The sequence below is a fragment of the Canis lupus genome, chromosome 2, assembly GCF_011100685.1.
Source record: "Canis lupus familiaris isolate Mischka breed German Shepherd chromosome 2, alternate assembly UU_Cfam_GSD_1.0, whole genome shotgun sequence".
NCBI classification, from domain to species: domain Eukaryota; kingdom Metazoa; phylum Chordata; class Mammalia; order Carnivora; family Canidae; genus Canis; species Canis lupus.
Window position 1 is genome coordinate 63824625 of NC_049223.1, and position 144179 is coordinate 63968803.

Here is a 144179-nt window from a genome sequence, read left to right on the forward strand (position 1 = left end):
CGGAAGCAGGGCTGCCTTCCAGGCCCTTCCTCTGGGCAGTGAGTGGGCAGGAGCCCATTCCACCGCCCTGGAAACGGAGGCCAGAGTGAACGGCCCAAGTCAACACTTTGAATACGTTTCTGATCAGGGACTCACTCCAGGTCTGGACCTCACCCAGGATCTCCAGCCTGCCCACCATCCCACCTCGGATACCATCCCTCAGGGCTGGGCAAATACGCAGGGGTCGCTGGGAATAAGCCATCTCTTTCCTGTCCTCCACCTCTGCTCTTCCCAGGACCTGATCTTGTTCCCTCAGGAATGGGCATCCTCCGGCCCCTCAGGACCTCAACCCTCCCCACACCACCTTCTGCGGGCAGCCCTGCTGACTGGACCCAGAAAGGGCTCTGGATCTCTGGCCGAGACAACGTGGGTGACTTGCCCACTTTGTACAACATGGGAACCAGCATCCACCTGGTGCGAAGGCACAAAAGCCAGTGGCATGCGTGGAAAGCACTTGGCCTTGGTCAATGTTGAGAGAGTGCTCAATGGCACCCTCCTCCTTCCAGCCAAGACTTGCAGAGCACCAGGCTGGCATCCTGTATCATTCATTCCTTCATTGACTCTGCAAGTCCTCACGGATACCTCTTAGCAGGCAGCATGTGGGCGCCCCGTGCAAGGGAAACCACACGGTGGCTCCTGCAGGGCTTGCAACCTGGTGCGGGAGCCAGACGGCCCTTGGAGAGTCACATAGTCTGACAGCTGGGACGGGTGCCCCTGCTGCCCTGAGAGCTCGTACTTGGGGGACTTGATGGAGTCTGCGGGGTCAAGTGAGGTTTCCCTGCAGCAACAACGCTTAAGTGAATCCTGAGGGGTGGGAAGGGTTGAGGAGGGGTGAGAGGTGTGGTCCAGGCCAAGGGCAGCATCCCAGCTCCTGGAGGGAGACCAGAGAGTCTGCAGAGTGGGAGGTGGAGGGGATGGAGTGGCCCAGGGGGCCAGGCGACCTCTGGGGAATGAGCCACTGAGGAAGCTAGGAAGCACTGCGCTGAGGTAGGGGGACAGGAAGCCATCGAGAGGTGAGCAGCCGCTTGTGTCCGGAACATTCTACCCCCATCCACCCCAGCTGCCAGAGGGGAGTCCCCACGCTCCCTATTCATTACCTGACATAACTAATTGCCTGGTGACATTTCCCATATTATAGACAAATGTGAATTATGGGGCCAGCTGTTCCCCTTCTCGTCACCGGGAATCGGTTGATAAATATGTTTATTCGAGGTCAGCCTGGCCTCATCCATTAGAAATATTGTTTTTCTAAACATTACATTGATTTAATTTAACTCTAATCAATTTAAAATGGTTCTGACAATTAACAAAAGCTTCAAATATGACCTTAAAGTAATAGGATTCATTAGCTATGTTTAGGATTAAACTTACCCTAATAGGGCAATTTTTCTTCCGAGGGTATTTGGTAACCGACTAGTGGTCAGTCAAAACGAAATCAATTATTATAAATTATACAGTTAAAGTTGATTATGTATCCCCTGCTAATTTGTATAAATAAGGGTCTCTGACAATGGGAGTAATTTATTAATAACTATCTCTACCCCAGCCCGGTATCACCCTTCATGTAACAGCTGCCAGGGCATCTGTAACGCATGAAGTATGATTTTCCAGGGCTGTTCCCGCTGTATGCTAATTAAACCCATAATTAATTGGAACAGTTATAGTTAGGACACAATGCTGGCGCCCTTTGCCCTATTATTCATGACAGTCAACTCATTCAAAAGGCAATCTGATCAAAATTTCATATGCCAGCTCAGGCGCCCTGAGAGGAAGGTGATCCTGCTCCGGGGATGCTATGGTGTGACAGCTGGCATGCTGGGGGTGCGGGGCGGCGAGGGACGGTCAGGATTCAAGCTCCCAGTCTCGGGGTTTTGCAGCCCGCCACCGCCGCCAGTGCCCCGTAGAGAAGGAACGCGGTAGATCCAGAGGGGCTGGGACCGAGTCTGGGCCAGTGCTCCCATATCGTGCACCATAAAGCGTTGTAGAAACAAACCCCAAAACTCAATTTTTGCCAGCATTTCACAAACTGGGATAACTCACTGCTTTGGGAAATTCCTGCCTTTATTTGGAAAATCTGAATACCCTGGCCTGCCTCTGCTTCTCACGTTCCCTGCACAGCACCAACCCGCTGCCCTGCCTCCTGTTACCTGCCTGGTCCCTGAGGAGCCCTGGTCTGGGACACCTCCTCATTGTATACGTGGGGAAACTGAGGCCCAGCAAGGCGCATAGGGTGAACAGGCTCCAAGCACCTGAGGGTGGCTGGCTTTGCAGAGCACCCAGGCCGAGTTAGGGGCCCCAGGGGTGGTGACCTGTCCACGAGGGGACACTCTCCCTGCTGTAGCCGGGTGAGGCCTGGCAGGAGGAGACCGTGTGCGACTAATCAAGGCTCTGGGGCCCCTGGAACATTGGGATATTGATGGACCCACACCCCCGGGTGTGATGTTTGCAGTTGAAAACAACAGGCTGAGTCCTGCTGAGCCCAGATTCTTTGGGTCAGGCTGGAGAAAGTTGGGGGAAATTCCCTAATCCACATGGGCCTGTGGATAAAGGGACACCAGGGAGGAAGGTCCTGACAACCGAACATCCTGACGGTGCACAGAAGAACCTTCGGCTGGGACGTGCTCGTGAAGAATGACCTTCCGTGAATCACTCAGTCTTCCAGGGACCATAGCCACCTCGGGGCGTCCTGTGAGGGGGCTCAGGGATGGCCGCCACACACCTTCTGGTGGCCTCACTACTCGAGCTGAGGACAGCTCCAGGAGACTGGGGTGTCTGGGGGTGTGGTCACCTGGGGGGTAAGGCCGTTTGAAGGCCTAGAGGGGAGCCCGGGCCTTCCTCTTCGCTCAGGAAAGTGGGAACAGCATCCTTTCAGCAGAAGTCTTGAATCCTTCCTGCCTGTGTTAACCTGAGACCAGCACCAGGTGGGTGAGGAGAGAAGGGTAGGGATGCGGCTGGTCTGAGCCCGGAAGGCCTTGCTCCTGAGGACGTGGGAGGCTCCAGATGAAGGATAGTGTGATCAAACCAGGAGCTGGGGACAGACGGCCTGGCCACAGGGGAGCCTCTGAGGCCACTCTGTCAGGCTTGGGAAACCTGACAGCCCCAGAATCCCAGGGAAGGTCAGCACTCAGGCCACCCCATGCCCTGCCACATGGGGAAGGCCAGCTTGCGCCCAGGGGCAGATCGGCCTCCACCGGCCACAGCCTGCAGGGCCGGGATCAGACACCCACCCCACTCAGCCTTTTCCCACCATTGGGTGGAAACACAGCATCCCAGGGTAAAAGGGCCTGGTCCACGTCTAGGTTCTAATCCAGCTCTGTCTCCAACCCACCGCATGAACTCGATGCCCCTGGGAGCACTGGGAGGCCCCGTGGCGTAGGCTGTAGGCTCCCCAGCTTTAAAACGAAGGGTTGGACCCAATCTCTACTGCTCCAAAGGCCCGGGCCCCAGATGCTAATGGTATTGAAGACGAGACATGCTTGCCAACTTGAACTTCTAAAGAGTTTTCTCATTCTGCGCTGGGCCTGGGTTTACAAAAAAAGGGAAGAAACACCCCCCATCTCCCTTTGCGCTGGAGGTAACTGAACAAAGGAACTGAACTTTAACACAAAGTTTATCAAAACTCATCTGTTCCCTTAAAATACTGTGTGTAAACAGTAGCTCAGTGAAGTTGGTGCTAGGTGGTAAACTGAGGCACATAACAATTGTGAAGGGTTTACTTGAGCGTCCAGCAATTCGAATCTGGCCGCGCCAAAACAGAAGTGGTTAGGGGCGCTCCAACCCAGGAGAGCTTCCTGGAGACGGTGCAGAGGCAGAGCAGGGACCTGCTGTGATCGCTGGAGCTTAGCTTGGGCAGCTGCCTTGTTTGGGGGAGCCTCTGGCTGTTTGTCATCGACAGGTCACATCTTGGGTCTCGTGTCCTCCAAACCCAGCACACAGTGTCCGGCTTGGGCTCTGGCTTGCTCACTGAGGCCGCCAGGGCTTAGAGCCGTCCCCGTCTAATGGCCTCTTTGTTTCACTGCCACAATGTTGGCTAAGAAAATAAGGAAATGAGGCCGTGCCAATGGGAAAGTCACCCTGAGAAGCCGTGTGGCAGGGTCTGCTGGTTCAACACACGCCTGTCTCCCGCGACCTGCGGATCCCCCACCAGGCATTCACAGGAAAGACTTACGTGAGTGCCCCCCAACAACATGCTCGGGAAGTTCACAGCCACGTAGCCATCGTAGCCCCAGACTGGAAACACCCCAGAAGTCCACCAGCAGGAGACCCGATAAACAAATGATGGGGTGTTTGTCTAACGGGCTGCTCCCTGGCCATGACGTAGAATGAGTGAAAATTGCAGACGCTACGTTAAGTGTACAGGAGCTGCGTCTCCCTTTACATGAGGTCCAAAACCTGGCAAAATGAAGCCACGGGGACTGAAGTCAAAATAGTGGTTGTCACTGGGGTCAGGAGGAGGAACTGGGTGGAGCAGAGGGAGGCGGCCTGGTGCTGGAAGGTTCCCTGAAGTTGACAGGAAGGATGATGCATCCGCACGTGATGTTCACGGAGCCCGTGGAGACGTGCCCAGAGGGTGGGGCTGGCAGCAAAGTGTCTCCAGGGCCCCGCACAGGTCTGGGGGCCTGGGCTCCCGCTCTCGGCTGCCATGCAGAGACTTGCCTGCAGCAGGTGGCCTGGGGATCCCGAAATCCCACCCCAGCTCAGAGCTGCCATGAAGGGGGGATGGTCCTTGGCCCCCTTGTCCTTGGCAGCGTGGTGGCAGATTCCCTGCACCTCACGGAGAATGGTTCCAAACCTCAGGCTGCACCTACAGAGCGTCAGATTGAGCCCTCATCTGGCAGACAGGGGCACCCTGTTGGAGGGGCAGCTGGATGGAGCCCCATCCCGTAGGCATGCAGCAGGAGCATGGGAACTGTCTGGGGACCAACTCCCCAACACTACCCCCACTTTAGAGTCACTGCCAGGCCTCTGGGGCCAGGCGGCCCCGAGTTCAAGTTCCATTGGCCCCGCCTGGGCCTCGAGGTCTTCATCTGGGACCTGGGGAGGAGGCTCTGGTAAGCACGAGAGAGTGCACATAGGAAGCACCTAACCCAGGGCCGGATGCTCACCAAGTGGGGAAACCAAGGCCCAGGGTGCAGACATGCTTCACTCAGGGCAGAGCCGTGCCTTTTTCCTGTCGGGACCCATGGCTACAGGGGTCTGTGAGGCTCCTTCTGAGCCTCAGCCCCCACCCTCAAGTCCCCCAACCCCAGGCCACTGGGCCACCCACAGGAATGCAATCAACCCCACACTTCCATCCGGGTTCCCTGTTCTGGCTGTCCAGGACACACGGTCCTGCACGCTGCTGCTGTATTAGGGATGGAGAAACGAGGCTCAGAGAGAAGCCACCCAGGTAGGTGGTGACGACCAGTGCCAGGATCTTTCCAACAGCCCTGTGCTGAGCCTGGGTACAGGTGTGCGGCCTGGCCTGACCCCGCCTGCGGAGCAGAGCAGGAGTGAGAGGGGGTGGGCGAGACGCGGCTGGCAGGGGCAGCAGTGTCGGTGTGAGCACCTGTGACATGCCAGGCGCTGGCCCAGGGGCTTTGGGTCTGCAACCATCCACCGCACAGGATGAGCGAAGGTGGGAACCGCGGCTCTGTAAGAGATGCATGCTCTCCCTAGCACAAAAAGCAGCTGATTAAAGCTTTAATCCAAGTGCAAATTCTTTCCAGATTTTGATGAAAGAAAAGTCTTTTTCCAAAGGCAGGGTCTAGGGCAGTGGTTCTCAAACTTAATGCATATAAGATTCACTTGGTGAAGAAAAGGGTTAGGTGCTCAAAATGCAGATTCCAGAGCCCGGCTCTGAGAATCTGTATGGTTCTGTACGGTTTGGGGCCACAGGCGACCCTGAGCCTGCCTTCTTAAGGCCCCGGGCGACCCAGATGCAGGTGGTCTGCAGCCCACCCTTTAGGAAAATTTGATGAGAGTGTGACCAGTTTTCACGGAGACGCTGGCAATTGTAGGTGTACTAACCTTAGTACAGTAGCCACTAGGCCCACACGAACAGTCTCCCCCGCACCACCTTCCCTCTTAGAAGAATGTTTCTAGTGAAGAGAGAAATGTGCAACAATTAAGGGGCTTGACATCATGATCCTATTATTTGCTCGCGTTCTTCCCATAAAGCCACGGGTTTGTAATTCATTCCTCCGCAGATCCTGGAGACCTCACATCCGACCTTACAGCCTTCGTCCAGTAGATGGCACTAACTCGTTTGAAATAAGCAGAAATCCAATCCACCTGAGAGCTCAAGGTAGACGGAGAGACGGCAGGAGAGGGAAAGAGCTGCAGAGGACAGGCACAAGCAGCAACGCCCCACACCGGCCAGCTGTCCTGAAATGACACAGACGAAGCCTGCACCCTCCTGGACGTAATCCGGGACCTGCCGTGTAGCCCTGACTCCTTGCCGCATTGGCTTTCAAAAATCACCTGCGGCTTCCCAAACCTGGGCCTGCCTGCGGCTGCGAGCTGGGCGTGAGGGGCCGGGACGATGCCACAACCCACTAGGACCACAGGATGGCGGTGCTGCGCCAAGAGGACACGTTTGCACAGGCAAGTCCAGCTCTGGAAAAGCAATCTGAAGACATGAGAGGGACCTGAAAACGCGATCGGGAGAGAGAAGCGAGGTGGAGAGAGACGGGTGGCTTGGGCTTGCAACCTGTCTCTCAAATTCACGATTATACATACTCCACTCCTGCTTGCGCTGTGGGGGCCACCATTCACTCAGGGGCTGCTGAGCACCAGGGTGCGCTCAGCACCGGGCGTGCCTGGGTTCATCTCAAGAGATTCATGAGGGAAGTTCTCTGAGGTCTCCACTTCTCAGCAGAAACATTATGTGGGGAGCCAGAGGCCGGGACCTCTTGCATTATCTCGAAAGATGAAGGGACAGTGACCTAATTCTGGCCACATCAACAAGTGATGAGGTGGCTTCCATGCATCCAAGGCTAAAATTTTCCCTCTTTCATTCTGCAAATGTTTGAGCACCTACTTTGTGCTGGGCAAGGTCCGAGGGACCTAGAGGAAGCCCCTGCTTCTACCACAAAGAGACCACAATTCACCATGAGGTCCTGCACCAGAGGCGCCCTGGAGTGAATGAACAGTGCAGGGCCCACACCGTGCGCACAGGTGCATCTTCAATGACGTCACTGGTAACCCCGGGACTCTCAGGAGGCGATTTGCTACATTGTCAAGAATTGTGAGAGCCAGTTCTTAAACACATCTATTCTTAAATTATGGAAGCTTACAGTTAACAGGTTATATTTAAAAGTTATCATTAAATTTGATTAAATAAGTTCTATTTAAAACGCATCACTTCCAAATTGTCTTATATTTTACAATTATCTATACTGGGGGTAGGCAAACTTTTTTTTTTTAAAGCAAACTTTTTCTGTTAAGGACTGGACAGTAAATAATTTAGGCTGAGTGGGGCAGAAAGTTTCTGTAGTAACCACTCAGCTCTGCCACGAGAGCACAAAAGCAGCCGTAGATATGTGATGTGAATGAAAAAGGACAGTGCTCCAATACAGTATTTCCAAAAACAGGAGGAGCTGACCTTGGTCTGGGCTCAGGTATTTATGTCTCTCTATACCCACGAAGGAAATGCTACATACTTACGTGCAATCATATTTGCATCTCCTTCCAAATCCACCTGTAGCAAAGGCACACTGGTGGCTCACCATTGGCCATGGTGAGAGTATTTACACCACAAAATCAGCAGAGGCTACAGATCACGGCTCTTCTTCTCCCTAGAGAGCTGGTGGTTAAACTTTTACCAGCACACCACCAGCTATCCTGGTGTGCAGAGAAGTGACCTCTGAGCTGGAAGCTGGAACTGCACTTTATCTGTCCACCTGCAGCACCCCATCCCGCCCACAGGGGGAGACCTACCGGGCACAGTTTGGAAATACGTCTACTAGTCTAACGTTTGCAGGATGGCCAGAAAGAGTAAAACACACACTGGTTTAAAATGTATAGATGGCAAGATCATAACCCCACCTTGCCACACTCCAGGGAGCAGCTTTGCCTCTCTGTAGCTATTTAGAACGGGCAGCTAAGAAGCCACACATCATGGTCCAAGGCCTGATCTCATTCATTCCACAGGCTGGCAAGACCCTGCCTGCCACTGACTGGCACCTGCAAGCCTCGACCTCCGAGGTCCCATTCGACACCTCACAAAGTGGGGAGGGGTTGGGGGCAAGGACTTAGAATGCACCCCAGGCAAAGTCACCTTCCAATTCGACTCTTCAACCCCGAGTGTTACCACAAACTTCTTTGGAAAAGGCAGGCATTTAAAACAGACTTGAGGGTTATTGATAAGGGAACGGTTTCACGCATGAGATTCAAGAGCCTGCATGAACTCCTAGGAAAGCAGTGAGGTCCAAATAGTGGACACAATCTGCAAATTTAGTTGGGCATCTGTGATGGTCACCACTGGGTGGATTCCAGTCTGTTCATGCTGTCCAGATCAGTCTTCACTCATCGAACTTTTTGCTTAGGCCTCAGGAACTACTTCCCCCTCCAATGACATTCAGCATTGCACAACAGTCCACCACAGCTGGCAACTCACACAGGCGTGATTGTCCACAGTTCAGCATCATGGCTGCCCCGCAAAACCGAGTCTCTTCCAGAGAACTCCTCTTACTTCTTACCTAATCAGACTGGTGGGTCTTCTTGTTTTACAACATCTATTTATACACCATTTGGAATATTTCCTGAATGGAGAGAAGAGCATCTTCATCTTGCCCTTTGGTATCTCTATTCAAGTCCTCTTCAAAAGCAGTGAAATTCATTCTGCTTCCAAATGCTCTTCTCCTGACTGCCAAACATGTCCAACATACGTCCCCAAGGCCTTTTCTCAAGAGCCTAGGCCAGGAGCTCTACAATATATTTTCCACTTCCCCTTGGGAGTTTGTCCAAGTCCACGATCCTCTGTCTTCTCCAAAGCAGAAAGTTCCAGCAGGGAATGACAAGATTACATCTCTCAAAAAAACTCCATTCCTCCTGACAAGTGGCTCCCAATCATGCTGCACATTGGACAAAGAGCTTCGAAAAATACCACATGCCTGGCTGGCCCTGTCTGCAGATACCAATAGCTTGGGCAGGCACAGGCATTGTATGTCTGAAGTCTCTGTGCTTGAATTCAGCAAACAGCCAGGATTGATGACTGTTGCTCTAGGCCGTACACCCACCCTGCAGGCTTTCATGGGGGACGACGTGCCTCCGAGAGTCAGAAGAACACCAAGCTTGGCCCCAGGAAGGGAGGCTTAGAATGGGCTGGTGGTTTTTCTGCCAAGCCGGTCAGCTCTCCTCTGACCAGGACTCATTTTCACTGGGTGGTCCCCAGCCACAGGTGGACACAAGAACATAAACCCTCACTGCCACATTAACGTAAGACTCCCAAAGAATGACATCTGAGAAAGGACACAAACCCTTGAGTCTGAAAATAGCAATGTTTATCACCAATGTGTTGGTTCAGCTGTAGGTTTTTGAAACAAAAGGGTTCTCGAATATACTTTTTAAAAAGATTTTATTTGAGAAAGAGCACAAGCAGTGGGGAGGGGCAGGGAGAAGCTGGCTCCCCGCTGAGCTCAATCCCAGGACCCCGGGATCATGACCTGAGCCGTAGGCACACGCGCCCAGGCGCCCCTTGAATGTACTATTATCATCAGTATCGCTTAAACCACTCTGGCTTCCCTACCGTTGGCATAAAGTGACCTGAACTCCAAGTAGTTCTTGAGGAAGACTTGTTTTTATCAGTATCTAGAAGAAGATGAAGTGTCAGCCCTTGTAACATCCTGTAATCACTTCTCTGGATTATACAGAACAGCAAAGTGTTGAACCTGCCTCCCTGGCAGCTGTAGGGGACTGGGACACACTATTCTAGTTCGACAGCTTTGTGCCCATGTCTAGAGACGATGGAGCACAGGAGGGCAACTTCTAGTTGGAGTGGTTTAGAGACATGCAGAACTGTGCTTTAATCAGGGCCAGAGCTTGGAAATGCCCAGTTACTTCAAGAAACGACAGGGAACCACGATGCCGGGAGGTAACCCAGAGGCCACTGGCACATCACCCAGAGCAGAATTCTGCGAGGTTTTCTAGAATGCTCGTAATGATGGCAGAGGCTGGACAAAACGTATGTGCTTTCAGGTAAGGCTTTTCCCACAAAGGTACCTTCTTCCCTGGCACCTGTGACAATGCAAGAAGTTGTACTCAATCCTAGTTTTCCTGTAAGCCAAAACCCTTCCCCAAAGAAATCAAGCAAAAGGAACCATAAAAATTTAATTTTAATGATACAGAAATAGTATATAGTACATTTCTTTCCACAGCAGCACTTCATTCATCTCTAAAAAATTTAACAAAATTAAGGCTAAATCAGAGCAATCTGATAGTAAAGGGTTATTTTATGGGGTGTTATTTTTAAAGAATATCTTCATAAATACAGGATGTTCTTCAGGCCAAAAAAAAAAAAAAAAAAAAAAAAAAAAACTCAACAAGATACCAGATATGCAAAATGCAGTACAAAATGTGCTCCTTTATACCAATTTATGAATAACCACAACTTCCCTGGGAAGTTTCAAATGGGATTGGGAAAAAAAAAAAAAGTGAGTGTTAGTGACAGGACACTAGACTTTTGTGGAATTAAACTTTGACAGTACTACAGGCCATTTCACAAAATAAAACCAAAGACAGTGGAGTCTCCAACATAATCTCTCCAGAAAAAGTACACAGCAAAAGTGGACAGTGTTTAAGATTGCAAGAGAGATCTGAGGCTTGTGGTGCCTGGAAGGACCACCCTCCCCATAACTGGCCTTTCTTCACCCCAACCCCACCCAGGCCTGGACCTCTATGAGAGAATGAGAGACATATGGTCAAACACAAATGGCCCAACAACGCGGGTCAGGAAATCAAGCAGGGCTCCCAAGCGACCCCCTGCAAATGCCGGCGTTGACTGTGATAGGGAGGAAGGAATAGCTCCTTCTCCACGTTTCCACTCTTTGGCCACATTTGCTGGGTAGGGGTCCAACACTGCTCCCTGACTCGACAGAGACCCTGCAGCTGCCCCAGCGTGCAGAATAAGATGAAGAGTCCTTTCTTCTCTTTTCCCTCCAATAAAACTTCTGGAAGGATAGACAAGTGCCATGGAAACTCCCTGCAGGAAGCCTCAACCACTACGAGCCTGGTCTTGGCCAGTGACATGACCTCAGGGGGCACACGGAAACCCTGCCTTCATGGAGCCCCCCACACCCCACACCACATCCGCTGTGAGGACTTTACCCTCTCCTCCGCACACGGGTTTCCATTTTCATACACTCTCCTCCTCCACTCCCCCCACTCGCCTTGGGGGATTCAAGTATTATTTTCATTGAAGGGGAATCGTGGGTGTGTTGTTAACATCACTAACTGCCAGAGAAGGAGATCTTATTTTTAATTTGAAACATATACTCCACCTACTATAACAAGGACATTTTACTTCATGAGGAAAATCTTCTCAAATGATGTTAAAATTTTCATCATAAAGTAGCAGACAGTATGAAATAATGCTTCAATTTTGCATAACAGTTTTGTTTTTCCACTTTTTTGGTGCCCAGGGCGAGCCTCAATTTCCCCCAGAGAAAGAAAATGGAAGACAAATATCCAGGTAAATATTATCAAATATCCTCTTAAGATCTGTATGTGTTCCAAAGACTGCTAAAACCTCTAGGAAACAGTGGGTTGAGGTATGTATACTCAAATGCATTCCTTATATAAATTCCTATGTAAACACAGATAAATAATGTAATAAACATCCAATTACCCATATTTATGTAAAGTAATTAATGCGATAACATTACACAATCACACAATCACATAAAAGATATTTTTGAGATCTTTTAGTTCAGTAGTTTTCAAATCGGGCTGGTCATCGGGCTCACCTGGTAGAGCCTTTTACTAACAAATTTCCTAAGCTCCACTCATGAAGACTCAGATCCAGCAGGTATGACCTGGGACCCAGAAGCTTATATTTTTTTTCTATAAAATTTGACATTCCAACCCCCTTCTTATACAGAGGACATGAAAGTAGCAAAGAAGTCATCTAAGGCCAACAGAGCAAGTGCCAGAGAGAGGGGTGGAACCAGGTCTCTCATCCCCTACACTACTTTTCCTGTTACTGAGTCCCAGAGCTTTCCCTGAGACTGGAAGCTCTGACGCTGAAGCAACCATTAGTAGGGATTCTGCTGTCAGAAGTAGGTGCTAAGCTGTTCAAAAGCAGGGACCACGTCTCCTATTCCTTCTGACATAGTCCTTGGTGATAAATGTCCAATAAATACTCGTCGGTGGGCAGTTGCTCAGCTGAGGCCTACACTGTATTCTCAGCTCACCTGTCTCTGATTAGCCAAGTGGGTATGAAATTATCTAGCTGCATGTGGAGATCTACCTGAGGAGGGAGGAAAGCCTGAACTTATGAAGACGCCACGTTCAAACAGCAGGACTTTGTGTGACAATACAAGTTGCATAAGATTAATCACTGTATCTTCTTCTTGTTCCTGAATTATGTGTTAGATGAAAAAAATAAGTGAATCCAAGGGATAGAAAGAAGCCATTTACCTATAACATTTGGCAAATGTGAATTACAAAAATCCTAAACTATTCTAAGGAGACCATCCTTAGCAATTGTAACAACTGTATATTACTGACTTTTGTTACTGTTTCTCTTGGTTTCCCATGTGTTTTCTCAGTCTTAGAAAACATTCTTTCAGGGATGGAGTCAAACTATAACTCCTTTATAAAGCTGACTGTGAGGGACTATACACACTTAGGCTCTACATCACTTCTTCCCTCCCTCCCCCTACGCACGCGCATGCACACACACACACACACACACACACACACACACACACAAGTGTGAATTTAGTTGGGAGGTGGGTGAACAGGACTGGTTATATTTTCTATTTGTAGCGATGAATCATAAGCCATGTTATAAATAATTCTACTCCATTGCCATCTTGATTTTAGCTAGAATATGGAAAAGGGGATAACCAAAACATTTAAAAAGCCAACAGGAAAATATTAAAGGAAATTTACGGCTAAAAAATAAATAAGTCAACAGGTACATGAGCCACCAGTGCCATACAGCCCAGCCCTGAGGGTGCCCACTTGCCACACAAGCTCTCCTGGGACGGGGACAAGGAGGGACCACCCAGGGCCAGGGGAAGAGCCCCACGCCTCCACAGAGAGCACCCCGGCTGGCTCTGGCAACCCCTTATTGAGAAAGAGGACAGAAGGTTCTACTTGAAGGAAATGTCCTCAGAAATAATTTATGGAAGTGACTCCCCCCCCCCCCATCCCTCCCAAAGAGCCTCCACACCCTGGGAGGAAACCTGTGCATGCATCCAGATGGGTCCTCTTCAAGCCTTCTGCCATAAGAGGCCAGGCAGGACAGACCTTGAACTTGTATTTTGTTCAAAAGAAAAGGATCTTTCCCTTCTTTTTTAACTGTTAAATACAGTCTTACCTAAAAAGAGATTCTTGGTCATTCCTCCAGATCTCTTAAAAAACACTGATAAGCTCATTCATCCATTTATTCACTCAACACCTCTTTACTAAGGGGTGACCGGTCTTGTAGTTCACAGCCAGAGGAGACCTCAGGTACCGTGCAACCCAGGCCCCTCCCTTGTTACCCAAGGTAGACAGGGGCAGTGCCAGCCCCACAGCCTGGGTTCCTCACCCTCAACCCTTGATCTCGTGTCCACCTCCCTGTTGTACCCAAGCACTTAGCAAAACCTCATGCAAAATTTAGGTACTTTCTCATTTTAAAAATGAAAAAATTACAAGCTGAGTTTTTATACCTTACTATAATTTATAAAACTAATAAATATTAGCAAAATGGAATGATAGAACCAAAGGTAAATGTGACTTTAAAACAACTAATTGCAGGGTTTGTAAAGATTCTCTCCGCTTTTTTTGACATTGAATGTTTTATGAAGTCATATGCTATATACACATGACAACTCTTCTGTCTTTCTCTACGGTTAGGAAGTCTTTCCAGAAGGACAACAATACCACAAAGGGACACTCAGAGAAAACACAGGCCACGGCACATTCCACGTCACTGACATTTATAATCTGTGGTTCTAGGCTACAACATCCACTTGTGGTCCAGACACGCACTGTGGACATGAGCTAAGGAAACATCCATGTTTTACTTATTTAGAGGAGGATGAAGCTGCTGCAAACATGTCAATCAAGTGTCTGATTTGTAACTGCCATGATCTCCTGTGAAATCAAGCTGGATTTTTAGTGAGCAGACTAGCTGACCTCACTGAAGTTCTGGACGGTCTTCCTCACAATGGGAGAGGTTTAGAAAAGCCAACATCTCTTCAGGGAGATTTTAATGAGTATTGCAGATTCAAATTTATTTTCTGATGGGCCATATATTTGTATAGAAATCTATTTATCACCCCAACCATTTAATAAAATTCATTATGCCCTGTTCCGTAAAATAGTTAGAGAGCCTTAACAAAACAAACAAACAAACAAACAAACCTCTCAGCTGACAGTTACTAATGTGAATGAAGAGCTTCAGTTGCTGTCTGTTCGAATCCCCCAGGAAAATTACATCAAAAATAGACGTCTTATGACAAGATCACTGAGATATCTCAAAACCAGAACAAATAGAAAACAACACCAGTAATGGAATTTAAGTACTTTTCTGGCCACTACTGCGGAAACACGGGAGCTCAGCGGGTTGCAGACATGCAGGGGTTGGCACTATAGAGGAGAGAATTAACAAATCAAACTCAGTACAATTTTCATAACTGGATTAAAAGTAGACTCTTAATAAAACCAACATATTTCTTCCTCAAGGCAACCATTAGCTAAAAGGAGAAATGATTTCATATCCTTGGTCCATAAAGAAGACACATTTATTTACATTCTCAATGGACTAGAAGAGGTTTTAAACTGTCACAATTAAAATTTTATGCTTCCAAAAATATCATATGATCAATGCACTTAACTTAAAGCTTCAGGTATTAATAACTTCATTTAGACTTCTTAAAAAACCAACACAAACATACTTTCTAGAGTGCAAAATGCTTCTTATTAAATACTTCAGGAACACAAAAGCAATTTGTTTTTTAAACATAGGAATCCTTTTCAGAAGGATCACCACCACAAAGACATCCATTGCCAGCAATGGACGCTGAACAAAACTGCCAGCTCGGGTAAAATGCAACATTAAGATCTTGCCATCGGTTGCTGCCCCTGCCCAGATGACCCCGTTTATTTGTACAAACTCATTGTCGGACTCTGGTACATGCACATGTAGGCATCACAAAGAAGTCTTCGTGCGCAGCCTTGGATTCTTCTGGAGTCCAAGGAATGCAGGTCCTCTGGAGACATTTTCAAGTACTCTCCTACTTCTGGGCATGGGGTAACTTGAGGAATGTTGAAGCCATTTTGGCCGCCTGAAGAAAAGAGGACGAGCTCTATTTAGGGCAGTTGAGATCTAACCCCCTTTGCTGCCCTGCCCTACCAAAGCGATTTTACAACTCTAAATTTAGAGGAGGCTGATTTCCAAGATCTGAAGGACCTTATGTCACTTCTGATTCCTAGAAGTTCAAGCCTCTTTTTAAGTCTTGACAGTGTTCTCATTTCTTGGTTTCTGAAAGGATTCTGGGGCCAATGGAATAAAACCGGTAAGAGAAAGCATATCCTGAGCAAAATCCAAACCCTGATTTTTAGGCTTCTCTGTTTTCAGTGAGGGAATAGTGTTCCATATACGTAATCGAACAATATCCATCTCTTCATATCCCATGTCCCTTTCCAGACAGAAGCACCCCTGTACACCTTCACCATGAGATCGTTCAGTTTAGAGCACACCTAGCAAAATGAGTACTATTTTCACTTCTCTAAATTTTAAATGTGTATTTGTGCAAGTCTTGCAAGGCTTTGCCTCACAGACTGAATAAGGATGCTGGTATGGTTTGGGGCACTCCCAGAAAGGCTCTCCTGGTCCAGCCTCTCAATCGTTTTTCCAAGTGTCCGACCCCCAGATGCTTTTCAGTTAACACGAGAGCCTGTGATACTGCACGTGTGCTCGTTACATATTTGTTAAATAATGCCTAAGCATCTTCGAATGTGGCCTAGCAGGTGCAGCATCCTCCCCATTTCAGGAAGAAGCACATTATATGCAGAATAGGCTTATTTTTCCAAGAAGGTACTTATTTCTATTCTTTGCTTTGTCATTTAGAAGACAACATAGTGTAGTATAAAAAAACATAAGCACTGAGGTCAGAAAGACGGAGTTAAATACAAGCTATGGGACCTCAGGCACCTCAACTTCAGCTTTAATAACGGGAAAAGAGCAGTAATCTCCATGTTGCAGGGATTTCAGTATAATGACTCAGTGTGCTTCCCAGAGAGCTCGGTGCATGCATAAGCACTTAATAAATAGTGATTATGGATCATATAGAAAAGGAGAGGACCTTGAAAGTAAGAGAAGACAAAAGCTGAAAGGAAAACCTCTGAGCCCTAAAATAAGGATTTTAAAAAGGATTCTTCTTTTAATAAAACCCACATGTGTGTCAAAATATCACAACGATATTATTCCTTAATTTAGTAACAGGGATGTATATGCATTTTAAGATGTGAAGATGGGGTCACCAAGATACACCTGGGAGGCTTTTCATATACGCTCTTCTATTATTCAGAACAGCCTATCCACTATGAACTATGCTACTACAAACTAAAACAGTGCTATACATAGAAGAAAAGTTTTTAAAATACCATCCTGAGGGTGTCTGGGTAGCTCAATCAGTTAAGAATCTGCCTTCGGCTCAGGTCATGATCCCAGTGTCCTGGGATCAAGCCCCCCATCAGGCCCCCTCCTTAGCGGGGAGTCTGTGTCTCCCTCTCCTTCTGCCTCTCCCCCTGCTCATTCTCTCTCTCTCCAATAAATAAATAAAATCTTTAATAAAATAAAATAAAATACCATCCCGATCAGCCATGCTGTCAAAGAAGAGCCAGGCAGAGTCGTCCTTCCCATACTTCACAAAAGCAACATAGTGGCTTGTTTCTATGCAGAGAACAGCAAATAATTCCATCTTCTGGCAGGGGATGCAGCCATGCCTCCAGTCCCAGTCAGGTAAATCTTTGGGAAGTGACACCGGGTTATATTTATGGTTCAGTCTCTTGGGATGAAGGTGGACCTGAAACAGAGCAGGGAGAGAATGTCACTGACGAGCCAAACACTGTGTTTCTGGTGAGGCAGCCCCAGTTACTCTAACTGAATTCAACCCCATAAATAGTAACTGAGTACTTCTCAACAGTCCACCAGGGAACACAGAAGACACATAAGCAGTACCACTTGATTATGAACTCAAGTTAATAATGGTTTTGAAAGCTTTTCAAAACCTGAAATATTTTCAACTACAAATTATTTCCTATTCAAAAAGAGAATATCCAGTTAGTAACATCAGGCTTACTTGAGTGTTGCAGGTTTTACAAAACTGCTTGATGTTTCCAGCGGAGATGTCAGGGTCATCATAACATTCTCTACATTCATACATGGCAAGCCCCCCGCATATCCGGCACTGCCTGGGGGCTAAAACGATGAGGGGGAAGAGAGATTATGGGGTCTTTAAATATGCATTCTTCCATTAACATGACTAAAAGGAAAAGGTAAGCTTTACTGAGAACTTGGACTCAACATGTGCATCCCTCCCCATCCCCATAAATGTTATGTTGTATCTCTGTGGGCTCAGGATATCTTTAAAAAGACATTTTCTCTGATCAAGTGACAATTTTTTAAAAAAACAGTATATTCTCGAGTGTTTTCACATAATTACAAAATGTCTATAGATGAAAATTCAAACATACAAGATGGTATAAAGAAGAAAACTGCAAGCATCTACAATTTCAGTTAGTACGAGATAACCACTGTCAGTACTGCTGTGAATTTCCTCCAAAAATTTTATATCTGCCGATTTACGTAACCCTGTGTGTGTGTGCTTGCATGTGCGTGTGGGGGAGGGGTCCTCTTAGAGAAAGGACCAAATACCTTTTCACTTACATTAGGTCATAACCAGTTTTGTACATTTTGGTCCTCACAGACATGAATTTTAATGGCAGTAGTTTCATTGTACAGATACACCATAATTCATTTAACTACTCTCCTCTCATAGAGATTGTTCCTAATTTCTTAATCATGTGACAATAAATACATTTGCATATAGAATATTTATTTTCATCTCTGATTATTTTCTTAGAATACTCAGAACTGAAAGTACCAGCTTAATATTGCCAGGCCCTTCAGATACTCAATTGCCTTTTTGAAGAACCATATCCTGTTAGACTCTGACTCATAATTAATGAGATGGGCTTATTTGTGAAAAACAAACAAAACAAACTAAAAAATCTTATACTTACTGTCTTCAAGTAAATCTGTTATATTTAACTCCAAAGAAGGAAAAATTTTTTTAAACAGTTTAAAGTCTTTTCCAAATCGAGGCATCTGAATAATCAGGCACGATGGTGCCTAAAAACAAGATACATATATTTTTAGAATCAAAGTGCTGAAAAAAATTTTCCCTATGAAACTGAAGCAGTGACAGTTGCCACACCAAGCTGTGTTTCTGCCGTAACACTAATGGCCTGTACGCAGAATCTGAGTGTGAATATGGAGCAGGGAGGTAGAGCACCAATGAGCCACAAATTTTCAAGTGGTCCAGGATCCATTCCATGGACACCCAGAGGTCAGGCAGGTCAACAACTCTGGGTCTCTAAACTATGATGACAATCTAGAGTAACACTCCATGGTGGGTTTATATTTAAAATAAACGTTTTAGAAAAATTGTTTTGGCAAGTATAATAAAGAAACTGTGGTCACTGAAGGACACCATTCCTTATACTTCAACAAATAATTATAGCCATTAAAAGCTTTCCTTCAGAAATAAATACAATAAAAATAAACCATAAGCGTGTACTACTAAGATCATGAAGACACAGTAAACAGTAAAAGAAAAATAATTTCTATCACTTGTTCACTAACAAATGAATATAAATAAGTGAATTTATTTTGTCTCTTGTTGAAGGAAAAATAAACATTCTTTTTTTGCTATGTTTGGCTAATATGCTTAGGTAAAATGTTAAAATTGCTAAAATGACGGGGTTTTTTTGTTTTGTTTTCGTGTTTTTTAGTACTTCTTCCTTTTGCTCAAATACTACTTAAGTTTTCAAGTTACAAATCTGCTTGATATTTTCTTTGGCACCAAAAATTCAAACAGTTCAATCTTAATTCTAAGGCATTTTCTACATGGACACAACTGAAACACTGAACTTTTTTTTTTTTTTTAATTTGAGTTTTGTTAACAGTCAGTGTGTTCTCAGTGGGGTAAAATTAACAGTTATTGAATCTAGTAGTAGTCTCAAGATTCCAAAGCACTGTCACATAAAATACAATAATCACTAACCTCTGCAAATTTCAGGTTACTGTTGATAAAAGACCATTCTAATAACTGCTGAATTGTAGGAACTCCAACTTTCTCATTTTTTTCCATAAAAATTTGATAGAAGTAACAATCTTGTACTTTTTGACCTGCTGATCTAAAAATATGCAGAAAAAAACACATGATTTCTCTATGAAATGCTAAAGTCAGAACGGGAAGCTAACCCAGCAGTAGTTGAGGACAGAAAAACCAATGACAGGGCAGCCCCAGTAGTAGCTCAGTGGTTTAGTGCTGCTTTCAGCCCAGGGCATGATCCTGGAGACCTGGGATCGAGTCTCACGTCAGGCTCCCTGTATGGAACCTGCTTCTCCCTCTGCCTGTGTCTCTGCTCTGTGTGTGTGTGTGTGTGTGTGTGTATCTCATGAATAAATTAATAAAATCTTAAAAAAAAAAAAGATGACATGGACGGTACCCCTTGGTCATCAGAAAAATGGGTGAAAGACAATAATGTAGATTAATTCATTAAATGTACTTTGCATAAGACCTTAAAAATGAGTTCTTATTTTAGTTTTTATATCCAAAAGTTCCCTAATGATCAGCAGAAAAATAATGGAGTAAAATCTACAGTCAAGAAGCACTATGTGAACAATACCAGAAGCTAAAATCACTTGGTTTAATGTCACTGTCCAAATCTAAAAAGTATTTTTAATCAACAATTCATTAAAATACTGATTGACTGTTCAAAATCCAAAATGCATTTAATGCTTGAAAAAGGAGAATGAATTCTTATGTCTCTGCATGGGACAGACCCTTAGATACCTTCCAGACCCAACTTTTCACTTCTGAAATGAAGGCCCTGAGTTCTAGGGAAGAATAATCATAGCTTCCCAGCAACTTAAAGCAGAGCTAGGTGCAGAAATCAGGTATCCTATTAATCACTTACTATTCTTTCCATGAAAGCATGCTGTCTCTTTAGATGGTCATCTATTCAACAAATACCAGTAAGCTCCTACTATATACCCATCACAGTGTTACCATTATATTAAACCATAAATATTTTGCTACAGGGGCATCTGGGTGGCTCATTTGGTTGGGAGTCTGACTCTTGATTTTGGAGCAAGTCATGATCTCAGAATGGTGAGATCAAGGCCCGCATCAGGCTCCACACTTCAGGGCAGAGCCTGCTTGAGACTCTGCCCCTCCCTCTGTATCTTCCCTCCACCTATGTGCTCTCTCTGTCTCTAAAATAAATAAAGAAAATTTTAAAATAAATATTTTACTATAGAATGTCATTAATCTTTAAAACTAACTCTGCCAAAAGGATTAATAATGTTTAAGTGTAATATTTACCTTTTCGGCAGAATTTCTGTAAAGAATCAGCCTATTTATAGGCAGATTTCAAGATTTTTATGGAAAATTATTAACAGTTTTCATAATGAAACAGCTATTCACAGACCAACCTTCAGAAGCCCTCTGCTTTCCAAAGCAACTTATACCCTGAAATACACAAAACTTACTTAATAAAACCAGGAGATTCAGGAGAACTCACAACAAATAAAAACAAATGATAATCAAAAAGCCTGAAGATTATGCTCTATCAATATTTTACATGGTTGTTGATGACTGCAAAAGACCAGCATTTTTTCTGCGAAAGCAAAAGCATAAAAAATCTTTAACAGGTAACAGGAAAAAAAATAGGATAGGAAACTAAGAAAGCTTAAAGTGGTAGAGGTCACTAGTTGCAACAATTAGAAATAACAATGGTGACAGGGAAAGGGAATCATAGTTGATGCGAACCCAAGTGGCACACATGGAATGAAGAGAACCAGAAATAAGGATGAAGACCAACACCTCTGTGATATTGAGGCAGAGGGATTAGGAGCTTGGGTGGCAGGGGTGGGACACAAGCACTCCAATCTGATGACTACAATTTTAGAAGGCTTAAACCCTAGAGCAAATTAGCTGGTCATGAAGGCACACATATACAAGAATCACAACAAAGCTGGTGCTATGGTAGAGAACTGTACAATTTAGATTGCCATTTCCCACTAAGAAAATCTAGAAGCAGAAGAGTACAAATGCTGCATTAACCTTAGAAGAAAACATACATCTACGAAGATCAAAACATTCATGGAATTGTGTAACATTGGTCTGTCTACCTTTGTAATACAATCCTGAATGGGTAGCCACTAAAATTCTTTACAGATTTCTTGATTATCTAGCACTGTGGAATATAATATACCCATGTAATAAGAATACCCAGACCATATTCTATAATGGGAAGTACTCAGTTTACACAACCTGAAAATTGCCCTGTGTCTTTGCTTCTTGATTGCTGATTTTATTCAATTGTTTTTCTTAGAATTTTTCCATCTTTGCCCCTGAGCACTATCCTCTCAAGTTAGTGGCTGGGACTTCAGTTTCACCTTTCATTACCAGTACTATCATTATTGTTGTTTTTAGAAAATGAAGGCTTTAATTTACCCACATTTAAACCTTGTTTCTTCCTTGTTCCTAGCATACTACTTTCTTACTTTAAGTTCACCTTTGTCCTTCTAAAGTAAAGTACATCCTGTAATAAGTCTCTGGGTTAGGTGATTTAGTCCCAGTTCTTCCTGCTCAGAAATCCTGTGCATATTTCTTATTAGGATTTAAGTCTACAAAAAGCCTGGAAAATATTTAGCTATTATCAATCAAAATATTATTTCTTCCCTATTCTTTCCAATATCTCCTAGAACTGCACTTAGGAATCTGGTCTTCCACGCCTCTTACCTTCTCTTGTTTTCCAACTTCTCTTCCCTTAGGGCTGCATTTCAGGTACTTTCTTCCAATCTATCTTCCAAATAAGCAATTCTCTCTTCAGCTCTACATACTATATCTAGTGATGCTCCCTCTCCCAGCTGTACAGCATATACATGGAGATAGACCTTTTTAACTTCTATTTCTGGGAATTCAATTTTTGTTTACTCTATTTAGTCTGTTATCAAATTCTCATTTATCCTCCTAGGTGGCTAGTCCTTTGTCTCATCAGTCCTGTAAGACTTCAGTGCAGTCTCTCAGACTGTTCCACTATTTCAGAGTTTACGGTACTCCTCCTCCTAGTTTTTATATCGGCAGACTCTCTGAGAGAGCAAGGCTCATGCAGGTGAAGAATGACACTTGAAAAAGAAAAGTTAACGTTTGAAGTATCTTTTTATATCTTCTTGTAATCTTTAAATCAGAAATTCCCCATATGAAGAGGCTGCTGAAAGGGTTGGGGAGCAGTGACCCCTTCAAGGGGTGGCAGAAATTCCCAGAACTTCCCAGGGCCCTCTCCAAAACCCACAAGACCTACAAGCACTGAGATGCACTCCTACATCTGTCCAGCCCTCCTCACCCCCTGAGAATCACAGCTGTTTTCATCCTATGTTATTACTGGGAGTCTAGGACATCGCCAAGGGTTGTTGGGCTACAAAAAAAAAAAAAAAGAAGAAGAAGAAGAAAATTTTTTTAATCATCTGAAATTTATCTCTTCCAGAGGAAATACAAAAGTGACTCTTTTCTCCCAAATTGCCTGTTAGATTTCCTACAACATGTATTAAACACAGCTTTCTTTCCTCATTTGTGTCTGAGAGTTGACTTATAAGATACTGAGATTCTATTTTTGAGCTTTCTATTCAAGTCTGTTGATCCACTTTTATACAGTATCACACTGTTTAATGTCTATAGCTTTGCCTTATAGCTTATAATAGAACTCTTTTTTAAAAAAAAACCTTCAAACTTCAATGTTTTCACCCATTTCATCCTATAAAGAACTCTAAAATCACTTTATAGAGTTCAAAAAAAAGTTAGGATCTTGCTTCCATGTAAGTAATCCTATAAAATATTAACATCTTTAAGTAATTTACTGTTCTTACCTGGAACACAATCTTTCTCACTAATTAATCAAATCGCCTTTGGAGCTCTGCACAAATTTTTAAAAAACACATCTCAATAAAATTTATTTCTTGGCATTTTATACTGTCATGAAGTATGAAAGCATCCCTTTTACATATTTGTTAGAAGGTATATAGAAATGCTAGTGATTTCTCCATGATTACTTTCTATGTGGTCAATTTATAAATTCTTGTGTAATCCAGTAGTTTCTGAACAATTTGCCAGGATTTTCTAGGTATACATACAGCTATCATCATCTTTGAACAGAGAATAAGTATGTATTCTTGATGTTTATGTATCATGTCTTATTTCATTAGTTAGAACATCGAAAACAATATCAAACTGTAATTGTGGTACTGTTCTCCGTTCCCTTCCTTCTATCCGTCAATTCAATGCTGGCATCACACCTCACTTATGACACAAGATAATAAGAATATTTGTCTGTAATAGCTCTTAGGAAAGCAAACGGTAAATTGGCAAGATTTCGAATAGAGAAACCCAAGCGTAAAGTGTAAAAGGGTCCAGGATTTAGACTGTAAACATTTAACTACCTGAAAAGTTCATCCATTTAGAATATCTCCCTAAGAACTTCAGTGCATTAGATTCGAGACTTTCATTTAAGATGGAGGAGAAAAAAAAGGCTAATCACAAAACTGGGGAAAAAAAAGCTAATGTGAGGCTAAGTGATTCTCTGAGTAATGGATCATCAAAAACGGTGTTCTCGGGCAGCCCTAGTGGCGCAGCGGTTGGGCGCCACCTGCAGCCTGGGATGTGATCCTGGGGACCCGGGATCGAGTCCCACATTGGGCTCCCTGCATGGAGCCTGCTTCTTCCTCTGCCTGTGTCTCTGCCTCTCTCTCTCTGTGTCTATGAATAAATGACTAAAATCTTAAAAAAAAAAAAACAGTGTTCTCAAGGTATTTAATCGGGTTGGAATAAGATTCTCTCTCTTTTTTTAAAAGATTAATCTATTCATTTGAAAGAGAGAGAGTGCACACACGAGCAGAGGGATGGACAGAGGGACAGAATCTCAGGCAGACTTCCTGCTGAGCAGACAGCCCAATATGGGACTTGACCCCAAGACCTTGACACGACCCAAAATCAAGAGCTTGTATGCTCAACTAACTGAGCCACCCAAGCACCCATAGAATAAGACTCTCTTACTCTTTAATTTCCCTTGGAAGCTTTCATTAATTAAATTATAAGAATATTTATGTACAGTTTTATAAGAAAATGATTTGCAATAATATTTACAACTAGGGTTAAAATTAAAAGCACAAATTTACACCAAATTCAGTGTTCCAGTTAAGTACAATACTCTAGCGAGGACAATGATTAAATTAATCATGTAATTAAATAGCTTAATTAATTTGCATTGTAGAAACCTAGCACATTTTTTTCTTTTTTTTTTAGATTTTTAAAAAAATTTATTTATTTGAGAAACAGTGAGAGAAGAGAGAGAAGCGTGTGCACACACAAGCAAAGGGAGGGGCATAGGCAGAGGCAGAAGCAGACTCTCTGCTGAGCAGGACTGTGGGATCATGACCTGAGCTGAAGGCAGACCCTTAACTGACTGAGCCACCCAGGCACTGGAACCTAGCATATTAACTAAACAAATACAATATTATGTAATCACTAAAGACATCTTTCTATCCAATGATGGTAGAGAATATGAAGATTGCCTATTTTTTCCAATGCTTCTGTAACAATTTAAAAGTTACCTTATTTTCAACAATGGTTCTACCCTTAAAATTTGATGAAATAGGATATTCAAGAATTCTTCAGGATCTAGGAGAAAATTGAAAAGTAAGTCACAGACAAAATTTTTAAATCATTCTATTTTTTAAATTTATAATAGTTACATTCTTATTCTGAATTCACTTTCATAACTGACACTTTTTCAATTAAAAGCATAGTTCTCAAGTTTTCCTGCCTAATGAAAACCATAGTTATGATAAAGTTATGATAAAGGACAGTCCAATTTTGTTATAACTTAACTGTTTTTGAAAAGATATAGTAATTCATGTATAATGAAGTAATTCCAATTTCTTCTGAGGGGGTTAAGTAGAATAAAATTGGAAATAAAACCTTGTTTTTTCCTGTTTTTGAATAATTAGCAAGTCTCTAAACACCATTACTGGTTATGATATGCTGCTAGCATGTTCAGAGTCAGGAGCTGAATCTCTGAGTAAATCCAGTAGCTAAGAATAGATTAATATATGATCTCTGATCATAAACTTAATTCTAATTGCCCATGTTAGCTCCCTTTATAACTGGAAAGCTAACTGGAAAATGGGGGATGAACCCAATGCAACCCTTTACCCCTAGAAGGAAAACAATGCCAAATACCACTGCTGGAAGAAAGACAAAAACTATTTATTCACTTAATGTACTACTACCAGACAGCTTCTTAAAGGGGTTCATTTTCCCACATATCACTCACCTTTAGAAGAGATAAAGCATTTACAAAAAGGGGACAAAATTGTCCATCACATAGAAACTAATATTGCACTGTATGTTAACTAACTGGAATTTAAATGAAAACTTTAAAAAAAGGACTTAAAAAAATTGTACGTCACACAGAAAGAATTTCTAGCTTAAAATAAAACCCCCCAAGCTACACAGACACACATTTCTAATAATTTCACATATGTTTTCAAGTTATTTTTAATGCATATCCTATAAATTAGGAGCCACCTTTTTCTTCAGAGGTAAATCCTGATGCAGCCTCAACTTTTTCAAGTATTTTCCTCAGTTTCATAATCTTTGTTGCACACACATATCCATATCTACATTAGCAAAAAACAATTAATTAATACTGGCATATATATTACATTAGTATAACACATTTTGATAATCACAGAATTCTTATATAATCCCAACATGTCATACATAAATTAATAGGCTAGCCAATCATTTTGAAAATCACAGTTATAGGCTGCTTGAGGTTTGCAAATTAAAAATCTAGCATCAGAATTACCCTAGACACTACTACATCAAAGTAATAGCTGTCATATACTAATCTAAGAGAAAGCATTTTTAAATTACGTTTTAAATTACGATGACTAGTCTTCTGATTCTATATGCTTAAGAAATTATTTACTTAGAAAAAAAACTTTGAGAACAAGTCATTTTAATACTAACGGAGGAAAAAAATCGCCAAAGGGAATGCTAAAGGGCCTTGATAAGAAACTGAAAATGGAAAAGGTACAATCAAAACAATCATCACGTATATGACATTGTCTCTCATCTTTGAATACAGGACACATTCAGTACGTTCCACAGTGATCCCTGACAAAATTCTAAAGCTAAAAATGCCTTTGGAAGAAACATGAGAAGTCCACGCAGGTTTAACAAGAGCAAGTCAAAAGTAGCTAATCTAATATCCATTTTGTATATTGACTATTCATTCACTCATCAACTCTCTGCAACCAACATACACTGAGCATCCACCACTTACACAGTAATCTAACCTGTCAGCCACTGGGAATACAAAAATGAATTAGGTGATAAAACAGGGTCTCTGCCTTTGAGGAGTTTGAGACAGAGAAAACAGAGGTTTCAGTACCAAATAAAACCAGTCAGCTTTAATAGATAGGAATGCTGCAGACACAGGGAATCTGCCAAGGTCCTTGTTGTGGACAGGACAACAGCCCGGTTAATCGTGATTCTTAACTGGTTGGACAACAGTATCCAAATAACGTCTATTAATGGTCTGATGGTATTTGGGAAGGAAGAAGGAAGTGGTCACATGGCCTAGAGTTTTGAATTTGATCTATCTTATTCCATTTTCAATTACTTGGAGGAAGAAATGGACAGTAAATTTAAAAATCTGCATCAGATAAAATAACTGATGTCAAAATCAAGACTCATAATTATCTTATGGGGTGAAAACTCAAGTCATTTTCATCATTACAGAATGTAAAGAAAAGATATAAGGAGGGAGATTTATTTGCTTATAATTGACTTTCCTAGCCATGTGATACAGTAGGCTATTCTGCATGCCCTTTATTGTTCAATCTTCTGCATTCTGTCATCAAAAGTTCACATCAAACTATTTTTAAATTTTAATCATTAAATAAGAAAAGGGTCTCAAGATTTAAATGAGTACAGACTTAATGTGGACTTTAAATTGCATAGTTTGCTCTCTATATTCTTGAGTGAACAGATTTCTTTCATAGTCTAGGGACCTAACTCTTCATAGTTTAAATTTTAAACTGTGATATTATCCCACATTCACTACTACCACTTATGAAATGTCTTTACTAGAGGTCTCGTAACTTAACCTTATATCATCACAAATCACTTCTTCGTGACCAAAGAACAACACATTTGTAATTCATAAACTAAGAAATGATCAAAATATCATTTTTAAAGGAATGTGCAGGGAGGCCTAACTATATTCCTTTAACCAAGAAATGTGTTAATAAAATATATTTCATCTGTTTCTAATGCAAGACTATTAAATACTAGCTATTCTACAAATTAAAATTTTCTTTTGCTTTTTTTTTTCAGATAAAATTAAGTTTCAGAAGCCAAACTCCACAATTAGACCAGAGAGCATGACCGTTGTTAGGGATACTGCTAGAATGAACTATCATAGAAAATAAGAGTACCTTGCACTTTTTATCAACTTTTCTAAACCTGCTGCAATCACTAAATTGGACAATACTCTACCAAAATGGTTTCATCATTTTATGGCATACAGTATATACTACACCTTAACCAGATTTAATAAATTAAATAAGTAAAGGCAGTAAAGGTTAAAAAGTTACGGCAGCAAAGGTTCAGTCATCCTACTTCATCAAGAGAACAATTTTTCACCCATGAAAACAGGTATAAGTTAATTACTACCTCGAAAAACCATAAATAGGACATCATCTAAAGGCAAAATAATGATAGATCTTCTACTTACATTCGCAGAGGATTAACAATTTCTGTCCTCAGTAGCTCCTGAGTTTCACTATAATATCCTACATCATTCTTTTCTTTAGGTCTAAGTAACACAGTGTCCAGAACAGAACTAAAAGCAAACAAGCTGTAAAATAAAAGGAATATTTTTCCTCATGCTGTACACATATTACAGACACTAAACAGAATACTACAAAAATACCAAACAGATACTAAAATGATAGTTTCTGGGAAACAGAAGACTAAAAAGAATGAGAAGAGAAAAAACACAAAGTCTGCAGAACAAGGAACATACAAACGCATGCTTTGTGCTAACACAGGTACCAGAGACACCCCTCTTAAGGTTCCCATGGTTGAATCATCAGGGTCTAGAGCTCCTTCAAGATTAAAAGACCAATACTGAGAAAGCAAACTCCAGATTGACAGTGTTAAAGGATAAAAATAAGCCTTGAGTATATCAAGAGAACTTTGCAAAAGCTGAAAAGGGGCCTACAAATCTGAGTCAAAGTACAAGCAGACAGCAGAGGAGGAAGTTTGAAACTACTTCCCAATGCAGACACAGGACACAATATAAAATCCACTCCAGATATCATACTTCTCTCTCCCCACACCCCTTTACAGAGATGGAAATTTCTTTAAATGCCAAAGTCACTTGTGAAGGACTAACACTGGTGACTAGCTGGGATCAAAGACCAAGGAATTTTGGCTAATACAAATTTTTATCAGGAAATCTACAAAGTCTCATATCAGTTCAGTAGGGCTTGTTTTTGTCCACACACCTAAGAGATGTACAGTATCCTGCCAAAAGAATGGCCCACCATTTTTATTCTTCTCCCCACTTTTAAAATTTGAACACCCCATTAACTTCCTAACTCTTACAACGTGACTGTATAGAGCTGGCTAGTTACACTCAACTGGCAGCGTATGTGGCTTGATCTCAATGTAAAGCCTCTTGCCATGTTAAGTCATTCAACTTTGGAATAAACTACATATACGACGGCAATTATTTTCTTTTAATTCATTCAATCCCTGATTTCCCAGACACCCTCAAAACATCTGCCCCCATAACATTATCACTGTTACTCCTTACTCACCACATTACTTTTGTATTAATTTTTTGGATATGAGCACATGAGACCGACCATGTTCAAAAGCTTCCAAAGGCTATAATGAAATGTAAATCTCCCTTTCTTTCTTGTTCCCCAGCTACCCAGTTTCTTTATTCAAAGGCAATTAGCAGTTTCTTTCATGCACATGCAACAGGCACACACATGGATGCTCATACACACATCTCTGCCCCCATAGAACTATAGTCTTATTGCATTTATTTGAAACTTACCAGAATAAGGTTGAGTCTAAGTAACAAGAATTGTAATGCCCCTGGATACCCTTCTTCTTTCCAATCATTATCTCTAAACCTTCTTTTTCCATTTTGGGTGGGGTATTTTCTTCCACTACTTCACTCAAGTAGCCGCCAAATGCTGCAAACATAAAAATGAAAATGCTAAGTTCCCTTTTTAATTATTACAATATGTATTCCCATGTATTTCATCATTTTAAAATACATTTTTGTATTCTGAGGTAAAACTTGTTTCATGACTTAAAACCAAGTTAAAACTAGGTTTGGGTTCACTGCTCTTCAGCTTGGCTTGTAAAAATGTTCATTTCAATCTCACTCCCTCCACCATTTAAAAAAGACGTTAGAGTATTAAGTAATGTATAAAAAGAATCTGCCAAGTTAAAATACTTTGTTCCCCAAATATTTTATTTGTCTGAGATGTTTCATCTTTAAGTCAGAAAACAAAAAATTTCACATACTACTTCAACTGTAATGAAAAAATATTTTCCATAAAGATGGCTTTCCTGTTGATAGTCACTTAACTGTCAAAATGCTTCACAACTCTTACCCAAAACTGGAAAGAGACAACTTCAGGAAACTGTCACCCATTATGAATGTTGAGGGGACCTGTCCTCTATCAATCAATCTAGGACTACATCATATAATAATGCTGATTTTGTAAGATATGCTTATTGGTGTACTTAATCCTTCAAGAGAGGGTAGTCCGTGCCCAAGGAAGGCCCCATTTCAATTTTTACCTCTGTGTTTTTAAAAATTAAATGTTAGTGGCCAATAAGAAGGGAAAAAAGTAAGTCTCACTATTTTTCACTTTCCAAATCTCATTTTTTTTCCTGCCTGATACTTTGTCCAAAAGTCCCCTCTTGGGACAACTGTAACTTTCTTGTTACTAAGTAGCAATTTTTGCTGATTGACTGGCCAATGAACATCCAGGAAAAATACATTTTAATGTATGTTACTGCCGCCTACTGCAGAATGGCCTGAGATCAGAAGCAGGTGAGTAAATGAAAGGTGTCCCATACCTAGAGAGTTGCAGCGCTCGATCTGATTGGAAACCGGCTGCAGAGACGCAAACCTGGAGTCTGGCCTGCAGCTCTTCAGTTTAACAAACAGTGCCTTCTTCAGGGCACAGGTGAAGTACCGGGTGCCCCTGAAGGTTCCATCTGTACAGCCTGCACACTCATCTTCCTGAAAAAGAAATGCTTCAGGATGTGCTATTCTGCACCATGCACCTGAGTACACAAGGAATAGAGGTTTCTATTCCATGGCTCATTCTTTCTCAGAATTCCCTCATCACGCTCGTCCCAAGAACTCCATCAGGAAAGAGGAGATCAACTAACCAGTGCTTCAGCTCACAACTCATCATTTAAGAGATTAATTCTTTAATCCAGCCTGAAGTCCTCAATGTATTTTCTTCCAGAATGTAGGCTTATGCCTTCCCTGGTTAACAGGCTCTCCTGCACCATTTCCACAAGTACTGAAAACTAAGGGGCACGGGTGATTTATTTAACAACCTCCCCCTTCCCCAAAAGTAGCCTTTGCTAGCATACAAATGAATTTTTAAGAAATATATTTTATAAGTAAAAGTTAATTGTACTCAAATTATGCTCTCCAGATCATGAAAGGCCAAATGATACGCTTTCCCAATCTCCAAAGGGAAAACTTTTCCCTCTAAAAAGATCTCAAAAAAAATCTCTAAAAATGGCAATTAATCTTAAAGCCGATGAAATAAGTATTAGAACTGACTGATGGAGAGAGATTGAGGAAGAAAAAGACAGTCAATAATAGATTTGTTTTCCTTACTGTATTCTGTTGAATATAATGAGCCTAAACACAGTGTCCTAAAAATCTGTTTCCATTACTTGAACATAGATCAATTATCATGGGGAACAAGTGGGTCAGCTGCTTCAGGGGTGGCAAAGAAGCCAGATGACACGGTAATAACATTTTTCTCTAGTGATGCCTTTTTTGACAAATAAAACATTTTGACCAAAAAAAAAGCATAAAAGGGGGGAAAAAACTACACAAAACTCCAGATAGAGAAGAATTGTGATTTTTAAGTCAAATTAAGTTACCAGTTCCAGTCCAGCTAGCACTTCATTGAGTCCTGGTGGCTGACCAATCCAACGGATTACCCCATAGAAAGGGGGATTCTCTTTAACTTCAGCCAGAGAGCCCACTTCCAGACCATGTGAGTTCCCAGAAGTCATGGCCAAGGGGGGACTCTCCTGGACAGGTGCATTGTTTAGCTCTCCCATCACGGACTGAACTGACAGAGAGAGTGGACTGTGGCCAATACTTCCATTGGTATTGGGCATCTTTGTCAAACTGAACGGTAAAGAGTGAAATCTGTTTTCGGTGGATAATGAGTTCATAGAAGGAGGTTGCAGTGGTGGTGAAGCGTGTCCAAAGTCTGGAGATATCTCTGTAAGCGATTTTGCAGGGTCTTCAGCAACTATAAAAAAATTATCCTTATTTAGAGAAATGTATTCAAGAATATTAAATACATCCACATCTCTAAGAATTAATATACACATCTAGACCAGCTGTCCATTTGACTTTAGGATTCTTATAAGCATTGCATACTTAATCTCTCCAAAGCAGTAATCTACATTCTCCTCCCACCTCCAGATTTTTCTACATCAGTAAATAGCACCCAACTGCTCAAACCAAAAAACTATTATTGATTAGTATTAAATAGGTGATACTTTTTGTCCATAATACAATAGTTAGAAAACAATACAAATAAAAATACCAAAAGATTTAGAAAGACACTTCTAAATAACTAAAGAATCAAAACAGAAATGATTACGTAAATTTATTTATTTGGGAGAGAGACAGAGAGAGAGTACAATCAGGGGGAAGGGATAGAGGGAGAAGGAGACTCCCTGCTGAGCAGGGAGCCCAATGTGGGGCTCAATCCCAGGATCCTGGGATCATGGCCTGAGCTTAACCGACTAAACCATCCAGGTGCCCCAATGATGTAAATTTTTAAAATAAAAAAAGAGAGAAATAAAGAAGCAACAAATGTTTGTGGAACAGTACTTACAAAGGAAATTTATAGATGTAATAGTTTAGGAAAGAACATTAAAGAACTCAAAATACAACTGAGGAAGTTAGAACAGAGTAACCTCCCAAAAAGCAGTCAAGAGGAAAGAATAAATACAAAACAGAAATTAATTAAAGAGAAGATAAACACAGTAAAGAGGATCAAAACCAGAATAAATTTACAAAAGCAGAAAATAATTTAAAAGAAAACACACACACACAAAGAGAACCAAAGCCAAAATTTATTTCCTTAAGATAATGAAAACAGATGCCAGGCAGGCACTGCAGATCAGTGGGGAAAGAATGAACTTTTCTTTTTTTTTTTTTTTTTTTTTTTTTTTTTTTTTTTTTTTAAGAATGAACTTTTCAATAAATAATATTGAGATAATCAGTTATCAGTACTTCAAAAAAAATTAAATTGGACTTGTACTGCATGCTCCATACAAAAATCACTTTCGGGTGGCTTAAAGACAAATGTGAAAGGTAAAACCATAAACTTCTAGAAGGCAATATAGAAGAATGTTCTTTATGATTTTAGGGCAGAGAGAAATTTCTTGAACATAAGTATATAAGCCGTAAAGGAAAAGATATCGAATATGACCACATTAAAATGGAGCTACTTATTCATTAAAAGGCACCTTAGCAAGAGTGAAAACATGAACTGAACAAATAGAAAACACTTATATATATCTGATAAAGGATTAAAATTGGACAAAAGGCTATAAATCAATATAAAAAAGATTAAAAAAACTAGGAAAGATGAATAAAGGGCTTGAAAAGGAAACTCAGAAGAAGATACCCAAATAATTGACACATCAGTGAAAAGATTCTTGCCCTCACAAGTGGATAAAAGAAGTCAAAAGCAACGTGAGATACCATTTCAAAAGTTCAAGGTTTTAGAACATTAACTAATGGTAAGGATGAAGAGCAACTGATACCCTCACACAATGTTGATGGGAGTATAAACTGGTACAACTACTCTGGGAACATGTAGCATGATTCAGTAAAGGAAAGATGTCCATATGACATGACCCAGTAAATGCATTCCTAGGTATACAGCCTAGACACGTAAGAATGTTAATAGCAGGGCTGTTAATAATGGCAGGAAAATAAGAATTCAAATATGCCCATCGGTGGTTGATTAGAGATGTATATTATGGTATATTTAGACAGTAATGGAATGAAACATAATGGAACACTATAGAGCAATGAAAACAAATAAATTATAACCTATTACTAGTGTGGTGAATCTCTAGAACATAACACTGAGGGGATATCACAAAATACATAGAATCTGATTCTTTTATATGAAGCTCAGAAACATGCACAACTAACAGTATACTGTTTAAATAAACAAACTCATAAGACTATCATGAAAACCAAGAGAATGATGAACAGTAAATTAAAGGTGACAGAAGCTCAGAGGAGAGCATGAAGGAAAGGGTTCTAGGAAGCAGCACCAAGGGAATTTCAAAGGTAATAATAATGATTTTTTTCTTCAAGTGAGTCGTGACTATATGGGTGTTTGCTGTGCTTTGTACCTTATTGTTCTATATACTTCATCTATTTAAAATTCTTTGGAAGTGATATTTAATATAGGGATTTTAAGTTATTCTTTTCTTTCTTAAACACTCAACTCCTCAAGCCAAAACCCAAATCTGTAAAGCATTGGGTTCTATCTCCAAAACATATTTCAAATCCATCCTCTCTTCTTCACCTCTATTATCTCCCTAATTCAAGCCACCATTGTCTTTCACCGTATAACCAGTGTCTCTCCTGGTCTGTCCCCCCTTGTCCCTCTCCAAACTAATCACCATACAACTCTAAGAGAGATCTTTTTAAAATTAAAGATTTTACATGATCTTATATCACTCCCCTATTTAAAAACTTCCAATGGTTTCCCAGAGTTTTTATGATAAATACTACATTTCTCACTGATATCAACAAAGTCCTAGATGACCTAGCTCCCACCTACCGATCCAAATTCATTTCCACACCTATTTTCCTTGCTCACCATGCTGTAGCCACTCTGGCCTACTTTCCTTTCCTCAGGTCTTTGCTTTTCCTCTCTCCTCTGCCTTGAATGCTCTTCCTACTTCTTTCCCCGACAGGTTCATTCACATCATCCTGATCTCAACCCAAATACCTTTCCCTCAAAGGGACTTCTCCAAAACACTATGGTAGCTGGCTCCCCACCGGTTGCTTCATTTCCTTCACTGCATGTGTCACAATCAATTATTATCTTGTCTATATATTTACTATCTGTCATACCAACCAGAACATAAGCAAGAGGAGGAATTCGGTAGGCTTTTTCATGTTTTTTCATGAGGCTTCACGGGTGAATCTGCAGCACTTGGTATAGCCACTAACACAAGAAAATACTCAAGGTTTAAGAAAAAAAGTGAATACACAAATCAAATGTTGTAGGAAAAAAAGCTTTTTAAATATATCAATGAAATTATAGAAAAGAAATGTTCTTTCACACTGAAATTACTTCTATTTTCTAATTTAAAGATGAAGGCCTACTCCATATAGATCTCATGACTTTATAGATCCCATTTAGGACCCACATACTTACAAACACTTAGTATACAACATCAGACTAGAATCAAGACCTTAAAAATATTCTACTACTACAGAAACTGTATGAAAGTAAAGTTATTGCCTAAACTTGAAGAATTAATGTCACCTAGGTTATGACAAACCCTCGGTATTACTAGTTTCCTTTCCTTAGAAAGAAAGCAGTTCATAGGAAAAGGATTCACAAAGCTACCAGTAACAACAGGGGGACAGAGTGGGGCTGCCCCACGGCCACTGTGGATGGCTGCCTGCCAAGATACTTGAGAGAGCTGGTACCTGCTAACATATGGGCCAAATCTTAACACAACTAGTCTACTGGGAGACAGAATCTCCTGAAGAAGCACCATTTAAGGAAGCTTCCTGCTCTACGGCTAGAAAGAATTCTTGGGGATAAGGCCCTGTCTACCCTCACAACATCCTACCCAAGCAGAAACGAAGGTACAAGAAGACAAAATCAGAGATCTCACTCAAATCATTTCCCATGAGTATTTAAGCCCAAGTGATGAAACAGTAGACTTGGACATTGGTGTATGTATAATATACATTTGTGTGTATATAACCTAAATAATCCAGGCAATAGCTTAAAAGTCACTATAGAGTCCTACAGTTCTTGTAACTTCTTATTTAGATTTAATTTGCACACAATTACTAAATGGACTCCATGCCAAGCCCTGTGCGAGGCATTTGGAACTCCAGTCTGGCAGAGGAAACAGGCGACAAACAATTATGATGGCACCTCACCTAACCAAGGAGAGGCAGGAAAGGCTTCCAGGAGAAAATAATACCCAAGCTGAGATTGAACAGATGGATACAAGTAAGCCTAAGCACGGAGTGGGAGGAACAGGAAGAAGGATTTCCAGGCAAGAGGTACAACAGGCGCCAAGAAAAGAGAAAGTATGGCACGTTCCAAAATGGCCCCACTCCAAGCATGGCTAGAGCAGGGATGCAGGACAAATGACAGAGACAAGTAAGAAGTCATGCCATAAAAGGGTCCAACAAGCTAAAGTAAGGAATATGGATTTTTATGTTCAAGGGCTAGGAGAAAATTAATAGACATAAAGCAAAGGAGAGACACAAGCAGATACATCTGCAGAAAAATCAACCAGAAAGTAATGTGAAGAGAAACACAGTGTAGTGATCAAAAGCGTCAGCTCTGGCGTCAAGCAGACTTGGGTTGGAACACTGGCACCACTACAACTAGCTGTGTGGCCTTGGGCAAGGTATCTAACCACTGTAACAAAATAAAAAGCAAAAATATCTACCTCACAAAATTGGTATGAGGACAAAGTAATGCATACAAAGCATGTAACACCATGTCTAGTGTATACTGTAAGTCATCAAGAAACGTCAACTTCAGTGATGATGGTAGTGATGATAAGGATGATGGTGATGACAGTTATTCAGAATAAACTCAGAAGGAAAAAGGGTGAAGCAGATGAACCAGCTGAAAGGCCATTATATTAACTAGACAGCAATAACAGATCTGAACTAAGGCAGTGCTTACATAAATGAAGAATATGAGAAAGATTCTAGTGATACTGAAGAGGAGAAGCTCCAGGAAACTTGGTGACTAGTGGATGTGACTAATGAGAGAGAGAAGTCCAAGATGAAACCCAAACTTCCATTTTTGGCAACCAAACATGTCTCCATTTCCTCACTCCACAGAAGCATAACCAACCGAGGTCACTGATAGCTTCCTTTGGCTAAATCCAGCGGGTACCTGTATGGTCTTCCTCTTACTTCCCCTCCCAGGAGCATTCAATACTGCTGTCCACTAGCTCCTTGGCTTCTTGACCCAACAACCTGCTGGTTTTCCTCAGTTCCTTCCAGTGGCCTTTTCTCTGTCTCCTCTGTCTCCCAGCCACTAAATTCCTTGGGACTCAGTCTCATTCCCACACTCGCCCCCCACCACTCTCTATTCGGGCCATAGTATTCACAGGACTTTAATCACCAGATATGTGGGGGCAACTTGCATATTTACTTCTCCAGCTCTTAACTCTTCTAAGCTCTGGACCTACATATCCAACTATCTACTTGACTCCAGATCAACTCTGGATATTTAAGAGGTCCCTGGAGCTCAACATTGTCAAAATCAAATTCATTACCTTCCACTACAATTGCTGAAGTCTGCAAGCCAGAAAACCAGGAGTATCATCAATGCCTCTTTCTTCCTCAGCTCTCACTTTCAGCCTGAGTCTTATCAATTCACTTCCTAAAGATGTCTGACACCATCCACTTCCCCCCATCCCTTCCCCAACAAGCCTCGCCCTAGCTGCTATAATCTATTTCTGAGCCCTGCAACAACCTTCAATGGTGCCCTCATACCCACATGGTCCCTGTTTCAAGCCACTGTCCCCCATGCAGCCAGAATGATTTTCAAAAGGCAAACTTGGTCATGTCACCCCTTGCTGAAAATCCTTCAGTGGCTCCCCATTCCCTTTAAATAGGGCACACCAGGCTCCACATGCCCTGGCCCTGTAAGCCTTTCTCATAAAATGTTATGCTTCTCTCTTTGTTCTAGCTACTCTGGCTCTTTTTAGTCCTTGGCAAACACAGATTCCATTTTTCCACAAGACCTTTACATATGCTATTCCCTCTGCCGAAAAGGTTCTTTGTCCCTTTTCACTGTGTTATCCTACGCTCCTCTGGAAAACTGAAACTGTGCTGCTTCCTCAGAGAAACATCCTTGAGCCCCTGTAAGTAAAATCCACCTTTAATACACTTTAATGGCATCATGTGACTTCACTGCACTCATCCTGATTGCAATTCTCTGTTCTGTCATGGTCTGATTAATGTTTGCTTTAATAACTTGATCGTAAATTCAGAATGGGCAAGGACCGTATCTATTTTTCACTCACCATCGTAACCCCTGTGCCTAGAAGACTGTCTGGCACATAGTAAGCACTCAATAAATATTTACTGAAGAGATGAACAAAGAAAATAACCAGAAGAAAAAGATGTTCCTAAACCAAGGAAAGGCAAAAAAAGGAGTGTTTAAAGAGGTAAGAAAGACCCAGACAGGAAAGACTTTAAATGATTCAACTGATTTGAGAGATCTACCCTAAAGATCAGCTAAGAGAAGAAAACGAGCTACTAATACATTTTCTGAATGTTATCTTAATTCAAGCAGTGCAGTTCTAATTGTATACAATATTTTAGTTCAGCCACATTACTAAAAAAATGGCATACTCATTTTGTTTCCAAAAATTAGATATTCTGGTGAAAAGCCTTTTTTCTTTTTTTTCCTGATGAGTTAAAGGGAGAGGATCATTATAAAGAGCACTAAAATTATAGATTACCTTCATCAATGTACCATGTGTTTTTTGATTTGGATTGTGGTTGTGAGTCAACAGAAGATCCATTTAAAGTATAAAATAATTCAGATCTGTTTCTATTTCCAGGGTCTGAGGTAGATCCTATGGATCAAGAAAAGTTCCTTTTAAAAATAAAGTCAATATGGTGTGAAAGCTTTTCCCTAAGAGAAATTAACATGCATACAGTGTTAACAATTGCTTAAGAAAGCAACACATGTATAAAACACGATGTATTTTATTAGCGTTTTCAACCACTTTGGCAACGTCCAAAAAATAGATAACCATTTTGGCAATGTGAAAAAATTCTTCCACCCAAGAATCAATATAGGAAAGGAACAGGAGGAAGTTAAAAGTCTGTTAAAAACAAAAAGAAAAGTCTGCTGTTGTTTTTTTAAAAGACAAACAGCTTTTAAAAATTATTTCATCTATTATGACTTATTTCCAAATGTTCAACATCAGCATTCCCCAATTTCATGTGATGAACCTGTTGGCTCCCAAATTTAACCTGTTATTTTAAAATAGTTCCTTTCAGAAGAGGGTAATCTTCAAATGTTGTATGCATAAATCAGTGCACAAATTAAGTTTAAAAAATTTAAAGAGTTTGGAATTCTTGGTCATCAAATTTCTTGCTTCGTTTCATGTCTTTTAAAACATGAAGCAGTATTATTTTTTTTTACATTAGACTTATTAAAGTAAGAAAGAGTTAGTGTAGCCCTGTCACAGACATTTCTAGACCTTACCCTGCCTCAGTACTTAAGAAGACACAATGTAGGTGAGAACAGGGGATTTCTAGAACCCATACAAAATCTGATTTATTTTTCCAATTTAAAGTAGATAGTTCTATATTTTATGCTTATAACTAGGATCTGCTACAACACAAGTAATGTACATGTCTTCAGAAAATCTGTAAGCTATTTATATTTAAGTGAGAATAACAAGTGTGAGCTACCCTATCTAGCTAGATCCATAAGTTAACATAAAACATAACTTTTACTTGTGTATCCTATTTAATCCTAAATCTCCCAGGGTCCAGTGTCACATAAACTACTTCTTAAAATACAATTTTCTTTAAAACGAGCCAAAGTAGTTTTGTTCACCAGATAACTGAGGAAAAAATATCCTGCTCCTAACCCACATCTGAGTTAACAAACATTCTTACAGTTTTTTAAATGAGCTGTTTAGCTTGTATAACTACCATCCGTTAAAACTATGAAATATGTAGAAGCTAAAGAAAAAAAGCTAAGAAGCTCCACATGCATTGTGAGGGAGTTTTTGGAAGAGAGACAGAATTTTTTGCTTAGCAGTTTGGAATTTATCTTGTGCCATATTTTGTTAGCAAAATCCACATAATTACTCTCTATATACTTAACCCTCTATAACATTATCCAGATACAATTCTTTTGCACAGTTGGAACTCTAAACTTTACATACAAATGTTGCAATTCGGGGGGGGGGTTGTCCAAAAACCAGCTGATACAAACCAACCAAAGACACAGGTCCTTACAGCAAACTTTTCATCAACTGCAAATGGTTGGGAACTTTTTGACTTAAGTCAGAGCACCTATAAAAATTTTTAAGTAAAATACTAGAACTGTATGGAAGAAGAAAGCCTACATCTACATTAAGGAGTAAAGCCTTTCAACCTTCTTTCAGTGCTATGGCAAATCTCATATCATATACTGACCCATACCTGTGGCCTTTGGTTTATTATGACTGGAGGAACCTTTGTCCCCAACACCTCTTGACATAAAGGCAAGTTTGGGAGGCCTCCTTTCCTGTGTCACGCTATCTGAAACAGTAAACATATTTTTTAAGGATAAAAGCAAATTCTTATAGAAGAGAAACAAGTGAGCAAACAAGGACAACGACAACCAAAAAAAACCTCTTTCCTACAAAAAAGCAGCATTTTCACAGTAGATTTATGAATTTTTAAAGGTCAACCCAAGGATTGAGAGTATACCAGAAGAAAAAAAAAATCAATGCTGTACTTTAAAATGTAATTTCTACAAGAAAATACAACCCGAATACAATTCAGCTAAGTATTTTAACTTCTTGAAAATTTAATCACTTTTAGTCAGCATTATTTGATGTGTTAAAACACTACAGAGAATACTCTACTCAGCCTTTTGCAAGAGTTTCCCAATTGGTATCCCGAGAACACCCAGGGGGTTATAAGTGTTCTACACTCATATTTCCAGAAGATGTTGAGATAGACAAAGGTACACAAATTTCTTTACTGCATAATACCAGATCCTTTAATATGCTAATGTGCATTATGAACCTCTCAAAGAGGAATACAGTAAACTTATTTTATAATATTTTTTGTCCCATTCTCCTAAGCATCTCAGATTAATGTATTTCATGGAACACAGTCTGGAAAAAATCTATTTAGAAATATGTAGCAGTTTTTAAAAATCATGTAAGTTAAGAATAACACTGACGAGTATACAAACATGTACACATATAAACAGGAAAAATGCAGAGAACTATGCATAGATTAATGAAGGAGTAATATTTCTGAAGAAAACACTCAAATCTTCTTTTTGGAATACAGGTGTAATAAATTTGGCAGAGTTGTTTTTAATATACAGACCACTCTCAACCTTAAAGGCCAGCAATTTTTGTAAGATATTCACAAATACTGATCAAGCAAATGTGGAAAGTCAATCTGGAATGTTTTTCCCCTGGAAATTTTAACAACACATCTATAAAGTCCAACATGACACTCAGAAATCATACCTGATAAAGCTGTGTATCAGCAAAAACGATAGCACCCACAGTGGATTTTTGAGAACAGAAGGAAAAAAATAGGAACATTTTTACATTTTAAACACAAGGAAAAGGCTACTTTTTCAGAAAAAGGAAATAATACTGAATTAATTATATATAAATCATGCTTGGTAATGTATATAAATCACAGGTGGAGGGGAAAAAGATTGCAGTGTCAAACTATATCTTAAATGTGTCAGAATATGATCAAATGAAAAATTATTTTAATTAAAAAATTACACTAAGTAACCATGATTGCAACCAAGTGATATAATAGTTAAGCTATTTACTAATACTTTAATGATGTTGCTATTCAAGTGTCTCCAGGTATAGATGACAGCTATTGTGGAAGGTAAAATTTTTTAGTCACTGGTAAAAGTTCTCAAATGATAGCATATAAGTTGACTAAAGAAAACCAATTCCCACTATTAACTGTAACTAGCTACATGTAAGTCCATGTTAAAAAGATATGCACATGCATACTATAGCCTACATATGCGATGCAGTTAGTGGTGATTATAACAAAGGCAGCAAATGGTCTTAACTGAGGCAGCCTAGCAGTACCAGGGGGCCACATGGATAAGCCTCTGGTGACCATTCTGCTGGTGATTAGGGGAGGGCTCCAAAGACTGAGAATGCAGAGAGCACTGGAGTTGTAAACAGTGGTTATCCTCTGCCAAAGACTTTGAGGGAATGTCAAATGCTAATTTTGAGGAATAGATATTCCTACAGAATTCTATGCAGATGATGGGTCACATGCCACATTTAACTTGCCCTCCAGCAATGACATATCCATTTTGTTTCTTTGTCACTACTATGTTCAAGATCTAAAACCAAAGCCTTCTACCTTAATGAATTTTAAAAGATCACCACACCACAAGAAAAGGTTAAGTATGGGAAAGTATAAATGCTGCCAAAGTGAGAACAGTATGGAATAGTAAACAATGAATACATCCAGCAGACAATTCTGTGAGATTAAAACAATTCTGCTTAAGAGATATTAAGAGAGATAGCATGATATGTTCACCAAATGGCATGTACAAAAATGTGCACAGCAGCCTTATTCAGAATAACCAAAAGCTGAAATAATCCATTCTACAGCAAAATAAACAAACTGTAATCTGTTCATACAGAATACTACATAGTAATAAGAAAAGAGCAAATGCTGATATACACAACATGGACACTGGCTTGAGTAAAAGAAACCAGATGAAGAGTACCTATTACATATACAGAGCAGAACTACATTCAAAATGATGAAAGTATATACATATCCCCACAATAGCCAAGATCTGGAAGCAGCCTAAGTGTCTACCAGTAGATGAATGGATAAAGATGTAATACACACACACTCACACACACATACAGGATTACTCATCATTAAAAAAAAAGAATGAAATCTTGCCACCTGCAACAACATGAATAGACCTAGAAGGTACTATGCTAAGTTAAATACGTCAGATAGAGAAAGACGAATACTATATGATTTCACTTATATATAGAACCTAAAAAAACAAACAAGAAATAGACTCCTAGATACAGAGAACAAACTAGCAGTGGCCAAGGGTAGGGGGTGGTAGGTAGACAAAATAGGTAAAAGGGATAAAGAAGTACAAATTTCCAGATGTTAAAAAAAAAAAAAAACTGCAGAGATGTAATGTACAGCATAGAGAATATAGTGAATAATATTAAAATAAATTTGGTGACAGATGGTAACTAGACCTATCATGGCAATCATTTTTTTTTTGGTAATGTATAAAAAAATACTGAATCACTATCTTATACAACTAAAACTAATATAATATTCTATACCAATTATAATTCAATAAAAATTTATAAAAAACAGCAGCTCATTCATCATTCTTGTTAATTTAATCAGAAAACAAAAATCTCTTGGAGAATCTTAGGTTTAAAATCATAACAATAAACTAGTGAACAATAACAATTAAACCACAAGAAATGTCTGTGAATTTGAATGAACCATTAAATTAAGAAAAATCACTTAACTGATGTACTGCTTAACATCATCAGCCACAAAAGCTAATTTAGACCCAAATGAGAGTTTAATATCCACAAAGAAAGCTACTAGAGAAAATACTTAGAGAAACTGAAGTATTATAAAAACAGATATCAAACATACTGTACATAGCAACTACACAAAGATCTCTATGAGGGACGACTACTGATCAAAATAAATGTTTTCCTTATATATTAGATCATTTGAAATGAAAATTTGTTGGAAAAACATAGAAGGTCCCTCAGATGACATCAGGGTTGTATACTTATATCTAGTGCCTTCTTTTGGGCTCTATCTCATAGGAGCAGAAGTTCTGTCCACATAAACAACATTCAAGGTGATTCAGACTAGCAATCAATCTCTGTGGAAGGCCACTCAGCATTACGTATCAGAATGTAAAATACACATACCCTTTGACCCGCAACTCTATTACCAGGAAGTTGCCTTTTTAAAAATATCTTATGAATATTTTGTATGAATGCGAGCAAAATATATCCCACTTAAATAATTGGATGAGTACAGATGGCATGGTGTTGAGAGAGAGAAACAATCCATGCAAGGACAGAATTAGCATCCAAAATGATCTTAAAATGCTGAAAGACTAGATAGCTCTGATGATATAAGTTTAACAGGGACAAATGCAAAGTCTTGCTGATGCCCTCCAAATCAACCATACAAGCACAGAATCAGAAGCAGAAGTATACATGAACAAAACTGGAAATTTAAGTCAAGAGTAAGCTCAGTATTTGTTAATTCATTCGATTTAAAGATGCATCCATTCATCCATAATGCAAGAAAGGCATTACAATGGTCTCTGGCAATATAATTCAGACTGTGAAAGGGCTGTCCCCCAAATTTTTTGGTCAATTTTTTTGTCATTGGCAACCATTAGCCCACACATGGATTACACTATTCCACTTCCCTTAAGATGCCCAAGTGTAAAAAAAACATCTTCAACAAACTAGGTCTCATTCAGAGTATCTGGAAATCATGCCACAGGAAAACAGCTAAAATGACACTTCTAGGATGGAGAACAGAAGATGAACGTTACAAAGACACTCAACTCTTAATATCTAAGGGTTGTTATAAGAAAGAGGAACTAGCTGGATTTGTCCTATTTTGATCACTGGCACAGAACTACAATCAATGCATGAAGTTATAGGAAAGTAGATCTAAGCACACATCATATGAGGAGTGACTTTTTCACAATCAGATCTGTCTAAAATGAAATAATCTGATTTCCTTCAGATGACAGTCACTATCAAATGAATACACAGCTCTCTAAGAAGATATGGAAAATAAGACAGGAAGCTATCTTTTAGCTATACTGGGACACCTGCAAACTGATACATATATATATGAAGTTATTCACTGAAGCACTGTTTGTAATAGCAAAAGTTGAAAACAACTGAAATGCCCATCAGTAGGAGACTGGTTAAAAAAAAGTAGGGAACATTAATAAAATGAAATACAATGTATAATTTAAACAAAAGATTAAGTCTACAATTCCTGTACTAATGTAAAATGCTACCTACGATCTATGATTGTTAACTTACAACAGGTGCAACTTCCACTTCTGGAAAGATGAGTAGACATACCTTTTTCTATTCCTCCTGATAAGTACAACTAAAAATTCTGGACATAACATACAAAACAAAAATTAGAAGACTGAAAGGTGGAGAGAAGGCAGACCAGGTGTGGAGCTCCAGACCTAAGGAACAACATGGTGGAGAATTCCCTGGATTTTCTTCTTGCCTCATATATCCCTCTTAGAGCCTGAAGAAGCCAGCAAACTGGAAACACCAATGGATAGACAAAAGAAAGCCCCAACAAGTCAGCTCTCTCTAGTCAAAGGATGAGAAAGAGGAAACCTAGTAAGACAGAAAAATATTAGATAATAATCACTCATCACTAGCCAAACACCATAGAGAAAAACAGTGGCCCCACCCACTCCAACAAAGGCCAACTAGGGAGCCTAGACTTCCACTCATTGAGGGTATTACGAAGTGCTCCAACACACCAGTTGCATGATGTCAGAGGAAGCCAAATCTGGAGCCACCACCTGATAACCAAGCTCTCCCACCCCTATGGTGTCAGTGGAGACCACATGGAGAGCCTAGATTTCCATCTCTGTCTACCTACTGGGGTAGTTCCAGAGGAGGTCTAGTGAAGAGTCATAACTTTCACCATAGCCCAGTAGTGATGAGGCCACTCTCACCCCAGATGTCACTGCAGACCGTGTAGAAAGCCACAATGCAATCCTCTACCCAGCAGGAATGAGGAGCTTCCATCCCATGTATCAACAGAGGCCAAGGAAGGAACAAAGTTCTGCCTCCTCCTGGTAATAATGAGGTGGCATGTACCTCCCGCTTCCCTGGCCAGAGCAATGTCAAAGAAAGCTGGCTAAAAGCTAGTAAGACCTAGGGTCTCAAAACATAATACCCAACTGTCCAGGTTTCAAACAAAAGTCACTCATTATACTAAGAACCAGGAAAATCCCACGAAGAATTTTAAAATAAATGCCAACACTGAGATGACATGATAGAGAGGTTAGAATTATCTGACAAAGATTTTAAACAGCCATGTAAAAATGCTGGACAAGCAATTACAAACACACTTGGGAAAAAAATGATAGAACAGAAACCTCATCAAAGAAATAGAAAGTCTCAGCAAAGAAATGGAATATATAAAGAAGAGTGAAATGGAAATCTTAGAAATGAAAAAAAAACAACCACTCAAATACAAAGCTCAGTGGATGGGCTCAATAGCAAAATGGAGGAAACACAGGAAATCATGAGTGAACCTGAAGATAAAACAATACAAATTACCCAATAGGAAGACCTCAGAGAAAATAAACTTTAAAAAAAGATAGAAAGAAAGAAACAGAAAAAGAAGAGAGACTCAAGGGACTTGTGGGACTTCACAAAAGATCTAACATTTAGTTCATCAGAATCCTAAAAGGAAAGGAGAAAGAGGGGGCAGGCCTGGAAAAAGTACTCAAAAGAAAGAAAGGCTGAAACTCACCAAATGTGGCAAGAGACATCAATTTACCAACCCAAGAAGCTGAGCAAACATCAAACAGGATAAACCCAAAGCAATTCTATGCCAAGAGACATCATAATTAAACTTTAGAAAGCTTAAAGGCAAAGAGAAACTGAAAGAGACCAGAAAAAAAAAAAAAAAAGTATGGGGGTGGAAAAATCAATTCAAATGAGAACAGATTCTCATAAGAAATCAGAGAGGCCCAAAGGAAGTAGCACAGTATTTTTCAGGTGCTGAGAGAAAAGAACTCTTGACCCAGAACCTTATAATCAGTGAAAATATCCTTCAGGATTGAAGAGGAAAGCAGGACATTCTCAGTTGAGGGGCAACTAAGATACTTTGTCACCAGCAGATCTAAAGAAAGTTCTCAAAAGAAAAAAATTATCGAAAAATAGGCCCAATACAAATATACCCAACTGATTTTTGACAAAGGTACAAAAGCAATTCAATGGAAGAAAGAGGTCTTTATCAACAAATGGTGGTGGGACAATTAGACAGACAGACAGAAAAGAAAGAAAGGAAAGAAAGGAAAGGAAAGGAAAGGGAAAAGAAAGAAAAGAGAAGAAAAGAGAAAAGAGAAAAGAGAAAAGAGAAGAGAAAAGAAAAGAAAAGAAAAGAAAAGAAAAGAAAAAAGAAAAGAGAAGTTGTCCATAAAGCAGCATATAGTCCATATGTCCAGAGGCAAATCATACTGACATAGAGAAGATCAGTGTTTGCTAGGCCCTGAGAGAAGTGACTGCTTAATGAGTAGAGAGTTTCCATTTGGTGTGATAAAAAAGTTCTGCAACTAGATAGTGGTGATAATCGCACAACACTGTGAATGTTTTTAACGTCACTGAATTGTACATTTTAAATGGGTAAATATTCTTCTGTGTGAATTATATTTTGATTTTTAAAAACTTAGGAGAAAGTCTTCAATATCCAAAGCTAGGCAAAAATTGTTAGACCTAACACCAAAAGCATATTCCATTTTTTAAAAAATCGTACCTTCACCTTAATAAAAGTCAAATATTTTGCTTTGTGAGAGGCCCTGTTAAGAGGATGAGAAGACAAGCCACACTCTGAGAGAAAATATTCACAAACCACATATTCAAAAAAGGACTAGTATCCAGAATATATAAAGAATTCCCAACTCAAAGGTAAAACAGCAACAATCCAAATAAAATACAGGCAAAAGAAACAAAGAGACATTTCAGTAAAGAAGACAGATCGCAAAAGGCACATGAAAGATAGATGTTCGACATCATGAACCATCAGAGAAATTCAAATTAAAACCACAATGAGGGAGGAGACCAGGGCAAGATGGTGGAAGAGTAGGGGTCCTACTCATCTGGTCCCACAAACTTACCTAGATAACTTTCAAAACATCCTGAACACCTATGAATTCGACCTGAGATGTAAAGAGAGAACCGCTGGAATGGTAAAGAGAGAAAAGTTTTCGCTTCTAACAAGGTCATGGTTGATATTTTTGACTCAGATCACTCATACAACCACTCTACACCAGACAAAATGACTAGAAGGAAGAATTCACCACAAAAGAAAGAACCAGAAGCAATACTCTCTGCCACAGAGGTACAGAATTTGGATTTAAATACAATGTCAGAAATTCAATTCAGAAGTATAATTATAAAGTTACTGGTGGCTCTGGCAAAAAGAGTAAAGGACTCTAGAGACTTCATTAGTACACAATTGAGATCTAATTACTACAGAATTTTAATCTATTAAAAACAGATGAACTGAGCTGCAATCCAAACTGGATGCTCTAATTGCTAGGGTTAATGAGGTGGAAGAGAGAGTGAGTTGATGGAAAGGAAGGAAGCTGAGGAAAAAAAAAAGAGAAAAACTAAGAATTCATGAGGAAAGGCTTATTAGGGAAATAAATGATAGCTTGAGAAGGAATAATCTATGTCTAATTGGGATTCCAAAAGAGGCTGAGAGAGAGAGGACCACAAAGTATATTTGAACAAATCATAGCTGAGAATTTCTCTAATCTGGGGAAGGAAAGAGGCATTCAGATCCAAGAGAAAGAGAGGACTCCCCCAAAAAAATCAATTAAAAAACATGCAACACCTCAAGATTTAATAGTGAAACTTGCAAATTTCAAAGATAAAGAGATAATCCTTAAAGAGGCAAGGAGACAAGAGATTCTTAACTTATATAGGGAGAAATATCAAATTAACAGCAGACCTCTTTACAGAGACCTGGCAGGCCAGAAAGGGCTGGCATGATATATTCAAGGTACTAAATGAGAAAAACATGCAGCCAACAATATTTTATCCAGCAAGGCTGTCAATCAGAATAGAAGAGATATAGAGCTTCCAAGATAGGCAGAAATTGGAAGACTATGTGACCACCAAACTGGCTCTGCAAGAAATATTAAGAGGGACCCTATAAAAGAAAGAGGAAGTCCAAAGAAACAATATACAAAAATAGGAACTGAAAAGGTAATACGATGACACTAAATTCATATCTTTCAATAGTTACTCTGAATGTGAATGGGCTAAATGATCCCATCAAAAGATGCAGGGTATCAGACTGGATAAAAAAGCAAGACCCGTCTATAAGCAGTCTACAAGAGACTGATTTTAGACCTCAGAACACCTCCAGACTAAAAATGACGAGGTGGAGAACCATTTACCATTCAAATGGTCCTCAAAAGAAAGTTGGGGTAGCAATCCTCATCAGATAAATTAGAGTTTATACCAAAGACTGTAGTAAGAGATGAAGAGGGACACTCTATCATACTTATATCCCACTATATCACACTATATCCAACAAGAAGACCTAACAATCATGAATTTTTATGCCCCTAATGTGGGAACCCCCAAGTATATCAATTAATAACCAAAGTAAAGAGATACTTAGATAATAATGCACTAATAGTAGGAGACTTCAACATGGCACTTTCAGCAAATGACAGATATTCTAAGCAGAACATCACCAAAGAAACAAGGCCTTGGATGATACACTGGACCAAATAGATTTCACAGATACATACAGAACATTCCATCTGAATGTAAATGAATACACTTTCTTAAGTGCACACAGAACTTTCTCTAGAATAGACCATATACTGGGTCACAAATCAGGTCTCAATCAATATGAAAAGATTAGGATTGTCCCCTAAATATTTTCAGACCAGAATGCTTTGAAACCAGAATTCAATCACAAGAAGAAATTTGGAAGAAATTCAAACACCATGGAGGTTAAAGAGCATCCTACTAAAAAATGAATGGGTCAACCAGGAAATTAGAGAAGAATTAAAAGGATTCATGGATACTAATAAAAATGAAAATACAACCATTCAAAATCTTTGGGATACAGCAAAAGCGGTCCTAAGAGGGAAATACAATGCAATACAAGCATCCCTCAAAAAGTTGGAAAAAACTAAAATACAGAAGCTAATCTTTCACCTAAAGAAATTGGAGAAAGAAAAGCAAATAAAGTCTACATCAAGCAGAAGAGAGATTAATAAAGATTAAAGCAGAACTCAATGAAATACAGACCAGAAGAACATGGAACAGATCAACAAAACCAGGAGCCGGTTCTTTGAAAAAAAATAATAAGATAGGTAAACCCCTAGCCAGCCTTATTAAAAAGAAAGTAGAAAAGACTCAAATTAATAAAATCACGAGTGAAAGAGGAGAGATCACAACCAATACCAAGGAAATACAAATGATTTAAAAATGTATTATGAGCAGCTATATGCCAACAAATTAGGCAATCTAGAAGAAATGGATGCATTTCTGGAAACCCACAAATTACCAAAACTGGAATAGGAAGAAACAGAAGATCCGAACAGGCCGATAACCAGGGAGAAAATTGCAGCAGTCATCAAAAGCCACCCAACACACAAAAGTCCAGGGCCAGAAGGCTTCCCAGGGGAATTCTACCAAATGTTTAAAGAAGAAATAATATCTATTCTACTAAAGCTGTTTCAAAGGATAGAAGGGGAGGGAATACTTCCAAACCCATTTTATTTTTTTTAATTATTTATTTATTTATTCATGAAAGACGGAGGTGGGGGGGAGAGAGAGAGAGAGAGAGAGAGAGGCAGAGACACAGGCAGAGGGAGAAGCAGGCTCCATGCAGGGAGCCCGATGAGGGACTGGATCCCGGGTCTCCGGGATCACAACGTGGGCTGAAGGCAGCACTAAACTGCTGAGCCACCCGGGCTGCCCCAAACCCATTTTATGAGGCCAGCATTACCTTGATTCCAAAATCAGACAAAGACCCCAACAAAAAGGAGAATTATAGACCAATATCCTTGATGAACATGTACACAAAAATTCTCACCAAGATACTAGCCAGTAGGATCCAACAGTATATTAAGAGGATTATTCACCATGACCAAGTGGGATTTATCCCCGGGATGCAAGATTGGTTCAACACTTGTAAAACAATCAATGTGATAGATCACATCAATAAGAGAAAAAACTAGAACCATATGATCCTTTTGTTAGATGCAGAGAAAGCATTTGACAAAATACAGCATCCATTTCTGATTAAAACTCTTCAAAGTGTAGGGATAGAGGGAGCATTCCTCAATATCTTAAAAGCCATTTATGAAAAGCTCACAGCGAATACCATTCTCAGTGGGGAAAAACTGAGAGCCTTTCCCTTAAGATCAAGAACATGACAGGGATGTCCACTCTCACCACTGCTATTCAACATAATACTAGAAGTCCTAGTATCAGCAATCAGACAACAAAAAGAAATAAAAGGCATACAAATTGGCAAAGAAGAAGTCAAACTCTCCCTTTTCACCAATGACATGATACTGTATATAGAAAACCCAAAGACTCTACATAGCCCAAGATTGCTACAACTCATTCAGCAATTGGGCAATGTGGCAGGATACAAAATCAATGCACAGAAATCAGTGGCATTTTTATACACTAACAATGAGACCGAAGAAAGAGAAATTGAGGAATCAATCCTATTTACAATTGCACCCAAAAGCATAAGATATCTAGGAATAAACCTAACCAAAGAGGTAAAGGATCAACTACAGAACAGTTCTGAAAGAAGCTGAGGAAGACACAAAGAGATGGAAAAACATTCCATGCTCATGGTTTGGAAGAATAAATATTATGAAAATGTCTATGCTACCCAGGGCAATTTACACGTTCAATGCAATCCCTATCAAAATACCATGGACTTTCTTCACAGAGTTGGAACAAATAATCTTAAGATTTGTAAGGAATCAGAAAAGATCCCGAATAGCCAGAGGAATATTTAAAAAGAAAACTAATGCCGAGGGCATCACAATATCAGATTTCAAGCTGTGTTACAAAGCTGTGATCATCAAGACAGTATGGTACTGGCACAAAAACAGACACACAGATCAATGGAACAGAATAGAGAACCCAGAAATGGGCCCTCAATTCTATGCTCAACTAATATTCGAGAAAGCAGGAAAGACTATCCACTTGAAAAAAGGACAGTCTCTTCAATAAATGGTGTTGGGAAAATTGGACAGCCACGTGCAGAAGAATGAAACTAGACCATTCTCTAACACCATATACAAAGATAAACTCAAAATGGATGAAAGATCTAAATGTGAGACAAGAATCCATCAAAATTCTAGAAGAGAACACAGGCAACAACCTTTTCGAACTTGGCCACATTAACTTCTTGCAAGATACATCTATGAAGGCAAGGGAAACAAAAGCAAAAATGAACTACTGGGACTTCATCAAGATAAAAAGCTTCTGCACAGCAAAAGAAAGAGTCAATAAAACTAAAAGATAACCTACAGAATGGGGGAAGATATTTGCAAATGACGTATCAGATAAAGGGTTAGTATCCACAATCTATAAAGAACTTATCAAACTCAACACCCAAGAAACAAAAACTCCAATCATGATATAGGTAGATGACATGAATGTAAATTTCTCCAAAGAAGACATACATATGGCCAACAAGCACATGAGAAAATGCTCCGCATCACTGGCCATCAAGGAAATACAAATCAAAACCACAATGAGATACCATCTCACACCAGTGAGAATGGGGAAAATTAACAAGACAGGAAACCACAAATATTGGAGAGGATGTGGAGAAAGGGGAACCTTCTTGCACTTTTGGTGAGAATGTGAACTGGTATACCCACTCTGGAAAACAGTGTGGAGGTTCCTCAGGGAGTTAAATATACAGCTACCCTACGACCCAGCAATTGCACTACTGGGTATTTACCCCAAAGATACTGATGTAGTGAAACGCCAGGACACCTGCACTCCAATGTTCATAGCAGCAATGTCTACAATAGCCAAACTGTGGAAGGAGCCTTGATGTTCTTCGACAGATGAATGGATGGATAAAGAAGATGTGGCATATATATACAATGGAATATTACTCAGCCATCAGAAGAGATGAATACCCACCATTTGCTTCAATGTGGATGAAATTGGAGGGTATTATGTTGAGTGAAGTAAGTCAGTTGGAAAAAAAAAAAAAAAGAATAAATAAATAAATAAATAAAAGAAATAAGTCAATTGAAGAAGGACCATATCATATGGTTTCACTCATATGTGGAATATAAGAAATAGTGAAAGGGATTATAAAAGAAAGGAGGGGAACTGAGTGGGAAAAATTAGGGAGGGAGACAAACCATGAGAGAGACTCCTAACTCTGGGAAATACACAAAGGGTTGCAGAAAGAGGGGGGGGATGGGATAACTGGCTGATGGGTACTAAGGAGGACACTTGATAGGATGAGCACTGGGTGTTAGACTTTATGTTGGCAAATTGAATTTAAATTTGAAAAATGTAAAAAAAAAAAAACCATAATGAGGTATTACTATACACATCTCAGGATGGCTAAAATAAAAAATAGTGACAACACTAAATGTTGGTGAAAATGTGGAAAACATGGACCACTCATCTATTGCTGGTAGTAAGAAAAAATTGTATAGCCACTCTGGAAGATGGTTTGGTAGTTGTTTAAAAAAATGAAACATACAAATAGCATACAACTGACAATCACGAACCTGGACATTTACACTAGAGAAATGAAGACTTAGGTTCACTTGCATCCACTGTACACAAATGTTTATAAGAGCATTTATACAAAATAGTCCAAAACTGGAAACAAACCAGATGTCCTTTGATGGGTAAATAATAAAACAAACAGCGGCACCTCCATTACATGGAAAATATTACTCAGCAGTAAGAAAGACTAAACCAGTGATACACACACATTGACAAATTTCCAGAGAATTACTCTGAGAAAAAAGCCAATCTTAAAAGGTTACATACTGTACAATTCCATCTACATAATATTCTTAAAATAACAGAATTACATAAATGGAAAATACATTAGTGGCTGCCAAAGGTTAAGGAGAGGGTTAAGGAGGGAAAGAGTATGGTGATAAAAGGGCAACACAAAAGATCCTTATGGTAATAGGAATGTTCTGCATCTTGGCATATCAACATCCTGGTTGTGATACTGTACTCTAGTTTTACAAAATGTTACCATTGGGGAAAACTTTGTAAAGGGTACACAGAATCTCTCTGTATTACTTCTCGCATATGCATGCAAATCTATAATAATATAAATATTTTCTACCATATATGTGTTAAAGGGCTTATAATCAGAATTTATAAAGAATTCACAAGATTCAATCATATTTTTATTTATTTTTATTTTTTAGATTCAATAATTTTTAAAGCCTAGCAAAAGATGTGCACTGATACTCTACCAAGAAAGATACATAAGATGACAAATAAACACATGAAAAGATGTCATTGAGGAAATGCAAAATTAAACCATAATTAGATACAATTATCAGAACAGCTAAAATCTATACAACTGACCATACACAGTGTTGGCAACTTGTGTGGGAGAACTAGAATTCTACCAAGCTGCTACCGGGAATGTAAAATAGCACAACCACTCTGGAAAGGCAGTTTGACAGGTTTGGTGGTTTTTTCGTTTTTGTTTTTATCCAAATTAAACAATTACCTACAATAGTACCAGCCATTCTACATCTAGGTATTTACCCAAAAGAAATGAAGACCTATGTCCATACCAAGACCTCACATGAATTTTCACAGCATTATTCCTAATAGCCAAAAACTAGGAACAATCCAGATGTCCATCAACGAGTGAACAGATAAATCAACTGGTATATCCATATGTTTAAAGGGAAAAACATACAGTGTCTTTTCCTTTACTCTCATACGACACTTTTGACACTTCTGGTCACCAAGCGTGTAGGGAGTTTTCCCACACCAACTGGGTGTCTTAAAATTCAATTCTGACACTATCTGGAGCCAGAGGCAAATCCCATACCTTAAGAGCTCAGTCCCAAAGACTGTCCTCACTGCAACACCAGTCACAAGTTCCAGGTTGTCTATAGTACTACCGACTGATCAACTACAAACCAGGGTTCCTAGGACTCCCTCCTTGGGTTACATAATTTGCTAAAATGGTTCATAGAACTAACGGCAATACTTACATTTACCATTTTATTATAAGGGACATAATAAATTATACAGACTAAAAACCAGATAAATAGGTTAAGGGTAGGACGCTTGGGTGGCTCAGTGGTTTAGCGCCTGCCTTTGGCCCAGGGCATGATCCTGGAGTCCCTGGATTGAGTCCCAAGTCAGGCTCCCTGCAAGGAGCCTACTTCTCCCTCTGCCTGTGTCTCTGCCTCTCTCTCTCTCTCTCTCTCTCTCTCTCTCTGTCTCTCATGAATAAATAAATAAAATATTTTTTTAAAAAAGAGAGAGACTTAGGGTAAGGCTGTGGGGAAAGAAGGGGCACAGAGCTACCATGCCCTTTCCCAGAGCAAAACCCTCCTGGCTTCTCCATGTGGTTCAAGCATCCTGAAAGCTGTCCAAACCTTATACTTTAGGGATTTCTATAGAGACCCCATCAAGCAGGAATGATCAATTATTGACTCCATTTCCAGCCTCTCACCCTTTTCCCCTCTCTAGAAGATGGGGACTGGAGCTGAAAGTTGAAGCTTCTAATCATAGCTTGGTCTTTCCAGTGACCAGCCCCCATCCAGGAGCCCACCAAGAATCACCTCATTAGAAAAGAAGACATTCCTATCACCCAGGACATTCTAAGGGATTTAGGAACTCTGTGTCAGGAATTTGGGTCAAAGACTAAACATTAGCAAGAACTGAGGATGGATATATGTAAAATATATTTAATAGTTATATTAATATATATTAAGTAATATATAAACTATATATTACATATTAACATACATTAAATAATATACTTATAAAACATACATATAAAATTATAGACCATCAAGAATGAAATAGTTTTCAGGAATAAAAAAGACACATGGATGAGTCAAAATGAATTATAATGAATGAAAGAAGTCAGACCAAAAAAAGAGTACAGCTTGAGTTACTGCACATCTATAAAATTCCAAAAAATGTGGACAAATGTATGCTAACATGAAGATGATCAGTGATTGCCTGAATATGCGGGGTGTGGGGGGTGGAGCAGGGCAGGCAGTGGAAGTGGGAGGAAATAATCACAAAGGGCATCCTTGTAGGTAATAGATATGCTATCTTGATTGCAGTGAATTTAAGAAACAAAACAAATAAGCAAAGGGAGAAAAAAAGAGAGAAGCAAACCAGGAAACAGACTCTTTTTTAACTGAAGAGGTAGAGAACAAATTGAGGGTTACCAGAGGGGAGGTAGGTGGTGGGATGGGTAAAATAGGTGAAGAGGGTGGAAGAGGGCACTTGTGACAAGCACCAGGTGCTGTATGGAAATGCTGAATTACTAAATTGTACACCTGAAACTAATATTACACTGTGTTACCTGGAATTTAAATAAAAACTTAAAAAAAAAAAGAAAGACATAGAAGAAAAGTAGGTAGTTGGGGGTCAGTGTTGGGAGGGGAAGATCTCACATACCCTTTTCAATTTCTGTGTAAATGTGCATGCACTGCATAATCTAAAAAGGAAAATTTGCATTACATTCCCAACCTCCAACACTAAAAAAAGAAGACACAGACTGGACTAGAAAAAGCAGAAATGTATAATTTCAGGGTGGCGCTAAACGATATGCTCCATCACAACAGCTTTAAGAACGTGAACACGTCAAATTAGCTATGTTAGAGTTGTTAACATTTGAAGCAGAAATGAAGAGGGAAAAACTTTAAAACAGATCGAAGACCCTTGCCTCTTTTAATCAAAGATATTCTTCCAAAGCCCACCATAACAAGTAATTGATGGAGATGAATTCTTTCCTAATCTCAGCAGCTGTTGAACTGCTTCAAAACAGTTTTAACTGCTGGGAATATTAATTTTGTCCTACAAATGAAGGTAATTGGGCAAGAAAAAGAAACTAAGGAACTAAAGGAGCCACTATGACTCTCTTGTCTCCCCAGAAAGGGATGTTAATGATGACATGAAATACAGATGAAGATTCACTCAAAGCAACTAATTTTCATGTAGACAACTTTACTTTTTAAGTCTATTTATGAGCTTTATTTTGTTGGCAAAAAGTATAATTTGTGTATTACATTATAAAAGCTGGTATCATTCTTAATTATCTTCTATTCAAGGTTTATGAAACTAAGCTTTAAAAGGAAAAAATAAAGCATTATTTCCTTTCTTGTCGCTGCTCTGAGAGCCAAGAATAATGACAATGAGAGCCACTGATCTAGAAGATCAAAGTGTGCCTGACAGGTGATTCCCAAGAGATTCGTGTAACTAATTTTTACTATTTTAATCCTACATTAGTATTTAAACAAAACAGAATTGTAAATGTTTTTGAAGATAAATACTATTAAAGAATTCCTTTGTCAGGTCATATAGAATTCCATCATAGGAAAAATAGAAATGGTAGCTTTTCCTTTCATTTCTTTTTAAGTGCTACTGTAGAACCCAAGATCATTTACATTTCAAACCAGACTGAGACATGGAAAAAAACATACAGAAATACAGCTCTAGAGTTTGGCTGGGGGAGGGGGGGGAAGCGGTAGGGAGGTATTTCAAGTCTTTATTCTACTGCAGACTAAGAGAAACACAATCAATTATACAGAAGCCAACCTCATATTTCAGGTATCTTTTCCTTTCTAAAATTATAATACTAAACTAGTATTCTCTCTAGTCTCCCAATTTACTCAGTGTAATGAATTATATTCACTTGTAAAATGCAAAATTCAAAGAAATTCAATGAAGGTAGGTAAAAAAGGACGATTACACTAATAAGGTTTTGAGTTTTTCAAAAGCACCCTTTGGAAACTTTTTTTGTAGCCTTATTATTTTTTTTTAAATTCCAGTTAGTTAACATAAAGTGTAATATTGGCTTCATGTATAGAATTTAGTGATTTGCCACTTACATACAACACCCAGTGCTCATCAAAAGTGCCCTCCTTAGTCCCCATCACCCATCTAGCCCATCCTCCCCTGCCCACCTTCCCTCCAGCATCTCTCCGTTGGTTTGCTCTTTATAGTTAAGAGTCTGTTTTATGGAAACCCACAAACGTATCTTATTTGGTCAGACAAGTTAAATTACAATTATCCATGTGATTTTGGAGAAACAACATTAGCACAGAATTGGCTACCCCCATAAGAACACTCTAATAATGAAAGAAACTTTATTTTACAAATGATTCCCCTTAGCCATCCAGCAAGTTAACATTATAAAAGTAGCATAATTCACAGAATTTGTTTAGGACAGGATTTTTCAACTTCAGCAATACTGCCATGTTGGACCAGATCATGTTCTGTTGTGGGGGCTGCTCTACTGCATTGTAGGATGTTTACTTAGCAGCATCTCTGTCTCCACCTACTCAGTTCAAGTAGTATACTCCCACCCCAAATATGATAATCAAAAATGTCTCCAGAGATTGCAAAACATTCCCCGAGGTCAAAATCACCCAAGGTTGAGACCTACTTGGCTTAGAAATGAAATGACCTAAAGCTGACCTAAGCTTTTGTATTAAAGCTTAAAAACAATTTTTTAAAAAACTTAAAAATTCAATAGTTCTAGTATGAAACAACACTGTATTTGTATTTGAATCAAAAACTTAAATGGGTGATGGGTATTACTAAGGAGAGCCCTTTGTGATGAGCACTGGGTATTGTATGTAAATGATGAATCACCTGAAACTAATAGTACACTGTATGTTAACTAACTGAAATTTACATAAAAACTTGAAAATAAGGGGAAAAAACTATAAAATATAATCAATCATAAAACCCATCATACCTACCCAGAGAAATCCCCCTTTTTCTTGAATAAATGTGCTCCATATTCCAAAATATATATTTAAAAATAAAGCTGTTATGATGGAGTAAGCTCATACCAGGCCTCTTCTACTGAAATAATAGATTTAAACTTTGACAAAACACATAAAAACTACCTACAGGCACTGGAGAGTGAAGAAGAAAAAAAAGAAAGAAAAAAGAAAGCGAAACAGGCAGATTATGAAGGAGACTCAAAATTTAAAAGAAGGGGACAATACAAGGATATAATCCAAAACGGCTCAACATACTTTAAAAAAGGAAATTGTGACCCATTCTCAAAAGAAAAAACCACAATGGATACCAATCCATAGACTATTTTGATGTTGGAATTGGCAGTGAAGAAGAATTTTAAAGGAACTATTATAACTATGCTTAATGAGGAAAAAGAAAATATGTTCACAGTGAAGAAGACAGCAATATCTCACCAGAGAAATTAAAACTATTTAAAGAAACAAATGAAAAAGAACAAGATGGATGTCTTAAAAACACTTCTAGAAACATAAAAGGCAATATCTGAAAAAATATTTCATTGGATGAATGAATTTTATCCCTAAAAACACAATGTAGACAAGAGAAGGGGAAATCTGTAAAATTCAAGATAGAACAGTAGAAATTATGTAAAGAACAGATACATAAAAGTATGAAAAAAATAATAAGAGCCTCAAGGACTGTAGGCACAATACCAAATATTCCAACATGTATCAATATGAAGCCACAGAAGGAAGGAAGATTGAAAGAGACAAAGAAAGCACTTGAAGAAATAATGATCAGAATATTTCCTACTTTGTTAAAAGATATAAATTTACATATCCAAGAAGTTTAGTAAACTCCAAGCAGGATAAATATGAAGAAAACTATGCAAAGGACATCACAATTAAACAGTTGTTAAGCTAAATATAAGGAGAAATCATCAAAGCTCCCGGAGAAAAACAACATATTGCATTACATAAAGGGGGATGATTTAAATGACAACTGACGTTCACCAGAAACTATGGAGGTCAGAAAATGCTGGAAAACAGAATGAAAAGAAAAAATACCAAACTAGAGTTCTATATACACTCAAAATATCCTTCAAATATGAAGGCACAATAAATACAGTAAATTTTGTTTACTGAACTGTAATTCAGTAAACAATAAAAGAAGTTCTTCAGGATGAATGAAAATGTTAAAAGGTGGATACCTGGATCTTTCAATTTCTTTAAAATATATATGATGATATATAGAACATTTTCTTGTGAGTTTTTAATGTACATAGATGTAATGTACATGACAATAGCATAAAGAAATGGGGAAGAGGTAAAAACTGACATAGTAGCAAGTCATCTACATTTTACATAAGGTTGTACAACCCTAACAACACTAAAATATTAAGGATATCTATTCTAATCCTTGGAGAAAGTACTAAAAGCAATATGACAATGAAATGCAGCTAAGAAGCCAACAAATTTAACACAGAATTCTTAAAATTTTTCAAATAATCTGCAAAAAAGGTAAAAAATAATATAAGAGGAAAGAAAACCAGGGACAAATAAAAAACAGATAATAAAATTATAGTTCTAAACTCAATAATACCAATAATTACATTAAATGTTAATAGATTACACAACAAAGAAAAGACAAAGATCATCAGTATAGATTTTTAAAATTATATGCTGTTTTAAAAAAAGGAAGTGGGATAAAATGAAGAAAAGGAGAGAAAACATCTCAATCCAATAACACAGTAGGTATAAAGCAGAAAATTAGGGCAAATAGAAAACAATAAGATAGTAGAAATAAATCCAATTATCAGTAATGATAAGTATTAATAGATTAAATCTTCAGGTAAAGTACAAAAATTGCCAAACTAGTTAAGAAAAAAATGCTTAGTCCCCACCACCCATCTAGCCCATCCTCCCCTGCCCACCTTCCCTCCAGCATCTCTCCGTTGGTTTGCTCTTTATAGTTAAGTGATTTCTCACTATACACTATCATAAGGGACATACCTAAAACAAATAAGCGATTGAAACAAACAAATAAGTGACTGAAAAGAGAAACACCTGGAAAATACAAACCAAAAGAAAATCTATCCACTCCATATAAAAGAATTTAAGGCAAAAAGAATCAGTAGCAATGAAGGTAGTGCCTTTTTCCCCTCTCCCTCTCTTTTTCTCTCTATATAGACAGATTATATAACCATAAATAGTTCAAATTACCTGGAAGATATAACAATTCCAGACTCTAGGTACTTAAAAATTCTAAACTTGTATGCAGCAAATAACTATTTCAAAATTTAAGCAAACCCTTATAGAATTAAGAAGAAATTAACAAATCCATCATTGTGTTAGGAAGTTTTAACATACCTTGTTCAGTAACTGATAGATCCAGCAATTAAAAACTCAAGAATGATCCATAAAATTTGAATAGCATAATAAATTAGCTTGGTCTAAGGGACATATAAAATATGCATGCAATGCATGCAGCTACAATTGGAGCAAACACAGTCTTTTCAAGTCCACACAGAATATCCTGTAAACTGATCATGTACTAGGCCATAAAGTCAGCCTCAACAAATGTCAAAGGATTGGTATCATATTCTTTTATCATAAAGCAATTGAATTTTAAAAAATCGTAATGACTAAAAAGTCACTTAAAAATTTAAAATCATATTTTAAAAGGGCACATGAGTTACATTAAAATAATCATGGGAAATTACAAAATGCTTCAATTTAATGATAACAAGATAATCACATATTAAGTTTTGTGGAATGTAGGTACAAAGAACCTATATCCTTAGATGCTTTACACTAGAAAAAACTAAAAATTAATAAACTATTTAAAGGAGTTAGAAAAACAACAGATCCAAAAAAATAATTTGAAGAACAGAAATTCCTAAAATAGAAAACAAATGTCTAGAAAGGATTAAGAAAGCCTAAATATAGACCAATTTTTTGAATGAAAAGAAGAACACAACTGCAGATACTGCTGAGATTTAACAGAAAATAAGAGATCTTAAGAATGTTATGCCAAAACCTTTAAAAACAAAGATTCAGTGGAAAAAAATCATTAAAAAATAACACTTCCATTAAAGACTTTGAATAGTAAAAGCAATCCTGAGAAAGAAGAGCAAAGGCAGAAGCATTATACTTCCTGACTGCAAACTACCCTTCACAACTACCGGGTAGGACAAGAGAAGCACAAGCTACAGAAGCAAAAATAAATTAATGAGACTACACCAAACTAAAAAGCTTCTGCACAGCTTCATTGGTAAGTAAAAAGGCAACCTACAGGATGGGAGAAAATATTTGGAAATAATAGAACTATTAAGGCATTAATATCCAAAATATGTAAGATTAAGATTTCATACAACTCAACAGCAAAAAACTAACATCCTGATTTAAAAATGGGCAAAGCAACTAAACAGTTTTCAAAAGAATGCATACATATGGTCAACAGGTGACATGAAAAGGTGTTCAACATCCATAGTTATGAGGGAAATGCAAATTAAGAACCCAAGGGACCTGTGGAACACCCTGAAGCAGATCAACATGAACACTGTGGGAGTCCCAGAAAAAGAGACAGAGACAGAGACTAGCTGAAGAATACTGGATAAAAACTTCCCAAACTTGACGAGAGCAAAAATAATAACATCCAACATGCTCAACAAACACCAAGTAAGAGGAATTAAAGAGATTCTCACATTAGAATCAAACTTTCCAAAGACAAACACAGACTCTTAAAAGTAGCAAGAGAGCATCAACTTGTCATATACAAGGGGACCCTCAATAAAGACATATACAGATTTCTCATGAAACACTTTGGGGGCCAGTAGACAGTAGGCCAAGGTATTCAAAGGGATAAAAGAAAAATACTGTGAACCAAGAATCCTATATCGGGCAAAACTGTCCTTCAGAAGTGAGGGAAAAATTAAGATATTTCCAGATAAACATAAACAGAGGGAATTTGTTTCCACTACATCTATCCTACAAGAAATATTCAAGGAAGCCATGCACGGTGAAATCAAAGGACATTAGACAGTAACCTTAAGGCATATGAAGAAAATAAAGATCTCAATAAAGGTAAATACATTGGCAATTATAAAAACTAGTATTACTGTAAACAACAGTTTATAACACTACCTTTTGTTCTTTACATGCTTTAAGAGACTAATCCATTGGGATGCCTGGGTGGCTCAGTGGTTGAGCATCTGCCTTTGGCTCAGGGCATGATCCCAGAGTCCTGGGATCAAGTCCCTCATGGAGCTCCCTGCAGGGAGCCTGCTTCTCCCTCTGCCTATGTCTCTGCCTCTCTCTCTCTCTGGGTCTCTCATAAATAAATAAATAAAATCTTTAAAAAGAGAGAGAGAAACTAATCCATTAAAAAAAAAAAACAATTAGTCTAAAAGCTCGTATTATTGTAACTTTGGTTGGTAACTCTACATTTTGTTTTCTACATAATTTAAGAAACCACCATAATTCAAGGAACCACCCTCACACCCTCACACCCATTAAAATAGCTATTATCAGGAAAACAAAATAAATGTTGGTAAAGATGTGGAGAAACCGGAAAACTTGTGCATTGTTGGTAGGAATGCCAAATGGTCAGGCACTGTGGAAAACCTTGGTAGCTCCTCAAAAAATTAGAAATCAAGCTACCATATAATGGTAATTCCACTTCTTGGTATATCCCCGAAAGAACTGAAGGCAGGGTCTCAAAGAGATTATTTTTACACCCATGTTCAGAGCAACATTATTTTCAATAGCTAAAACATGAAAGCAACTCAAGTATCCATCAAGAGATAAGCAGATAAACAAATGTGGTATATAATACATAATGGAATACTACATAGCCTAAAAATGAAGGAAATTCTGACTCATGTATCAACACAGAGGAACCTTGAGGACGTTACACTAAGTGAAAAAAGCCTGTCATAAAAAGGCAAATACTGCATGATTCCACTTATATGAGGTACTCAGAATAGTCAAAATCAGAAAGAGAGAAAGTAGGATAAGTGTTTGCAGAGAGGCTAAGGGTGGGCATTAGGGAGTTACTGTTGAGGGTGTAGGGTTTCAGTTTTACAAGATGAAAACTGTTGCAGAGATGAATGGTAATAAGGGCTGTATAACAAGATGAATGTGCTTAATGCCACTGAACTGTATACTTAAAAATGGTGAAGATGGTAAATGTTATATGCACTTTGCCACTATGGAAAAAGACCATTTTAAATTTAAACACATGCTATTTTTACAATTAAAAAAAAATTAAGCATGCAATGCAAATTTGTTCAAAAATTTTAAAATGTGCAGTTTAGCAAACTGGACCAAGAAATGTATGACTAGGATGAAGCTAGACTTAGATCAGAAAAGTAAGGCTGATTTAATATTAGGAAACTTGATTAAAAGAAAAGAAATACAGGATTATGTCAATAGGTAGACAAAAAAGTTTGATAAACTTCAACATCCATTCAGGATAAAACTCTTAGAAAACAGGGAATGGTAGGTAACCTCTCAAACCTGATAAGTGACAACTGCAACAATAAAATCCTAGGGCAAAGATCACACTTAATAGTGAAATGCTGAAAGCACTCCCTCTGAGAGCAGGAGTAAGACCAAGATGGCTGATATGACGACTTCTACTCAGTATGTAGAAAAAGGTTCTTGGAGCTAGGACATTAAGGTAAGAAACTAGATTTTAAAAATAAAAGATATAAGGATTAGAAGGAAGAGTTAAACTACTAGTATTTGCAGAGGATAATGACTGATTACTAAAAAAACGAATCTATGTGGATAAATTGAAAATTTAATGAGACTTCAGTAAGATTGTTTGCAACAAAACTCAGCACACAAAAGTCAACTGAGTTAACACACCTGCTAGGATGGCTAGAGCCAAAAACTCAGATAATAATCAATGTTGGCAAGGATGTGAAAAAATCAGAACTCTCATACAGTGCTGGTAAGAATGTAAAGTGGTAGGGCTGCTTTGGAAAACAGTCGGCCAGTTCCACAAATGATTAAACACAGAGTTACCAAATGACCCAGCGATTCCATTCCTAGATATATGCCCAGAAAAATAAAAGCATACATCTACTCAAAAATGTGTATATAAATGTTGTAGCAGCACTGTATATAGCAAAAGATGGAAGGGACTCAAGTGTCCATCAACAAATGGATACACAAAATGTAGTACACCCATATGATGGGATGTTATGCAGGCATAAAAAGGAATAAAGTACTGACACGTGCTACAATATGGATGAACCGTGAAAACATTATGCTAAGTGAAGGAAGCCAATCACAAAAAAACCACATATTATATGATTCTATTTCCATGAAATGTCCAAATGTCCAGATAAACATAGAGATAGAAAGTGGATCAGCATTTGGTTAGGACTAAGGAGGAGGAAGGGATAGTGGAGGGATAGCTAAAAGGTAGAGGGTTTTTTTGTGAGGTGATGGAAATGTTCTACAACTAACTATAGTGATGACTGCATGTATCTGTAAATATGCTAAAACACACTGAATGGTACACCTTAAATGAAGGAATTATATGGTATGTGAATTAGATTTCAATACAACTGTTCTTTCTAAAGTTGACTGTATTTCTATATACCACAAAAAATTGTTAGAAAATATGTTTTACTTTATAACATATCAGAATGCATGCAAGAAATGGAGAAATGTACTGAAAGGGAAATGCAATGTTCATGTAGATAAAAATTCTTCTCTAATGACTCTACAGCTTAACTACATTTCCAATCAAAATCCCATTGAATTCTCCTATAATATTTAAGAAGCCGATTGTTAAATTGACAATGGAGAGGCATGGGCCAACAACAACCAAGACACTCATTGCGAAAAAAAACATAAGGGGAAAGGTACTCTTCCAGCTAGAAGGCTTCTCGTAAAGCTAGGATAATGAAGGCCTGTAAGTCTTAGTGTAGGAAAAGAGTAGAGCCTAGAAAGAGATCCATATATACCTGTGTATATACCTGTGTTGAAACTTGATTTATACACAGCAAGCATGGTGGATCAAATTGGATTAATGTACCTCACATCCTACACAAAATCAAATCTAGGTGGATTATAGATTTAAATATGTCTATTAACCTTTTAGATGATAATGTGGCATAGCAGGAAAATTCAGAAGAGCAATGAGGACTAGCACTCATACTGAAACAGATTATAAAGAATCATTAAAAATGATTTGGTACTGAAGCATAAACAGACAGAACAGAAAGTCTAGAAATACACCATAGCATATGTGGGCACTGAATATGGTAAAAGTGGCATCGCAAAGGAGCAGGAAAAATATGACCTTTTTAATTAAAAAATGTTGGGACAACTGGATAGCTATCTGGGGGAGGGGAGACTAAGGCCAATCCATATATCACATTATACACTACATGAAATAAAAATGGATCAAATATATATATATAATATATATATATATATGTATATATTTGTGATCCAAAATCACAAGAGTACTGGAAGAAGGCATGGGGGAATTCCTTTATAACCTTGGAGTTATAAATATACAACCCATTAAACAAATCTGATAATTCACTTATGTAAAAATTTTAAAATTCTGCATGCCAAAAAAACCCACCTAAATCCAAGTCAAAATATATTACACTAAGTGAAATAAGACATTTACAAAGGGCAAATATTATATGATTCCACTTATATAAAGTATTCATAAAGACAAGAAGTAGAGAATAGATGTTACCAAAGGCTGAGGGAAGGGAGTGATTTCTTAATGGGTATAGAGTTTCTATTTGAGATGATGAAAAGGTCTTGAAAAAGATAGTGGTGATGGTATCACATCACAGTAAATGTATTTAATGTCACTGAACTGTACACCTACAAATGGTTAAAATGGCAAATATTGTTACATTTATCTTACCACAATTTTGAAAAATGAGGGCAGCCAGATAAAAAAGGACTAATGACAAATTAGAGTTCCAAGTAGGGAACATTCACATCTCCTATTACAAAAGAGTTTAATTCCCTAACACATAAAAAAAGAAATTGGGGAAAAAAAAGACCAACAATCCCATTTAAAAAAAAAAGACAAAGGTATGCATACACAGTTCACAGAAAGAAAAATACTAATTGCCCTTAATCATATGAAAAGATGCTTAACCTCATTCATAAGAGAAATGGAAATTAAAACTATACTGAAATATATTTTTCACCTCTCAGACTGGGAGAAAAATTTAACAACATATTCTCATGGTATGATATAAAAAAAAGTCACTCTCATATTCCGCTGGTAAGAATGTAATTGAATGTAAGAATGAATGGCTTAAGGCAATTCAGTAGTATCTAGAACAATACAAATGTATGGACTTTTCCAACAAACAACCCCACTTCTGGGAATTTGTCCTATCGATTTGCTGGCACATGTGGGAAACATATATGGACAAGGGTATCACAGCATTGTTTGTAAAGGTTAGAAACAACCCAAATGTATATCAGTAGGAATCTGATTAAATAAATACAATGGAAAGTTATACACTGTAAAAAAAAAAAAAAATCAAGAACTTCTCTAGTCAAATATACAAAGAGTTCCAAGATACAAATTTAAGAGAATAAAACAAGGTGCAAAACACTGTAAATAGTATGTTTTTTATATAAAAAGAGAAGGGAAAATATGTATTTATATTGTACAAAGAAATTCTGGAAAGATATTCAAAAAACTAATAAAAATAGTGGGAGGTGAGAGATGGGGTAAGGAAGCAACTGAAGTCGGGAGACAGAATGGAAATGAGGTATCTTACTGTAGTTTTTTATTATTTTGATTTGAGAGATACAAATATCTTTCTTATTAGATGTCATTTTAGTGACTTCATAAGGGTTTTTAATCCAAGGGTAAATGTGTTAGTCAAAACTCAAATGACACAACATGCATTTCACTACATGTATGTCTTTTATCTCAAAAGGAAAAATACCCTAAACTTCTCTCTAGTTAATTATATGTGTGAAGTTTTTAAGAGGAAATATACAGATGTCTGTAACTTATTCTGAAATGTATACAAAAATAAGGTGGATTAGTGCATGGATAGAGGGATGGATACATGAGAAACACAAGTAAAATAAAATGTTCACTGTAGAATCTTGGTGGTAGGTATACGAATGTTCAGTCTAAAATTCAAGAAAAGCCAAGTATGCCAGACTTTTACAAAGCGAAATCGAAATAAAGCTATTATTTGAATCCCATACCTCCAATTAAATTAACATACTCATGCTGCAAAGCTAAAAGCTAAAGTAGAAAGCATTTCTCAACTCGGCAAAACAAGCACTTATTACTTGCCAGGCCAACAGGGAAAGGAAGGGCAAACAGTGCAGGCTAGAAGGACTCCTAAGGATCATCTAACATTAGCCCCTTCATTTTTACAAAAAAGATACCGAGGACCTGAAATGACCTGTGAGGAACTCAAAAGTGTTCTGTGTCAAATTCAGGAAGAAGAGAAAAACAAAATACTGGAAGTAGAAAAATCATTTTTGTTCAGTTATGATCCCTGCTATAGTAAAATCCAGCTTTTATGGAATTAGAGACAAAATACATCTCCATGGAAACAATATTCCCAAGCATCCTTCTGAGGCTGAGGAGTATGCTTTTCTATGCAAATCTTCACATCCAAAGAGTACACACAGGATGTGGAGTGAAGAGGTACTGAACTGAGCAGAGCTTTATAATCAGACAGGTCTGGATTTGAATTCTGGCTCTACCACTTAGTTGATCCTCGCCAATCTCAGCCCTAGCTAAACCCCTGTTTTTTATCAGCAAAACGGAAATAATTAAGACCTTATAAATTTGTCAAGAATGTGAAGAAGTACAAGTCATCTAATTCATGGATTCATACATTGGTGGCTACTGGATGTGGGCTTTCTGACATTTATTCATAGTTGCCTAATGCTCAATAAAAAGCACCACCTCTGAATGCCTGTCAGTTTCATGATTAACCTACTATCAGCTGACTAGGCTGTAACTGCAATTCTACTAAGAGCAGGGGCAAAATGCTGTTGATTTCACCATCAATAGGCATTTATCCATTCGTTGACAACAGCTATTAGGTGCTACTTGTTTGAGGTAAAAATAAAAGGTTGCTTAATGTTTTTTGGCTTTTTTTTCTTTTTTAGATTTACTTATGTGAAAGTGAGAGACAGAGAGAGAGAGAGAGCATAAGCAGGAGGGGCAGAGGGAGAGAGAACCTCAATTAGACTCCATGCTGAGCGCACAGCCCGATATAGGGCTGTATCTCATGGCCTGAGCCGAGACCAAGAGTCAGACACACTTAACCAACCACACCACCCAGGGTTAAAGGGTTAAAGGGTTTTTTTTAAGGTATAAGGTGTAAAGTTGAATGATCTGTTTCTGACTATACAGACACGAAGCCTGATCAATTACACCATCTCAAAACTGGAAGAAATTTCATAGCGCATTCGGCAAGAATTCTCCCCAAGTAGATCAGGTCATATTACATGACCAACTTCTGCTTAGAGGCTTCTAGTTTAAACCAGGTTCTCAATCATATTATCTAACCCTTCCAATGATCAGAAAGGGTTTTTATTCTCCCACTGAGGTGGGAGATGAAAATTTAGTAATATATAAATACCACTCCACACTCCCCTACTTTCAGAAATAAAAATATTTAAGTGTTGTTTTCATTTGGGGGTAAGAAAGGATATTCTATTTAATAACAATACCAAAATATAAAAAGTCAAGTTCCAAAAAGCATCTTGAAGCTTATATTTATATCTTCATAACAAACACAGCTTAGAAACTCTGCCTTATATTGATATATATAAAATATATATAAACACAAGAAAACATACCTGGGATGATATCATTGATGTGCAAAGAATTGTACTTTCAACACTTGCAAAACTACACAGCTGCACTCCATCAAATCTGCCATCCCAATTGCCAATAGGATTATCCTAGAAAGTAAGTAATAGAATAAAATTTTAAGCCCTTCTCAATAAAACATGAATATGAAAATCTATATTTTCCAGAAAAGGATCTTCCCAAAGATTTTACACTGGCCAAGTTTATTTCTCCTAAAAGAAAAAATATATATATCAGAAATAATTACCACAGTAATAAAGTTTTTGGTTTGTTTTTTATTTTGGTAAAAATGAGATCCAAGAATAACCAAGTTATAGGAAGCCCATAGATGAGCAAGAAATTGAAAGTAAAACCCTAGTCTATATGGTAACACCCATCTTCATAGGAAGACATTTAATTTTTTTATGTTCCAATGTTGCACCATGTAGATCAGTGCTGTTCACACAGCTAGATTAGGAGATGGGCCAGTCAGACAACTGCCCTGAGCACCACATGAACAACAATGGAAATAGATGAAAAATACTGCATTGGCCAGAACTTTCCTTTCAAAGAGCACACTAGAGGGGTTTGGAATGTACACTTGCACAGGCCAACTGAAAGATAGAGGCAAGAGGAGAAGCTGATGGGGAAAAGTTCTAGGCAGCCTGCCCCAAATAAACAAGATGATCCTGACTGCCATCTAAGGAGGGGGGAAGGCCTACAGGGCTTTTACCAAGTATGAGGCCCAAATGATCTGAAGCAAGAGAAACTAACCATGACCAATAGCCTTCTTTCTCCAGCCCCTCTCCACCCACCTCACACTCTCTCCTCTAAATAAATATTAAAGGTGTGCTTTATCATTAGCTATCCCGAGGGGCCCACACATTTTATACTCTGGCTCTAACTTTTTACATGGCAAATGTTCAGCAAATGTTTGTCTAAACAGTAATGTTTGTCTAACTAATGGGTATCAAACAGAATTTCCCAGAATTTCTAAGCACAAGATAAATTTATGCTAGAACATTCATCCCCTACCAAAAAGTATCCCTGAAGAGAGGAAAAAATAATCACTAAAAACATCGTGAGTACAAGAGCCTGTTAGTCACAATCTGTCCGAACTCATTCTAGTGTTTAATAATTCTGTATGAGTTACTTCTTTCTACCTAACAAATTCTTATCCATAGTTCCAATCTATGATAAACATCTTCTTCTCAGGCTCTTTCTTCTCCTCTTCTTAACATCCACAGGTAACATTCCACTTGCCATATTGGGATATTTCCATTATGAACAAATATGATTGTAAGCTAACGTTAAAAATGACACAAAACAATGAACAAAAGGAAAAATACTGTAGGATTCCACTTATATGAGGTACCTAGAGAAAAGGCAAATTACAGAGACAGAAAGTGGAATACTGGCTACCAGTAGAATACTAGCTGAGAGGAGTGAGTAATGGGGAGTTAGCATTTAAAGTACACAGAATTCCAGTTTGGAGTGATGAAAAGTTCTGGAGAAAGATAGTGGTGATGGTTGCAAAACAATGTGAATGTAATTAAATGCCACGCAACTATAAATTTAAAAATGGTTAAAATGGTAAATTTTATGTTACATATATTTTACCATAATGAAAAAAAGAATTTTTGGAGTGAGTTACATCCTAAGGAGATACTTTTCCTTTAAGAAATAATGTGTTCAAAAAAAAAAAAAAGAAGAAGAAGAAGAAGAAGAAGAAGAAGAAGAAGTAATGTGTTCCTCCTCTATGCAGGTATTTTCCATACATGATTTTTACACTATTCATTAAAATCAGATAGGCCAATAGGATTTTGCAAAATATTATAAAAAGAGAATCACAGATTAAGGGATTAAAAACCTTTCAAATAAGGAAAAATAAGATATAATGTAATACATTCGGGTGGTTTGGTTTGGTTTTTTTTTTTTTTTTTTCTGTTTATTGGTCAGCTATCATAGAGCATATTTAAGGATTAAAACATTATTCCAGTTTATTCAAATTGGATAAAAAGAGTAAATGTAACTCTCTAGACTCCTGTCCCATATACTGATATGTTCCTTTACCAAAGATAAATTAGAAGATGTTTTTTAAGTTATTCCAAATTAGTCCATTTTAAATATTCAAAGTGTTTAATTTGTACCTAAAATTGGTCATAAAACTAATAAGATATATCCACAAAGATAATATTCTCCAAAAGTTTCTTACCATGTCCACACCAACAAAATATCCTAAGCTTTCTTTTCCTGGCAAGACATCACAGAATATGACTGTGCCAGACTCTATAGTTTCTCCAAGCTTCAAAGAAACTCTGGAGTTTATTTCCAGAGGGGGAAGTTCCATCTGCATTGTGTCCCCTGGACCTGCATAATCACTTTCCAATCCATTGTCATCATCTTCTAGGATTTCTAGCTTGTCCAACGCAACAAATACTCCACAGTCTTCATCGCACTGAAAAAGTTGTTTCCCTTGATATATCCCATCAGTGAAACCTTGGCCGCGACCTTCTTCCTAGTTTTCAAATGAGAAGGGACAAAAATGATTGATAGATAAAGAGATGGAGAAATATGATCCATAAGAAAAAATGATCCACTCTGGGGATTTGGGGGAAATCACTGGGAAAATTCTAAATGACACACACAACAAATAGAATTATTAGCAGCTGCTGCTCAATTTCCAGTGTCTAGAAAAGAATAAAGAAGAAGCTGTATCTGATGCTGAAATATAATTAATTAATTAATTAATTAATTAAATTTACATCATAATTCCACTGTGGGAGAGCCTGGCTAGATTCTGCACTGTGATTTGAACAATAATTTTGTCATAAAATTTGATCACTTTAAAATAATGATCATGTTAGCTCTGCTTACTGAGAACTTACTATATGCCAGCCACCACGCTAACTCTTCAATCAGTGTATAACAAAAATACTTCAAGCTATGTACTGGTTTCACTATTTTACAGATGAAGAAGCAGATTTAGAGAAGTAGCTTGGTTAAGTAATTTGGCAATCCATCTAGTAAATACCATAACTGAGATTCAAATCTCCAATTGTTTTACAATCACTGCTTTAAAAACTTTAATTACTAATAAGGCATGAAATTCTATATACAAGAATGTAAAAATGTAACTGACATTTAAGTTCTTGAGAATTAATATTAATTTCAGAAATGTGTCACAGAGTTCTTGGTTCTATCTTCAGGAGAAATAAATTCCAAGATGAGTTTCACATATGTCATGAGGGACGACTATAAGCAAGTTGAAATTGCTGGACCTTTTTAAAAATCTTATAGCTACATTTCATTACTTAAGAGCACACACTACAAAAAAACTGAGAAACCTACATATGCTAATGACACAAGGTAATTAATAATTTTGTAGGATAATTCAATTATAATTGGTAGAGTTCATTTTTAGCACACTTAAAATTTCTAAGATTTGAAAGCCTTGAATAATTACATGATGTGTATTTCCTACTATAGTAGGTCATTTTTATAAAGTTTTCAATGTATTATCTTTGCATCATCTCAATTTATCATTAGAAAGTAAATCCTAAGAATTACAAGCATCAAAATTACAGATTTCTAGAAAAACTTCCTTTATTGTATTTAAGGGGGGGGGAATACATGTGTGCATACAAATATACACAGAAACACACACACACAGAGCTCACTAAAATAGTTTATCAAACTTACCAGTAATTCTACTCCAAAGAATATTCCCGACACTGTCCTCTCTGCTAATAAGGGTCCTCTGAAGCGCACAACTCCTGGAAATTTTTCTTCCCCAGATCTCAGCTGTACTTTCACAGGGCAGCCCACATCTATCTGGAGGCCTTTACTTAGTCTGTTTTTGTTCTTAAACAGGCTGAACCTCTCTTCACAATTGGTAATTGCCAAAAGCAATTCTGTGAATTTTTCATTTATTTCTACAACATCCTTTTCATCAACAAAGAGAACTGCATGTGGTTGCTCTAAAATTTTTAATCCAATCTGATTTTTCTTGCCTTTTGCAGAAGGAATCCTCGAGTGACCCACAGAACGATCTTGGATATACTGTCCTATACTCCCCTTTGGTACTTTAAGGAGCTTTTGTGTTTGTTTGTCTGTAACACTGCATTCTTGAAGAAGCAAATAAAAAATCCGCTCTTCCCAGTAGGGTGAAGTAACTTTTTCTTGGCTCCATAAGCCTGAACTCATTGTGACATTAACTCCAAAATATTAACTCAAAAAAAAGGAAACTACTAAGTTTGTAGTAAAACCGCAAAAGATAAATTCACTGGCAGTCCCAAAGCACGTTTTTAGCAATTTGGTGTCCATGCTGTAAAAAGACAGCAAAGCAAAATGCCTAGAGGACAAGCAAAAAGAAACTTTACACTTTATTCTACATGAGCTAAAATTAAGATTAAAGACTTAAGATCTCATTCTATTAATAAAAACACACACATACGTGAAATACTTCCAAAAGTACCTAAAAAGGTTAAAAGACATACATTATTTGTATCTATCATCATTTTTGCATCTTCAATTAAGGAGATCCAATTGTAAAGTATCTTCAAACATAATACAATAATGTTTGTTTCCAAGGCAATGAAATTTACAAAATCAAATTCTAATAACAGATAACATTATATACATATTTAAATATATATGTGCGTGTGTATATATATATATATGTACATTTTTTAAACTTTAAAAAGTAGCATTTTTAATAGATCCTGCCTAACTTAAATGAATAAGTTGCTGTATTTTGGCAAAACACACATAAACCAAAAAGGCTGTTACTTCTGTACACACAGTTTAAGTAAAAAGTTACCCCCACCATAATTATTATGATGAACATCTTCTATTAAAAAAATGATGAGTCATATTCTGAAACTTTAAGCACAATTCATATCTGTGTTCCATATTTTGATAATGGATCATTTATTTACTCTATGATCCAGTTTCATTTTCTTCATCATGTACATTTTGTCCTTAGGCAAATGTTAATCATATTAATCAGAGCCATCATTTAATTTCTCAAAATTTCAGTCAGATAATATAAATCTGATTATAGCAAAAGTGTCTTTAAAAATCAATTTTGTATGGGGCAGTCTGGGTGGCTCAGCAGTTTAGTGCCACCTTCGGCCCTGGGCATGATCCTGGAGACCCGGAGTCTGAGTCCCATGTCAAGCTCCCTGCATGGAGCCTGCTTCTCCCTCTGCTTGTGTCTCTGCCTCTCTCTCTCTCTCTCTCTGTTTCTCATGAATAAATAAGTAAAATCTTTTAAAAAATATCAATTTTGTAGCCACTAAAACTTGGACTACATAACAAGGAACATAACTGTAATTCAGTAACAAAACATTTTTATACCACAATTTTAACTATGTTATACTAGAAAGGAATACAAAAAGATTATTTCTTTCTCAGTTTCAAATTTTCATTTAAAATTTTTACAATACTAATCTGTCACAATTAAAATAGCCTTCTCAACCCTACTTTAACCAATGGTTAAAAATGATACAATTTCATTAAATCAAATGAAGATTTAGTACATTATCTTAATTATTTTACTGAAAAAGAAAGTTCTTATGTATTTTCTGTCACATGAACGTGGCCACTGGGTTTCTAAATACAGTTACTTATTCCATCCTTATTTGGGGGGGGCCCACAGGGAGAGGGAGAGAAAGAGAACCTCAAGCAGGCTCCATGCCCAGCACAGAGTCCAGTGCAGGACTTGGTCTCACAACCCTGAGATCATGACCCGAGCTGAAATCAAGAGTCAGATGCTTAACTGACTGAGCCACCCAGGTGCCCCTCCATCCTTCTTTGAGGTAGAGGTATCCATTTCCATTCTGAGTAACAACAGCAGTTGAGAGTAGCATCATATTTATCCATTTTATTCTGGGACTTTAAAAATAAATATTCCTAATTAAAGAACCAAATTAAATTTAATAATTTAACTTAATGACTAACCTGGCAAATCTATACAAGGAAGGTTATCATTAGATAATGAAGTACTCCAGAATTGGTCAAGTTTTTTATACAAATCTATCCCTCTACAACCCAGAACGAGACATGTAAGTTACCCAAGACAGGATAGAGTTTGGCATCCCTTTAAACCAACATTACTGAAATATCTACACAACATTCAGTAAAGGGACAGAGTTAGTGTAAAGTAGTTCTCTCTTTCTCTCCTTTCTTTATAATGTGTTGTCTTAATTCCACTTGAGGGCACTATCTACTTCAGCAGGAGTAGAATCAGTTTATATTTGCCACTTACATAAGACACCTGTGGAAACCCCTATCTTGGCATCATTATAAACAAAACCCCTCATGAAGGCTACCCAGTCACCCAAAGCCTTAATTTGGCTGTATTCCTCTAAAGTACCAAAATGAAGTATTTGTGATTTCTGAATAAACTTCTTCTCCAATGTCAACAAGGAAATATGCTTTTCTAGATCATCAAATTATCAATATGAATGTAATTTTCATTACACCAAGATGTTTGTTACTGTGTTCAAAGGCTTGATGTTATACTTGCTGAGGTCCTCTGTCTCCTTTCTATAGATTTACAGTACCTGGTTTTCCCTTGCAATCAGCCATTTTCTGTGGTTTTCTACAGTGTGCATTTGACTCATTTTATGGCCTTGTTGCTTTCCAACTTACTGTTTCTAATCAATTCTGAGAAGCCAGGGGATGAAATATGTCTTTGTGTTTAAAAAAAAAAAAAAAAAACCAGCAACAATAGCTCAAAGAAGTATGTATAAATTCTGAATGGCCTTTAGGAGTAAAGCGCAGAGGCTTTACTGCATGGACACTGGGTTACTTTCAGAAGGTTGAGATAGTCAAAAAGCAAATTCTAAAAAAGTGAGTTGCTTTGTTCTCTTTATAAATGTATTTAAATATTTTTGGTCAAAAACTGCTTTTCAAGTATGATGATTCTATTTAGAATTTTTAAAAATTATACCTTCAAATATTAAAATTAAGAACATCCTTGAATCTTAATATTATATACCCACAATTCCTACTCTATTGGGTCTCTAGCTTAACAAGTCATGTAATGATTTTTATTTTTTTATTTTTATTTTATTTTATTTTATTTATTCATGAGAAACAGAGAGAGAGAAAGAGAGAGAGAGAGAGAGAGAGAAAGAGAGGGAGGTGGAGACACAGGCAGAGGGAGAAGCAGGCTCCATGCAGGGAGCCCAATGCGGGATTCGATCCCAGGACTCCAGGATAACGCCCTGAGCCGAAGGCAGGCGCTAAACTGCTGAGCCACCGAGGGATCCCCATGTCATGATTTTTAAAAAGGCCACCATGATATATTACCAAGACAAAATTAGATTATTATATGTAATTCATTAGGATGCTATGTTTCATATGAATTTGGTTACAGAAATGTTTTTTGCTAATCATTTAAGAGAGTGTCTACAGAAACTTTAATATGTAACTCCTATGGTTTTAAAAAAAGGGGTGGAAGGCAATTTAACAATCACTATTAAGAACCATATTTTATAGTGAACACACAGAAGCAGCTTTGCTCTAACCTGCATTAGCACAAGGGGTAATGGAATGAGTTTCAACTCAATAAAAGCAGGGGTCATGTTAGACCATGTTAGACCACTAAAACAGCCAGAACAAAAGTTTATAAAATATTTAAAAAGCATTATCCAAAAATAAAAAGGCTGTGCCTTTCCTTTTTTAGAAAGCACAGATTAAGAAAGAGTAAGTTTGGAATTGCCATATTAAACACTGATTCTCTTGATTGCAACAGATAGTTAGAGAAAGGTGAATGGGGAACTTTATGACTCCAAAGCTATACAAGATAATAAATTTAATGATTGTGAATATCTCACATACTGCCATTACAGCAGAAACAGGTTAATAAAGAGACTTTACTCCACCATAGAAATAAATAGAACGACTACGTTCTTCTTTCACTGGAATATGCGTAACAGTTAAATTAAGTCTTAAGGACGCCAAGCAATAAAACCTAAAGACTATATGGGAAAGATTTAAATGACATTGTCAATGAGTTCTTTATCAATCAAGGTTTGTTTATTTAACATTTTTGTGCACTCAGCACGGTGTTAGATACTAAGAGGTATGACAGATTTAAGATATGATAACTGCCCTGCTTTATGTTCTCTTACTACCTTTCAGGTCTAATTGGCTTAAAACTGCCTCTAATAGTATACTTCACTTTGAGTGTAAATATATCACAAATGATTCATCTAAATGCCTTCGTACTTATCTCAGACTGGAAAATTGAGTGATTTCGAATATCCCGATAATTACTCTAAACACTGAGTGAAGATGACCAAAGAGGTGGAGTGCAATGATATATTTAACCCTAAACCATACCGGAAGCCTTTCTTTTGACAACATTCGAGAAGAGGGAATGGTTCAGAGTCACAGAGATTCTGAAAATATTTCTGGTTATCTGAGCTTGTTGAGGTTCTGGATTCTGAACAAACAGGAGTTTAACTGTATTAAAATAAATTCATTAGACCAAGACAGAGGTTGAAAGACAAATATTTATCAGTGTTCTGTCAATCCAATAAAAAAGATAGTCAGGAGATATGTTTTATACAGAAATATTAAAGGTCAGAATCACCACATTCTAAAAGATAATATATAGTACAGATGAACAGCATTAACTACGTACAATTGACAACGGTTGTCTAGAAAATGCAATGTCTTTTCAATTCTCAAGCTATCAGGTTATACTATTCAAAGAACCTCACTACAGAAAACAAAGATCGAATTCAAGAACCTTTTTGCATCTTCTCAAATATCCCGACTTGTTCTAAAAACCACAGGAGGCTACCTAAATCAGAATAAAACTTACAATACTCAAATACTGCCCTCAATTATAAATGGCAAAGAGACAGGAAAGTCATCACGAATACCAAAGAAAGAAGACATACAGGACTTTTCCCAAAAGCTTCTGGATAGTTAGAATAATCACCGTTTTAAGGAATAATCTCTGTCACTAAAAGAACAAGTTGTTATACTACTGAACAGCTACCAACAGAAAAACAGAGATTGCATGATCAGAAAAGAGTCCGTTTTATCTTTCCCCACATTCTAACTTGCAACCCAAGTGCACGAGTCATCAGTCCCTAAAACAAGCAGGATTTATACAATAAAAAAAAGAGTCTGGCTCCTGCATATATATTCATGTATATTCATGTATATTCATGGCAGAAGAACAAGGAACCCTGCAGTCTCCCTAGGGTTAAACCCGGCCCCTCCACTTCCAAACCGGGAACTCCCCAAGCCCTTCATCTTGTATCTCCCATGCCAAACCAGTGCCTCACGCGTGATGGGCATTCAGTACGTGCGAAACGAACCAACAATTTGGTTAACCCAGGTGAGAAAAGTGAAGATCAAAATGCCATTTCCTCATCCTAGGTGTTGAAGTGATCAAAAGCATCCTCCAGGTTAAAAGAGGGGGGGGAAAAAGTATACTATACTACTTCTCAGAATAAATGAAGTCACAGCTAATGTTCATCCTACTGCATTGTCACACACGTGGGAAGAAACAAATCAAAAATTCACAATCATAAAAACAAGTTGTTTTTGAGGTTCACTTGAAACTGGTTTCCTAGACCTTCACACCATGTTCGATGCCTATAAATTGTAACTGATGAGGATACCTTGACAAATTTAAGGTCAAAGTGTGGAAACCAGGAACAAAATACTAATCGTTTGACGAGCAGGATGATTTTCCTTTCTCTCTTCTTGTGATAAAGACTTCCATTAAGTCAAGCAAAAAAAAAAAAAAAAGAAAGAAAGAAAGAAAGAAATCACAGTCGAGGCGTGCCAGACCACAAGAGATGACTGCTGCTGAATGATGTTTGTTTTATGTAATACAGCCCTGGTCTCATCAGCTCTTCGCAAAAGTTATCATCCACAGGAAGGCTTCTTCACGGGAATAACTGTAAGTAACATTTTGCAGCAGAACACTGGAGAATGTTCTGGGTGATGCCGACATTCACAGTACACGAACTTCCACAAGAAATCGCAGCAAGTCATTTTCTCCCAATACTGTTCTCGCTCAAATCCACCCACTACCCGGTGGGGGCCTGGCAGCCTAATGCTCGGGGCCATTCAGTGTACTCCGGGCGTGAGGGGGTGTGCAGAACACCAACCCTTGAATGAACACCCTCCCTCAAGGCCTGGATTTTTTTTTTTTTTTTTTCCCGGAGCCAATGACTGCAAAAGGAACAGTCTTATTAAGATCTCTATTAGCCCGAATTCAAAAGCGAGGCAGGGAACGCTCCTCCGCGGAGCCAAGGACACAACTTTGCAGGGAGACCCGGGAGAGGGAGAGGATGGGGGGCAGGGACGTCGGGGGCTGAACAGCCTAAAAGGCTGGGTGGCTGGAAGATGACAACCACCCTAAAACATGCAAATGCCACAGGGTGGAATAGAAAAGATGCCAAGTACATGAATAACCGGGCAGCTGACCCAGCCGAGAAACAAATCCAGGAAACACTATCTTCTCTCAAGACTCCCCAATTCCCCCCGCCCCCGGGGCAGATCTTCAACACGATTACAAAGAAAAACAAAAGGAAGGAAAAGAATACCTTGTTTCGACAGAGCGAGCGCACCTTTCAACTAAAGAACTCCGGGTCGTAGGAAACCATCCTCACCCTGGAAAGGGGGAAACTGAAAGAAAAAGCAGAACACGCCATTAACGAGGCCAGAGCCCCGACTGCCTTTCCTGGACGGGAGCCACCAGCACCCCGAGGCCGAGCGATCCAGACGGACAGCCGGGGCTCTCGGGGCCGTCGGGGGCCGGCCGGCGGCCCGTGCCTCAGTTTCCCCATCTGTAAAGGTCTCCCCCGCGGCTCCCACGGCAGGTCCTCTCTGTTCGGAGGTCCCGGCGGCGGCGACCACGCTCCCCCGGCTCGGCAGCCCTCTCGGGAAGCCCGGGGGCGGGGAGGGGTGGGGGGGAGCCCCGGGGGGGGGAGCCCGGGCTGACGTCAGCGGGCTCAGCACCCCGCGGGCCTGGCCGGCTCCGGGCCAGGGCAACTAACGGGCCGGCGCCGAGGGCCCGACGGCCGCGGCGGCAGCTGGAGGCGCCCCGAGGCCGGGGAGGGACGCCTGGGGGCGCAGCCGCCCGCCCGCTCGCTCACTCACCTCGGCGGCCGGGCGTCGCCCCTTCCCGGGGTCGCTAGCCCGCGTCCCGGTCCGGCCCCAGCGCCCCACACCCACCGCCTTAATATTTACCTCCGACGCGCGGCCGCGGCGCAGCCGAACCTGCTACCTGGGCCCGCCCCCACCTGCCCCGCCTCCGAGCCGCCCCGGGGGGGGAAGAGGGGAGCGGGGGGAGGGGCGGCTGCCGCGCTGGCCAATCACAGCCCGAGACCCGTCTCTGTGCGCGCTCTGATTGGGCGGCCCTCTGACAGACCTTCCTCCAATGGCTGCCGGCCCGGAGCCGGCTGAAGGGACTTTCCGCTCCGTCAAGCTCGGTCGAGCCAAAGGGAAAGCGGAGGGGGGGGCGGAGCGGGGGAGGTGGGCGGGGAGCTCCAGCTGATTGGACAAAAGGCTGCGGGTGCCGCATTGCCATTGGTCAGCACCGGAGCCGGGGCGGGGCGCTGGGCTGCTCGCCGCTGCACCTCCCAGGCCCGGGTCTGGGCTCTTGGCGTAGCTGTCAAAACTCCTGCAGGGAGTTTGGGACTGGGGTGACGCGAGCTGGGCGCAGGATTTCAAGATTCCACGAAAAAAAGCAAAGCTTTAGAATCAGACTTAAGTTTGAATCCTTTGCGCTTTCAACTGAGAGCCTCGTGACCTGAGGATCTCGCCACCACGCTAAGCCTCGATATGCTCATCTGTAAAATGGAGATAACCGTCAGCACCTGTCCTACAGAACTGTTGTGAAAGGCCGCGGGTTGAGTTCCCGACACACCGCCGGAGCTCAGTCATGCTGAATCTCTTCTCCTCCCTCAGAATCCACCCAGGGACCTCTGCTGTTTCGAAACCTCTGTTGCCACCTATCCCAGTTTGCAGGGAGGTCTCCCTAGGGTGGCGCGAGGAAGGGATTTCCACTCGCTGCCTCACTCGGCTCTGCACCCCTGGCCACCAGCCAGGACTTGGGGTGTAGTTAAGGATCTCTCAATTAGAAGGGAGGTTTCAGATTCCCAAAAGTGCTCAAAATATTTAAGGAAGTGCTTTTTATAATCAGTCCCAGAGCCTTGCAGCATAGCATGCCTTGCTGCACTGGATACTCCTGTTAATTAATTCCTTCTCCTTTGACATTTTAAATACCAATTATAGGAGAAGGTGATTAATACTGAGGATAGAAGAGGTATGTGTGTGTGTGTGTGTGTGTGTGTGTGTGTGTGTGTGTGTGTTTAATCATGAGAGGGAACATTTCCCCAGTGGAAAGTGACATTTCTGAAGATCTGGGCAGTTTAAACCAGTGAGCACATAAAAGAAGTCACATGAGTGATCGCTAATAGTACTAGTAAACGGGCCACCCACCTCCCTTGCCATAAGCACCCAGGATGCAGTGGACAGCTTTTGAAAACCTAAGCCTCAATCTACTCTTGTCTCTCCTTAGTTCATCCTTATGCTGGGTCCCAAGCTTCCTGAACCACAATGCAGTAGAAAGCAATAAAGAAATCAACAGGCCTGGCTCACAGTGTGGCCTTCAGTGATACTCTTCCCTCCCAGATCTAGATTCTCCAGTAAAGTCAGGAGGACTCAGAGGTCATCGTCTGGCTGTCTGGGCAAGCAATTCAGCCTGAAGACTGTTTTCGCTTGACCTATACAGTGAGGAGGAGGAGGGAGAAGTAGAAGTGCAGTGGGAGGGAAAGAGTTTGAATTGAAACCTTTGAGAAAAGGCAGGCAGTCTCCCCTTCCCCCACTCGCCACACTGCTCACCATTCCCTAGTTTATTCTCACGGCACATTTGTCTCCTTTATATTATCTCCTGGCCCCTATAGGCCAGTTTGCCACCACTGAACTAGGACATCTTCAAGCCTTTTCTGATGGTGGTGTTTGGTGCTGCTGAGCCCTCTGCTTCAGTGGGGCTTTCTGCTCTACCCATAGCTGTCAGAACCCTCGCTCTGTCCTCCTGTGACCCATTCCTTGAACCAGACACTGTCAAAGCCCGACTTCATTCAAGAGATAGTCTCCCAAGCCACGTCTGATAAATAGGGCTTATCTCATTTACCATCTCCTATCAATTGGTAATGGCTGCCCAGGACTTTGTGTTGAAAACAATTCTAAAACTCTGTTCAGGCTCTCGGGGTGAAAGAGATGTCTGCCAGGGGATAAGGTGGGGGAATAGTGTCATGGTGCAATTATTTGCAATTCTTGATATACCAGCCTCTCCTTTTACAGACAAGAGATTAAGGTCCAGAGAGGGAGAATAACTTGTCCCAGGTCACCTAAGAGGTGAGCTGAGTGAGACCCTGATTCTCCTGATTTCGAGTCAGGACTCTTTCCAGCTCTGTTTAAACAGATCCTCCAGCTGAAATGCCTCTCCCCTCTACCTTCCAATCCTCCCTCTGTTTCAGGCCTAAGCGAAGTCCACCTTCTTCCAAGGGTCTTTGCAGAAAGCTCCAGGCCCTGCTTGTTCACCTCTGTGTATCCACCACCTGACACAGCGTGTTCCACTCAGCCCAGCCAAGATTCACACAACTGCTGGTGGAGCTACCGAGCAGGTACCGAGACACACAGAGGGAGAGGAGATCCCACCCTTGCCCTCTGGCAAGGAAGAGCCAACCTTAAATGACTAGCTACAAGATCACTTACTGAATTACGGAGGGCGGAGGAAGCCCCAGAAGGAGAACTGTTCTGTGCACACATAAATGGTGGCTGGGCGCTTGGGTTAGGGCGGCCTGTTTGAGGAAGTCACCTGTAAGATGAAGGAAAGATGACTAGGGGCAGAGCGGGGGAGGGAGCACTTTAGCAAAGGAAAGAAGACTATGCGTGACGTGTTGAAGAAACTGAAAGGGACAGAGCACAGTAAATGTGGGCAAAAAGAGCCCTTGAGGCAGAACCTTGGAAGCCAGGGTCAAGTTTTGGTCTTTAACTTAAGAGCAGGATCCCAAGGAAGGGTCTTAATAATTTCACTCTGATTCTAAACTGTTGTGCACATAGCTCTCATTATACGCAGCAGGAACCCAACAAAAAGCCATTGAATTGAAAGGAGCTCCCTCCCCCAAGAGCTGGAAATCTGATCGCCTGGTAGGGACCTGTGGCTTGGACTAACACCTAGGCAGGACCCAAACAAAGCTTCTCAGCAGCACTAGTAATGGTTAGTTCTTCGGCCCCTGCCCCATGCTCCCCAAATGGCTACCACAGGCAACCTCCTACTTCCAGCCTCACCAAAATCAGTATTTTATATCCTACTGCCGATTCAACTTCTCCTCCTGACACAGCCAAAAGTGAGCTCCTGACACTCCTCCACTCCTACCACAGTCCTGCCTTTTCCCTCCCAGGAAATGGCAATTCCAGTAGTTCATCCAGCCTCCCATGCTTCCAGCCAACTCTCCACCCCTCCTGTGAATAGGAGCATTTAGAATAAGCTCTAAACCATGGGGCTAATGAATAAGCTCTAAATGATGGGGTCAGCTGGACCAGGCAGCCTCAGAGGCAGGGATACTGCACAGACTCTTTCTCCATACAGCCCAGTGTGGTGTTTTAATCAATGGATGAGTGGAGAGTCCACCGTACCAGGGATATGCTTGTCTTTTGGCAGTTGGGGTATGGGGGGAGGCTCCAGGTGCTACTGAACATTCTGTCTGGGGGCTTTTACTCTGGTCACCCAAAAGCTCTTTTTGATAAGATAAAAGGAATTACTTTAATGATCTTTACCCTAATCCTGCTGAACTATAAATCCATGCTTCCCCTGTTTGAGCTATTTGCTATTATCAATGGCAAATGATTTATTTCTGTGTGATTTGAAAAACACACCCACAGAGAAAAGGGTCTAATGCTCTTCATTAGGACCTTTGTGCTGCATCTGGAATCCCACTTGGGACAGTAAATACATCAGGAATGATGCCATGTGGCAGGAGGCCTTCCTCTCTTAGGAAGGAGACACCAATAGTATTGGGGAAAAGGTGATTCATTTTTATAATCTTCCCCAACTTTTATGTTCTTCCTCCTTTAAGCAGGATGATTCTCCATTCGATTAACAAATATTTGAGCATCGACTATGCATTAGGCACACTCTAGACCCAAAGGACTCTTGTTCTCATGGCTCTTGTGCTCATGGAGCTAACTAACATTCTAGGGGAAGGAAGAAACACATGTATGTCGGGTGGTGCATACTGAGAAGACACTATGAAGCAGGGCTGGGGAGAAGAGAGTGGTTGGGGACTGCTATTTTAGGTAGATAGTTCAGGCAAGGACTCCCTTGAGCTGACACTTGAACAAAGATCTATAGTAAATGAGGAAGCTAGCCATGCCAATGTCTGGGGAGGACTGTTCCTGTAAGAGGAAATAGGCAAATGCAAAGGTCTGGAAGCAGTTTGCATTATCAAGGAGCCATCAAGAAGCTGTGTGGCTGGAGCACAGGGGGAGGTGGGGCGGGGGGGGGGGGGGGGGGGGGGGGTGGCGGTGAGTGGCAAAGGGGAGGACAGTGAAAACACGGGGCTGGGCCAGGCCAGCAGGGGACTTTGACTTTCACCCTGAGCCAGATTGGGAAATTCTGGAGAATTTCAATCAGAGCAGTTCCTCATCTGATTTACCTTTTCACAGGCTCACGCTGTGGGGCAAGGGCAGCAGCAGTGAGGCCAGTTAAGACACTGATGGCAGTAAGCCCGGCAAGGGGTGGGGCCCTAAGGAGGCCCTTGTTTGCTGGAGGTGGGGGATGTGGAACTGAAGATGTCAAGAAAAAAGTTGTTCCAAGTAAAAAAGGGAGAGGAGGGATTTTCAGGATGAGTGATAAGGGAGGGGTGATGCTTAGGGGATTTTGGATTTCTGGACTGTTCCGGAAATGATGATAGATGAGATGATATTTAGAGGAAGGAAAGGAGGAAGGAAGGAAGGAAGGAAGGAAGGAAGGAAGGAAGGAAGGAAGGAAGGAAGGAAGGAAGGAAGGAAGGAAGGATTAAAGAAGAGAAAAAATAAAACAAGATTCCTTAGATTCTGGATTGCCATCCGCACAGCTGCAGGCTCTCCCCATGTAATTCTCCAAGGGGAACTGCCCGAGATGGCCCTGATGGTCCTCACGACCTTGCTGTTCACCTGAGAGCTGCCACCCAGGGCCGGAGCCTATGCATTCCCTCGCCTGGGCACATCAGAGGGTGTGCCCCACCGCTCTGTGCTTCACCCGCTGGGCTGCACCCATCTCCTGAGTGGGGATGGAGGCGTGAAGATGTGTTGGTGCAATAATGAAATGATGCTGTACGTAGTCTCAACTCAGCCTGCTTAGAATGTGATTCCACCTCCCACACTTCTGCGGGGTATATTCATTCCAGTATCTGGTTTTGGCGCTATGTTGGGGGGGGGGATGTGGGGGGGAGCACTCAGATTGACATTTTTTTTTTCTTCTAGGATGATGGTGAATATAATTAAAGTCTGAAGCTCCTTTAAAAAATTATCTTGCTGCTGGTACCTTTTTTTTCCTCTGCACATAAGAATTATGTATTCTCAGCCACAGATCTGGAATGTGTCTGTTTCTGTTCTGGAAGTGATTTCTGAAATCTGCAAAGTGATTATTGGAAGTCTGCTAACTTGGTTGCAAGTTACCTGCCCAGGCCTAGAATGCTTTTGGTGGATCTGTTGGACTTTGGAAATTCAAGAAGCTTCTACTCTGAGCTCTGACAGTAAGTCCATATCCAGGTCCTGGTGGCACCCTTCCCTGGGCCCTCTTGAACTCTTCTTTCTCCATAATCTCTCCCTGGGTTATAACATCCAGGCCCAATGACCCCATTCCCCTTTAGATGCTGAGGACACCCATGCTGTTAAACCTGGCAGTGACCTCTCTCATGAGCTTCAGACTCACAGCACAACTTGGTGTCTTCACTGGACTTCACTTAGGTGTCCCAAACTTGACAATTGAAACAAAGTCCCTCCTGCTTCCACACTTGTTCCCACCTGACTTCCAGAGTGCTGTCCCCAGTTACTCAAGTCAAAAATCGAGAAGCCTTGGGACACCTGGGTGGCTCAGCAGTTGAGCCTCTGGGTCCTGGGATCCAGTCCCACATCAGTCTGCCTGCAGGAATCCTGTTTCTCCCTCTGCCTATTGTCTCTGGCTCTCTCTGTGTGTCTCTCATAAATAAATCTTTTTTTAAAAAATGAGCCTTCAGTCTCCCCTCTCCCTCTTCTCTCATCCATTCCATTTGTAAACCTTTGGGAATCGATTCCTAAAATGTTTCTCTCCATCCTCTTCTCTCCACCTCTGCTGACACCACATTAAAACAGCCAATTGCCTCTCACCCACAATAGCTCCTCGGTGGTCCTTCTAGTTTTTCTGCTCATCCCACCCCTATGCCTTACAGACCCTTCTCCAACCAGAAGTTGGTCTTCTTTAAACATCATTGGTTCATGTTGTGACCCTGCTTAGAACTCTCCAATGGCCTGCCATTATTCTAAGATCTAGCCCAAACCTTGGTCATATGGTCACATGGTCAACCCAGTGCTTCATGAACTGGCCCTATTTACCTCCCCGAACCCATGTAGTGATACTCACCCCTTAGCTTGCCTTAAACATACCATATTTGTTTCCTGTGGCTGCTGTGACAAATGACCATAAACTTGGTGACATAAAATGATACAAATTTTTCTCTTACAGTCCTGGAGACCAGAATCCAAAATGGGCTGGAACCAAAGAGGCAGCAAGGCTGTGCTCCCTCTGGAGGTTCTAGGGGAAAATCTGTGTCCTTGACTTCTCCAGCTTCCAGAGCTACATGTCCTGGCCCAGGGGGCCCCTTCCTCTACCTTTGAAGCCAGCAATCTAGCATCTTACTTGGGGTCACAGCACCTTCTTCCTTCAAGTCTCCCTCTGCCTTTCTCTTACAAAGTCACCTGTGGTTTCAATTAGGGTCTATCTAGATAATGTAAGAAACTCTCCCCATCCCAAGATCCTCCTCTTAATCACATCTTTTTTATTATTATTATTATTATTATTATTATTATTATTATTATTTTGAGAAAGAGAGAGAGCTTGAGAGGGAGAGGGGCAAAAGGAGAGGGAAGTAAATCTCAAGCAGACTCCCTGCTGAGCACAGACCCTGGCAGACGTGGGGCTTCATCTCCTGACCCTGAGATACTGACCTGAGCCAAAGTCAAGAGTCTGATGCTTAACCAACTGAGCCACCCAGGCACTACTTAATCACATCTTTATAAAGTCCCTTTTGCCACATAAGGCAACAGTCAGAGGCTCCAGGAATGATGAGCTAAATATTTGGGGCCATCACTCAGCCTAGTACACATACCAAGCTCTTCCCCATGACAGGGTCTTCGTGCAGCTCATCCACAGTGAACAAGACCCCCCACTCTTGGCAAAGCCAGCCCCTTTTCATTTTGGGGTCCCAGCTTACGGGTCTGTGACCAATCCCCAGTTTGAAGGTTCCCCTCTATTTTGAACCTTTGTTTCTTTCCTCCCTACCACTTACCACAGCGGACCTTATTTTATATATCTTCCAGTTCACTAGTATCCTTCCTGCCTCTCCTCCCTCCTCAAGTGCCTTGAGGACAGGGATCATGTCTGTTTTGTTCATCCACCGACGGTCCTAACATATCTGGCCAACACATCACTGACGAATGAATTTAAGGAAAATGAAATTTACAATCCAAGACGCCACCACACGAATGGACTGCTGCGTATGGTCCTCGGGGAAAGCAAGCCCATCCATCTCCACCTTCCTCCTAGTCTTCTGTATCAGAACAGTTGTCTGGACAGAAACTACCACCACCACCGAGAGCCCACGGAGATGCCGCAGCCATTTAGTGAGCCAGGCCCACGCAAAACATTTCAAGGGAGCGGATCTCACTTCAGTGAGTAGCCACCTGAGCCCTTGCTCATTAAATGCAGTTGAGAATGAGGTCAATAAGGCCTACCCAGGAGGCTGCCCACTGAGGAGAGCTGTTCTCGAACCTTCTCCATCCCTCCCCTGCTAAAGACTCTTGGAATCACTGGGAGAGAATCAAAGGAGGCCCAAAGACCTCCTCACACTTGCCATTCAGCCATGTGGGGCACCACAAGGCTCCTCCCTGCACAGCCTCAAATTTCACGCAGGGTTAAACCTTTCTGAGCCGAAGCCCAAAGGGTTTTGTTCGCAAGCCCATTTCTAAGAATTGCTTTTGCCCCAAACAATAAATTTTCTGCTCAAAACAGCATTCTTCCCCCTCTAAGTAGAAAATTGTGCTTTGATATTTGACAACATTCAGGAATGTTCGTTTTGTTTTGTTTTGTTTTGTTTTTTAATGTTTGGTCACAATGAAGACAGCTTTGGGGACTCCACAGATTTCTTCTCTGTGACTATTTACAGCATAACATTCATGGTTGTGTTTTTTACAAAAAAAAAAAAAAAACAGAGTGAATATAACAAAGCGGTTTATAAATATTAACCAGTTATCCCAAACAATAGTGTTTAAATAATAACACTTGCAGAGCACCTGAGTTTACAGAGGTTGAAGCCTCACGCATCATTTGGAGAAAATCCAGAAAAACATGTGCCTTGTAAGGAAAAGGCTTTGATTTTGCCCCTGTAAACGTTTAATCCATAACTTTAAGTCACATAACACTGGACCGTCTCTTATGCATGTCTTTTGGAAGTCGGCTGTCAGAATCCAGCTCCCAGGCATCAACAGGAGACCTGGTGGGACTGCTCAAAACTCTGGCCCAGACTGATCCTAAAAACTGCATTCTGGTGGGGAGTAGTTTCCAAAGGCTTAACTGAATGAAGACTAATTGACTTCACTGGAAATGGAAGTGTGTGTGTGTGTGTGTGTGTGTGTGTGTGTGTGTGATATCAGCTGTAGCATGGTCTTATTTTTCTTGACAATCCAAAATGTCTTGGGGAACAAATGGCTGTCATGTGTCCCCTTTCAATAATGTCTTAAGTATTAGGAAGGATGGCAGGTAAATTAGAGCCCTTCCCACTCTGCGCAGGTGTAGGGGTGGGGGTAGGGGTGTGGTAGAGGGAGGCTCAAAATATCAAAGCTGACGACACCGGCATTCTGAATCCTTACTCACAAAGGAAGTGCCAGGTGCAGGGGTCCAGGATGGGTGGAGGGACAAGAGGTGGGGAACGGCCTGGATAGATGACGACCCACGAGTTAAGACAGCAGAAAGCTGCTTCCTGACTCCCTCTCCTCATTGTGAAGCAGGTGGAAAGGGGCCTCTCATATGGATCTAGGTCTCTACAGCAACAGGCACACAGTGATGCAGTAACACCCATGGGCCCCACTGACCCAAGTCAGACCAGCTGCAGGTGGAGAGGAGCTGGCCCTCTTCTGCATTCCATGGACGGAATCTTGGGAACAACTGGATGCAGAAGTAGGCTGCAGAAATGTTCACTCTGAGGGGCACTGTCGCTCCTTCGCTCCTTCTTCTGCCAGAACAAAGATGACCCACTGTGCCAGCCCTGCCCTGGGCAGGATGCAGCTCTGCGTTAATGGGCTGCTGCCAGATGTAATCCAGCTTCTAGGACCCACACCCACAGCCTGTTCGCAAACAAACTGAGATAAATGCTGGCCCCCCGGCTTCAGAGCAACAGTCTGGTGTCCTTCTGGCTGAGCCTCTCCATTTCCTCCAAGGAGAAAGTGTTGCCTCGGAGCCTAAAGGGGGTAAAGCAAAGAGGGGTTTCGATGAGCACTGAGCCAGAGCGGTACTTTTCATTAGAAGCCGCTACTTTCTAAGCCCCAGGCCTAAATGGCCTGGCCCCTTGAGCCCAGCCACAGCCTTCCCATGTGGGTGTTAGCTCGGTCCACCGGTCCACCAGGTGGCTCGTGAATCACTGTATGTGATGAAGCAAGCCTCCGTGACTCTGCAGAGAAAATCCACACCAGACCCAGCCGGCCCTGACTCCCCAAGGCCAGCGATTCTTTTTAAGGCAACAGCAGAATCCATCAAGAATGCAGTGAGCAAGCCGTGATGCCCTCCCATGCTCTGCCAACAGGCAGCAAATAACATCAGAACCCTTAAAATATCAACCTGATCTTGGCTTCCTTCCCCCGGGGACAAGAATGTGACATTTCCTATAACCATGCGATGGTTTAAAACAAACGCAAAAACAAAAACCCACACACTGCCCAGGCCCTGAGGACCTCATGGCCTACAGGGATTACACAATCATCCAGAAAGGAAAAAATCTCTTCCCAGGACAGACTCCTACAAGTCTTTATTTTTAACTTCATCCTGCGATCTGTATTGTTGCTGCTGTCTTGATAGGATTTTTGAGGGAGAGAGCAGTCAATCTGCATATGCAAAGCAAGGGTCACAAGCTCGCAGGGATGAGACAGGTAATATGTAGCAGTCCAAGTAGCCGGTCCAAGACGACAGGCTTGGTGGCCGTGCTATGGTCAGCATGAGCCAGTCTGCCCAGCTGAGTGGGATCAGTCCTTCTCTACTCTGCTTACTTACCAGCATTTTCTGTGTAGGAACCCAGAGTTGGAAGCTTTTAGGAGAAACCTCAAAAAAACAGATTTCCATGGGGAAATCTCCTACTTTTAAAAGGCTGGCTTCTAGCCCAGAGCCTGAAATGGGTATAGCGGGACATTCACTCTTAACATGTTAAGCCAGAGGAAATCTTTTTACTAACTCGGTGAGTGATAAATACATCCCTGGAAAGAAGGAGGATCAATCTCTCAAGTTGTGACTCACTGCTTTTTTCAAATGCATGAAGGAACATGGCTTTTAATTATAAAGATCTAGAAACACTGTGCAACAGTACCCGCTTCCCACTGCCGATGTCACCTCCATCCAAAGGCTCTGATACAACAGCCTTGATCTAGGAAGGCAGGTGTAATGGCCCGGAGTTCTTGTGGCTGTGTCACTCATCCGCCACACCCCCTCCTTACACTGTTACCTGGAACTGAAGTATTCCTGAATACTCAGGACTTAAAAACAAATCACTTAAAAGAAAAAAACAACAACAACAACAACAAAAAAACCCACTTGGTCCATGCTTGGAGATATAAAAACATCTTTCCCAGAGAGAGATTAGATCCATTGCATGCAGAATGCTACAGAATGTCAGGGCCCAGAGGGAAAATGCCCAGGTATCCCTCTCTCCTGGCTCCATTTTACAGATTGGAAAAGTGAGGCTCAGAGAGGTAAAGAGGACCTGCCCAGGGGCCTTACCAGACTTCCAGGATGGTATCATTCTTTTCCAGGGCCTGCAGGAGGCCTTCTGCCCCAAGGTAGGTGATGCAGTTGTTGGACAGCCTAGAGAGTAAGATGGACAGGTGAGCTTCAAGGATGCTTGATTCTCCTCTTGGGCCTGTCCCATTAAAGGAGGCTCTGGGAGTTGGCCAGCCTACAGAAGCCCACCTGTCCCCTTGACATGTCCCTCTCCTGTGATTCCCAACGAGCTCATCCACAAAGGCTCAAGGCCTTAAGGGAAATTCACACTTGTCCCCTCCGCTATCCACAGTCATGTATCTAATTAAGTAGCTACTGCCTTAGGAAGTTGCTATGGCACGGGGGTTAAGTATGTGCATTTTACTTGCTGGGTTCCAATCCAATGTATTCCACTTCCTTTTTAATCTCAGGCAAATTAGTCCCAATTGCCTCCTCTGTAAGACAGACCTACAAAAGTATCTACCTCACGGAGTCTAAGAATTAAACAAAAGGATGGCATATTCTGTGGTATACTGGGCACAATACTCAACCTGAAGGGAAATAATCAATGAAGAGTAATATTTTCATCTGGGGGGAGATGGGGGAGAACAGGGATATGGATTTGAGAAAATACAAGGTTGGCAATTGGGCGGGGAGAAGCACCTGGTCAGGGACAGCAGGGGAAGAGCCATCACCCCATGCTGTCCTTTAGCTCATAGCCTGGCTCTTGAGACAGCTCCACTACGTACATGTCTGCCCTCCATGATTTCAGGAACATCCAGGAAGCTGACCCTAAGCTAGTACTAATAATAACAACAGCCAATATTAGCTGAAATCCAACTACGTGCCAGCTTGATACCTCTATCATTTCAGTGGTGCTTGCAACCCTAAAAGCAGGGTCCTTTTTACCCCTGTTTATACTCCAGGTTATTTGAGCACAAATCCAAGGAGAAATGGTGGGTAATTGTGGAGCTGGGGTCCAAACCCAATCCCTCAGAGCCCACACGTTTAAGCAATGTTTGGCAGTCACTCTGCCTAGAAAAAGAAAGATGTAGGGGGATATATATATATATATATATACACACACACACATATATATATGAATTCATATATATATATGTATATATATATATATATGATGCTTGGTTTAAAAAAATCTTATTCATTTATTTGAGAGAGAAAGAGTACAAGCAGGGGAAAGGCGAGGGACAAGCAGACTCCCCACTGAGCAGGGAGCCCAACTTGAGACTCCATCCCAGGACCCTGGGATCATGACCTGAGCTAAAGGCAGATGCTTAACTGATTGAGCCACCCAAGCACCCCAACAAGCTTGGCTTTCATGGGGAAACAGTGAGGGATGCTAGAGTTCAGGAGTGCTTAATTATAAGACTCGAGGCTAGGCAGCGTGGGACAGCACCTGCTGCTATTACCTGGCAGCCGGGTCAACTGGGGTAAGTCTGCAACAGCGAGGGAGGACAAATGTGCCACGTCCACACTCGGTTAATACTAAACCAGGTACTGCCAAAGGCCTCGGTGTGCAAAGCCTGGCATCCCAGCTTAGACAATCCAGGCATCACCCAGGCCTCCCAGCCCCATTTCACCCAAATGACGAGTGGAAGTGTTTTCCCCAAACATTTGGCAACTTCCTCGCCCCTGCAAAGCAACACAAACAAGTGTTGCCAGAGTGGATGGCGGGCTGGCAGCAAAGCAGACACTCTCCTAGAGGCAGCTGTCTGCCTGCCTCTGAAGGCAAGCGTTTTCCCCGGGGCCACATTTGTCAGGGCAGATGCCACCCTTCCTGTAGCACAAGGAACCATCTGATGATGCCCTGACGTCCCTCTCAAGTGAGACCTCTGGCACCCCGGCAGGTGTGGCGCCAGCCTTGGGGAGCCCGGACAGAAGCCCATGATGATCACTAGCTGGGCTCCTCCTCACATCTGCTATCCCTCCCTGACCCTGTGGCCTGGGAACCTGCCCACTGAGCCCACTGAGCCCGCCAGCAGTGGTCACCACAACTTCCACCCAACACTGCCACTATCCAGCCCTCCGGCTCCTGGACCCTCCCCAGAATCTCCAGCCAGCACCTGCCCGCCTTCACCAGCCTTCTCCACTGCCACCAGCCTGATCCAAGTCTCCTTCATCTCCTGCCTGGAAGACAGCAGGAGCTCCTGACTGGTCTCCCCACTTCCATCTTACCCCTCTCGCATCTGTTCTGCACAAAGCTGCAAGCATGATCTTTTTATGATATAAATCAGATCATGTTACTGCCCTGATTAAAATCCTCCAGAGGCATCTCAATGCCCCTAGAAAAAAGCCCCAAATCCTTCCCATGGCTCTGAGGCCTATGTGGCCTCCTTACCCTGCCCCTTTCTCCCTCTACCCTTCCCTACCTACAGTCTAACCACGCAGGCCCTGCCCACTGTTCCCAAAACCACCAAGCTTGCTTCTGTCTCAGGGCTTTTGCACTTGCAGTTCGGTCCACCTGGAGTGCGCGGTCCTGAGACCTCAACATTACGAGAACAGTAACTTTTCTTGTTATTCAGGTTTCAATTCCAATGCCAGCTTTTTTGCCCAGGCAGCTGCAACCCTGCCCCTCCAGACACTCCCTGACACCTCTCCCTCTTGAATTCTCTTTGGAGCCTTTATTATAAATAATCTTGTATATCTGCTTACTTGTTCATTATCTGCCTCTCCCCTAAGATCTAAGAGCTAGGGGGCTGAGGCCTGTTTTGTTCTTTCCACCACTCTATCCTCGGGTCATCCAACAATGCCTGGCATAGTGAGTGCTCCAGAAATATTTCTTGCATCAATACATAAATGGATGAATGCACGCATGGATGCACAACAAAGAAATGAATGAATGCACACATGAATAAATGCAAGCACGCCTGCCTGCATAACACGAGAGAAACTAAAGATGATTGGCAGAAGAGGTCTGCTGGAGCCAGAGATGGCCCCCTGGAAAGGGGGCGGACATGTCCCAGAAGCCCCATTAGTAGATGCCATCAGCAACCCCCCACACATGTGCTCAGGTTCCCCATCTACCTCTGAGGGCTGCTCATTGGGAGAACCTCTGCTCTCTGCTACAGACCCCAGGAGCGTGCTCAGCTGTGTGCAGGGCAAACTGGAAGTGCTGGAAAATTCATATCCCCACAGGCACACCAGTGAGGACAGGCAGTTAGTGGATAAATACCCCTGCTGCCTCGCTCTCCAGTTGGGTAGAGGCTCCTGGAGCCTCCCAGCAGGTCTGAGCCCCAGCTGCCCTGGGTGATACCCCGGGTGATAATGCTTGATGACACACCTGTTACTGTCCCCACACCTGATACTGGGTCCCTGTCCTCCCCTACATCATTTCACTGACCTCTCACCACTGTGTGCTGGGACCACCTCCTGAGTAAACAGCTTGCCCTGGAATCTCCGTCTGTGCTTGGGAGGAAACCCTGACACTACTGCCAAGTCACCCTATGGGAGTTAGCCAGGCAGGAAGCTGCCCACATATACCCCCTCGCCCCTCCCTGCCCCACCCCCACCGGGCACATCATTATCATCCTGGTTCCTGCTTATAGGCTCCTTACTTCAGAACTTTCAAACTTGAATTCCTCTCAAGTCCTTTGGCCAGAGAACACACACCTTCATCCTGGAGATGGTTCTCCTCCAGGCTGGCAAGAACAAGAGAGAAAATCCAGTTGATGTGGTAACATTTATTATGGAAGAGGTAACATTTATTATTCTAAGAATGTACCTGCTTGCACCCCCAGTTAGAAAAATCCAACATCTGAAAATCTGAAATGAAAATCTACAGTTACAGATAAAGTGAGAACTGGAAGAGTAGGGTGTGAGATTTTTTAATTCCAGGGGGGTCTTTGGGAGAGAATTCACCCCAGGCCTCCTCTACATGAGAAGTTTCCTCATGTCCCAGGGACTGAATATCCATGTTCCCTTTCTTACTATTGGAAGTCTCATTCCATTTGGGCAACCATGGGCTTGGGGGGGGGGAATAAAGCTGCATTTCTCACTCTCCACTCTGGCCGGGGTTGGCCAGTAACATCCACTCAGCTGTGAACCCATAAGGGGAAATTGGCGGATGGGGGCCCTGGAAATGCTCTTTAAAAGAGAGAGGCCTCGCTGGCCTGTACCTCCTGCCCTTCCTGGATATACAGACTGAATGTGGGGACACAGAAGTACTGCAGGTATAGCGGCCATCTGGGACCAGGAGGCACCCAACCAGGACAGTGAAGCCACAGACATGTGAAGGGACAGAGACAGTATCAGACCCCTGCTGGCCTCATGGAGCCATTACACCACCCCAGGCGGCCTGCCTGCAGACCGGCTGAACGGGAAGAAATAACTCCTTTACTGGTTTGAGCCACGGGACATGGGAGGTTCCCCCGCCATCATCTGCAGCCTAATGTATTTATAACCAATAGACCCACGGGGGAGACGTGTCTCTAACTAGAATTTCCAAGTGGTAAAGCCCAAGCAGGACATAATCAATGGGACATTGGCAGAGCCAGGGGGCCCTGCTGACAGCCAAGGCCACCACAATATCCATTTTGTGACAATGATCAGGGGTTTCAACACCCCCCTGCTTCATGGAGAAGTCAACATTTTATCTCCCTGATAGAATCAGGGACTGCCCAGAACATGTCATACGGAGACCAGACTAGAGGCATCTAAAGGACGGGAAACTGAGAATCAGTTTCAGGTCAACAACGTAAGCACAATTTATGGTTCCCCTTTACAGTTCCTCCAAACCCCACTCCACCTTCCAAGGTGACCCTCACTCTACTCTCTGGTGTTCTTGGGCACTCGACTTAGAAATAAAACATTCTGATAGAGTAACGTATGCTTTACAGTTGGAAGCAGTCATCCCTCATTTTATGGGTAAGAAACCCAGGATTCACAGAGTATTATATGACTTGCCAGAGATCACAGCAGGCCTTGAAGCTCAGCCAGCTTGATTCCAGACTCTCTGCTCTCAACCATCATGCGGTATGGAGGCAGTATACAAACCCACAAATACAATTACCCAAAAAGAATTAGGACCTTCACGCCAGGCTCGATAGGCTTCATGCCACTTGGGACACAGAAAGACAAACTCAAAGGCCAACCACTCAATTATCCACTCCTGTTTTATCTGCTTCCACAGATGAGGCCCGCGAATAAAGAAAGAGCTGTGAATCCCCCCAACTCACCAGAGTTCTTCCAGTGCCACGTTCTTTTCCAACATTAATGCTAAGGCTCGAGCCCCGACACTGCCAATGTCGTTTCCCACCAGGCTGAATGGAATCAAGGAACAAAAACATGTCAAGGCACAGAGGGTCCTCAGAGATAAGCTAACCCAAGGAAGGCAAAAGGCACAACACCTAGAGCCCAACTACACAGTGGGTGTCATTTCAGACATTACTAATTGACCACAGTGCTCTTTTTCATTCAGCCCAGAAGCAGCCTTCAACTCCTTCTTGGCATGATGCCCTGGGCAGCCACTATTCATGGATTGCTGTTGGTCCTGGAGATAAAATATATCTGATCCAGCCACAAATCTTCAATTTATAGATAGGAATCAAGACCTTTTTAATGAATTTTTTTGGTTTTTTTTTTTTTTTTTTTTTTTTTTAGTGAGAGTTGAGAGGGAAGGAGGGGAAAGAAAGGGGAGGGTAGAGGAAAAGGGAGAGAGAGAGAGAGAGAGAATCTCAAGCAGACTCCTCCCTGTGCATGGAACCTGATGTGGTACTGGATCCCAGGACCCTGAGATCATGACCTGAGTTGAAATCAAGAGTCAGATGCTTCACTGACTGAGCCACCTAGGCACCCTTGGGAATCAAGATCCTTGAGAGGAAGAAGAGACACTCCAAAGTAACCCAGAAAGACTCAAATGTCCTGACTCCAAAGCTAAGGCTCTCTTTCTTTCACCCCACTGCCTAACACAGCAGGGTAAAAACAAAGTTCAAGCAAATGAAGGACTTCCCAAACTGGCCCAGGCTCCTCCCTCCTGCTGGCTCCCTGTGGCCAAACAGACCCAGAAGCTTACCTGAGCCACCTCAAGCTCTGGTGATCACCCAAGGCTTCAGCCAAGGCCTGGGCCCCCTCATCACCCACCTTGTTGCCCCAGAACCTAAAAAGGCCAACAAATTGGGTCAGTAAGTTACTGCTGTATGTCCTAGACATGTGTTAACAGTGCCCTTCCTCTCTGTGTCCCAGACCAGAGGGGCAGGACCACCCAATTCCAGAAAGGTCTCAGTGGATCTCCTAGGTCCCAGCAAAGTGGACCTGCCTCCCCGTTTTTGGAAGGAACAGCCATACTGCACTCATATTTTTCAGTCAGGTTTACAGAACAGTAGAGGCCCACCTAGCACATGACCTCAGGCTCAGGGAACTCACTCTCAATGGCAATTCACACAGTTGTGACATTTTTCCTGACCTTTAGGTCAGATCTGCTTCCTGGGGAACTGCTACCCTTGGGGATCACCTGAAACAAGTGTCACTCTTTTTCCACAAGCCAGCATTCTCTCTTGCTCCTCCCTAATATCCCCTATTCCTTCATGGCATCAAACTCCTTCACTTCCAGGGTCTTCCCCCTCAGACCCACTTGCAGTTTGGATGGATGTTTCCCTTTGCAAAGGTGGCACCCAGCTCATACCTTGCGGCTGGGCTGGTTTACACATAAGAAGTTCGCCTGGACCTGTATGTGTACAAGTGAGCAAAGCTGGTCGAGGTATGAGGTTCACTGCACTTTCATTCATTAGGTAAATGTTTATGGGGTTCTGGCTATGTACCAACATGGCTCTGTGCCCCAGGGAGAGAGCAAAAAACCATGTAACAGCAAAAAAACCTGAACCCTAAGTGTGCCTCAACATGAGGCCCTTCAAATAGATGACCGCCAGCCAGCCAGTGGAATACTAAGCAGCTTGTCTCTGAAAAAGGAAGTCATTATGGTACGAAAGATATATTGTTAGGCAAGAAGGAAAAAAACAATACTCAGAACAGTTTGGATCAGACAATAGTAACTGGAGGTTTTAGCACAGTGCCTGGTCTAGAAAGGTGCCTTAATAAACATGTGTTGAAAGAGAACACCCCCGCATATACTAGTTGTGAATCGAGCAGGAGAAAGCTTAGTGCGGCTGGGCCACCCTGGTGCTGGACTCTATGCTGCTGATAATGCAGCCTGGAAAAGGTGCTGACCTTTCAAGCAACATGGTCCCACTCTGGTTCACACGGAGCTTGAGGGCAGCTTGCCTACCAGTGAAATGGGTTGAGTCTTAAGGTTAGTGTGTCTTCCTACAGTCTTGGGTTCTCAAACTCCCATTTCTCATCAAAGGGACCGTACTTCACACCAGGTGAGAAGGGACAGGAGAGGCAGCTGCCACTGTGGGGATGGTCACTCAGCCCAGCAACCAGAGGACGCCCCTCCACCCCCACTCCAACACTCTCTGGGGACCTGTGGTCTGTGGGACTGCCCTCCACCCTGTGTCTGAATCGCTGCCCTCCCTGAAAGGCCTGGCACAGTCCTGCAGCAACAAGCGCTCTGAAAGACCTGGTGAAGCCCCCTCCCCTCCCGGGGCCACCTGCATCTCCTCTCTGGCTTCTTGTCCTCGGCTGCAGCTGCATATCCTCTGGGGGGACTTCTTAAAATGCCTGATTCCTAAGCCCCACACCTCAGGGTGGGGCCCAGGCAATGGCATTCTTCAGAAGCTCCCAAATAGTTCCGAGGTGCACACGAAGGTGAGAAGCACAGCCCTAGCACCAGCAAGGATTGGAGGGCTTCCTTCTACCAGCTCATGGGCACTGCCCCCAATCCCCCACATCCTGAACTTCCTGTTTATTGAGTGAAAGGCAATCACGAAGCAGCCAAGGGCCACCCACTCTCTGCCCCTGACTCTGGGGAACTTCCAGCTGAAACATTTCACCCACCTCTACATCCCCCAACCTCCCCATGCGGGTCTCTCTGCCCCAGAATCCAACCTACCCCAAGAACTGCAAGGAGGTGTTGGCTCTGAGCCCCTCGGCCAGCGCCTGGGCTCCTGCGGCAGTGATACGGTTATTCCCCAGCCTGGAAGGGAAGGCAGGAGACCAAGTCAGTGAGGCACAGGGAGATGTGAGTGCCCAGAGAGCCCGGGGCTGGTGATGGTGGGAAAGTGTGTCCCAGACACAGAAACACGGAGAAAAGCTTTGAGGACCTCTCTGTAGGATGCAGGAGCCTATTCTCTCCCTCCTGCCCGCCCAACAGGCTCAGTGTGTGCTCTTCTAGTCCTGCTTGGGGGAACCTCCTCAGTAATGATTCCTGCTCCCGCTACTTCATTTCCCGGTTGCAAAGGGAAAGAAGTGGGGAAATCTATTTTGCAAAGCCGCGTGACAGGTACAGGCAGGAGGCAAATAGGCAGGTGTCTCAGGAGGTGGTTTCCCCAGGGGATGGAGGGTGAGTCACTCGCACACCTTTTCCTCCTGTGTCAGCCACCAGCTAGTGCTAGGCTTTAGCTCCGCTGAAGCTTTCCTGGGCCCCCCACTGGTGCGAGGAGCATTCTCCTGTTCCAAAAGAGGGCAGGCCCACCACTGGGAGAGGGGAGGGGATCCTGCTGAGCCAGAGCTGGAAGCAGGAGGCTCCAACCACATCCAGATACCTCAGAGAGTTTCAGAGAGCTCCCCAGAACTCTTACAGCCCCAGGCTTCCTGGAATGGATAACACGAAATTTCCTCTCTTTAGAGAACTTTCAGATCCTTGAAGCTACTCTAACTCATAATGTTGTAGGGCAGGTCCCCTTCGAGAAGGAATGTGGCGGCCTCTCATACCTCTGACCACACAGGCCATGTAACCAAGGGCCCCTGCTGCCGTGCTGGGAAACACAAGGTCGCCTCTGTCTGGAGGCCAGCTTCCCACAGGTGGCTCCAGGCAGCGACAGGGAGACTCAAGATGCTGCTGGGCCAACTTGTCTGGAACTCGCCGCCATCCGTGCTCTCAGAACTGTACTGAAGGCCATGATGCTTCCTCCCAGCCATCCCTGCTTCCCTCTCCCCCTCACTTAGGGTGAAACCTGCCCAGCAGCCCGCTGACGCTCCCAGCCTCCCCCAGCGCCCTCCCCCAGTGCCCCTCATAACCATCTTCCCCAACAAATTTCTTGTGCATCTAATCCCTCTTCAGAGGTCTGAACTCCTGTTGGACAAACATACTGAGAACTTGCTTGATTATCCACCATCTTTTAGCCACTGCGCTCCCAACATAAAGCACTGACTCCATTGTGCCAGCTTTCTATGCAGGTTATTAACTCATTTAATCATCACAACAACCTATGAGGACGCTGTAATTACTATCTGCATTTTGCGGAGGGGAAACAGAGTCACAGACACCGGGATGACCCACGGTCACACAGCAAATGAATCGCAGGGACTTTGGACCCAAACCTCGATTGGTCTGGCCCCAGAGCCCCATGCTCTCAACGATCCTGCTATGCTCGTCCAAAACGCAGGCCTCAAGTTCTGAGTGTGGCACCTTCTCACTACCACACAGTCCTCTCTGGGCACAGCCGCTCTCAAGATTCTGAGTCTGGGGGAAGTGAGCAGGTGGTGGTGGCAGAAGCGGGTCCTTTGTACAGCGTGGCACCTCTGGGGTTGGCTGTAGCAGCTCTGCCTGAGATGTGCTACGTGGTTAGCAATGCAAAAACGGCAGCTCCTATCCCCAAACCCAGCCCAGCAGGTAGAAAGAATGGATGAAAGCAAGTGTTCGCTTTGCCTTCTCTCACTGCCACATAAATCCAGGAGACAAGATGATCCCAGGGTTAGAGAGAGACACACACACACACACAGAGAGAGGCCAGGCCAAGCCAGGGGCCCAGCAGGAGAAGTGCCGTAATGGTGTCAGATAGGAGATTCCAGTTGAGCCAGGAGGACCAGGAGCAGCAGAAACGCAGGCTGGGCAGACTGGAGTACAAAGCTGGCACCCACCAAGCGGTGAAAGGACCATCTGAGAGCTTTTCGGGGACTGGCTGCCACTGCTGCGGTGGCAGGTGACTGCTGCATGCCTACACCCATAGCACCTGCTCAGTGTACATCAGGGAGCTCAGTAACCCCAGAGAGCTTATGACACTTAGACACCGGGAAGGAAAAGGTCCTGGAGACCCTCTTCAACCCTGGGGGCTAAAGCCCAAAGGGCAGGCAGCCCTCAGCAGAGCCAGTCCAGAGTCTGCTGGGATGTCAGAGCACTGGCACAACCCTGCTCCAGGGAGATGCCGGCCCCATATGCAGCCAGGAGATGGCGAGTCCAGTAGAGGCCAAGCCAGGGCCCAGACCAGACCAAGCTGCCTCAGCTGCACAGAAGACAGCTTCCAGGGAAAAGGAAAGCCCCTGGGCTCACCTCAAAGCCAGGAAGTTCTGCTTGCATGCAAGGAGCCTCGCCATGGAGTGTGCACAGCCATCGGTCAATTTGTTGTTGAACAGCCTGGAAAGTTCCGAAAGAGAGGAGCCATGGAGACAGAGCACAGCAGTCAGTGACCACCCGAGTCCAGGGTAGCCGGGTCCCTCAGCACAGGAACTGCCCGTACCTCCGACCCTGCAAACATCCCCAGCCCAGCTCAAAGCTGCTGCCCAAGTGGCATGACCTGGAGAGTGGCTGGGGGGACGCAAGGCCCAATGTCTGCAGCCCCAGCCCGACTTACGCTAACTTCTGCAGCTGCTCGCAGTGCAGAGCATGCTCGATGAGCTTACAGATGCCTCGGTCTGAGATATTGTTATCTCGCAAGCTGAAAAAACACAAAATAAATAAATCTGAAAGTGGAGCTGATGGGAGAAAAATCAAATAAACAAGGCCCCCCCCAAAGAGACTTTCACTCATGCCCTATGTGCCAGCATCTGTGTGTTTGGAAAACACCTCAAGGACTGGGCACCTCAGAAAAAGAGGAGACACCCCCATCCCTGGTCAGAGTGCTGATGTCATGCCCTAGGTGGGGGACAGCTCAGCCAGCAGGGGCCCAGAGCTCCTGCTAGAGAACACTGGCATCCTCGGGGGTCACTGACCTACTCTGAGGCACTGTTTCCAATTTTTAACACAGAGTGGATCACCATAGCAGCCTCACAGAAGGTTCCAAGGTGGGATGGTGTTTTGGGAACTAGCCAGTACGCCCGCCCCCTTGGGTGGGGATGGTGGGTACCTGATGGTAGACCAGTTAGATAAGAGTGGCCAAGACTCTGGAAAACCAGCATGTGGGCTGTGGTCAATGACGTCCTGCTGTCCAGCACTTCACCCCAGTGACGTCACTCCCACAGGCAGACCCTGCCCAGCACTCTTCTCCCAGACACACCTGATCACAAGATCTTCAGAAAGCATCTCTAAAATACAGATTCTCGGGCAGCCTGGGTGGCTCAGTGGTTTAGTGCTGCCTTCAGCCCAGGGCGTGATCCTGGAGACCCGGGATCGAGTCCCACGTTGGGCTCCCTGCATGGAGCCTGCTTCTCCCTCTGCCTGTCTCTCTCTCTCTCTCTCTGTGTCTCTCATGAATAAGTAAATAAAAATCTTTTTAAAAGATTTTTAAAAAATACAGATTCTCAGGCCTCTGCCCTGGAGCTGGCAATTCTGTATGTGTGGGGCGGGGCCCGGGGATCTGTGTATATTACCAGCTGTGCCCCGGATTCCTCATTTGCAGGACATCAGGAAGACCCTAACTTAAAGCTTAACAACGTGGGCTCTGGAGTCCCTCAGTGGAAATTCTGGTCTTTAGCAGCCCCTTCCCAGCTATTTGCTGCTCCCTTCATCTGTAGAAAGGAGGGGATGGTCTTTCCAACCCCACCTGGCTCTGGAGAGTAAGATTTAAAGAGCCAGTGCACAGAAAGCCCTGAGAGCACCTGGCAAAGGTAAAAGCTACCTGGAATCACGACTGCTCACATGCATGGAGCACCTGCTGTGTGGACACTAGACTTAGGGACTTCTCAATAGTAAAGATATTTAGTCCTCACAAAAGCCCATCACATAGGTACTATTATGATGTCTATTAAAGGGAGGAAATTGAGGCACAGAGAAGTGAAGTGGCCGCACCAAGGTTGCACAGCGCCTAAAGCATCTGGCCTGGGAGGTCTGGCTCCAAAGCCCACCCCGAAGCACGGCACATCTGATGCCTCTCCCCCAAGGCCTTCTACGGGCTTCGAGAGCTGTGATTTTCAGGCTGCAGGTCAGCGACCGGTAGGTGGGTCAGGAAACCGACTCTGAAGGTGCTAGCAGCTTTTTTTAGAAGGGAAAAAGAACAGTGGATGGCATCATGCATCAGGGTTTACGCAGCAAAGTCATTCTGTGAAGCTTCTGTTTCAGTTTTAGATGCCTGTGTGCCCGCTTGTACCTTCTCTCTCACGCTGGGTCACAGTCAAAACATTCTGAAAGCGAGCACCCTAGAGTCAGAGCCAGGGCCTGAAGAAACCTGTATGGGGGCACTTTGTAGACAGGTTTCCTGGGGGCTGAGGGTTTCTGTTGGCATGGAAACATTTCAAGTGGGAGAGGCAGTATGGCTCTAGGGCAGAAGAGCCCCCCTTGCCAGTCTCTGTCTCTGTCTCTCTTTCTCTCTCTCTCTTACACACACACACACACACACACACACACACACACACACACACAGGAAATGCCCAAGCAGCAAGCTACGAGTCATTTCCCCTCCCTCCCACTGCTGGCAATTTCGGTATAGAGAGCTCAAGGCCTTCTGTCGCTCATGGAAAATCAAGCTGGTTCCCACAAACTTCCCCAGACCCAGGGACTGAGGATCCCTGGGGACAGGCCCTAGAATCTGCATTTCTACAAGCTCCTTTGCACCTATAGGCCAAGCACAGGAAGCAGACCATCCTCTGAAAATAGAGACAGACCTCGAGCCCCTCCCCCAAACAACCCTCAGCCACATCCTGAGAGTGACCTGGGCTTTTCTGAGGAGAGGGGGTCCATTCATTCTAGGGATGGACTGGTCTGTAAGGATCACCCAGGCCAGTGGTTCCTGACCTCTTGGGGCTCGAGGACCCCTTTGGGAACAACAGGTCCACTATTCAGAGAAACCCATGTTCATATTAATGTCAGGAAAATGTCTCACAGACAGGTCTCAGGCTTCCTGAGTGAAAATATGGTGTTTTGTCCTTCCTGGGGAAATAGAGTATGGTGCAGGCCATCTTCTGTTTGCCAGGCCAGATCCACTTTCCCCTCTCTACCTGGATCTCTGTCCTGAGCGGGTGATGCCCATGGACTACAGCAGAAGGCATCCTGCGCCCTGGCCCCCTGTTGGGTGGTCAAGGCAAGAGCAGGAAGGGGAGGCAGGACCAGGGTTTATTCCCACACTCTCCCAGCCTTCTGCAGTCTCAGTTCCTATCAGGCAACCTTCTCCACACCTGCCCCCCAGCTCTGCCCCTCTAGGCCTAAGGAGAGTGATAGCCCTCTTCCCACCCCCACACCACAGTCACTGGCCCCAGGACCCTGCACTGTCCCTTCTCGCTCTTCCTTACTACTGCCCAAGCCTCTGTAAACAGTCCCTTTACTGAACTCTGCAAATCACCCAACTTAAATGTGTCAACTATTTCCTCTGGATATTTTCATAACATATATTATTTATAATATCCACATTAACTATATGAAATATGCTACATGTTATTACTACATTATATCTATAAACTTACAGCCATGGGCCTTACAAAAGGGATAACACAGGCCATCACAGTTTCTAATAGATACGCATATGTTTGGGGCATCTGGATGGCTCAGTGGTTGAGCATCTGCCTTTGGCTCAGGTCATGATCCCGGGTTGCTGGGATCGAGTCCCGCATTGGGCTCCCTGCATGGAGCCTGCTTCTCCCTCCGCCTACGTCTCTGCCTCTCTCTCTCTCTCTGTCTCTCATGAATAAATAAATAAAATCTTAAAAAAAAAAAAGATATGCATATGTTTGTTCCAAAGAGAAAAAGAAACCTTGCTGCTCCACCCCAAGAAGCTATACCATCCTAATATATTCAAGGAGAGGCTTGTTTCTTGTTGAGGGCCAAGTAAGGGATAAACCAAAAGCCCCAGAAGGCTGGGAGTAGATTTTAACTTTAAGTGACCCCTTCTGCTTTCTGAGGTTTTAAATGGGGAGGAGGACATCCCCCTTTCAAGGCAGGAAGGGAAGCTGAGGAGCCTGAAACATGCTGGCTGCTAGACCCTCTGTGGCCCAAGACGTGGAGAGACCTCCACAGATGCTGGAACAGATGTTCCAAAGAGGGGAACCTCACACCTTCAGATGCAGTGCTAGAAGCAGTACAGGTGACGGCAAAACCTCATGTGGATGCCACACTGCACGAGGGATGAAAGGGTAGGTGCAAGTCTGCAGCTGCTTTCTAGCTCTTGCATCCTGACATTCTCATCTCATTGGGATTTTAAAATCTCTCATGGGACACAAGTCACCTTTAAATTTGGGGTGGTTCCTAACACGCACACACATATTTGCACAAAACTCTGCACGTCACTTCAAGGTCCTCATCGAGCTTGAAACCTAGCCACAGGCAGGTTGCTGGTGGGAACAAGGACCTGGCACCAGAAAGATATATGTTAATCCCAGGTCTGCCATTTCCTGTGTCACTCTAGACCAGTTACTTTGTTTCTCTGGGCCTCAAACGAGGATCACGGGGAGAATAACGTCCCTGCCAATGGCCCAGGGCGTGTGCAGAGATTAAAGGGATTAATTTCAGGTGCCTGGGTGACTCAGTCGGTTAAGCAACTGCCTTGGGCTCAGGTTGTGATCCCAGGGTCCTGGTATTGAGTCCCACATCAGGCTCCCTGCTCCATCTCTGCCTCCCCGCCCGCCCGCCCCCCCTTGAACGAATATTTTTTTTTAAATCTTTAAAAATAAAAAAATAAAGGGATTAATTCCAGGAAGTGTGTTACACAGCACCTGACACACAGGACACTCAATAAACCTGGCTGTCACTATGGCCATGAAGCTAAGGCCCAGACCAGGGAAGGGGTGGCAGCGGGGCTGGCTCCAGGCCGAGACCCCAGGAACCCAGCACCGTGCTCCCACCACACACCTCAGTGCCGGCCTGCCCACCACACCCCACCAGCACTGCCCTGCGACACTCACTAAAGAGCCTTGCAGACACTGAGGCACGGCAGCAGCTGCTCCACGCCAATGTCACCAACAGAGTTGTGGTCCAGCTGCAGGGCCACAGGCCGCCGGAGGTGCCGCAGCACAAAGGCCAGGGCAGCGCACTCGGGGGGGCCCACGCCGCAGAACGTCAGCTTCAGGTGCCCCACCGTTAGCCCACGCACCGCCTCCCGGGCCAGCCGCTCCTCCTGCATCTCGTACAGGCTCCGGATGAGCCAGAGGAAGCCAGGCATGGCATGCATGCTCTTGGCCTCCCCTGGCACAGCTGGTGGGATGGAGCGGAAGTGCTGGTGGAGGCTGCGGGACAGACAGCCCTGGGCCCGGCCCTGGAGCCGCAGCAGGGCCTCCTCATTGGCCTGGCACTCAGCCAGCAGGCCCCGGTGCTCCCGGGACAGCAGCCCCGCCAGGAAGGCTGCCGTGATCTGGAGGTTGTGCGGCTCAGCCTCCTGCAGCAAAGCTGCCAAGCTGCCCTCCTTGTGCTCTGAGCGCGGCACGCACGTTGTGGGCAGAAGCCTGGCCAGCAGCGAGCTGCGCGGCCCATGACAAATGAAGAGTTGTCTAAGCAAGGACGGTGACACGTCAGTGCTGAGCACAAGGTACAGGGCTGCAAAAAAACACTGGAAGGTGATGTGCAGGAATTCCAGGGGGGTGGTGCTCCCAGGCCCCACGCTCTTGGCATGCACCAGGAAGCCAAGAGAAATGTCCTCATCATCAATGTGTGCTGCCTGGAGCTGCTTGGCGGAGAACACGTAGCAGCACATGCCCAGACCCCAGAGAGCCAGCCGGCCCAGGTGCAGGAGGGTGGGGAGCCTGCCTCGAAGCAAGCGGGATCCCAGACTGTGGGGGACAGAGTCTGGCGGGGAGGCATGCAGCAGAAAATGCTGCAGGATCAGCAGGTACATGTCCGTGGAGGTCTTTGGGGACCCCCCGCCATGCAACAACAGCTCCTGGTGGCATTTGGACACCATCCATGAGACAACAGGAAGGTGGCACAAACCATGCAGGGCTGAGGTCGTTTTGAGCAGGCGGATGAGGCGGTCGGCCACCCCTGGCTCACGGTGGCACTTCCTCAGGTACAGCTCAATGCCCTCTTCTGAGAAGCCCTTCAGGTTGATTTCCAAGCGCAGGTACTTCCTGAGTAATGCCGACACTGCATCAGGACGGCTGGTCAACACCTTGCGGGCATTCTTTAGCAAGTTGCCCTGCAGAAGGTTGAACAGCAGATTCTGGACAGATGTGGGGTCGGTCGGAGAGCAGTGACGCTCATGATCTGAGAACCTGAACCTGAACTCATCAAAGCCATCGAAGGTTAAGAGGACACGGTTGGGGTGGTCAAGGAGGAACTGAAAGACTTCCTGTTGGCCAAAGTCAGGCCAACAGCAGTGTTCAAAGAGCAGCATCTGCACAGAGAGCGGCTTTGCCACGCACTGCAGCTGCCGACAGCTGAATGGGAAGACAAAGAGAAATTCCTGGAAGTCGCGCCCTGAAGCCCACAGCAGGTGCATTCGCTGCAGCAATGTGCTCTTACCACTGCCCGCCTCACCCACCACCAGCACAGTGTCTGCATCTTCATTGAGGTGGCCACAGGTACTGAAGAGTTCCTCCAGGCTTAGGGTAGCAGGGCTCTTCTGCGGGGACCTGGCCAGACCCATTTCTGTTCGGATCTCCAGAACATTCTCTGTATATATTTCCTCCAGGCAAAGATTCTCTGCCCCATCATAGGTGCTCAGAAAGCGAGACTGAGAAGATATCGTGGTCCTCAGCTTGGACATGTACTTCTTACATGCGGCATCTGGAAGACCGAAGAAGAGGCCAATGAGGTAGGATGGTAAGCAAGACGGGACCTGAGGGGGCTGCATGGGGAAATGTGATCTTAGGCATGGAGAGAAGAGCCAGTGCATGCGAGTTCTGGCTCTCCACTTATAAGCTATAACATTCCTAAGCCTGGGATTCCCCACTGTGAAGTGGAAAAATGGTGGTCTCTACATGGATCAATTAAGATAATTCATGTCAAGTGCTTCATTCAGTGTTTAGGCATTTAGATTAAATGTTAGCTAGTGGTATTATTATTACTACTGACATCAAGAACAGCTGTAAATTAGAAGGAGCACCAGGCTAGGATCAGAAGACCTGCATGCCAATGCCCATCTCACCATACTGGTTAGATGACCTTAGGTAAAGCCACTTCACCACTCAACCTCAACTGTGTCTTTCTAAAGAAAAACAGAAGGTGTGAAAGCCTAGCATCCCAGTTTCTGAAGTCAGATATGCCTGGGTTTGAAAGCTGGCTCTGTCATTAGCCTGCACAAGTCACTCATTTCCTTTCCTTCCTACTTACTTAGCTCCAAAATTGGGGACAATCCATACCTTGAAAAGACTGTTACAGAAAGACATGAGATAAAATAGAATTTAGAAGAATGTCTGACGTGGTAAACTCTCAAAAGATGGTATTTATTATCATGATTACTAACACGTTTGGTAGGCACAACAGCAGCGCCATGTCTTAATCCTCAGGATCCGTGAATATGTTACCTTACTTGCAAAAAAAGGGACTAGATAGATGTGATTAAGCTAAAGAGACAGGGACATTATCCTGGATGATCCAGGTCGACCTAGCCCTGTTTGGTCTCAGGATCACCAGGGTGCCAGGGTCAAGCACTTGGACAAGAGTCCTGCATCCAGATTCACTTCCCCATCTCCTTCGTGTAACCCTCGGCAACCTTCTTGCACTCAGGGTGTGTCCACAGGGCTGCTGTTTTTTCTTTACCATCCTAATAACCAATGTGAGCAAACCACTTTCTGTGTCAGGGTTCAGTTCCCCTTTTAAGGAATGGGGAAGTGGTAGTCCAGAGCCCCCAGGGTGGGGGGGGGGAACCTTAGAGCATCATGGCCTCACTGTTTCCAAACAAATATTCAAAACTAACAAGTAATTCTCACAGAGCACACAACATCCCAAAGCTATATTTATGGTCATCCAAAGCACCTGCCCTGTGTTTGTGTTTCATCTTCTGTTCTCAGAGCTGATGATTATCACTGCTCTTAATGCCCTCTGGAGATACCAGGAGCCCTGAATGGATACCATAAAATATAGACTTTCCTTTCTAATACCCTGAGTTCTAATGCAGGTTTTCCAGACACCACCACCAATATAAAATTCTCAAAAAAAAAAAAAAAAAAGTCTCTCTCATTTTAAAAACAGGCACACGTCAATTGTCAATTTTGGAATGGTCACCCTGGGGAATCTGACACCGTGTCATAGAGTTACAACACATGAAAGCTGGCTGTGCTTGATGATGTCAACAGCAAACTTTAACCAAGGGCCAACCCAAGCGCTGTGCTCTGTGCTGCGGAGCCCCTGCTGGGACACTGACGTCTGTGCTCTATTCTCAGGGAGGTGGTGCACACCAAAGTGCCAAGCACTGGCTTCTAGCCATCCTTCCCACAGGCATGCTTGCTGCCCAGAGGGTAGAGCCCAGGGTGGTAAATCTACCTGCCAGCACCACCCACAACTCGGGGGGGTGCCCACTGCCAATAAGCAATCCCTACAAAGATGTAGGAGTGAGATATGCCAGGCTTGCGCCTTCTCTTGACAACTGACAATCTCTTCTCCCAAGAAAAGGAAAGCAGCAGTGGAGACAGTATAAAACCAGATCCATCCTCCCACCTCGTTGCCCACCCTCCTTGCCCCAGTTTCCACTGTAAAGTGGAAAAAAATGACACCGATTTGTCAAGGTTGCCACAAAGGACAGATATCGTGAATAAAGCACCTGGCAGGATGCCTGCAATGTTTTAGCTGTGGTATCCAAGCCCCCACCACCACCACCTCACACGATTCCTGGGTTGGGTTGCTGACCATGTGCAATGAGAGATACCACATTATCTAAATCCATTTGGTCCTGGAGTTTCTGATAGTGAGTAGCTAAATTACAGAAATCAAGAGATAACAACCCTATCTCAAAAGTGGATCCTTTTCAGGACAGATAATAAGAGTTTGGCTAGCGAGGAACAGCTGTATTAGCTTCAGTGCGCAGTCGGCTCCAGTTATCACTGTGCAGCTCAGGAAGTCATAAAAGCTAACCCTAATATTACACATGGTAATCCTTTCAATCCTCCCAATAGCCCAGTGAGTCAGTGGTGCCGTTATCCTTGAAATCAGGAAACTAAGTCTTAGGGAGGCTTGAACAGCCCGTAAGTGAAATTCTAATGGATGCATCTTGCTCTGGAGTTTTGCTCTTCACTGTGAATCCCTATAGCCTTTCTTCCCCTTTCTGATGAACTGAGAACATATATATGCATATATATATATATATATACCTTCAGAAGGCATGGCCAACGGGACTGGCAATTCCTGAACATGTCGTAGAAGGAAGGCAGCCAACCCATTTGCCTTCACTGTGGCAAGATCGAGGAGCCTCCTTGCCTATGGGGAGATCAAGAGTCAGTATCTTTCCAGAAAAGCTGGTGGAGATGAAGTGGGAAGGTTTCTACCGATTACTACAATTTCATCTCCCTTCCACCACAACAAAAGGACAGAAAAACACCCAAACAGCAAGATGAGTTTGAAGAAGTCACCATGGTGTTGCGTGGTACACACCTACCTGGTCTGGCTCCCACTGAAACAGGAAGAAAAAAAGACATAAATCTATAAACCTGCAAGGATAGAAAAAACAATGCTGGATGCTAGAAATCGTTTGGAAGAGAGATGATTTCATGGAGCCCTAAGGCTTAAAATACCAGCACGAGTCTCACATTTTCACATTTTCATCTCCAATCTGAACAGTTGCCCTTGAAACTTGGACATACACATCTAAAACTGCCTACCCACCATCGCTACTTAGATGTCCCCTAATCACCTCCCACTTAACGTACCCAAAACCAAACTCATAATCTACACCCAGCCCTCAACTTGCAGCCTTCCTCCTTCCAGTTAATGTCAACTCCACCCTCCACCCTTCCACTTGCTCAGAATCACCCTTGAAGTCTTTCCTCTGCGATCCACCAACAAATCCTGTTGGCTTGAACACATTTTCAGAACAGCACAATAGAAGGATAATGCAAGACACAAAAACCAGAGATGTATTTGTAATTTTGAGTCTTCTAGTAGCCATATTTTTAAAGTAAAAAATAAATGAAATCAATTTTAATCATATACTTTATTTAGCCCAAAAGCCAGAATATGACCATTTCAACAGGTAACCAGTATTAAAAAATGAGATATTTTACATTATTTCTTTCATATTAAGTCTTTGGGAGAGAATCCCATGTGGACCAGCCACATTTCAAGTGCTGAAGAGCCACATGTGGCCAGTGTCTACCATACTCAATGCACAGCTAGAGAGCCCTGCCACTTCTTGTCACCTCCTCTATGCCACCATCCAAGCCAGTATCATTGCTCACCTGGAAAATAGCAAAGGCTGCCTAATTGGTGTCCCTGCTTCTGTCTCTGTCCCCATAATCTATTCTCAACACTGCAGGCAGAATGTTATTCTTCAAAAATAAAAGCCAGATCATACCTCCCCTGTGTACAAATGGCCCAACACCTCCCTTATTTTCTCAGAGCAAAAAGCCTAAGTTCAACAGTAAGGCTCCAAACAGACAAAAGTACTGTCTGTGACCATCAGGATTCTGCTTAGCTTCTCTGACCTCACATCCTATTGCTCTTCCCCAACTCATTCTACTCAGAACACCAGCCTTGGGTTCTCTGGAAATATCAAGCATGCTCCCACTTCTGGGCCTTTGCTGAGGCTGTCCCCTCCTCAATGCCGCCTGGAATGCCCTTCCTCCAGCGATCCACATGACCCATTCCCTCACCTCCTTTAAGCCTTTGCTTAAATATCACCTACTTGAGAACTCCCTGACTACTCTACTTAAAATTGTGATCGCTACCTCTACCTCCTATAACTTTCAACCCCCAAATCCACTCTACTTATTTTCTACAGCACACGTTGTCACCTTCCAATGTACTCTGTCATTTGCTTCCTTTTGCTTATTGTCCACCTTCAGGACAAGGATATTTGTCTGTTTTGTTCACTGATATACCCTCAACACCTAGAAGACTGCACGGCACAGAGCATGCATTCAAGGACTTATAAATGAATGAATAGTAATAGAAGAGCCCAGAAAACCAAATCCTAAACCAACAAATGGGCAGGCTGAAAACCACATAATATAATCTCATAATCTATAAAGATCTTTGGAATTAAGAGCATCGGGTACCTCCAGAACCAAAGGGGATGATTAAATTAAGGAGGGCTGAGTCAAAGTGGTTTATAATACAGATCTCTGGTTCCCTTTACCCACTCCAAGCCAACAGCAACTGTCCCTGTGCTGCCATGGCAAAGTGTGGAGATTTGTATCCCGGAAAGGCTAAAACAGGGTCCCTGGACTGGGAGGCACCAAGCATAGTAAAAGCAGTGAGTGTCATTCCCCAAAAGAAGGTTTAAATGACCATGTGCAAAATGAGTGCTGAACACAGAGACCTCTCCCCACCACTACCACCACCCAGCCCTCTTACTCACTGGGCTCCTGCAACTTTGGCAATCAGACCTTTACCTCCAGGCTGGAGGTCTGTGAAGTCTGCACTGGTCACTTGACCGACCTAGGAGACAAACACCCTTACTTCCCGAAATGTATACATTCAAACTCAAGGTAGACAAGTTTTACCTGAGGCTCTGAGTTCCAGTAAGTTTCAGAGAGTCTATTTCAGTCATGAGCAGCCAACTAAGGATGGTCATATGCCCAAAGAAAGCATCTATATGGAAAACTGAGGACAAATAAGTGAGGAAGGGGAAAGCAACTTGTAAGATAAAAAGGTTATGCAAGGTAGAAAAAAATCTGCCCTCCACTTACAAACAAACAATACTGTATCAGTGTGGTCCTTAAGTAAGAAAAGAAATTGCATCCATAAAACAAGAACAGAATGCTATAATAAGAAACATTTAAAAACAGCTCTTGGTGGGATGCCTGGGTGGCTCAGTGGTTGAAAGTCTGACTTTGCTCAGGGTGTGATCCTAGGGTTCTAGAATCGAGTCCCACCATTGGCTCCCCATAGAGAGCCTGCTTCTCTCCCTGCCTGTGTCTCTGCCTCTCTGTGTGTGTCTCTCATGAATAAAAACATAAAATATTTTCTAAAAATAGTTATTAGAAATTAAAAGTGATAGAAAATATGAAAAATGCAAGGGTTTAAAGATTACGTTGAAGATGTTATAGACGAAGTAATGCAAAAAAGACAACAGAGATAAAAAATGGACGAGAAAGAGAAGAAAATTAGGGAACCAGTCCAGGAGTCCTAAAATTCAAATAGTTGTTTCATAAAGAGAAAAAAGAGAAAAGAGAAAGAAATCACCAATAGAGTAATCAAAAATTTCCAGAACACAAGAGAATCTGATTTTTCAGATTGAAAGCACCCCTCAAGTGCCCAGTACAATGGAAAAACATTAAAGCACATCACTGTGACATTTCAGAATGTTAGGGGGCCAGAAGAAAATTTCACAAGTTTCCAGAAAGAGTTAGAAAAAGAGTTTTGGAATTCTAGCAATTCTTCCATGGAAGAAGGTAGTTAAGGGAGTAATCATCTCAAAATTCTGAAGGAAAATGATGACCAATCTAGAATTTTATACCCAGCCAAACAACTGATCAAATATGAGGAAACTTTTAGCTTAAAATTTTAGCTCCAACATACTCATTTTACAGTATGAGGGAGATATTATCTTCCAGAATAGAACAACAAATCAAGAAAAAGGACGACATATCACTCAGGATAGAGGAAAACCAATGTAAGAGAACTATGAAGGGAGGGGCACCTGGTTGGCTCAGTTGGTTAAGCATCTGCCTTCAGCTCAAGTCTTGATCCTAGGCTCCTGAGATTAAGCCCAACATCAGGCTCTCTCCTTAGCAGGGAGCCTGTTTCTCCCTCTCCCTGCCACTCCTCCTGCTTGTTCTCTCTGTCAAATAAATAAAATCTTGTGAAAAAAAAAAAAGGATTATGAAGGGAAATCTCAGTATGTTTGCTCTATTATAAGAGGGCTGTCAGTCGAGGTGGACTGGAGCAAAGTGACTCAAGACTCAGACAAGGGCAAATATTTCCTAGATATCCAGGTAGACCTGGCTCTAATATTTATCTATATTTGGCTTGTCTGTACCACAGGTTAATATCATTCTTTCTCTCAATCCCTGTGGCCTAGGTCAGCTGAGGACACCCATTTCATCCCACAGAAGTGTTTGACCTTGCCCTATTCCTGGGAGTTTGGAGAGCCTTTGACAAGCTTACAACTGAATATACAGAGCGGCCCGTTTCCTCTGACTGTATTCCTGCTGGACATCCGGCCCCTGACTCATACTCACTGTACCAGATCCTCCAGCTATAGTGAATACTCTATTTCTCAGGACTCACTCAATAACCCTGCCCACTGACTTCCCAGCATGAGCCCTTATAAAGCCTCCAAAAGGTAAAGCCAAGACCAACTCCCTGAGGCCCTGTTCAGCTTCCCTGCTCCCCAGAGCCTGCATCCAAGAAAGATTGGTAGGACCACCCTTTCCTGCCACCATTATGCTAGTGCTTGTAAGAAGCTTTTAAAAACAAAACACATTGTTTGGAAAATTATTGCATAAGGTGGTAAAACTATGATGAGAAGCAAAGAAATGACTGAACACAAAGGTCAGGCTAGTGGTGGCAATGGAGAAAAGTACTAGTAACATTCTATGTGTTCGTGTGAGTGATGGGAACATGTTTATACCACAACATAGGAAATTTTACATTTTTCTGCAGGCATGCTACATTTCCCAAGTTAAAGGTGTTAGAGGGAATATTGGAAGAGTCAAGCAATTCAGTCTGATACCTGGCCCTAACAACTTCAGCAGGTGCAGGAAACAGAAGGGCAGCTGGTTTTATTAGCCTTAGGTTTGTTAGCAACCCTTACACCACCTGTGAGAGTTCGCCACATGAATCCCCACATTTCATGTCAGAAAGAGAAGATCATTCATTCACTCTGGAGACAATCAGGCCTGGATTCAAACTCTAGCTGGGCCACCTCCCAGATGGGTGGTTTGTTCATTGTTAAGAAACAGGATAGCCAACACTACACCCTTAGAAGGTCGTGGTATGGCTTAGAGATAACTGTAAAGGGCTACGGCAGTGCCTGGCATGTGGCAGGCACTCACTCAGTAAATAGCAACAGTGGGGATTTTAGGGATATAGTTCTTCAACTTGCATTTTGTTGCATTCCACAGCATTTTTAAATCCCCAATTTCCAATCCATGACAACCACCTCTTTATAGGAGATTACAAGGTCAGTTTATGAGAGCAAACAAAGCAGTTCCGGGTTGGGGGGTTATGTTAGTTGGACATACCACAAGGGCCACCCACACTAAATCAGAAATTCAGCCACTGAAGGAAAGCCATCAAGTTAGAGAACCACAGGATGCCAGAGAACCATACAATACCTCAAAAAAGGCTCAGAGACAGCTAGATTCCAAAAACGTAAACCTCAGCCAGCCCAGTCCCTTTGTAAACCCCTGCAACCTTCAGATCTACTGCCTACCACATGCTCTGCTCACAGCCCCAGGCATTGGCACTTCTGCTATCCACTGGACCTTTATTTTTTTTTAAGATTTTATTTATTTATTCATGAGAGACACAGAGAGGCAGAGATACAAGCAGAAGGAGAAGCAGGCTCCCCGTGGGGAGCCCGATGTGGGACTTGATCCCAGGAACCCAGGATCACACCCTGAGCTGAAGGCAGATGCTCAACCACTGAGCCACCCAGGTGCCCCCCACCCAGCCCTTTCTTAAGATGGAGTCTTATCTCATGGAAATGCAACCTTTCTTCTTTCCTAATATAAGTATTTAAGGTTACAAATTTTCCTCTATGTTCCCTACTCTAGTTGTATGCCATAAATTCTTATAAATCAGATTCTCATTCCTGTTTGGTTCTGAATATTTTCTGATTTCCTTTATGATTTCTTCTTTGGCCTATGCGTTACTCTATTTTCTTGTTTCATTAATCCAAATACCTCTTCTGTGCATGCCCTATCGCCCCTAGGCCTGAGGCTGCCTTCCCTAAACTGCTCAGAGCATCCAGACCAGACCACACTGTTGAGCACTTGATCAAAGATGACAAGACACAATCCTTAACCTTCCCATATGGGCTGATTTGATCTCCACAACAGATCACAAAAGACATCAGGGTAGGTGTAACAGCTAGTATGTTTTCTGTAATCCCCACAGGGCCAGGCTCAAGGAGCTGGTGCTCAGGGTAGAACTGTAAGCTTCCTGTGCACTAATGAGTAACAAAGGGGACCACATCACGTGTGCTCTATAAATACCCAACCACCTCGAGTCAGCTTTAAAACAGCCTTGAGGACACACTAGCTTATTCTGTCTCAAGGTAGACTCACCTAAACACCAAATACATTTTTTAGTAGACAAATAAAAACTAGAAAGTCCCCCAGTCCAGCCCATCCTAACACTGCCATTTAATTCCAATTCATTCATTCACTCATTCATTCAATAACTGATGTGTTTCATTAACAAGTATTTATTAACTTAAAAAAAAAACAAAAAACAAGTATTTATTGAGTGCCTATTTATTGAGCACAAGAAACTTTAAGAGCTTGGTACACGGTAGGTATCTCAATAGATTCTGACCTACGGGCACCTGGGTGGCTCAGTCAGTTAAGCATCTGCCTTCAGCTCAGGTCATGATCTCAGGGTCCTGGGATCAAGCTCCACATCAGGCTCCCTGCTCAGCAGGGAGTCTGCTTCTCCCTCTCCCTCTGCCCCCTGCCCTGCTTCTGTTTATTCTCTCTCTCTCTCTCAAATAAATACTCTTTTAAAAACATGAAAATAAATAAATAGATTCTGACTGAATAAATGAATGAATAAATTAACAGTGAATGAGTCAAGGTACTGGGTCCAACAGGGCACTTTCATGCCATCAAACCACTTTTCTGGGCACCAGTTCTCCAATATATAAAGTGGAATGTCAGTGACTGTTTCATCTTATCACAGAGCCCTGTGGATGGCTGTTTGGGCTAAAATTAATAAAGAGTTTCAAAACCACCCAACAGACACTTTCCTGGTCTCATGGAATGGCATTTTTAGAGGGAGTTATACCCCAACTCTGAAATGTCTATGAGCCAATCCAAGTTCATATCAAAAATCCAAGACATACATTTAAACATTAGTTCATGGTATACTAATTATTAATGATTAATAAATAAATGTTAAGTTATCTATTAAAAACAATGTAATAGGGCAGCCCTGGTGGCTCAACGGTTTAGCCTGGGTTCAGCCCAGGGTGTTATCCTGGAGACTTGGGATCGAGTCCCACGTCAGGCTCCCTGCATGGAGCCTGCTTCTCCCTCTGCCTCTCTCTCTCTCTCGCTCTCTCTCTCTCTCTGTGTGTGTGTGTGTGTGTTCTAATAAATAAATAAAATCTTTAAAAAAAGAAAAAAAATAAAAATAAAAACAACGTAATAATTATTTACGGAATACAAATACAATTTAATCTGTTGAGCTGTTAATTTAAGACGCCAAAAAGCATACAAATACAGAATATCATTGATAACACAACTGATGGTGGCCAATGGGAATGTGAACGAGTGGTTCCTCTGTGCTAGACACTGTTGTTTTACGTGAATCAACCCCCTGACTCCTCCCGAGAACCTTACTGATGTTTCACAGATGAGAAAAAGAGACAGGGGACATTAAGGAGGGAGATTTTCCATAGAGAAGCCCCAAAGTCACAGAGAGCAGACCCTGAACAACTTGTATCTGCCAGTTATCTTGTTAAGGGGAATGCCATCACCTCTGTCTCCCCATGGGGCTGACTCCCCAAAAACAAACCAGTCTTGGTGACTAAGCACCTTTTTCCCGTGAATTCTGATTACCCAAGACAGAAGTGCCTTACCCGCTGGGAGGATGTGAAGATGGGCAACCTGATTTCATCACGTTCGTACTGGCTGATGAAACCCTGCTCCCACGCCAGATTCAGCACATCCTCCACGTGGCTGTAGAGTCTCCTGACGATGGCTGGCCGGTGACTCTGCAGGTCACGGGCTGGGTGGGGCGAGTGGGGGTCCCAGCAGCTGGAAAGCTCTAGAGCCTGGCAGTCAGTCTGGGCCTCCCGGACAGCTGCGACCAGCTGTTCACAGCCCCAAGTGCCCTTATTCCAGACGGTGTCCAGGAGGCGCCTGGCCAAGTAGGAGAGGGGCTGCCCCAGGAGGCTGAGGCCCTCGTAGTCTTCCCAGGAGAGGACTTCCCAGGAAAGCAGCCAGTCCAGGATGCTCTCGAAGCCCTCCAGGGACCCCGAGACCAGGAGCCCCACCAGCTGGCTCCTCTGAGTTTGGAAAGCCTCCTGTGTGCACATTTCATAACCTGGGGAGGAGAGTGTGGTCAGTGCCGGACCCAGGGAGGACCCAGGGAGGTAGATGAGTGCAGTGCCCAGAGAAAGTGAAAGCAGGCAGGGGCAGTGGAGGGGGGTGAGTAACAAGTCAGCCCCACCCCAAGTCTGAAGAGGCCATGGATCTACTGGGACATTCCCCAGTCCAAGCTCCTCACTGTATGATGTTCAGACTGAGGCCCACAGAAGGCAAGAAATTGGCTCGGGGACAGCCCCGGTGGTGCAGCGGTTTAGCGCCGCCTGCAGCCCCGGGCGTGATCCTGGGGACTCAGGATCGAGTCCTGCGTCGGGCTTCCTGCATGGAGCCTGCTTCTCCCTCTGCCTGTGTCTCTGCCTCTCTCTGTGTCTCAATAAATAAATAAAATCTTAAAAAAAAAAAAAAAAAGAAAGAAAGAAATTGGCTCGAGCTCCCACAGAGAGTTTGAAGTGGCCAGGAATTCAATCAAGGCTCCTGGTTTCCACATCCGCACTTCATCCCTGGCTTACAAAGGCTTATTAGTAAGGCTTGAGCTGATAGTCGGGGCAGTGTCTCCCAAAGGATCTGGAAACTAACTCTCTTTGGGACCTCATGAGAGGGCTCCCCACTGCTGGTTAGATTCAGGCTGATGGCCATGTGCTTTCCTGTAACAGCTGAAGCATCTGCAACGTGCTGGCCCCATTCTAAGTGCTTCCACATGAGAATTCATTCAACCCTCCCAACCACTCTGAAATAGGTACTAGATCAGTCCCATTTTACAGATGAAGAAACCAAGGCACAGAGAGGCCAAGTGACTTGTACAAGGGTTCTCAGCCAGATGAGGTGGAGCCGGGGTTTGAGCCCAAGCAGTGCGATTCCAGAATGCATGCCCGTAATTCCCCCATATTTGGGTTCCCCCACAGGGGCCCCAAGCCCATGCCTGCTAGGGTAACCCCCTGCGACCCCCAAGGGCAGACCAGATCATTGCTATAAAGATGTCAACCCAGGTGAAGCAAAAATCAGAGTGCACCCTAAGTCATTTCAAAGCTCAAGGGAGCACAGACCCCAATTGTCACTACCTCCTTCCCAACAGCCCCCAGGCCCACACTTCCCTCTCACTCCCTCACCACTAGAGCTTACATGCTGTCACCTCTGTCATTGGCTTGCTCTAGGCTCAGCTTTCAGACTCTGGGCTCTGGGAGTTTGAGGGGAAGGGATTTCTGCAAGCTCGAAGCCCCAGGAGGGTCCCCAAGCAGGACAGAAAATCTCTCAGCAGAGTCCCTTCTGCAACTGTCATAGGACCCAGGGAGGTGAACAAGTGCAGTGCCCAGAGAAAGTGAAAGCAAAAAGGAAAAAAAAAAAAAGAGGAACACCTCCTTCTTTTTATAAAATACGGACACACTGAAATACTCAAGGGAGCAGATGCCAAGGCGCTTGGAGATTTTGCATCTCTCCTATTTGCTGTTTATGTGTCTCTCCCCCTTCTTGGCCCAAGTAGAAGCCTGGGTCTTACTCATCCTGGCATCCCTAAGCTTGGCACAGGGCTGAGCCTCAGGGAGGCATGGTGGGAATGCTCATGAATCAAAAATCCACCAAGGAAAGGGAGGGGCTAGAACATTCTGTGCCTGCCCTCATGTGCCAGCCAAAGGAAGTGAAAGGAGACATCTCCGACTCAGACTGCTGCCAGCACTCAGGATGGAAGCCTTGGGCTGGCCAGGTGAGGAGACAAAGGCAAGGCAAGGTCGCCTGTATGTCAGGCAGCTTATGAGGGCATCCCCGATGCAGAGGCTGCTCTAAGGCAGTTCTCTCTGGCCAAGCAGGCCTCCGCCCTGTGCCCACTGTCAGGCAGAGGAGTCAGGAGGGTAGATATGGGGAGGGGGAGAGGAGAGAACAGGTAGGAAAGCTCTGGACTTGGCCCTGGCATGGCTCTTGGCTCTGGAAACCCCAGCTCCCCTGCAATCCCCACCCAGGACCTGGGGAAAAGAGCCACCAGCCCCTCCCTCTGGGAACAGCCCAGATATGAGGTGGGCGCTCTCCCTCTGACCCAAAGCCTGGAGGGCATGTGTGTGGCCGAAGTTAGCATGAGACTACACAACACCTACACCTCTCACCCAGAGGATGCCTGAGGATGGACCACTGCCCCCTCTCTAGGGAGAACCTAGACCACCCTCTCCCCCTGCAAAGATCATTAGGCTGGAGTGGGGGAGGCACAGCCAAGTCACCTGTGGGCAGGCCTTGAGCAGGACGGCAAAGGCCGAGAGGCACGGGACTGGCAGGTCTAGGTTTGCCCACAGGCTCCACCTTCCGGGGAAGTCCCCAAAGGATGGTCTGGAAGCCAGAGTTGGCCAAGCTACTGTGCAGAACTAGGAAATTTTAATCAGTTCTGGTGCAAAGCCTGGTGCATCACTGTGACCTGCACCGAGAGACGCCCTGGACCTGAGACATGCCCTCAGCTGTGCTCTCCCACAAGGGGCCACACTGTGAGTAAGGAGGGGCCCTTCCCAAACACACCGAGTCTAGAGTAGCCGACACATGCTCGAGCCACACACACCCAACAAGTGACATCAAGGATCTGTGGAGCCTTAAGGGTTGGTGCTCTGTCCCCCCACCAGCAGCTGGAAAGTCCCAGCTCTTCCCCTGGCCTCCTTCCAGAAACCTCAGAGCAGGAAAAATCCTCAAGGACAAAGTTGGTCTGACCCCTGTCTCTGAGCTGGCATTATCCTTTCTTAGTCTAAACACCCAGGGGGAGAACCTGGCCTCGCTGCGGTCTTCAAACAAACAGCTTGGGAAGTCCTTCATCATGTCTAACTTAAGTTTCTCCTGCTATAGCTTCAATTGGGAATGAGAGAAAACAGATGACCAATCATCCCCTATTTCATAAATGTTGTCTCTAAAATCCTGCTTCCTGCCCCCTTATCACCTGTTCAGATCTCCCCTCTTCAGATTGACTAAATCAGTCCATATCCACTGTCTTCTTCTCTACTTGAGTTACAACTTTGGAGTCCACACAGCCTTCTCTCCTTGAGGAAGGTGAAGCCTATGCCAAGAATGAAGCATGAAACAGAGTCAAGTGGAAGGGGGCAACCCACATGGGCCCTCCCTTACTCCAGAGCCCAGGCACTGGATCCATCCCTGTGCCTCTTCCATTCCCCCTCCTTCCCTGAGCTTTTCTCTGGGAGACCGTTTCCCACCAGCACACAGACTGGACTGTCTCCATCAGGAGAGCAGAGCCCTCTCTTCCTCTGGTGGCTCCAACTCCAATTCTCTGACTGCCTTCATGGCAGGACTCCTCAATTCCTCCCTGCCATCCCCTCCAGGCGTGTCCCCCTGGGGGGTCCCCCATACTGCTCTTATCTCAGCTGGGTTCTCAGCCCAGGACTAGCTGGGTCTGCCAAAAACTTCTCTCAGAACGGCTCCCCCCCCCCCCCCGCCGAACCACTCCCCTCACTGCCGTAGGGGGCACCCCAACTCTGATTCCTCCGCCCATCCCAGGGGCTGCTCCTTCTGTCTCCTTGGCTGGTTCCTGATGCTGGGAGCCACAGGGCTCCTGGGTTGGGTCTCTCTCCTCCATACCACCCTCTCCCCTAAGGGAGTCCACCTGCTCTTACAGCTCTAAATGCCAGCCCCAAATTTTACTTCCTGCTCCAACCTCCCCACTAAACTTTCCCAACTGCTTACTAGGCATCTTCCTGTGGACACCTAATGGGCACTCAAACATAACAAGCATAAACCAGCAGTCCAGATCTTCCCCCTAACAGCTCCCATTTCAGGAGAGGCCAGCTCCAAACTTTCAGAGTCTCAGGCCAAAAACCTTCAAAGTCATCCCTGACTCCACCTCTCATATCCAAATCCTCCCAACCCTACCTTCAAATTACACCCCAAATCGGAAAATCCGATATTTTCCCACAGCCTCTATGCCATGGGTGCAAGCTCCCAGGGTCCCTCCTCAGAATGACAACAGTGACCCCATCTCTGCCCCCCGCCACCTTCTGCCCTGACCTCCCTACAGTGTGACTTCGTCAGCTAACTCCTGAGTCAGAGCAGGTGACTCCTCTCTTCAAACTCCTCAGTGGCTCTCACTGCACTCAGAGTACAAAGCCAAGTCCTCACAGCCACCTTCAAGGCCCCATGCAATGGATCCCCACCTTCCCACCCCTTACCTCTCTGCACTCATCTCCTACTAACCCTTCATGGGCTCCTCATCCACCCTGCTCCAGCTACACAGACCTCCTCCTTGTTCCCAGAACAAGCTGGACCTGCTCCCACCAGGCATGCCCCTGCCTGAGGGCCTTTGTACATGCTCTGTGCTCTTCCCTCTAGGGATGCACTGTCCTTCCCCTCAGATACTCACATAACTTACTTTTCACCTCCTCCAAGGCTTTGTTCAGTTGTCACCACCTCCAAGAGGCCCTCCCTGACCATGCTATATAAAACTGCAATACCCAACCCCAGCCCTCACCCTCCTTTCCTGCTTTGTTCTTCTCCACAGAATTTCTCACTGCCTGAGAGATCATGTGTATACTTTAAATTTGATTGCTGTCCTATTCCTGCCTAGCATATGAACTCCATTAAGGCAGGAAGTTTTGTCTAATTATTTATTACTATAGCCTGATGTCTCTCACCTAGTGTATCGATAAAGATCATTTGAATGAATAAAAGAATAAATTTACTCTGCATGGCTCCAGAAGGCAGAACAGAGCAGTGGAACAGAGTAGTGGAAATCTGCAAGCTGCTGATTTTAGATGAATGTGACGAGCTGCAGGACAATGAACAGGTACCCTGTAAGTCACCATCACCGAGCATATATACGCAGCAGAGGGATCCTGCACCAGGTGGGAGGTGGGTGGACTGGATAGGGTCCCCTCCAGCCTCAGATCCCTGACCGGCAAAGGGGATCTGAGCAACGAACAAACTTAAGAGGCAGAGAGATTGGGACAGGAGAACAGAGGCAATGGGAGTGTCACTCTGGTCTTCACCAAGGGGACAGGGGACATGGAGACAAGAACAGCCCAGAGGGAGACTGATGCCACACAAGGGAGAAGCAAGAGCAGGCATACAGCCAGGAGGCCCCCGTGGGAGAGGAAGATTCGGGGAGGCTTTTTAGTTTTCTAGAAAGCAAATAGGACCAGATGGCTGCTCCTCAACAGGAGGACCAAAGGCGAGGGAAGAAGGCACAGCGGATGCGCGGCTGGGCAGGCCCTGCTGTTGGCCAGTGTGGGAAGGGACGGGGATACCCACCAAGGGAGGGAAGGACGCAGGAGGCCCCCCTAAGTCTTAACAGGGTTAGAGATCATCCACGCACTCTCTCGCCTATTCCCCCCCATTTGCAGGCATGATGAAGACGGGGAAACTGAGGCCCAGAGAGAGGAGGAGCCTCGACTGAGTGCAGCCTCCTCTAAGAACTGAATTCTCATTCCCAGGCCAGCCTCGTGCCTCAGGACTTCTCATCCTTCAGGCTCTCCCTCCAAATCCGTCGGGATCACCTCTCTCCAAACCTCAAAGGCTGGGGGGCAGAGGGCAGGAAGTTCTGCTCACACCCCTAAATCTCCTCTGTAGCCCCTGCCCGCGGGAGGAGGGGGGCCGCTACCTCGCGGCTCCCGCCCCCCTTTCCTACTACCTTCTATTTAGACCCCGGGACTCCCAAAGGGAAAACCAAGGGATCCCAACCCCCAAGCCCGGCGCCCGGGACGGCTCCAAAGCCAAGTGTCTGGGACTGGGGGGGGGGGGGGGGGCAGCTCCCCTCGGCGCCTAGGCCCTCCCCGGCCCCCGTGCTGGGTACAGGAGGGCACTCACCGCACAGTCAATTGCGCCCCAATTCCTCCGCTCCGTCTGGCCCCAAATATCCTGGCTCCGACTCTCACTCAGAATCCGCTCAGACCCCGCCCCTCCTGTCCGGGCGCCCCGCCCCCGCGCTCTGCGCGCCCACGCACCCCCCGTGGGCCTCAGCCCCGCCCCCGCACCGCGCCCACCCACCCCGCCCAGCGGGCCACCCTGCTCCGGCCCGGGCGCCCCGCCCCCGCGCCCTGCCCACCCAGTGGGCCCCAAACCTCGGCCCGGGCGCCCCGCGCTGTGCCCACCCTCCCCAGCCTGGCGGGCCACGCCCCTCCGGCCCGGGCGCCCCGCCCCTGCGCCGCGGGCCTCACCCCCCGGGTCGGGGCGCCCTACCCTCGCCCGCACCTGGGCAGCCGGAGGAGCCTGGTTAGGACGGGCAGGCACAGGCCCGGGAGGCCCGCTAATAGGACCTGGGCCAAGTGTGACCCACTTTTAACGAGCCACCTTTCTGGTGGAGGGAACCAGAGAGTCTCTCAGGGCAAGCCCCCCGCTGGAGACACACACGCCCCAGACGTCCTGTGGAAGGAAAAGCTAAGAAAGCTGTGGGAGCAGGTGTTAACCCTGGGCCCTTTGACAGCAGTAAGTCCATAGTCATCTAAGGCCTTAATACTGTGAAGTCCCAGAACAGTGTTTTCCAGAGTGTGATGGGTTTCATATTTGGTGAGAGTGGACAGGGCGTTTAAAGTTCCTCTTTTTTTCCTTTTTCTTGCAAGCCTTCTGTTTAAGTTGAAGCAAGCCCTCTCTGTGTGGAACTAATGGGCCTTGAGCCTCTCTCTAACACTGCCGGGTCTACTTGGCTCTGCCGCAGTGTCTAACTAGAATCTAACAGCACTGTTTTGTTTCCATTAAGCTAAATTTATTTTATTTTATGGTTTCCAATTCTCCTGAGCAAGTGACACCGGTTTTCCACTGAAGGTATTAATAGAAATGTTCCTTCTAAAACACTGGTATTTGGAAATTTTTTCATGTAAAGGAAAATAACTGACATTTTTACGTGATGCTTATTATGTGCCAGGTTTTACCTACATTTGCCCAATTAATCTCAGCTACAGGGCATTGGCTATCATTATTTAAAATTTATAGATGAAACTGAGGCACAGAAAAAGTTATCTATCTAGTGACAGCAGAGCCAGGATTTGCCCTCAGGCATCCGGCACCAAAGTTCTGGCTCTCACCACTACCCGCCTTGCCTCCAGGTAAATACCTGCACTGATGGTGCACAGTAGCCCAGGTTGGGGAATGCTGAGTTAAAAGAACTGTATCTACCCCGGGGAGATCATTCCAGGTGGTGCACAGATCTATCTACAGGACTGTTCACCACTATCTTATCTGTAAGAGTGAAAAGCTGGGAGCCTAATGCCAGCTAATAGCAGATTACTTAGGAACATTGCCAGAGTAACTAAACCTGGAAGTGAACTGACTCATCTTCTCTTATACCCTATATCCAACCTGGGAGCACATTTTCCAGCTTGACCTTCAATACAGATCCAGAATGCAGTCACTTCTTAACTATATCCACCATGACCGCCTGGGTGCAAATCACCATCATCTCTCACCTGGGTTATGGCAAGAGTTTCCAGGCATTCTCCATGATTCCAGCTACAGTCTTCCTTCAACACAGTAGCTGCAGTGGGTCTGTTTAAAAAAAAAAAAAAAAAAAAAGTGAGATTGTATTACTCCTCCTCTGCTGAAACCTGTCTGATGAGACCCATCTCAAAGTAAAAGCCCAGTGGAGGTCCTTACAGTTGATGTTTGCACCTAGAGCCCTAATTGAACTACCCCCTCATTCATTCTGCTCCAGCCACACTTGTCTTCTGGCTGTTCCTGGAACATGTCAGGCCTGCTGCCACTGCCGGGCCTTCTTGTTTGCTGTCCCTTCTGCCTGGAATGCTTTTCTTCTAGAAATCTACATAGCTCCCTTCTTCACCTCTTTCAGGCCTTTGCTTAAGTGTAACTTTCTCAGTGAGGCCTTCCCTGCCAGTCTTATGCACAGTGGCAACCCCTCCCCCCACATCCTTTTCCCTGCTTTATTTTATATTTTTCTCCAGCACACTTATCTGTATACAACCTATGGAATATATTTCCTTATTTATTGTCTTTGCTATTAGTCTCTCACCCAAAAGAATATAAACTGCAAAGTAACAGAAACCTTTCTGTCTTGGTTCCTGTCTTGTCCCAGGGTCTAGAATAGGACCTGGCGTGCAGTAAATATCTGTTACGTGAATGTAGCAAAAATAATGCTATATTCTAATAACCAAGGAAAGTGATTGAGCTACTGTAGACCACAAGAGCTGCAGCCTCATAAACATCATGTTGGGTGAAAGGATCTAGATGCAGAAGTATTATACTGTCGAATATCATTTATATAAAGTTCAAAAGCAGGAAAAACTAAGTTACAGTGATAGGAGCCAGGACAGAGGTTACAACTAAGGAAGAGGTTGGAGGGTAGTGACCAGGAAAGGGGACAAAGGGGATTTCTGCGGTGCTAGTAAATGTTCTATTTTTTTTTTTTTATCTGAGTGGCAGTTACATGAATGTGACTACCTTGTGAAAACTGATCAAGCTAAACACTTATGACATTTGCATTTTCCTTTACGCTTGTTATATTTCAATAGAAATTTATTTTTAAAGGATGCTACAGAGGTACGCTTTTCAGCATGGCAAGACACCATAATATATGGCTAAATTTTAAAAGTAAGTTGCTTTTCCACAAGAATGCCAAGACAGGGTAAGGGAGGAAAGTAATTTTTTCAACAAATGGTGCTGGGAAAATTGGACAGCCACATGCATGAGAATGAATTTGGTCCCCCACCTCATCTATACAAAAATTAATTCAAAGTGGATCAAAGACCTAAATGTAAGAGCTAAAATAAAAAACTCTTGAAAGTAAGTATAGGTGTGGATCTTTATGACCTGTTATGTCTCAGGACAACCACAGCAGTGCCTCCCTGATGCATTCTGTCTGTAGCCCCAATTTTAAAATCCCACAGTAGGGATCCCTGGGTGGCGCAGCAGTTTGGCGCCTGCCTTCGGCCCAGGGCGCGATCCTGGAGACCCGGGATCGAATCCCACGTCAGGCTCCCGGTGCATGGAGCCTGCTTCTCCCTCTGCCTGTGTCTCTGCCTCTCTCTCTCTCTCTCTCTCTGTGACTATCATAAATAAATAAAAAAAAAATAAAAAAAAATTTAAAATCCCACAGTATTGGGGTGTCTAGCTGGCTCAGTCAGAGGAGCATGTGACTCTTGATCTCCTGGTGGTGAGTTCTAGCCCCATGTTGAGTGTAGAGATTACATAAGTAAGTAAATAAACAAACAAACTTTAAAATCCCACAGTATTAACCTTCAAGGATTTTTTAAAATAATTTTTATGATAATATTAGGTTCAAGTGCACAATATAATGATTCAGTGTTTGTATATATATTGTGAAATGATCACTGCGATAAATCTAGTCATGAAAAATGGCCAAAGATTTGTTTTTCTTGTGATGAGAACTTTTAAGATATACTCTTTTAACAACTTTCCAATATATAATACAGTATTATTAACAGAAGTCACCATGCTATGCTTTATATCTTCATGATATATTTCTTTTATAACTGGTAGTTAGTACCTTTTGACCCCCTTCACTCATTTCACCCACCCAACTTCTGGTTCTGGTGACCACCAGTTCATTCTCTGTATCTATGAGCTTTTTTTTCTCGATAATTCCACATATAAGAGAGATAGTGCAGTGTTTGGCTGAGCTATTCCATGTTGTATGTGAAGGATCCACTCATGTTGCTGCAAATGGCAAGATTTCATTCTTCTTTGTGACTGAATAATATTGTACTGTATGTAGATACCACATTTTCTTTATTCATCCATCCATGGATACTTAGGTTGTTTCCATGTCTTGGCTGTCGTAAATAATGCTGCAGGGAACATGGAGACACAGATCTTTTTTCAAGCTAGTGTTTTATTTTTTATTTTTATTTTTTAAGATTTTATTTATTTATTCATGAGAGACAGAGAGAGAGGCAGAGACACAGGCAGAGAGAAAAGCAGGCTCCCTGCAAGGAGCCCAATCCCGGGACTCCAGGATCATGCCCTGGGCTGAAGGCAGGCGCTAAACCATTGAGCCACTCAGGGATCCCCTCAAGTTAGTGTTTTAATTGTCTTCAGATAAATACCCAGAAATGGAATTGCTGGATCGTATGGTAGCAGAACCTTTGAGAGTTGTTTGGGTTTTCTTTTTTAAGATTTTTATTTATTTATTTATTCATTCATTCATTCATTCATTCATTCATTTATAGACCACACCTACAAATGGGGGGAAGGGCAGAAGGAGAGGGAGAGAATCTCAAGCAGATTCTGCACTGAGCGCAGAGCTGGACTCGAGGCTCAATCTCAGCATCCTGAGATTACAACCTGAGCCAAAACCAAGAGGTAGATACTCGACTGAGCCACCCAGGTGCCCCAGGACCTTTGAGTATTTTTTAAGGGTTTATGTGTGTACACTCAGCTGTGGAAAAACAAGATTGACATGACCAGATTTGGCATCATCTATGAACAAACACCTCATAGGTTTTCTTTGCCACACTTGTGGCGACACCCCCGTGAGTGATCACTTCTTGACTTTATCCAAGGGGGTAGGTTGGTGTTGGATTCTCAAGCTTGTCAGACACCCAGTGCAGTGGTGAGCAGTACTTGCCACTCTTCAAAAGATACTTGCCCCGGTGGTGCTAGGAGGATGCTGAATTTCATCTCATGGTGCAATTAGGAAAACCACGTTCAGAGAGGGGTGGTGGCCTGCTGAGGTCACACGGTGAGTCATGGGTCGAATCACCCCTTCTCTGCACACAGCCACTCACTCGTGCATTGCACAATTGCCGGGCGCCCTCTGTGTGGCAGGTACTACGGTAGGCACTGGGGCCAGAATGCTGACACAGGCGAGTCCTCGTCACCATGGCACTTGAGACTGGCAATAAACAAGTAAACAAAGAAGCCAAAACAATGGTAGGTCTTAACAGAGGGGTCAGGGGCTGCACCAAGGAGGCACGCTGAGCTGCAGGATGAGAAAGAGCCAGCTGTGGCAAGTACCAGGAGAGGGGTGTTGCTGGCTGGAGGAACTGCAAGGACAGGCCAGGACAGGGCAGGCTGAGGTAGAGAGACAGTCCGGGCTGGCTGGCGTGTGGCAATGCTGGGAGTGGCACAGACAGAGGTCAGGAAGCGAGCAAGTGGCAGGTCAGGAGGCCTCCAGAGGGAGTCCGGAGGATATCACTGAAAAGTCCAAGCCCTTTGAATTCTGGAAGAGACACCCAGACCCTGAGATGCCAGCATTTCCCTGTGGGGCCCCTCCTTACATTCTGGCACAGCCCAGTCTGTGCCCCCCCACTCATGTCAGCGGGGCCCCGCTCGCCCTTGCCTGTTCTCTCTACCATACACAGTTCTGCACTGGGCAGAGGAAGCTGACACCTGGCAAGTGGCCAGCCACGGTCACTCTGGTCCAGCTAGGTCCTTCCCACGCCAGCCAGACACCCCAACATGTTCGGGGGTTTCCAAAGAACACCTCCTGCCCCCAGAAGAGGAAGCAGTAGCTTCCACACACCCCTCCCCCCATTCGCTGGCTGCTGGGTGAGAGGCTTGAAGACTCCAGGCCGGGGGAGATGGGAGAAGGACTTTCATTCTCACTCAACACAGACCCAGCGTCCCACAGCCATGCCAGGCCATCTGCGGGGAGGGGCAGAGCAGGGGTGAGTGAGGTAGGGCCCCTGCTCTCCAGCTCACGGGCCAGCAGACCAGAGGGACACTGCTCAGACTACTCCCCTGGCACACCCCAGACCCTGACATACGTGGATGCCCTTTTAACAGTGATGGTACTACCGAGCCATGCAATTGGATGGCCATTTCAACAAACAAGGCCGGGGGGTAACCATGGAGGGAAAAATACTGAGCCTCCTACCTCACACCATACATGAAAATCTACTCTAAGGCATCAGAGAACCCCAAATGAGAAAGGCAAACTGGAAAGGCGTTGAGAACACCAGGAATTCCCAGCACTCGTGTGGTGCTAGGGACCAGCACTGTTCTAAGTGCTTTGCATGTAGTGACTCAGCTTAAGCCTCTCGGTGGCTTGCAAAGTTGTTGCAGAAGCAACGAGAAAGAACAATGGAAGAGAAGTCTCCGTGGTTTTAAGGTAGGACATGGGCTGTGAAAGCCAAGACTGATACAGTTGAATTCTTTAAAGTTGGCAACTTCTATTCATGCAAAGACCCTATTTAGAGAGTACAACGCGAGCCACACAGGTTGGGAAAGAATACTGGAAACCACATTGACCCAAATGAAAGTATGAAAAACACCTACAAACCAGGAAGAAAAGCAGCCAAACAACAAGCAATGGGGAGCACACGGGTGGCTCAGTCAGTTAAGCATCCGACTCTTGAGTTCAGCTCAGATCACGATCTCAGGGTCGTGAGATCGAGTCCCACATCAGGCTCTGTGCTCAACATGGAATCTGCTTGAGATTCCCCCTCCCTCTCCCTCTGTCCCTCCTCTACTAAATTAATTAATTAAATCTTTTTTTAAAAAAATAAGCAATGGACTTGAACAGAGGATATAAGGACAGAAAATAAGACTATGGAAAGATGCTCTACATCATTTCTTATTAGGGAAATGCAACTTAAAATCATGATGAGACACCACTTACACACCCACTGGAATTGCTACAATAATTAAAAAAAAAAATACTGACCTCATCAAGTGTAGGTGGGGACGTAGAGTGCCTAGAACACCCAGGCGCTGCGGTGGGTGGAAGCAGGAAGAGACACGGTCACTGGGAGAAACATTTTTTATAATCCAGCACACTTGAAAGCTCTTCAGCTCATCATACTCTAAAACCTAGGGATTTCACCTTCCATGAACATGTGCACTTGGATAAATGTGTAAGAATGTTCCCAGCAGCCTCGATCACAATGGCTCTAGCTAGAAACAACCCGAATGTGTATTCACAGACCCCCACATACACCCCAAAAAAGGAGAAATAATGATGTATTCAAATAATGTAGCAACACAACAACGAAAACGAAAATCTCCAGCTACACACACACACACACACAAATTGAGGAATCTTATACACAGAAATGTTGAATGAAGGAAGCAAGACACCAAAGCATACAAACACTATGCATGGCTCAATTTACCTAACATTCCAAAATCATTAAAATTAAGTTCTGTTGTTTCAGTGGGAAAGGTGTCCTGTTCATAGGTCATAAATTTACAAAGGAAAGCAAAGAAGTGACCCCCATCAGAATTAGGAGTGTGACTGTCTCTAATGGGGAAGAAGGGGTCATAGATCAGAAGAAAAACATGATGGCCTTCTTGGGGGCTGGCAAGGCTCTATTTTTTTTTTTTTTTTTTTTTGTCCCAGTCTCCTGCCCTCACGCCATACACACCTAGTGGCTGTGAACCACATCACAGACCTCTGGGCTGACTTCCCTGGTACTTTCTTTTTCTTTTCCTTTTTTTTTTTTTAAGATTTATTTATTCACGAAAAACACCAAGAAAGAGACAGAGACACAGGCAGAGGGAGAAGCAAGCTTCCAGCAGGGAACCTGATTTGGGACTCGATCCCAGGACCCCAGGATCACGATCTGAGCCAAAGGCAGACACTCAACCATTGAGCCACCCTGGCGTCCCTCCCTGGTACTTTCTGTTGGGAGTGTTGAATGCAGCTTTGCCCAGAGAAAGGCACCAAATGGAATTGTGAGTTTACCCCATTTCTCTTCCACATCACATGCTGGCTCTGCATCCCACCAGCCCTGTTTTCCAAAGCTCAGTCTCCCCATCCGTTCATGGGGCATGAGGGCCCCCATCAGGCCTAGCTCATAGGGTAGAATATTGAATGTTAAAGAGGAGTGGGAGACGCTGTTTGAATGCCAGAGATTATCTGGGACTCTGAGGGACAGCCAAGCTAGCTGCAAGGCTGTGTGAAGCCCAACGGGATCCCTCAGAACCGGATCCCTCGGGGCTGGCCCTGCCTTGCCCCATCCTGCCCTGTCCCTGCCCCGTGGGGCCCGCCTGTCTGTGGGGCTCAGTATACTATCTGTCACCAGCCAATGGGCTGGGGCCACCAGGAGCAGGTCACACAGCCTATTTCCTGTTTTCAAACGGGGAACTTAGAAGCGGCAGCCTTGCTGGAGCCTAGAAGAGAGGGGAGAGCTGAAGGCAGCTATGTGATACTCCTCTCGGATCCCTGGACCCACACAGGACCACAGGCCTCAGGTCAGTGTTTGATCCTAACCTCTGTGGGGCCCCGGCCCTTTGAGGCCTGAGCACCCTCCTCCTGTGGCCCTCCCTAGTACCTGTTGGGGGCAGGGCAGGACAGAGAAGGGTCCGTACAGCCTTGATGTGTGGAGCTCTCCTTAGCTCATTGGGATAGAGCAGAAAACAGCTCCCTGACCCTCCATCACCTCAGTTCTTTTGGGATATTTCTACAACTCCTCTTGAGGATGGGGAATGAATCACAGCACCTGCGTTTCTCAAAAAGTGGTGCCAGGGAACCCCTGTGTCAGCATAGCCTGGGGGAACCTGTGCAAAATGTGGAATCCAGGGCCCATCCCCAGACCGGCCAGAGGGGAGTCTATGATGTCAAGAGCCAGGAAACCTGCTTGTTACAAGCTCCTGGCACCCCAACCCGCCTGGGAGATTCCCAAATGTGTGCCCACCCACAGTGTCCAGGATCTTCTGTCTCACTCTGATGGAAAGTCCTGTGGAGCCCTTCCAGGAAGGGAGCATGGGCTCTGAAGGCAGCTCAGTGTTGCTATCAGAAGCCGGCCTGGCCATGGCAGGCAGGTCTCGGAGGGAGGAGTGGTGCTCAGGGCCCGAGAGGGAAGGAGCAGAATGTCTGTACACAGCTGGACCGAGAGGGGGCTGGGAAGCCGCTCTGTCTCCTGGGCCATGCACGGGACCCCCGCCTCAGAGCACCAACATGTATAGGATTTTCTTATAAAATCTAGAAACCTTTGCTATACAGGGTATGGAGAGGGGAGAGAAGTAACCTTAGAACCTCATGTCTGGTTGTTCCAAAGAGCTTTTGTTTTGTTTTTGTTTTTTTAAGATTTTATTTATTCATGAGGGGGGGGGGGGCAGAGACACAGGCAGAGGGAGAAGCAGGCTCCATGCAGGGAGCCCAATGTGGGACTCGATCCCTTGTCTCCAGGATCACACCCTGGGCTGAAGGTGGTGCTAAATTGCTGAGCCACCCGGGCTGCCCCCAAAGAGCTTTTGGAGTGACAGACTGTTTTTCCCATTTCAGAGATGAGGAGACTGAGGCCTAGAGATGCCCAAGACTCCACGCATGCACCAATGCTTACCATTCTTCTTTTCACACACATTCCCCCACCCCCTCCACCCATGGTGACTCCCAGCCAACCCTGGAAGAGAAAACATAAGGGAACTGGCTTTGGTTGCTGAATTTGATTTTTATCCAAAGCCCTGGGTTCATACTCAGCATTGCTAGAGCTTTGCTGTTGCACCCAGCCAAGACCATGATTCCTGGGCTCTCACTGGGTCTCTGGGTAAACTGTGCCCTGCTACTGACCTGGCACTAGTGTGGCCTGATCAGGATAGCAGAGCTGGAAGGGCTGGGACAATTGAGGCTCGCCATCACCCATTCTACAGATGAGCTAACTGAGGCAGGTACATGGGAGTGCCCACAGGAAACACTGGGCTTCCACAAACCCTGGCCACCCAGCACGCATTAGGGAAGAGAGCATGTAGACCGCTCACCACCTTTCCTGGGCACCTACCAGTATATAGAGAAACCGTCCCCCATCATCCATAGTCTTGTTGCCATGACTGGGCTTATGGCCTTACTTCTCAGGTAGGGACCCTGCGGCCTGGAGATACTAAATAACTTGCAGACAGACTCACCACTGGTCAGGATGGAAGGCCTGACTCTTTAAGGGGAGAAGCAGCAAATGAGGTGTGTAGGCTCTAGCAGACTCAAGTGTGTGCAGCCCGGGGCCATGCCCCTACTTCACTGGTCGCTTCAGTTTCCCATCTGTGTAAAGTAAGGTTGGACGGAGGAGAGACATGCACTGGGCAACTGCACAGAGCCACCTAGAGAATGGCCCTGGGTTCCTTTCACCTGAGCTCCCAGATGACCTCAGCTCTCCCCAGGCCAGGCCTGTCCAGGAGGCCCTCAGCCCAGGGACAGGGCTGGGGCTCTTACAGCAGCAGTAGTCCTGCCCCTCTAGGCCACAGTCAGCAGAAGGATTCAGACAAGGGTGGGAATGCAGCAGACTGAGGCGACCAGGGTTCAAGTCCCAGCTCTGCCCCATGTGCCCCATGCGGTGTCCTCAGATCTTGTGAAAAAAGAGGGTTAAGGTCACATGCACCCTTCTAATCTTGAATTTCTGTCCCAAAGCAGTGCCCCAGCTCTTCACTCCACCTGAGCTAGTATTTCCATCGTCCTGTTGTGTGTGTGTGTGTCTGTGTGTGTATGTATGTTTAAAATTTTATTTGAGAGTGAGCGAGAGAGGAGCAAGGGGCAGAGGGAGAAGCAGACTCCCCACTAAGCAGGGAACCCCATGTGGGCCTCGATCCCAGGATTTCAGGATCACGACCTGAGCTGAATGGCAGGTGAACCAACCGCCTGAGCCACCCAGGCGCTCCCAGCATCCCGGTTTCCAATTTGTCTCAGACGTGTTAAATTCTATTCCAACTCACACCCTCATGAGGAGTCATTGCCTTTTCCAATATTTCTCAAAGTACTGTCCTGTGTCAGGCATGAATAGCAGGGGCTACTGTACCACGCCTGGGACGTGCGGAGCGCTGAGCTGCTGCTACTTTGCGTGGTCTCCCCGACTTAACCCTCATGCCAGCCCTGTGAAGGCAGGTTCCGTTCTTGTACCCACCTTAATAGAAAACTGAGGCACACTCAAGTGCAAGCACCAGGTCATCCCGTTCATGGATCTGGGTCACAGACAGAGCTCCTGCATAAACTGCCCCAGCACTCCTGCTGGCTGCCCTCCCCCTGGCCCCGAGGACGGTTCCCTCTGCGTCCTGCCCACCAACTCCTAGCCGTCGGATCGTGGGTGGCTCCAAGTCTCCGTCGCTTTATCATAAGATGGAGATAACAGTCCTTCTGCACACAGAGTCAGTTAAGTGAGAGAGTGGGTGTTGAGTGCTGAGCGCACGAGCTGACACATCACAGACATTCGGCTCTGCTTGTGGGACACGCTCATCAGCAGTGTCACCTGGGGCCAACTAAACCTCAGTTTCCTCTTCTGTGATTAGGAGTCACGACAGATTTTTGTGGGTGTGAAATAAGTGGATATGAAGAACCTGGGTGCAATATGAAGTGTGTGCAACAAGTCGTCAGTAAGGGTGTGCTTAGAGAGGGAGAGGGAAATGGGAAGGATACATCCTGGTACCCTTGCTATGGGCACTGAGATTTTATCTACACCTGAACATAAAATGGAGTGTTGGGATGCTCTTCAGGACAAGCTGGCAGCTTTCTCCCGAGTAATCCCTAAAGCCACTACCTTTGCTTGAAATCACCACATTTAAGATTCAGAAAACTTGATGATAGCATCGTAACAAGAAGAGAAGGCCTTGGGCTAATCAGTCCAGTATAGGGGCAGACCCAGGCCTCGTGTGTGGCAGCTGGGTGGACTGCTAAGTGTAGCAGTGGAGGGCTTGGTAGTAGGGACTATGATATAGACCCTAGCACCCCAGGGCCCCCCAGGAACCCCAACGTGACTGGGAACTCACTGTTGTCTCTTGTCCCCCTGGCAGCCTTGGAGCATGGCAAGTCCTGAGCACCCCGGGAGCCCTGAACGGACAGGACCCATAGCCAAGTGCACTGTGGGGGCCACGCAGGAAGCATCAGCCGCTGGCCAAGACTTCCCGTGTCCAGGATCTGAAGGGCACTTAGGTGGGCTTGAGGCTCGGGGCTTGGTCAGAGATAGAGGTTTGAAGATGTTTGAAATACAAATGTGGGCATTTTGAGAGGTGCCACAGGTGAGGGAGCAGCTTTCTTAACGACACGAGAATTCGGTGCCAATTATTTTTCTGGGAGATGGTCCCAGGCATCATAGCAGGGGAGTGGTAAATCGAGGAAAAGAAGGGGAGGAGGCCAGGACAAGGTGTTGATTACTGCTGTGGGGTGACTGGACTCAGTCCCCACAGGGGTCCTTTGCAAGACGTGTGAAACATATCTCGGGGTGTCCCATCCAAGAGGCAAGGAGGCCAGACTACTACTACCCACCAGTCCCATCCTTCATCCTCCAAGGGAAGCTCCAGAACAGGCTGCTCTGGCTGGAGAAGGCCCTCGGAGTGAGAGTTATGGAAGGAAGCCAGTGGGACATTTCAGAGCAGTGAGTGCCAAGCAGCACGGCCCAGCGCTGACGGTGGCCACAGTAGCGTCATCTCCTGGAGCAGATTGATGTACTCATTCATGCAGCCCTTCAGTAGGTCCTGCTCTGTCCTTGGCCCTGGGGAAACGGAAACAAATCCAATGCTGCTGCCCTTCGGTGTGGTGGGGAAACAGCTCTGTGAGAAATGATTAGAGATGTCACAAAACCGGTAGGTGGGAGGCCCTGACTCTGAAGTGAGGGGTTAAAGTGACATAGGGCTGTGTTTTGAAGGACACAGTGGAGAAGGGCCCCTGGGCCCATTTCCCTGAAAATAAAATGCACAATGATCTGTGCATTTCGCTGGGGAAGGATTCTAATCTTTCCCAAGATGATCAGAGCGGCACATGGCCAAGTGAGGTCTAAGGAACACAGTTTTCCAGGTCAGCAAATAGGAAGGTTGCATTAAAGGCAGAAAGAGTAGCAGGTGCAAGCAAGAGCACGGGGTGGCGAGAAGGTGAGGAGAGTAGGGAGGATCCCACTGGGAGTTGGGAGTTGGGGGTGGGGTGGGGGGGTGGGGTGGGACTGGAGCCCATCATCCTCACTAGCTCCCTCCACTGGTCGCTGATGTGTGCTCAGGAGCCCGGCGGCCACACTGGCCACACCGTGTCAGTGCCATAGGGAGCAGAGCGTACAGAAAGCAACAAGCCTCCATCCTCGGGTGCTGGGTGTCGGGAGCGTGGGTCTCACCAGGGGCCAATCTGCAGGCTGGAAGTGGATGGTGCAACACAAATGTACCGCATCTCGCAATGGAGAATCCAGCGGGGGGGAGAGGATGGGCTCTCAGGTTGTGCTGCAGCCAGGTGGGCGCAGGAGTCTGGGCGGGCGGGGGCGGGGTGGGGGAGGGGGTAGGATGGCTTTTCCAGATTTGGACACCCCCATCCCAGACAGACCCAGCCGTCTCCCCAGACCCTTGTCCCCAAAATGCACTGACCTGGTGCAAGTGCCTAAAGGGTGCTGTCCTCTGCAGACGCCCACAGCAGCCCCAGCCCCAACTCCAGCATGACCACCGGGGAGCTGCAGGAGTATTGGCGAAAGGAGAAGCGCTGCTGGAGGCGCGTCAAGCTGCTCTTCGAGGTCGCGTCCGCCCGCATCGAGGAGAGAAAAGTCTCCAAGTTTGTGGTAAGATCAGGCGGGGATGGTGTGCCTTGCACCACCTCCCTCCCAACTCTGGGTGAGTCGGTGGAGCCTTAGCCTTCCCCACTGTGATATGGGCCCAACGCCCTTGGACCCACAGAGTTCTAACAGAGGCTTCAAAAAGCAAGATTTTGCACTGGGTATTGTGTGAAGTACTGGCAATCAGAGATGTGTGAGTCACGGTCCCTAATCCTGAGAAGGAACTAACCCAGATGAATTCCATGTCATCCAGAACTAGCCATCTATGTGTCCCTTCAACACGATAGTTGATACCACCAATCACTGATATTATTAATAATTACATATTATCTAACATAATGATAGATAATAATCATTAGCCTATTTTTCTTTAAATCAGATCACCTTTTAAAAACATGAAATAAGTATCTTTTGAGAGGAAACCGGTATCTCATAGCATAAAGAGAAGGTCATCGTTAGAGTAAATGCGAGGAAAGCTAAGTGCTGTCATTAGATTCCAGCTGGTTAGGCCACGGCTGGTGGCAAGCGCTGGGCTTAGGGGCTACTCTCTTTGTTGAAACAGAATTTCCACCTGTGCTGGGGCAAGGCATTCACATCCAAGTAGGAGCCACGCTCAACCCTTCTCTGTGCGTTGCTCCCTCAACTGGGACTGAAATAACAACAGCTGACACTGGGTGCTGACTGCGTGTTGAACAGAGCCCCCCTCACCCCTGTGGTTGCAGTGCATTAACTATAATGGCATCCTCACCCCGAGGAGTGAGGTACTGTTATTATCTCTATTTCATGGATGCAAAAACCGAGGCCCATAGTGGCTAACGTACCTAAGACCTACACAGCTAGACTGCGGCAGGACTGGAATTATAACCCAAAGAGCCTGTGCCCTTAACCAGTATTCTCTAACTGGAAGAGATCTGAAAAAGCAATCATTTTCTTACCACGGGACATCACCGCCAACATACCACCTAAAACCACCCCTCAAGTGTCGCACACTCGGGAAATGCAGATCTAACCTAAGCTCCCCGGTACAGGAACCCGAGGTCCAGTTTTGATGATGGAAAGCCGGGAGCACCCCCAGACCCCCGGCACCACCTATTCCTGTGGTCTTGGTCCCCCGAGACGCCTCCATGCTGCCCTGTTTGTTATTCTCGGGCGGCCTCTTGTCACCAGCTGCAGTTATAGCTCAGCAGCAGCTGGTGGCAATTTAAAACAGAATCGCAAGTAACGATAACCTGTTTTCCGATCTGCTTTAAATGATCATCATCATTAGTTTTATTTGCCGGGGCTCACTCTGTCAGTTACAACCTTCTATTAGGATGTAGTCAAATTCTCTCTCTCTCTCTCTCTCTCTCTCTCTCTCTCTGCACCGCAGATGTACCAAATCGTCGTCATCCAGACAGGGAGTTTTGACAGCAACAAAGCTGTGCTGGAACGGCGCTATTCAGACTTTGAGATGCTCCAGAAAAACCTCCTCAAGACGTTCCGGGAAGAGATGGAAGACATCGTCTTCCCCAAGAAGCACCTGATGGGCAACTTCACGGCGGAGATGATCTCCGAGCGCAAGCTGGCCTTCAAGGAGTACCTGAGCCTGCTCTACGCCATCCGCTGTGTCCGGCGCTCCCGCGAGTTCATCGACTTCCTGACGCGGCCCGAGCTCCGGGAGGCCTTCGGCTGCCTGCGCGGGGGCCAGTACGGCCGCGCCCTGGACATCCTGGTGCGCGTCGTGCCCCTGCAGGAGAAGCTGACGGCCCACTGCCCCGTGATGGTGGTCCCGGCCCTCTGTGCCATGCTGGTGTGCCACCGCGACCTTGAGCGGCCAGCCGAGGCCTTGGCGGCGGGGGAGAGGGCGCTGCAGTGCCTGCAGGCCCGGGAGGGCCACCGCTACTACGCGCCCCTGCTGGAGGCCATGATCCGCCTGGCCTATGGGCTGGGCAAGGACTTCGTGTCGCTGCAGGAGAAGCTGCAGGAGTGCCAGCTCCGCAAGCCCAGCCCCTGGGGCTTCACCCTGAAGGAACTCACCGTGCGGGAATATCTGTACTGAGCCCCTTGGGAAGGCAGGCTGGAGATTGGGGCTCACCATGGCTCAGCCGGCTGTTTGGGGGTTCATGTTTGGTGGGAGGAGCCGCTTGGGGCTCTAACTTGCTGAGTGACCTTGGCCCAGCCCCTCCCCTGGTCCTCCATGTCCCCATCTGTGTTGAACAGAAGTGCCCCTCCCCGGGGGGGTTGGGGGACTTGGAAGCCTCTGCTTGTGTCCTGTGTCCCTTTGATACCAAGCTCACTTCACCGCAAAACCACAAACCCAGCTGGCAAAATGCTGGAGAGTAAGCTCCAGCTTTCTGATGCTTTTGTGGGTAGCTGGAGGGAAGGTTTACACTGCACGCCATGGACAAAGTTTAACCCCCTTCCTACAGATGGCTCTCTCCAGCTGTCCTGTCTTTCCTCTCTGTTCCTCCTTCCTTGACATTGCCTGCAAAGATCCCCATCATTATCCTAACTATTCCAGCTCTTCCTCTTAGCCTGTGGACCTGGCTCAGCAAAGCAGAAGCTCACCCACTGCTCCTCAAAGCCAGCTTCATCCCTGGGATGGGAGGTATGTCACCCTTGAAAGGGTAGAAAGATGCTGGGCCAGAACAGCATCCTGTCATAAGAGTCTGTGAAACAAGGCATTTTGAGGAAAGGAAGTTGCCAACAATTCTCTGGCTAGGATGCCATAACTCATTGTCCAGGTGTGTTTTCAATTATAAGGCACTGGCCCTTGAAGGGGCTCCTTGAGTTATGTAGACAGAGCCTCGGAGGGAGGTGGGAGATGATACCCAGTGGAGCCTCTGGACAGAACAGAGACTGAATGTTTAATGCCTCCCCATTTGAGGGGCAATGTTCTTGGAACCTCTCTGATGGGTTGGGTTGCCCTTGACTGAAGTCCACTGTCAGGAAAGGACACCAGGAGCCTGGACCTATAACCTAGGTTCAACACTGGAGCTAATGGTACAGACTGGTTTGGGGCAATATGTGTTTGACTCTGGAAGTCCCTAAAGACCTAAACCATCTGGCTGAGCTTATGAGTGAAATAAAGAGCCTGTAACTTGACATCTTAGCAATGGAGCACCAGTTTGGTCTGTACAGGGATCCAGCTCAGCAAGGAGATTGCTGTAGCAGTGACTGGGCAGTCACCAAACTGCATCAGAATGTGTTCAATAGCGACACTGTGTGGCAGCAGCTGTGTGGCAATCAGGCTTGACCCTGGAGGCGAGAAACAGCCTGACACTTGCGACAGAGAAAGCCTGGGATCTCTCAATTTGCTCAGGGAGGAGGACACTTTGGGAAATGCTGGACCTCTGGGCATAGAGAAAATTAAAGTGTTCGGTGGAAATATAAAAGGCTGTGACTCTATTTCTGATGGTGAAGGAGACCTTGCTGATTTTGTAAGTCATTTCATCAAATGGAAAAACACCATCAACTATCAGGTGCCCGAAATATGCCCTCAGAAGGGGAAAAAATGCCCATCACAGGAAGTTTCCTAGGGATTTCCAGTCAGAAGCTGGGAGAGAAAAGAGGCAGCTCCCAATGTAAGGGTCAATGTGGAAGAAACCAGAAACAGAGAAAGGGACAATCAGGAAATGGAGGAAATCAGATTTGGTGCAAGGCAGGGGGTGGGACTTTCCTCCTAGGATTTGAACTATAAGGCTTGGCATCTGAACACACACAGTGTGGCCCAAAGTACTTCAAGCAGAGAGGTCATGGTATAGTGGTCTCCAGTACAGGTGTTCCTTGTACCTGGCACCTCAAAAACAGGTTCTCTCTGAGGGAAGTCAACATGGATTCAGGCCAACTGAGGGAGAAAGTCATTGACTCCAGAGGTGCAACAGGGTGGGATGGGGGGAGCATGTGTCTCAAGATCACATATACCTGATGTGTGTGTAGTACATAGAAGTTTTTTAAAAGCCTAAAATATGGGGGCACCTGGGTGGCTCGGTCAGTGAAGCATTGGCATTTGGCTCAGGGAGTGATCCTGGGGTCCTGGGATTGAGCCCTACATCGGGCTCCCTGCTCAGTGGGGAGTCTGCTTCTCTCTCTCCCTCTGTTGCTCCCCCTGTTTGTACTCTCTTGCTATCTCTCAAATAAATGACATCTTAAAAAATAAAGCCTATAATATGGGGTAGAAGGAGTCCATGAGATCATAAGCCTCACCTGTCTTCTCCCTTCCCAGGCCTCTTCCTGTCCACGTGCCCCCCAGCCCAGGACCCAGGGAGCTCCGAGTGGGAGCACTATGCCAGCCTCACCCACACCCAGGAACCCCACTCTGGGCACTCGGGCCCTAAGTGGAGGGGGCTTGTTCCATGCAAGGCCTCCCATCAGCTGAGATCAGGTGACCTGAGGAGCCTCTGTGCCTGGGATGCAGGTCTCTCACCCTACCCCAAGCCAGGATGGGAAGACAGCACTGCCAGTGGCTGCCCATGCACAAAAACCCAGAGGTCCCTCAGCATTTCTGGAGCCCAACTGTGTGTCCAGGGCTCTCCTCATCACTGCCTGTCTGGCTCTGTTCAGCAGATACTCATCCCGTTTTACAAGTGACCCCTGATAGGTGAAGTGATTTGCCCAGGGTCCCACAACTAACAATGTGGAGAGCAGGAAATTAAACTCAGGCCTGTGTGATGACCCCAAGCCTGTGTCTTCCTCCCTGAGCCTGACTCTGGAGGGGAGAGGGGAGAGGTGGGGGTAGGGATATATGTCCCTGGTCCTCTCATCCTTAAAGGGCCCTTAGAGATCATTTCACTCCTCTCTGTTTCTAGGTGGGAAACAGGCAGTGAGACAGAGACAGCTCCAGGAAGGGCAGACAGAATGATCCTGGACTGGGTTTCCAAGAGACCATTGGTGGGGGAGGTCACCCCACTGGACCTGGGGGCATGGGGTCAGTCTCAAGGCTGGGGCCAGGGCCAGGGAGCCAGGAGGCTCAGTTCCGGTGGGCTGGGCCAGCATGCCCTTCCCTCTGGATGTTCCCTTGGCTGTAACTCTGCCCTGGAGCTACAAAACCAGTTCCAAGCCCACCTGCCAGTGGGGGAGGGGTACTTGCTCAGGAGCTTTCCAGATGCTTCCTGTCCCTCCTGCAGCAACTGCAAAGAGCTGCCTTCCCAGCATCCTCCCCACTCAGCCACACACCCCCACCCTTTGGGGGCCCACAATGCCGCCACCTGTGCTGTCATCCACTTGCTACTTTCCTGGTAGCAGTCCCCCTTGCACTTATGTAAATTTATTTGAAAAAGACTCTTCCGATTACTGATTACCACTCTAAATGGAAACTCAGAGTCACTTGCTATAGTTAGAAAGATCGCTATAAAAATCAACACAATGAAACCTATTGCTGTTAGTACACCTCACAGGCCTTGGTCTGAGGCCGGCCTTGAATGTGAGGCTGCCAGAGGTTCTTTGTGAAAAGAGACAGAGAGATGGGTGTTTGGGACGCGTTATCCCCAAGTTGAGCCTTCTCTTTGATGGACTCAGGAGGAAAGAAAAGAAGTTTCTAACCATGTGGACTGGATCATTCAATGTTGTCTGTGCATTTGCCCCTACCCTCTGGGGTCTTGCTCCCTGCTGCTTGGCCAGTGGCCCTGGTCTCCCACCCTCAGCCCTGTGTTTAGCCCTGCTGGCTTTCCAGCTCCT

General features: G+C 43.8%; 3 protein-coding genes and 3 long non-coding RNA genes across 6 annotated transcripts; 3 read left to right on the top strand and 3 right to left on the bottom strand.

Annotated features, from left to right (window-relative positions):
- Window positions 1-3664: 3664 nt before the first annotated feature.
- On the bottom strand, window positions 3665-6103 carry LOC119870329. The gene is made up of 3 exons (XR_005355799.1): window positions 6049-6103; window positions 4208-4431; window positions 3665-4069 (listed from the first exon to the last, which is right to left on the bottom strand). It is a non-coding gene; the product is annotated as an uncharacterized LOC119870329 (long non-coding RNA).
- Window positions 4020-7377, top strand: LOC119871121. The gene is made up of 2 exons (XR_005355800.1): window positions 4020-4207; window positions 6228-7377. It is a non-coding gene; the product is annotated as an uncharacterized LOC119871121 (long non-coding RNA).
- A 6508-nt stretch (window positions 7378-13885) lies between these two features.
- On the bottom strand, window positions 13886-80757 carry CYLD (CYLD lysine 63 deubiquitinase). Its single transcript, XM_038531067.1, is given in 20 exon segments — window positions 13886-15518; window positions 17045-17261; window positions 17538-17656; window positions 18481-18589; window positions 19524-19656; window positions 25136-25202; window positions 26112-26203; window positions 28330-28452; window positions 29665-29806; window positions 30705-30870; window positions 31758-32137; window positions 38610-38726; window positions 40315-40413; window positions 41364-41372; window positions 69500-69526; window positions 69529-69604; window positions 71707-72009; window positions 73194-73845; window positions 80078-80159; window positions 80634-80757. Coding segments are annotated over 18 exon segments (2868 nt in total). The 5' UTR covers window positions 73698-73845; window positions 80078-80159; window positions 80634-80757; the 3' UTR covers window positions 13886-15333.
- Window positions 80758-81060: 303 nt separating this feature from the next.
- On the top strand, window positions 81061-88906 carry LOC111094690. The gene is made up of 4 exons (XR_005355801.1): window positions 81061-82895; window positions 83018-83164; window positions 86107-86278; window positions 88101-88906. It is a non-coding gene; the product is annotated as an uncharacterized LOC111094690 (long non-coding RNA).
- NOD2 (nucleotide binding oligomerization domain containing 2) lies at window positions 88854-119200 on the bottom strand. Its single transcript, NM_001287039.1, is given in 11 exon segments — window positions 88854-90236; window positions 91762-91845; window positions 95316-95399; window positions 96936-97019; window positions 97772-97855; window positions 99707-99790; window positions 102086-102169; window positions 102387-102470; window positions 106801-108616; window positions 111139-111244; window positions 118734-119200. Coding segments are annotated over 11 exon segments (3042 nt in total). The 5' UTR covers window positions 119193-119200; the 3' UTR covers window positions 88854-90163.
- Window positions 119201-133127: 13927 nt separating this feature from the next.
- Window positions 133128-141898, top strand: SNX20 (sorting nexin 20). The gene is made up of 4 exons (XM_038531068.1): window positions 133128-133272; window positions 136792-136930; window positions 138379-138530; window positions 139894-141898. Exons 2-4 carry the CDS (start codon window positions 136801-136803, stop codon window positions 140560-140562), a joined length of 951 nt encoding a protein of 316 aa, XP_038386996.1. The 5' UTR covers window positions 133128-133272; window positions 136792-136800; the 3' UTR covers window positions 140563-141898.
- The last annotated feature ends 2281 nt before the right edge of the window (window positions 141899-144179 follow it).

Excerpts from the sequence above, each read along its gene's own strand:
- SNX20 (XM_038531068.1), top strand. The coding sequence starts at position 136,801 with ATGGCAAGTCCTGAGCACCCCGGGAGCCCTGAACGGACAGGACCCATA. Across the intron at positions 136,931-138,378 it reads AGGATCTGAAGGGCACTTAG|ACGCCCACAGCAGCCCCAGC; the intron begins GTGGGCTTGAGG and ends TGTCCTCTGCAG. Across the intron at positions 138,531-139,893 it reads GAAAAGTCTCCAAGTTTGTG|ATGTACCAAATCGTCGTCAT; the intron begins GTAAGATCAGGC and ends TCTGCACCGCAG.